Here is a 144,179-nt window from a genome sequence, read left to right on the forward strand (position 1 = left end):
ACGAAGTATTGCACAAGCTCGCTAGGGGACCGTATTATTGTGACTCTCGTGAGCAAGCGCCAATACAAATCTTGGGCGCGAAAAAAAAAACTCTGTTTCATGCCCAGGAAGATAGAATTCAAGAGCAGAGTGCCCTAATTCAACAAACTCTATGACCAGATCAGAGTTTCCTGTTCGGGCCTTATAACCAGGGCTGGACTGAGAACCAAAACCAGCCGTGGCAAACTACTCGGCTGGCCCCCCTGGCGGGGGGAGGGAGGTGTCGCTGAGCTGTTTGCCAGGGCTGGTTTAGGCCGATTTTGTTACAAGGGGCTGATATTGTCGGCCCCCAGTAACAAAAACGACCACCCAGGAGCCCAAAACCGGATTCCACCCTGGCCGCCCACCAGAGAAACGACTGGTGCCCGCTACAGCCAGTCCAGCCCTGCTAATAACAGTACAGGGAGTGGGGCACCATTTACCTTTGACACATCAGGGGTACAAGTTGATAAAAAAGGTTTGAGCTTGTTAATGTATAGGATAACGTCAATGGGGTAAGCACACAGACTTGTTCGCCCAATGACCAATCTTTACTTCATTGGAAACTTTGCTGTTTTTCTCAAATCTGATCCTGGCCCTCACAGAGATGCTAAAAAATGTAGAAGTGCCTCATCAGTCCCCATTGAGAGAAGAAGTTGTCATAACTTTGGCTATTAACACAGTCAAACGCCTAGGACAAGTCCATAAATGCTAGATATAAAGGTGTGTGCTTTGCTATTGTGTACTTGCCTACGATTAAGTTTAAGATAGGACGTTGCCCAGTAGCCCCTATGCGGTTTCTGAAGCCATACTGAGAAGAATTTATAGTTGCATTTTCTGCTGCCTACTCCTTGATTCTGTTACATAAAACTCTTCCTAGGATTTTAACAGCAGTACTAGTGTTAGACCTGGTACCCTTCAGATGGTGTTTCCCTAAAATTGTTGCCTTTATCTCCTGAGTATTGCTTATTCTCTTGTGGTGGCCTTAGAGCTCTGCACCTTTCCCCCTGCAAAAGCAGTGTGAAAGTACGCACACCCTTTCTTTCCACGGTAGGAAGTGGTGCTTATGTGATGTCTTTAAACATGTGTCCAGCCTGCAATTGTAGGCCTGTGTGCGAACACTTGCACCTATGTTGTTGGTAAACGTGTAACCAGCATGCCACTGCAGGCCTGTGGATGCGCACTGGCATCTATGGTGTTGGTAAACGTGTGCCCAGCCTTCTATTGCAGGCCTAGGTGCGCTCCATGGCACGTATGCTCAGGTAGTGAAGAATACCCACATGTATTTTGAATGCCCATGAGGACTGCTCTTCCCATAGGTTAATATGCGAGAATAGTGGAAAGGACACTAGGCTGCACCCGTGGATTGCAGTGGTGCAGCCTCATCTTGTTTCCCATCATTGGATTCACAATGATAAACCCTCTCCTGTGGTAGGGATGGTTTTGTCATTGTTAGCATAAAAATGCCACTCTGAGAACGTGGGCATTTGTGTGCTCTAAAAACCACACCAATTGTGTCCCCTTGTTGTTTGACTACATCCTGCAGTGCAGGCTGGGGGAGCAGCACATATGTGCATTCCCCAGCGATAGCTTTAAACATTGGGCATCATATTATAACAATAGATCTCTCCCACTTGAGGGCAGTGGCGGCTCGCACTAGTCAACGCTGTGGGGTGGTGAGGTGGGGGTAGTGGAGTTCAACATACAACGCAAAAGTGGATAGTAAATAAATAAATACATAAAACCACTTACCTTGTGCAAGGTAAGTGTGTTTTTTTAACTTTCCACTTTCCCATCGTATGTTTTTCTTCACTAACCCCCCGCCGAACCTCACCCCCACAGCATTTACCTGTGCAAGCAGCCACTCCTTGAGGGCTAGCTGGACAGATTAGAGGAAGAGGTTTTGACACTTGGCATAGCCCCACTAAAGACTAGTATCTACATTACACAGCCTCATGGCAGACTGGGCTGAAATTTAGGGGAGACATCTGTGGTGTAAAAGGAATGCCCCTTAACCACCCCGACTTCAACGCGACAACCCGGTACATCTACTTGTGCCATACTTCAGCAAGGCAGAGATACGCTTGTGGGGATGGGGATCAGGAGAACGTGGGACTACGTAATGTACACTACCAGAGGATTCTGTATTGAACAAGGAGGATTGCTGCCCATGTGTTGCACCCTGAAGTGTTTCTCCTCACAGGCTTATCAGCTTGCCCCCTGTAATCTGTGGCGGTCTCAGGAACAACAAAGACCTCCCCCGAGGAGCTTACACCGGCTGATTGTAACACCTGGAGAGTGGTGCCCTTTTAAGTGCCCACATCATCTGCTGAGTCCCCACTAGTGGCATGGTGTGAGCGTGGAACCAATAACTGTGCCTGGAGACCGTAATGCTTGGTGTGAAACCCCAAACGTAAAGCCACGTCCCAGGAGTGAGGCCCTTGCATTGTGGGGACCTCAGCACACATAAGCGTCTTGGTGAGCGGATTCCTCAGTTGGGAGATCTTGTGTGACCCGTTTGATCGATCATGCTGCATCTCTCTCGTGCGACATGCAGAATGCATGCTTATTGCTTGCAGTGTCTGATTCAAAGGGTACAACCCTAGGAGGTGAGGGAGTCCTCTTAGTAATGTTGCATTCCACCTCGTGTAACACTGCTGAACTCTTGTGCCTGTATAATCGGAATTGCCTGGTGCGGCTTGTATCAACGTGCATGAGGCATTGCACCTCATTTCCAGGAAGGTATGGAATTGGTAGCTCTTTGTTGTGTGTGACCGGAATTGTCTTGTGCGATCCGTTTCAACGTGCACCAGATGTGCCTCACTTTCAAAGAGGCATGAGATTTGCAACTCTTCGCTGTGTGTGACCGGTACTGTCTGGAGCAGGTCGTACCATCGTGCACCAGATGTGCATGGGATTGCCTGGGTGCGAATTGGATCGGTATGTGTTCTACACACTTCCTCCTCCTTCCGAGAAACCTCCCCGCTACCGGCTCCATTCATCGCTTATTCCTTTGTGGCCGTCAGTGCGGCAGACCAACCACCCTTTCCTCACCCCGGCTCCAATGACATTCTACAGAGAGGTACTGTAGGTTCCAGATTGGGCATGGGTATCGAGAGTGACAGACGGGGACAATGGGGAATTAGTGAGAACACTCAGAAGCAGGTTGAAAAGCTGCGTGACCCCCACCCCTACTATGTGCTTCACAGAGCTGGGCTGACACCATAAGGCCCCAGGTGGAATCCTTTTGCATGGCTGATTTTTGCCGTCATCCCACTCCTTCTCTGCATCCTGCGGGTGAACTTCTCAAGTGATGGCCAAGCCCGATTTGACGACTGCTTCCCTTAGCCCTGCTACCTAAACCCATCTTCTTCCCTGCAACCGTGACTAAGTGTGACTTTGGCCATGTGTGGCCTAGTATCCGGGTGGAGGGCTGGTTATCTCCAATTAGTGGGTGTAGGGTATTCACAGTGAGTTGGGGGTGAAGGGAGGTTTGGCCACGGGGTCTCTTAAGTGTGTTACCGCTTGACCTGCCGGTTATCAGTTGCATCTCATTAGGGTGGCTTGTGCGTATGTGTGCGAGCACATTCCATACTGACTTGGCTGATATCTGTGGCACCGCACATCAGTGCTGAATGAATGTGTGAGTGTGTGGGAGTGACAATCTGCGGACTGCTGGGGATTGACGACAACGGTCGGAGGTGCTGCGTTACATTTTGATATCTTGCCAGAAGAACACTACGTTTCATGTTGGTGTTTACCAACATGACCTCAGCCTCCGGTGCTGTTTAAAAGTGTTATAATTTCCTGTATGTTTCCAATCTCGTTGTGGCCTGGAGTGCACACCATAACTGTGTGGTATTGAATTATAAGACAGGCCAGGGTTGGACAACATATTGCACCACATAAGGGTGTTGTGGGGCAGGGTAGGATCTTACCCCAGTGTGCATATTACTGACATCATTTAAACACGGTTCGGCCTAGCACTGATACTAATATTTCCTAGTGTGATTTATGCCCAAAAGTACATGATGTTCCTGTTGTGTTGATTATGGTGTGTGTGGAATACAAATGTTATTTACATGCATCACATGTAAAGTCTCTTCTGTGATTCTCAGTATATTTATTGTGAGTGAGTGCTGTGCCTATGCTTTACACATTGCCTCTGTTATAAGCCTGACTGCTCAGTGCCAAGCTACACAAGGGTGAGTGCAGGTTACACAGTGAGTGTAATCACCCACCCCTGACGGGACTGGTAGGATCTTCCAGGCTAGGGCATTGCCTCAGCCAACCAGAAAGTGCCACCTCCAACAGTCAATTAGTGAGATGGGGCGAGAGCAGCTTGGCAATGACTGGTCCCCTCTCTTGAAAGTGGAACAAAAGTGGACGTGGCCTAAAAACTCAGTATTGGAAATTTTTTGAGATTGTAAAAACCATTAGTCAGCTGTGGCCCAGAGTTTGATGTATTTTAGCAGATTGATGTGAACTCCATCTGGGCTGGGGGCCTTACTGCCAACACCCTGCTGAATAGAGGCAATAACTTCACATAGGCTGACTTGTACATCTGGATAGTTACTAACCTTCATCTTTAAACCGTTATTTGTGCAGGATAAATTTGGGAGAAATGTGCCTACCACACAATGACGATATGAGAACTAATTGGAGTTACGGTAAGGTTAGTGGTTCTCATGGTTGATACAGCCATCCAGAAGGATATGCTGTCTTTTTTGGACGCAGCATAGTCTAGTGTATCACACTACTGTAAGATGACCTCCTTTCATCTCTTTGCCGTTATTAATTTAGTAATGTATGTATACATTACACATGTCAGCCTTAAGGGACGTCATCCCCAAACCTGTCTCCCTTCCTGTTTTGCAGAATTTGTTTTGTTTGCCTTAGGACTCTGTACACCTAACCACTGCTAACCTGTGCTAAAGTGCTTGTGCTCACTCCCTAAACCATGGTAAAATTGGCTTAACTCTGATTGCCATATTTAATTTACATATACATCCCTAGTACAGCGGTATTCCATATAATCAGAGCTGAAACCGATAAAATAAATCCAACAGCAGCACTTAATGTGTCACCCACTTAAGTAGGCTTTTCAAACATGTCTCAGGCCTGCCATTACAATCTGCGTGGAATTAAATAGTTGGACAAGTATTTAACATTTTACATGTCCTGGTAGTGAAAAACTCATAAATGTGTTATTTACTACTGTGAGGCCTACCTCTCCTATTGGATAACATTGGGTTACCTTATTACAGTTAACAAGTACTAAGCTTTGATTGTGAGCAAGTGGTGTCTGATAAATTGTGATTTTAAATCCTCTTTAGTGGTAACCCCGGATTTTATGTAACAATTTTGAAAATGGCACTTTTAAAAAAGTAGGCTTATTCCTGCCCTAAGCTTTTAGTGCCTGCAGCCTGTCCCTGGGTCACATGACTGATTCTTTGAATCATTTCAAAGGGAGATTTATTAGAAACAGATGATTCAAGAAAATTTTTAATTCTGTTTTGTAGATGAGTGTCTAGTTACTGTATCTGTTATACAAATCGGTCGACATGTTTTAGCCCCACTGTGCCCAGTCGGATCTATGGGGCTTTCTTCAGGACCAAGATAGAAAGGCAAAACCATACTTACACAACTTGTGTAGCACCTGGAGGTGGTTTTGTACTCCACTCTCTTATACTTGAGGCCAATAGTACCTCTAGGTCTGTAATTACTCTGTTCCTTCGGGGACCAGAGAAAGTTTCTTGGTATCCAGAATCTCGTAAATTCCTTGCTTCTGCCTGCTCTGCCCCGGAAGTCAGGCTGAATCATCTGCTTCTAATAAATCTCCCTTTGAAATTATTCAAATAGTTTTAATCCCCTCTTTTTGAACACATCTGGTCACTACTACGTAACCAATGGTTACCTCCGGGTGGAGGTTAGCATATGACAAAAAAGACCCTATGATGTTGCATGAACGCAACGTATATTGGCGGAGAACCAAGATATACTGCCTGACCATTTACGTGTGTGTATGAGGGTTTTTTATGAGAGTCATCGAGCACCAAAAAACCTTGGTAACGTAGTTCCAAGTGATCATTTCCCCTCAATTGATGTGTGTGATTAGATGTCAGTGGTTTGCTCTCTGATCTTTTAGGGGCCAGTTTGTGTCATTTTGGTGTCAAGTATTTAATTTACATTTACTCTAATTTTCTAAGTTGTGTTGTGTTTTCACATTATTACTGTTTGTGTGCTGCATACGTTATGCCTGACTGCTTTTCTACTAAGCTGCCTGAGGTAAAGCACAGGTTAATTTAGTAACTTTAGTTCAACCTGACAGGAATCACGCCTGTTACTTGGGTAGGGTTTCACCCCACTCACCCATATTCATGAACTGCTGAAACGAATACAAGTAATCTAAAAGACTCAAGTGAATTCTAATTATACAAAATCCCAGATTAATCCCAAAATAGCCACTTTACAGCGCACATTTGAATGTGGCTCAGTGCATTTCTTCCTTTGGAATGACCTTGGGAAACTCTGTCATTGTTCTACATGATATTTAAACGCTCATGCACTGCAAGGAGTGTAACTGGAAGAATAGCTCTGTTGCCTAATACCTCAGACTGTCACTTTTTTTTAGAGTTTTATATACCGAATTTCCCACAAAATCCGCGAGTGGAACGATTGGGTCAAAAATTCAAGCTGACTTTTGTAACTCTTTTAGAATGGCGCTGGCAAGCTGCCAGAGCCATTCTAAAAAAGTTACAAAAATCAGCTTCAACAGGAAGCTCTAATAGATAAAGTAAAGCAGGTGCTCTTGTTGAAGCTCAAATTCAGTTACACAATCATTAATCACCCCAAACTTGGGGTAATTAATGATTGTGTAACTTAATTTGACCTTCAACTCGAGCACCTGCTTTACTTTATCTATTAGTACTTCCTGTTGAAGCTATTTGTAGCTATTTTAGAATGGCGCTGGCAGCTTGCCGGCGCCATTCTCAGTGGGGCTGAGGGCACAAAAGTGGGACAGAGGGCAGAAGGGGACAAAAAATTAGTGGGGCAGAGGGCAGAAGGGCACAGAAACAAGTGGCACAGAGGGCAGATGGGCATAAAAAACGAGAGGGTGGCAGTGATTAACCAGGCAAAAAAAAACCCCGTGAGCACGCAAAGCGCCCCGCAAACACCTGCGAACACGCAAAGCGCCCCGCGAACGCCCGCAAACACGCAAAAATAAAAAAATGCCAAATTCGTACGAATTCGTGAATTTTGCGGATAGCGAATTCGCAAATCCGCAATTTCGCGGATCGCGAATTCTCTAAATTCGCCCATGCTTAATTTTGAATTACAATTGAAAAAATGCCACTTGTATAAAGTTTTACAACAAGGGGTGGTGAGGGACAGAGTCTCTGAATTAAGCAGAAAGCTCTCACCCAGTCAAGCAAGCCGGGCCGAAGAAGGCTGAAATGCCAGAAACCGGTCCCCGGTAGCTTGTCTCCTTTCTGGTGAAGAATTGGCTTGGTAGTTTAGTCTGCCCTGTTCCCATGATGCACTGGGCCAGGGACAGACTGATTTGCATATAGCCAGGTTCTGAGCTGGGATGGGGCAGTGAGATAAATAACGGTGATGGATCAAGCCCTGATCTTTGGACTGGGTAAGAGTGGTCTGTTTAACTCAGACACTCTGTTCATCACCACCCCCTTTTTGTAAATCGTTTTTGGCCACTATAGGTGTGGCAGGGTATACTCAGACATGAGTCCCTTTCTCACTGCTCCATCAGGATTCAAGCAAGCCGGGCCGAAGAAGGCTGAAATGCCAGAAACCGGTCCCCGGTAGCTTGTCTCCTTTCTGGTGAAGAATTGGCTTGGTAGTTTAGTCTGCCCTGTTCCCATGATGCACTGGGCCAGGGACAGACTGATTTGCATATAGCCAGGTTCTGAGCTGGGATGGGGCAGTGAGATAAATAACGGTGATGGATCAAGCCCTGATCTTTGGACTGGGTAAGAGTGGTCTGTTTAACTCAGACACTCTGTTCATCACCACCCCCTTTTTGTAACTTGTATAAAGTTGGCATTTTCCTGCCTTAGCCATTTAGTGCCTGCAGCCTGTTTCTGGGTCACATGACTAGGTGTAGTTGACATATGATGTGTCTGTATTCCTCCCAGACAGCCACACATGTGGAGCTTAGGTGTGCCTGGATGGGCCACCACTGGCAGGATGGGTGGGTGGAGGGTGGAGCTGGACCCTAACACACTTACACCTGAATAGGCTGGGTCCTGCCTTCACACAAAGGGCTCCATATCCACTATAGTTAGTCTGGAGTCAGGGCGGGGGAGGCAGGGAACCTCAACACTTCAAAGAGAATCCTCTAGACGTTTCTCACACTTCAAAGAAGGCACCAGGGATATATACTGGACCTCGGACCCCAACTCTCAATTACACTTTTGGACCCATGGAAGACTCTACTAGTAGGAACTGCTGTGTTGCTGAAAGGACTACCACTCAGCTGAACTGCTAGCCTTCTGCCCTCTTGCCCAGCCTAGAAGTACTGGGCCTGAAACCTTCATCCATGGCCAGCAGAGTGACTTCAAGAGTTAGTTCCTTGCAACCAGCACCTGGACTCTGCAACTGTAAGTGCTACCTTGCCAAGTGATGTCACTCCTAGACCCTTTAAAGTGGGCCTAAAGGTCTGTTGATCCAGCAGAACTGACACACCTTCTCTGCTGCGCAGTGCGACCGTGAGCTGAACTAACGCATCACATCTGCTGCAAGGACTCTCCCAGTCTAAGAACTTCACATCCCCCTGCAACCTGTAGTCTCTTCGGAACCACTGCTATGTGACACATCCTCGACGTAGGGCCTCACATTGTAAGCCTCTCATCGATGGCATCCTTGATGATGACACATACTTTGCATCACAAGCATCACAGCTTCTTCAGAACCAGCCTGTGCACAATGTATACTCCACGCACTTCGCATTGCAAATCCCCTTTTTCAACAGCCTCTTCACTGATGGCACAAGAACTCGCATCGCAGCCTCACAACTCCTCAGAACCAATGTTCCCCAACGCATCCCTAACTGGTTCCATGTAGCTGGTCCATGCTCCATCACGGTTGGCCTAAACCTGTGACTTAGTCCCTGTCTAGAGCGGCCAGATAACCACAGTTGTCGCTTTGTACTTTTTGGCACTATAATCACTGAAGTTTTGTCACTTTCATCCTGTTTTATTTATTAAACCTTACTCTTTTTATATAATTTGGTGTGGGATTCTTCTTGTGTTGTGTCTTCACTTTAATATTGTTTTAAGTGCTGCATAAATACCTTACACCATGTCTCTAAGTAAAGCCAGACCGCTCAGTGTCAAGCTAGATGTGGGTTGAAAACAGGTTAATTTGGAGTTTGACTGTGACTTAATTTTGAGAAGGATTGTGGTTGTTTCTTGAAAAGGGTTTCACCCCCGCATCCAGTAACCTAATTTCTTACAGGAGTCCTATGAGCACCTTCAAATGGACTTCATCCAAATGCCAATATGTGCCTATTTTTCTTCTTGACTTGCAATTGTTTGCATCTTTTATGGGTGGGTGGGAGCTTATCCTTGTGGGAGAGAAGATTTCCCCTTGTGGGATGCTTCATTTTTGTGGAAATTGGAGTTCTTGGAAAAAATAAACTGTACTCCATCTGTCCTTAAATGCAGCTGCCACCCTCTGTATGATAAAAACTCCTACTTGCTGTGGCTTGATAAAGACAATCAAGAAATTAGTCTTTCTTTATTCTGAATCTTGCGTGCTGATGTTCTGGGGTGTGCTTTTAATCAGAGTACCCCTCAACAAAAATTAGACTTGCTCTGATCTGTTCTACCATGGGCCCCAACTGCCCAAACGTGACAACACTTGCTTTGAGTCTTACTGAGGCCTTGAATATTATAACAAACCCACTGGCTCCTTATCTTTTTCATTATGAAAGAGGACAGGTTTGTGACCATCAAGAAGCTACTTACTAATTGGAGTGACTTTGTAGGACAAAATTAATGTAGGACAGTTATAGAAACCATATGCCAGAAGGCAAAACCCTATGAACATTGTCTTTCCTCCCGGCTTGTAGTTTCTCAAATGTCAATATCAGAAGGACTATGCACATTTTATATATGGGCCATGGTTTGTTTTGCCGGTTATGTGGTTATGTATCTGACATCGGACATTGTCACGTTTACTCCGTTTACTGAGGAAGTTGCTACTTTAACCTACTTGTTGTTTAATGCATACACCCTATTCTTATTCTCTGCTTTGCTGCTCAGCCAGTGGTGATGTCATTGGAATGTTCGCTGTGTTTGTGCTTGAGGAGAGGTCAGTTGGAGCGGATGGGCTGAGCAGCAAGGAGGCTGCTCCTGGTGGGGCATATTATGGATCTTACCATCATCCTGTAACTTATATTTGATCCTCTAACCTGATGAATAAACTTATACTTGTTTTCTACCTGACCTGTCTATGAGACATCTTTCATTTTAACACTGGCGACGATCTAAAAGAACCTACGTGTTAAGGAAGGAAGACTGTGATTACCCTGCTCCTGAGATTGTAACATATGTACAGAAACATTAAGGAAAAGGATCTTCATGAGAAATTACAAGCTGCAGATCAGAGGAAGCTGGCACCCCTGAGCCCCACCATTGACCACTACATCGGTCATCCTAACATGTATGTGCCAGTTCCTGTTGGTTCAGCAAAACATGTGCTTGGATCATACCTTGTGAGGTAATATGAATTTTTATGGTCAGTTGTGTCCCCTATCGTAGACCCCAACGGCTCCATGTACGTGCTTCAAGTACATGTATGTTCCCTCCACTTCCAGCTATGAAGACGCAAATACATTTGCGTCCAACGTTAACATGTCCTCTTTCAGATCCACCATGAATGGGTCGAATATTCCGTTCCTAAGTATGCCTTGCCACCGTCTTTACATGGTGCACTTTTCACGTTTTCCTGGCTCTATTGAGTTAGGTCCGGAATCATGCCATCGAGCCCTTTCTGCCTTCCTGCTTTCTGCCTCTGGAAGCTGCTGCCTGGATTCTGTATCCATGACCTCTGCCTTACTCCCTGCGCGGCGAGCGGTGCCCGGCTCTGCCTGCTTGCCTGCCAAGACTGTATTCAGCCTTCAAGTTATCTGCTCCGCTCCTCGAAAATACATTCCTGTCTAGTAGTTCAGGTAAACATCCTCCCAGCTGCAGAGCAAAGGGCCTGGCCTCACTGTCTCCGCGCAAGTAATTCACTGCTCCTGTTACCATGGTAGGCCCATGCCCCCCTTGCATCTCATGTAGACACGTAGTCGCATATGCACGCACTAGCAGTCAGTATAGAATAGCCTCTGCCCAAGAGACCTTTCCTTCTAGATAATACAGTTCCTCAAACACAAGATATTAGATATGATTTGGGATTAGGTTGTTCTGACACGCCAGACTTCTGTCTCCTCATGTAAGGCTAAATGTCAAGTCCCCTTCACCCTCCAGCTCCACGTCAATCACACGTCATGCGATTGGCGTTTTCACATTATTACTGTTTGTGTGCTGCATACGTTATGCCTGACTGCTTTTCTACTAAGCTGCCTGAGGTAAAGCACAGGTTAATTTAGTAACTTTAGTTCAACCTGACAGGAATCACGCCTGTTACTTGGGTAGGGTTTCACCCCACTCACCCATATTCATGAACTGCTGAAACGAATACAAGTAATCTAAAAGACTCAAGTGAATTCTAATTATACAAAATCCCAGATTAATCCCAAAATAGCCACTTTACAGCGCACATTTGAATGTGGCTCAGTGCATTTCTTCCTTTGGAATGACCTTGGGAAACTCTGTCATTGTTCTACATGATATTTAAACGCTCATGCACTGCAAGGAGTGTAACTGGAAGAATAGCTCTGTTGCCTAATACCTCAGACTGTCACTTTTTTTTAGAGTTTTATATACCGAATTTCCCACAAAATCCGCGAGTGGAACGATTGGGTCAAAAATTCAAGCTGACTTTTGTAACTCTTTTAGAATGGCGCTGGCAAGCTGCCAGAGCCATTCTAAAATAGTTACAAAAGTCAGCTTCAACAGGAAGCTCTAATAGATAAAGTAAAGCAGGTGCTCTTGTTGAAGCTCAAATTCAGTTACACAATCATTAATCACCCCAAACTTGGGGTAATTAATGATTGTGTAACTTAATTTGACCTTCAACTCGAGCACCTGCTTTACTTTATCTATTAGTACTTCCTGTTGAAGCTATTTGTAGCTATTTTAGAATGGCGCTGGCAGCTTGCCGGCGCCATTCTCAGTGGGGCTGAGGGCACAAAAGTGGGACAGAGGGCAGAAGGGGACAAAAAATTAGTGGGGCAGAGGGCAGAAGGGCACAGAAACAAGTGGCACAGAGGGCAGATGGGCATAAAAAACGAGAGGGTGGCAGTGATTAACCAGGCAAAAAAAAACCCCCGTGAGCACGCAAAGCGCCCCGCAAACACCTGCGAACACGCAAAGCGCCCCGCGAACACCCGCAAACACGCAAAAATAAAAAAATGCCAAATTCGCACGAATTCGTGAATTTTGCGGATAGCGAATTCGCAAATCCGCAATTTCGTGGATCGCGAATTCTCTAAATTCGCCCATGCTTAATTTTGAATTACAATTGAAAAAATGCCACTTGTATAAAGTTTTACAACAAGGGGTGGTGAGGGACAGAGTCTCTGAATTAAGCAGAAAGCTCTCACCCAGTCAAGCAAGCCGGGCCGAAGAAGGCTGAAATGCCAGAAACCGGTCCCCGGTAGCTTGTCTCCTTTCTGGTGAAGAATTGGCTTGGTAGTTTAGTCTGCCCTGTTCCCATGATGCACTGGGCCAGGGACAGACTGATTTGCATATAGCCAGGTTCTGAGCTGGGATGGGGCAGTGAGATAAATAACGGTGATGGATCAAGCCCTGATCTTTGGACTGGGTAAGAGTGGTCTGTTTAACTCAGACACTCTGTTCATCACCACCCCCTTTTTGTAAATCGTTTTTGGCCACTATAGGTGTGGCAGGGTATACTCAGACATGAGTCCCTTTCTCACTGCTCCATCAGGATTCAAGCAAGCCGGGCCGAAGAAGGCTGAAATGCCAGAAACCGGTCCCCGGTAGCTTGTCTCCTTTCTGGTGAAGAATTGGCTTGGTAGTTTAGTCTGCCCTGTTCCCATGATGCACTGGGCCAGGGACAGACTGATTTGCATATAGCCAGGTTCTGAGCTGGGATGGGGCAGTGAGATAAATAACGGTGATGGATCAAGCCCTGATCTTTGGACTGGGTAAGAGTGGTCTCTTTAACTCAGACACTCTGTTCATCACCACCCCCTTTTTGTAACTTGTATAAAGTTGGCATTTTCCTGCCTTAGCCATTTAGTGCCTGCAGCCTGTTTCTGGGTCACATGACTAGGTGTAGTTGACATATGATGTGTCTGTATTCCTCCCAGACAGCCACACATGTGGAGCTTAGGTGTGCCTGGATGGGCCACCACTGGCAGGATGGGTGGGTGGAGGGTGGAGCTGGACCCTAACACACTTACACCTGAATAGGCTGGGTCCTGCCTTCACACAAAGGGCTCCATATCCACTATAGTTAGTCTGGAGTCAGGGCGGGGGAGGCAGGGAACCTCAACACTTCAAAGAGAATCCTCTAGACGTTTCTCACACTTCAAAGAAGGCACCAGGGATATATACTGGACCTCGGACCCCAACTCTCAATTACACGTTTGGACCCATGGAAGACTCTACTAGTAGGAACTGCTGTGTTGCTGAAAGGACTACCACTCAGCTGAACTGCTAGCCTTCTGCCCTCTTGCCCAGCCTAGAAGTACTGGGCCTGAAACCTTCATCCATGGCCAGCAGAGTGACTTCAAGAGTTAGTTCCTTGCAACCAGCACCTGGACTCTGCAACTGTAAGTGCTACCTTGCCAAGTGATGTCACTCCTAGACCCTTTAAAGTGGGCCTAAAGGTCTGTTGATCCAGCAGAACTGACACACCTTCTCTGCTGCGCAGTGCGACCGTGAGCTGAACTAACGCATCACATCTGCTGCAAGGACTCTCCCAGTCTAAGAACTTCACATCCCCCTGCAACCTGCAGTCTCTTCGGAACCACTGCTATGTGACACATCCTCGACGTAGGGCCTCACATTGTAAGCCTCTCATCGATGGCATCCTTGATGATGACACATACTTTGCATCACAAGCATCACAGCTTCTTCAGAACCAGCCTGTGCACAATGTATACTCCACGCACTTCGCATTGCAAATCCCCTTTTTCAACAGCCTCTTCACTGATGGCACAAGAACTCGCATCGCAGCCTCACAACTCCTCAGAACCAATGTTCCCCAACGCATCCCTAACTGGTTCCATGTAGCTGGTCCATGCTCCATCACGGTTGGCCTAAACCTGTGACTTAGTCCCTGTCTAGAGCGGCCAGATAACCACAGTTGTCGCTTTGTACTTTTTGGCACTATAATCACTGAAGTTTTGTCACTTTCATCCTGTTTTATTTATTAAACCTTACTCTTTTTATATAATTTGGTTTGGGATTCTTCTTGTGTTGTGTCTTCACTTTAATATTGTTTTAAGTGCTGCATAAATACCTTACACCATGTCTCTAAGTAAAGCCAGACCGCTCAGTGTCAAGCTAGATGTGGGTTGAAAACAGGTTAATTTGGAGTTTGACTGTGACTTAATTTTGAGAAGGATTGTGGTTGTTTCTTGAAAAGGGTTTCACCCCCGCATCCAGTAACCTAATTTCTTACAGGAGTCCTATGAGCACCTTCAAATGGACTTCATCCAAATGCCAATATGTGCCTATTTTTCTTCTTGACTTGCAATTGTTTGCATCTTTTATGGGTGGGTGGGAGCTTATCCTTGTGGGAGAGAAGATTTCCCCTTGTGGGATGCTTCATTTTTGTGGAAATTGGAGTTCTTGGAAAAAATAAACTGTACTCCATCTGTCCTTAAATGCAGCTGCCACCCTCTGTATGATAAAAACTCCTACTTGCTGTGGCTTGATAAAGACAATCAAGAAATTAGTCTTTCTTTATTCTGAATCTTGCGTGCTGATGTTCTGGGGTGTGCTTTTAATCAGAGTACCCCTCAACAAAAATTAGACTTGCTCTGATCTGTTCTACCATGGGCCCCAACTGCCCAAACGTGACAACACTTGCTTTGAGTCTTACTGAGGCCTTGAATATTATAACAAACCCACTGGCTCCTTATCTTTTTCATTATGAAAGAGGACAGGTTTGTGACCATCAAGAAGCTACTTACTAATTGGAGTGACTTTGTAGGACAAAATTAATGTAGGACAGTTATAGAAACCATATGCCAGAAGGCAAAACCCTATGAACATTGTCTTTCCTCCCGGCTTGTAGTTTCTCAAATGTCAATATCAGAAGGACTATGCACATTTTATATATGGGCCATGGTTTGTTTTGCCGGTTATGTGGTTATGTATCTGACATCGGACATTGTCACGTTTACTCCGTTTACTGAGGAAGTTGCTACTTTAACCTACTTGTTGTTTAATGCATACACCCTATTCTTATTCTCTGCTTTGCTGCTCAGCCAATGGTGATGTCATTGGAATGTTCGCTGTGTTTGTGCTTGAGGAGAGGTCAGTTGGAGCGGATGGGCTGAGCAGCAAGGAGGCTGCTCCTGGTGGGGCATATTATGGATCTTACCATCATCCTGTAACTTATATTTGATCCTCTAACCTGATGAATAAACTTATACTTGTTTTCTACCTGACCTGTCTATGAGACATCTTTCATTTTAACACTGGCGACGATCTAAAAGAACCTACGTGTTAAGGAAGGAAGACTGTGATTACCCTGCTCCTGAGATTGTAACATATGAACAGAAACATTAAGGAAAAGGATCTTCATGAGAAATTACAAGCTGCAGATCAGAGGAAGCTGGCACCCCTGAGCCCCACCATTGACCACTACATCGGTCATCCTAACATGTATGTGCCAGTTCCTGTTGGTTCAGCAAAACATGTGCTTGGATCATACCTTGTGAGGTAATATGAATTTTTATGGTCAGTTGTGTCCCCTATCGTAGACCCCAACGGCTCCATGTACGTGCTTCAAGTACATGTATGTTCCCTCCACTTCCAGCTATGAAGACGCAAATACATTTGCGTCCAACGTTAACATGTCCTCTTTCAGATCCACCATGAATGGGTCGAATATTCCGTTCCTAAGTATGCCTTGCCACCGTCTTTACATGGTGCACTTTTCACGTTTTCCTGGCTCTATTGAGTTAGGTCCGGAATCATGCCATCGAGCCCTTTCTGCCTTACTGCTTTCTGCCTCTGGAAGCTGCTGCCTGGATTCTGTATCCATGACCTCTGCCTTACTCCCTGCGCGGCGAGCGGTGCCCGGCTCTGCCTGCTTGCCTGCCAAGACTGTATTCAGCCTTCAAGTTATCTGCTCCGCTCCTCGAAAATACATTCCTGTCTAGTAGTTCAGGTAAACATCCTCCCAGCTGCAGAGCAAAGGGCCCGGCCTCACTGTCTCCGCGCAAGTAATTCACTGCTCCTGTTACCATGGTAGGCCCATGCCCCCCTTGCATCTCATGTAGACACGTAGTCGCATATGCACGCACTAGCAGTCAGTATAGAATAGCCTCTGCCCAAGAGACCTTTCCTTCTAGATAATACAGTTCCTCAAACACAAGATATTAGATATGATTTGGGATTAGGTTGTTCTGACACGCCAGACTTCTGTCTCCTCATGTAAGGCTAAATGTCAAGTCCCCTTCACCCTCCAGCTCCACGTCAATCACACGTCATGCGATTGGCGTTTTCACATTATTACTGTTTGTGTGCTGCATACGTTATGCCTGACTGCTTTTCTACTAAGCTGCCTGAGGTAAAGCACAGGTTAATTTAGTAACTTTAGTTCAACCTGACAGGAATCACGCCTGTTACTTGGGTAGGGTTTCACCCCACTCACCCATATTCATGAACTGCTGAAACGAATACAAGTAATCTAAAAGACTCAAGTGAATTCTAATTATACAAAATCCCAGATTAATCCCAAAATAGCCACTTTACAGCGCACATTTGAATGTGGCTCAGTGCATTTCTTCCTTTGGAATGACCTTGGGAAACTCTGTCATTGTTCTACATGATATTTAAACGCTCATGCACTGCAAGGAGTGTAACTGGAAGAATAGCTCTGTTGCCTAATACCTCAGACTGTCACTTTTTTTTAGAGTTTTATATACCGAATTTCCCACAAAATCCGCGAGTGGAACGATTGGGTCAAAAATTCAAGCTGACTTTTGTAACTCTTTTAGAATGGCGCTGGCAAGCTGCCAGAGCCATTCTAAAATAGTTACAAAAGTCAGCTTCAACAGGAAGCTCTAATAGATAAAGTAAAGCAGGTGCTCTTGTTGAAGCTCAAATTCAGTTACACAATCATTAATCACCCCAAACTTGGGATAATTAATGATTGTGTAACTTAATTTGACCTTCAACTCGAGCACCTGCTTTACTTTATCTATTAGTACTTCCTGTTGAAGCTATTTGTAGCTATTTTAGAATGGCGCTGGCAGCTTGCCGGCGCCCTTCTCAGTGGGGCTGAGGGCACAAAAGTGGGACAGAGGGCAGAAGGGGACAAAAAATTAGTGGGGCAGAGGGCAGAAGGGCACAGAAACAAGTGGCACAGAGGGCAGATGGGCATAAAAAACGAGAGGGTGGCAGTGATTAACCAGGCAAAAAAAAACCCCCCGTGAGCACGCAAAGCGCCCCGCAAACACCTGCGAACACGCAAAGCGCCCCGCGAACACCCGCAAACACGCAAAAATAAAAAAATCCCAAATTCGCACGAATTCGTGAATTTTGCGGATAGCGAATTCGCAAATCCGCAATTTCGCGGATCGCGAATTCTCTAAATTCGCCCATGCTTAATTTTGAATTACAATTGAAAAAATGCCACTTGTATAAAGTTTTACAACAAGGGGTGGTGAGGGACAGAGTCTCTGAATTAAGCAGAAAGCTCTCACCCAGTCAAGCAAGCCGGGCCGAAGAAGGCTGAAATGCCAGAAACCGGTCCCCGGTAGCTTGTCTCCTTTCTGGTGAAGAATTGGCTTGGTAGTTTAGTCTGCCCTGTTCCCATGATGCACTGGGCCAGGGACAGACTGATTTGCATATAGCCAGGTTCTGAGCTGGGATGGGGCAGTGAGATAAATAACGGTGATGGATCAAGCCCTGATCTTTGGACTGGGTAAGAGTGGTCTGTTTAACTCAGACACTCTGTTCATCACCACCCCCTTTTTGTAAATCGTTTTTGGCCACTATAGGTGTGGCAGGGTATACTCAGACATGAGTCCCTTTCTCACTGCTCCATCAGGATTCAAGCAAGCCGGGCCGAAGAAGGCTGAAATGCCAGAAACCGGTCCCCGGTAGCTTGTCTCCTTTCTGGTGAAGAATTGGCTTGGTAGTTTAGTCTGCCCTGTTCCCATGATGCACTGGGCCAGGGACAGACTGATTTGCATATAGCCAGGTTCTGAGCTGGGATGGGGCAGTGAGATAAATAACGGTGATGGATCAAGCCCTGATCTTTGGACTGGGTAAGAGTGGTCTGTTTAACTCAGACACTCTGTTCATCACCACCCCCTTTTTGTAACTTGTATAAAGTTGGCATTTTCCTGCCTTAGCCATTTAGTGCCTGCAGCCTGTTTCTGGGTCACATGACTAGGTGTAGTTGACATATGATGTGTCTGTATTCCTCCCAGACAGCCACACATGTGGAGCTTAGGTGTGCCTGGATGGGCCACCACTGGCAGGATGGGTGGGTGGAGGGTGGAGCTGGACCCTAACACACTTACACCTGAATAGGCTGGGTCCTGCCTTCACACAAAGGGCTCCATATCCACTATAGTTAGTCTGGAGTCAGGGCGGGGGAGGCAGGGAACCTCAACACTTCAAAGAGAATCCTCTAGACGTTTCTCACACTTCAAGGAAGGCACCAGGGATATATACTGGACCTCGGACCCCAACTCTCAATTACACTTTTGGACCCATGGAAGACTCTACTAGTAGGAACTGCTGTGTTGCTGAAAGGACTACCACTCAGCTGAACTGCTAGCCTTCTGCCCTCTTGCCCAGCCTAGAAGTACTGGGCCTGAAACCTTCATCCATGGCCAGCAGAGTGACTTCAAGAGTTAGTTCCTTGCAACCAGCACCTGGACTCTGCAACTGTAAGTGCTACCTTGCCAAGTGATGTCACTCCTAGACCCTTTAAAGTGGGCCTAAAGGTCTGTTGATCCAGCAGAACTGACACACCTTCTCTGCTGCGCAGTGCGACCGTGAGCTGAACTAACGCATCACATCTGCTGCAAGGACTCTCCCAGTCTAAGAACTTCACATCCCCCTGCAACCTGCAGTCTCTTCGGAACCACTGCTATGTGACACATCCTCGACGTAGGGCCTCACATTGTAAGCCTCTCATCGATGGCATCCTTGATGATGACACATACTTTGCATCACAAGCATCACAGCTTCTTCAGAACCAGCCTGTGCACAATGTATACTCCACGCACTTCGCATTGCAAATCCCCTTTTTCAACAGCCTCTTCACTGATGGCACAAGAACTCGCATCGCAGCCTCACAACTCCTCAGAACCAATGTTCCCCAACGCATCCCTAACTGGTTCCATGTAGCTGGTCCATGCTCCATCACGGTTGGCCTAAACCTGTGACTTAGTCCCTGTCTAGAGCGGCCAGATAACCACAGTTGTCGCTTTGTACTTTTTGGCACTATAATCACTGAAGTTTTGTCACTTTCATCCTGTTTTATTTATTAAACCTTACTCTTTTTATATAATTTGGTGTGGGATTCTTCTTGTGTTGTGTCTTCACTTTAATATTGTTTTAAGTGCTGCATAAATACCTTACACCATGTCTCTAAGTAAAGCCAGACCGCTCAGTGTCAAGCTAGATGTGGGTTGAAAACAGGTTAATTTGGAGTTTGACTGTGACTTAATTTTGAGAAGGATTGTGGTTGTTTCTTGAAAAGGGTTTCACCCCCGCATCCAGTAACCTAATTTCTTACAGGAGTCCTATGAGCACCTTCAAATGGACTTCATCCAAATGCCAATATGTGCCTATTTTTCTTCTTGACTTGCAATTGTTTGCATCTTTTATGGGTGGGTGGGAGCTTATCCTTGTGGGAGAGAAGATTTCCCCTTGTGGGATGCTTCATTTTTGTGGAAATTGGAGTTCTTGGAAAAAATAAACTGTACTCCATCTGTCCTTAAATGCAGCTGCCACCCTCTGTATGATACAAACTCCTACTTGCTGTGGCTTGATAAAGACAATCAAGAAATTAGTCTTTCTTTATTCTGAATCTTGCGTGCTGATGTTCTGGGGTGTGCTTTTAATCAGAGTACCCCTCAACAAAAATTAGACTTGCTCTGATCTGTTCTACCATGGGCCCCAACTGCCCAAACGTGACAACACTTGCTTTGAGTCTTACTGAGGCCTTGAATATTATAACAAACCCACTGGCTCCTTATCTTTTTCATTATGAAAGAGGACAGGTTTGTGACCATCAAGAAGCTACTTACTAATTGGAGTGACTTTGTAGGACAAAATTAATGTAGGACAGTTATAGAAACCATATGCCAGAAGGCAAAACCCTATGAACATTGTCTTTCCTCCCGGCTTGTAGTTTCTCAAATGTCAATATCAGAAGGACTATGCACATTTTATATATGGGCCATGGTTTGTTTTGCCGGTTATGTGGTTATGTATCTGACATCGGACATTGTCACGTTTACTCCGTTTACTGAGGAAGTTGCTACTTTAACCTACTTGTTGTTTAATGCATACACCCTATTCTTATTCTCTGCTTTGCTGCTCAGCCAATGGTGATGTCATTGGAATGTTCGCTGTGTTTGTGCTTGAGGAGAGGTCAGTTGGAGCGGATGGGCTGAGCAGCAAGGAGGCTGCTCCTGGTGGGGCATATTATGGATCTTACCATCATCCTGTAACTTATATTTGATCCTCTAACCTGATGAATAAACTTATACTTGTTTTCTACCTGACCTGTCTATGAGACATCTTTCATTTTAACACTGGCGACGATCTAAAAGAACCTACGTGTTAAGGAAGGAAGACTGTGATTACCCTGCTCCTGAGATTGTAACATATGTACAGAAACATTAAGGAAAAGGATCTTCATGAGAAATTACAAGCTGCAGATCAGAGGAAGCTGGCACCCCTGAGCCCCACCATTGACCACTACATCGGTCATCCTAACATGTATGTGCCAGTTCCTGTTGGTTCAGCAAAACATGTGCTTGGATCATACCTTGTGAGGTAATATGAATTTTTATGGTCAGTTGTGTCCCCTATCGTAGACCCCAACGGCTCCATGTACGTGCTTCAAGTACATGTATGTTCCCTCCACTTCCAGCTATGAAGACGCAAATACATTTGCGTCCAACGTTAACATGTCCTCTTTCAGATCCACCATGAATGGGTCGAATATTCCGTTCCTAAGTATGCCTTGCCACCGTCTTTACATGGTGCACTTTTCACGTTTTCCTGGCTCTATTGAGTTAGGCCCGGAATCATGCCATCGAGCCCTTTCTGCCTTCCTGCTTTCTGCCTCTGGAAGCTGCTGCCTGGATTCTGTATCCATGACCTCTGCCTTACTCCCTGCGCGGCGAGCGGTGCCCGGCTCTGCCTGCTTGCCTGCCAAGACTGTATTCAGCCTTCAAGTTATCTGCTCCGCTCCTCGAAAATACATTCCTGTCTAGTAGTTCAGGTAAACATCCTCCCAGCTGCAGAGCAAAGGGCCCGGCCTCACTGTCTCCGCGCAAGTAATTCACTGCTCCTGTTACCATGGTAGGCCCATGGCCCCCTTGCATCTCATGTAGACACGTAGTCGCATATGCACGCACTAGCAGTCAGTATAGAATAGCCTCTGCCCAAGAGACCTTTCCTTCTAGATAATACAGTTCCTCAAACACAAGATATTAGATATGATTTGGGATTAGGTTGTTCTGACACGCCAGACTTCTGTCTCCTCATGTAAGGCTAAATGTCAAGTCCCCTTCACCCTCCAGCTCCACGTCAATCACACGTCATGCTGCTGCGCGCGCATCTCTGTCATGTATTTCTGCTGACACTGCAGGATTCTCCTATGGATCCACCCACTTGTGACACCTCTATGTGACGTTTCTAGCACACACCTCCGTGTACGCCCTTGTGCACACCTTCTGTTACGCCTTTTTATTACGTACATGTGTTCTTATCTTGTTTCTCTCAGCTGTTACGCCTTCTGCATCCATCACCACTGTAATGCATTGACTATATATATGATATTCTGTCAATAAAGTATTGTCTATCCCTTCCTGAACCTTCGTGGTGATAGAACATGATACCTGGTTCGAACCAATTCCTTTTTAAGGAATAAAACCATTATAAACCCAGATGCGACGGACTCTGCCTCTTAATTTTTTGACTGAGTTATTCTTATTGAACTTTACCGCATAAATTAAGTATAGGTAATTTTATTTACCACATAATTGGCGCCCGAACAGGAACCCCTCCCCCACCTTACGCGCCGGCGGTGCGTTGCAGGCCCGGTCCCCTGCCACAGCCGTGACGGACAACAACGCGTACCCGCAGGATTTCCTGTATCTCCCTCAGGCCAACGGAGGTGACTGAGGCTGCGATCGACACCCAGACGAGGCGGTGAGGAGTGCGGAGGATCCCGACCAGAGCCCAGCTGAGAGAGCAAGGTCCGAGGTATTCAGAGGCCCACCAGTTTCCGAAGTTCCGAAGTACCTACGTCACGAGTCGAGTCGAGTCCAGTCCGGTCCAGTCCAGTGTCGAGTTTCCGAGGCCTTCTGTTCCGTGCTTCCCGGTGAGTACCGTTGCTGGGGACGCATCTAGACGAGCGCATTAATTTGTGCCCGGTCAAGACGGGTTTGGGTACACAGACCCGGTCTGCACTGTTTAGCGGTGTATCTGTACTGTTTAGCAGTATATCCAGTATGCAGTTAGCTAGTTTTACTCTAATTATTGTTGTTCGTTTTCAAAATGTTTTAGTGTATTTTTAATGTCGTGGTATGAGTGATTGTTCGATCTTCATTACTGTGTTTTTTTGTATTAACTGTGTTCAAGTTCGAGTAAGTATCAAGTAGCAAGGTTCAAGATGCCTTTATTCTCCAAACTAAGACAGATAAGAACTAGAAAAGGGATACTCGAGGAAGCTGTTCCCATCCCACCCAGGGACACTCCTGGATATTTTATGTACCATAAGCACGGCCTAGATGCCGTATTATTCCCTGACTTGTGGGTGGACTACACCAAAGATTTAGCAGAGAATCTGAGATGGCTCGCTACGGGGACATGGGATGCCGAGTGCATCATGAGAGTAGAAGAAGCATTATGGAAAAAGAAAGCCAGACAGTCACAGAAAGATGCCATTGAATTATGGCGTAAAGAATCGCATAGACGCACAGAGAAAGCACTCAGAAAGGCAGAGAAAAGCAAAGAGGATTCCGAAAAAGCCAGAGAAAAAGAACTACTAGAAGAAGGAGAACGAGTTAGAATAGAACAACGCGATAGACGTAGTAATGCTATTATGACAGGACTGTATCCAGTCCTGGCCGAGGGCCTGCCCAAGGCGACCCCGGAAGTACCGAAAGATCTCCCCCCTCCATTGCTCCCGACTAAATTACGTCACAAGACCGCAGAAGACATTTTCCTTTCTTCCTATTTAGACGATGTAGCTCCCGAATATATCAATGTTCCACCTGCACGTATACCACCACCCGCTGACCGTCTTCCCCCTGACCGTCATCCCGAACGGCAGAGTCCTCCACCACGTCCTGCACCCCCTAATAATCCACTTAATCCTTTCGGGTCTGACACGGCCCTACCGACAGATCCTGCTCAAGCCTCCGCTTCAGGAGGTGCGTCAGGAGGTTTCCAGACCCCGCCACCAACACTTCGATTAAACTTAAGAGACCGAGCAATGCAACATACTCCGAGACCGATTACAAATGAAAAGGCGAGAGAACTTATCACAGACTGTGGATATGACCCCATACCAGGCAAAGATGGTTACATGATGTTAGCATCAATACGTATAAGACGTGCTGCAGATTTTTTAGTTCTGCTTCCAGGAATGACAGATAATCTAGACAGGATATATAATTTTGTTCAGACGGGGGAGGGTTCGGAATGTGTGCACGAGGCCATGGCACATCAGAAAGTAGACATTCAAGGTCTGATATTAAGATTCCTCATAAACTGTTTCATAAGAGAACGAGACCGGCCTGGTGTAAATAAAGAAGAGATGAAGGTACTAACTACATGGAGTCAGAATATTTCAGACGGAAAACATGATAAACAAAATTGTATAGAGGCCATGTACAGGAAGATTTGTAAAGAAATAGTAGTATTCCATGCAAAAGAGAAAGCTGAAAGGGAAGCAAAATCAGACGAGAATAAATCCTCAGAGGATGAGCCGGAGGAAGAGCCAGAAGATAAAGGAACGATAGCATATGTAGGAAAGGGTAGAACCTTTAATACCACAATACGCCCAGAAAGTAAGAGACTTTTTCACACTGCCATGTCCAACCCGAAGACCCCTGAACATCTGTTTCAGGCTACCGATAAAATACTTCAAGAACGAATGGGGTACCATGTACTCAATTCCATGGATGAACAAGAATTAGCCAGGTCTGCAGTACAATGGGCTGACAATTCCGATAAATATAGTGATGACGCATTAGCGCAAACATTTTTGAATCTTTCCCCAGATGAACAGCGACTAGCTGGTATGTACATGATACAGCACCTCCTCATATTGTATAAAAGTCAACACTCTGATCCTGGTCCCCTACCTGATATATTAATAGAGCTACTTATGAATAAATGGAGAGGCCTGGGTACCGACTTAATCAAAGTAATTTTAGAACATAGGCACAGATATAGTGCTTTCCTGTGTCCACAGTTTGTTCCAGCTCCACCTATAGAAAGAAAAACGTATTACATAGACAGACAGAATCCCTTACGAGAAGTGCACCCAGTCAGGAATGATGATAACACTTTTAGACGCGTGTTTGTGTACACGCCCATAACTAAAATGGAACTATTGGAAATGAAGAAATTAGTGCCCAGCCATGACAAAGACCCAGCAGGTTTTCACCGTGAAATTAAAGACATGTTACTTATGGGTGATTATACCTATCCTGACATCATGAAAATACTGAAAGTATTACTGCCTGCCGGTATTTACGAGAAACTCAAAGAAAAAGAATGGGAGGTGGGAGAGCACAAGATTGAATGGGCTGCATTAGAAAATGAAGAAAATACTCGAACTCCAGGCCTAGGGCTTGGGGACAAAACTAAAGCATTACCAGGATTGTTAGTACAAGTATTGCCACGTTTGTTAGCAACGAAAAAGGAGGACTGGGGTGCAATCTCAGCCTGTAAACAGAAACCCGATGAAGACACTAGTGATTTTTATTCCCGATTTGAGAAATGTTTTGGTATTAATAGTGGCCTGAAAGCAAGTAGCGAGTCATATCCACACCTTTTTGTTACCAAGTTAGTCGAAAATTCCCTGCCCCAGATTAAGAACCGTGTACTGAAAGTCGAGAGCACATGGCAAGCAAACACGCCTTCACAAATGTTACAAATGTTACAGTATCACCAGAACAGAATTAGAGAAGAACATGATCACGAACAAAGACGTATGAAAGACACAAAAATGAAAATGTTAGTTGCTCAGTCAGTTCCAGCTGACGGTCAGAAAAAGGGTATGACGCAATCCAATAATTCAGCAGCTCCTGTTAAAGGGACATGCAACTATTGTAAACAGCCAAGTCACTATATAAACGATTGTGCAGTTTTGAAACACAATATCTCTACAGGTAAAACTAAAGAGAGACCGCGTCCACCTAGACAAGATCAGGCCCAACAACAAGTACCCCAGAACGTACAGCCTATGCATGCTTCACAACAGACAGTACAGACCGTAGCAGTACCACAGCCACAGCCCATTGCCGCAACACAAAATACGTCCCAGCAGATGTACCAGTATGCACAAAATGATTATCCCGATTATCAACGATACACATGAAACAGCCTAGAGAGGGAGGTTGGCTTGCCTCTTATTGAGGTTCCTGTAGATCAAGAGGGTCCTTATGTACATAGTCAAGTATTAGGGAAAGACAGAAAGTTTTTAATTGATACAGGGGCAAGCAGGACAACTATCAGTCACGACGAGGTTCCAGGGGCACCCCTCTCAGGCTCACAGAATATTTCCCTTGGATTTTCAGGAAAGCCTATTGTTAATGAAGTATCGCAACCACTTCCCCTTGCAGTTGGTCCATTGACACGTACTACAGATTTATTACTCACGAAATCATGTCCAGAAAACTTGTTAGGAATTAAGACTCTGAAAGCTCTAGGAGCTGTTATTTGTTGTTCTCCGGAAGGAGTAAGACTGTTTTTGCGTGACTTTAAGGGTCACTATGTGTTGAGAGATATGGACCGCAGGTTACAGAATGTCCCTGCACATTTATGGGCACAAGGCCCCACTGATGTAGGTTGCATGCACATTACTCCATATCGTGTCACGCTCAAGCCAGGAGTGGTGTTACCACGAATGCGACAATACAAGTTACCCCCCGATGCTGTAGTGGCTTGACTGAAAATCATTGACGAGCTCATTGCACAAGGAGTGGTTGTGGAAACCGACTCAAATCTCTGTAATTCCCCCATCATTCCAATTCTTAAACGTACTGATCCACATGCACCCCCAGTTTATCGATTAGTTATCGATTTACGAGAACTGAATAAATGCATTGTACCACAGTATCCTGTGGTCCCTGATATCTCTTCATTATTGACAGCTATTGATTCAGAAGCAACGTTCTTTACTGTAATTGACCTCAAGAACGCCTTCTTTAGTTTCCCAATCGATCCGGAAAGCCAATATCTTTTCGGATTCTGTTTAAATGGACGAAGCTTCTAATTTGCACGCGCACCTCAAGGATTCACAGAAAGCCCCAGCATCTATAGCCAAGCACTGAAAAGACAACTTGACAGTATTCACATGCCTGACGACACTGCCCTGCTTCAATATGTCGATGATCTACTGATCACCGCCCGTAGCAAACCTGAATGGGAACGAGCATCACTGACGGTTTTGCATTTCCTGGCTGACAAGGGACACAAGGTGTCTCCTTCGAAGCTGCAATTCTGTGTTCAGCAAGTAGTGTACCTTGGGCACTTGCTGTCCAAAGGGGGGAGACAGCTCACACCTGACCGTATCCAGTTAATTGTAAACATGTCACAACCCAAGACACAAAAGGAGGTACGGGCCTTTATAGGCCTCACTTCTTACTGCAGACAATGGATTCCCCAGTATTCATTTCTAGCGAAACCACTTATACAGTTGACAACACAGGAGGCAGCGTCTTCGACTGTCCTCCCATGGACTCAGGAACATACACAAGCTTTTGAAGACTTAAAGAAAGCCTTATGTCAAGCACCTGTTTTAGCGACACCATGTTACAGTAAACCTTTTACACTTTTTGTTACAGAACGTGAAGGTACTGCATTGTCAGTACTGACCCAGGATCAAGCAGGTTCACACAAACCGTGTGCTTATTTTTCTAGTACATTGGATCCAGTAGCCCAGGCTCTGCCTGCGTGCTTGAAATCTGTCGTAGCAACAGCTCTAGCCATCAGACAAAGTGATTCCATAGTGTTAGGACACCAATTGACAGTACAAGTTCCAGATGCCGTGGAAGTTCTTTTAAACCGAACACAGACCCAGCACTTGACTATAGCACGACTGACAGGTTATGAATTGACATTGTTCCAGCCTCACATAGAAATCAGACGCTGTAATACACTGAACCCTGCTACACTTCTGCCATTAAGTGAGACAGACCCATTGGCACATGATTGTATTGAAGTCATTACCATTACGACAAAACCCAGACAAGACTTGACAGACACCGCATTACCAGATGCAGACCTGACACTTTATGTGGACGGTTCATGCATGAGAACAAGTACAGGAGAATTAGTGGCCGCCTACGCAGTCACGACAGAAACTGAAGTCATAGAAACGAATTGTATTGACACCCTGTCAGCTCAAGCAGCAGAGCTCATCGCTCTGACACAAGCCTGTATTCAAGCCAAGAATAAGAGAGTTAACATATACACAGATTCACGTTATGCATTCGGAGTTGTACACGACTTCGGAGTACTCTGGCGAGAGAGAGGTTATTTGACTTCTCACGGTGCCAAAATTCAGCACGGTCCCCTCATTCAAGCTCTGTTAGACGCAATACATCTGCCTACAGCCATATCCATCATGAAGTGCAAGGCACATACGAAAGTCACAGATATCATTTCCCAGGGTAACGACCTGGCAGACCGAACAGCCAAGCAGACAGCTCAGAATCAGACTCACGCAACTGACCTGACAAAGACAATAGTCCCGACGTCGACACATTGCATGACAGTTAAGGATCCCGCCCTTGATGTAATTGACATACAGACACATGCTACACCAGACGAAATCAAGAAATGGACTGAACTAGGAGGGATCCAGACAGAGCAGGGATGGATGACGAAGGGAAAATCTACATGGTTTCTCCCCGACTCTATGGTTCAAGTTATCATTAACACAGTACATAGTCCAGCACATCTAGGAGAAAAAGCCATGTTAGACAGTATTCAAAACCTTTGGTTCAATAAACATTTACGAGCAGCAGCCAAACAGAAAGTGCGTACTTCCATGATTTGTTGTCAGTTCAACCCAGGTAAAAGCATTCCCGTAGAGCAAGGTGGATTTCATCCTCCCGATCACCCTTTTGAAGTCCTCCAGATGGATTATATCCAGATGGAACGTTGTCGAGGATTCAAATATGTCCTCGTAGTTGTATGTGCACTTTCCCGTTGGACAGAAGCATATCCAGTCCCAGATTACACTGCTCCGACCACTGCCAAGCAGCTGGTACGTGAATTCTTCCCACGATATGGTTTGCCCCGTATCGTATACTCAGATAACGGTCAGCCATTCTCGTCCGAGCTTGTGAAGCAGGTATCACTCCTGCTAGGCTATCAATGGAAATTCCACTGTGTCCGACATCCCGAGGCAGCAGGTCTCGTGGAACGTCATAATCAGACCCTGAAAATTCGTCTTGCCAAGATCTGTAGAGAGAAAGGCGTCGACTGGATAGTAGCTTTACCAGTTGCCTTCTGCAGCGAAGCTCTCGCAACCACAAGAAAGTGTAACACAATGAGCATAAATAAAACAGATAACAACAATATAATAGAAGCAGATTCTTTGGTGTGTTTCTTATCCCAGCAGGGCGAAGATTTATTTTGTCCAGACGTAAGGAATGTCACAATATGCCAACACGTGTTTCGTCGTGTGCCGTAGAGTCAACACGACTCTTCAGGGCTGGTGGTACAAAAAACATAGTGTATACATATTCAGTGGTACATCGTATCACAGAAGTAAACTGCATGTGGTGACATCAAGTGCATCACGCATGCAGTAGAAATGTGCGTCTTAAATATCACACAGTGAGTGTGGTCGGTGATGACGTTCAAGAGAAAAGATCGGGTGACACTCAAAAGAAGTGAGTGGTTTTCTTTGAGTGGTGGTGCCTGTGGTAAGGGATTCGCTAATTGTGAGTGAAAGATTTTTTATTTCCTTGTAGGAAATTGTGGCAAGCATTCATGTACACACGGTGGACCTGCATGCCTGGGGTTCAGACGTATCAAGATGGAATTGTGAGGCCAGGCTGACGTGAACAAAGAGTGAAGTTTAGGTGACAAGTTCATACCGCAGTGTGTGGATTTTAATTGCGGACTCAAAGAAGGTGAAACAGTACACGGTGATGTGTGTCGAAAACATGCTCTCTCCGCGAGGTTCGGTTGTTTACCTTAGGACTCAACTCCTGCGTGTGGGTTGAGATTTAGTCTGGGAATGTGGTGAAGTCTCACGTGGGTAAACTCGAGAGAGACTGTACAGGTAAGAGGAGGAAGGAAAAAAACATAAAACATCATAAGGGACGCCTTCAAAGAAGGGCTTGCGGGAGCCAAACTATGGATGGTTAGAAAAAAGTCATGGGTGAAACGGATGCTAAAATAAAATAAAGAAATATATATAAAAGTGCCCTTACCACTGGGATTTCTTTGTATCTAGTAATTGTTGATAGAAAGTGGTAGGTTGTCCAGTGGAGTTATGAGCCACAAGAGTGATCTCCACTCATTTGAAAAACTATTCGGGCGTATTACTAACTCCAGTGTTAGGACACTGTGAAAAAGAACAAGGCGAAATCACAGAGTCAAAGGCTCAATCAGTAAGCACAAATTGGTTAAAACTCTGTGGGTCTATTTAAAGTGTAGTTCAAACAGACATAATAAACATTGCGCAAAAATAAAGTAGCATACCTGAAAACGATGTGTATCAGGTGTTTACCGGGCGGGGATCCATTAGTAGAGAAGCTGTCCGAAAACGTGTGTGTTTTCTGGAAAGGCAATGCGCTCTAGAGGTAATAATTGACATATGCGCGTTAGTTCAACGCGTGTGTCGGTAGGTGACAAGCCGAGAAAAATGCAGTCAATTAGGAAGGGGGGCAGTGTCTTACCCGAGATTTTGAATCCCTCCTCCGTTGTTGCCCGGTGGCCGTCTGTAGAGAGCGGACGCCAGACCGGAGGAGGAGGGATTGTTAAGTAGAAGTACTAGACATAGAAGATGTCGGTTCGGAAAATAATGTGGATGTGTAGCCGCCATCTTGGAAAGGGAAAATTAATGCCCCAATGTATCTGGCGCTAGCGTACCAACATGTATGGACAGCACCTCTGGTACATATCCCTGTTCTGACTAAGGCAAAACGATAAAATCTTGTCAGAGGGATCTTGTATGGTGCTTGTCAAGAGCTAAAACGTTGGTGATGTGCGAATATCGTTAACATGTAGTTCGAGTACTGGCAAAATGTGTGGGCATAATTAGATGTGTCTGCGTATGATGTGATGACGCCCGAAATATTGGTGATGACTGTTGGAAGGCGGGATTCCTATCCTTATCACGCTGCAAAATCATGGACAATTCGAACCTGTCTTCAGTGTGCTGCGGCGCTGGGAGGGGAATCAGAGGATACCTGTATACATCCAGCTAGTGGTTTTAACTCAGATGTAACAAATGTATACACTATCTTATACACAGGTTCATATCCCGTAGAGATATAATGACACCCAAATATGCATACCTTGCCATTCATGAAACAATGTCTTATAATGTGGATATGATAAACATGTGTGTTTGATTTGTTCTGCAACCCATCGTAATTGTCGAGATAGCAAGTGTCTCAACATTTCGCTGGTAAGATTTGACATGTTTTATTCAAAATCTGTCTGTTAACATGAATAATGTGACTTATGTAGCCACCAACACAAGTTATACGACGAAGCAACCTCACCTGGTGGAATGTTACTCTATCCTTTCACATTAACTTTTTTTTCACACCCTGGTTAACTATACACTGTACCGGTACGTTAATTTTTTACTCTGCGAACCTACGAATTTAGTACCGATTTAGGTATCCTCTGATTCCCCTCCCAGCGCCGCAGCACACTGAAGACAGGTTCGAATTGTCCATAATTTTGCAGCGTGATAAGGATAGGAATCCCGCCTTCCAACAGTCATCACCAATATTTCCGGCGTCATCACATCATACGCAGACACATCTAATTATGCCCACACATTTTGCCAGTACTCGAACTACATGTTAACGATATTCGCACATCACCAACGTTTTAGCTCTTGACAAGCACCATACAAGATCCCTCTGACAAGATTTTATCGTTTTGCCTTAGTCAGAACAGGGATATGTACCAGAGGTGCTGTCCATACATGTTGGTACGCTAGCGCCAGATACATTGGGGCATTAATTTTCCCTTTCCAAGATGGCGGCTACACATCCACATTATTTTCCGAACCGACATCTTCTATGTCTAGTACTTCTACTTAACAATCCCTCCTCCTCCGGTCTGGCGTCCGCTCTCGACAGACGGCCACCGGGCAACAACGGAGGAGGGATTCAAAATCTCGGGTAAGACACTGCCCCCCTTCCTAATTGACTGCATTTTTCTCGGCTTGTCACCTACCGACACACGCGTTGAACTAACGCGCATATGTCAATTATTACCTCTAGAGCGCATTGCCTTTCCAGAAAACACACACGTTTTCGGACAGCTTCTCTACTAATGGATCCCCGCCCGGTAAACACCTGATACACATCGTTTTCAGGTATGCTACTTTATTTTTGCGCAATGTTTATTATGTCTGTTTGAACTACACTTTAAATAGACCCACAGAGTTTTAACCGATTTGTGCTTACTGATTGAGCCTTTGACTCTGTGATTTTGCCTTGTTCTTTTTCACAGTGTCCTAACACTGGAGTTAGTAATACGCCCGAATAGTTTTTCAAATGAGTGGAGATCACTCTTGTGGCTCATAACTCCACTGGACAACCTACCACTTTCTATCAACAATTACTAGATACAAAGAAATCCCAGTGGTAAGGGCACTTTTATATATATTTCTTTATTTTATTTTAGCATCCGTTTCACCCATGACTTTTTTCTAACCATCCATAGTTTGGCTCCAGCAAGCCCTTCTTTGAAGGCGTCCCTTATGATGTTTTATGTTTTTTTCCTTCCTCCTCTTACCTGTACAGTCTCTCTCGAGTTTACCCACGTGAGACTTCACCATATTCCCAGACTAAATCTCAACCCACACGCAGGAGTTGAGTCCTAAGGTAAACAACCGAACCTCGCGGAGAGAGCATGTTTTCGACACACATCACCGTGGACTGTTTCACCTTCTTTGAGTCCACAATTAAAATCCACACACTGCGGTATGAACTTGTCACCTAAACTTCACTCTTTGTTCACGTCAGCCTGGCCTCACAATTCCATCTTGATACGTCTGAACCCCAGGCATGCAGGTCCACCGTCTGTACATGAACGCTTGCCACAATTTCCTACAAGGAAATAAAAAATCTTTCACTCACAATTAGCGAATCCCTTACCACAGGCACCACCACTCAAAGAAAACCACTCACTTCTTTTGAGTGTCACCCGATCTTTTCTCTTGAACGTCATCACCGACCACACTCACTGTGTGATATTTAAGACGCACATTTCTACTGCATGCGTGATGCACTTGATGTCACCACATGCAGTTTACTTCTGTGATACGATGTACCACTGAATATGTATACACTATGTTTTTTGTACCACCGGCCCTGAAGAGTCGTGTTGACTCTACGGCACACGACGAAACACGTGTCGGCATATTGTGACATTCCTTACGTCTGGACAAAATAAATCTTCGCCCTGCTGGAATAAGAAACACACCAAAGAATCTGCTTCTATTATATTGTTGTTATCTGTTTTATTTATGCTCATTGTGTTACACTTTCTTGTGGTTGCGAGAGCTTCGCTGCAGAATGTTCGAATAGTCCTTTGATTTCTTAGACGGTTAAGGGTGTTTTTCCGCCTGCTCTTAACGCACCACACAGCTACCCATTCTTACACTACACACAGTAATGTTAGATTTGAGGCAGTGCGCCCATAATATCTGAACTCCTAAAAAAACCTCTAGCAGTTCAGCTTTACCAGTTGCGCTCTTTTATATGAGAATGGTCGCACACTCTAGAACAGGGCTATCCCCGTACGAGGTGGTCTTTGGTAGGCCACCGAATATGTGGGGGACGCCGCTGCCGAGAAAAATTACCGATGTTGACTGTAATATGCTGACAGATTACCTTGCCTCCTTGATGTCTGCACTACAATCATGTCGTTCACAGGTCGCTGCAGCCTTTCCCGACAACACCGAGGTGAAGCCACATGAGGTTGTTCCGGGGGACCTCGTCTTCGTGAGGAACTTCGACAGGAGGAGTCCGCTGGAGCCCCGTTGGCAGGCGCCGAAGCTAGTACTATTGACTACAAGGACTGCGATAAAAGTGGAGGGCCGCAAGGGCTGGCTTCACTCGAGACATGTCAAAAAATACCATGGACTGCCGCCAGATTTAAACTCTCAGCCCTGCCCTCCTCCACAGACTGATTCAAAACTCCCCCTGGTAGAGAAAACTTCTTCTCAGGAGTATAAATCCAAATTGAGGTCTAGCAAGTCAGACAGTTTAATTGTTTAAGTCCTCCCCTAGGTGAATCGGTTAGACAAGTCTCTGACATGTATCCCCTAGACCCCAATAGAGAGAGAGATAGACAGAAACAGCTCAAGAAACGTGAATATTGTAAATCACTTCGTAGTCACTGTATTGTGACATTATTGATTATGTTTTTTCTGAGTCTTTTGATTATTGCTGCAAGTATACTGTTACATATATATTATCCTATTTTCAAACGTGCACATTTTTCTTCAAATGACACTGTCGAGCACACTTTCAGTGAATTACCCCCGCATGAGTTATCTTACCGACTTGCGCTGCGCAACAATACATTCATCAGCATGTTACATCATTCCCATCAGACCAGCAACGCTACAAATTGTTGGATATGTGGCCGACTCCCTCCCTATCAGAAATACAAGGGAGTTCTGCCCCTCTTCCCGTACCCGTTCACACACAATGGTTCCTGTGGCGCATGGTTTAGTTTGATTAATTCCTTAGATTCAAATTCCGTAGTTTACCAGGGCAACTGGGTATGGGGAAACCTGAACGTAGTTTTGCATAAAGCCTGCTACCCTAACAAGGAGGGTCTTCCCAAAAGGACAGGGACTGATCTAGAAAATGAAGTATATGGATTAGGTAACTTTACACTTAACCTCATGATTCTGAACGTTGAATCCGAAACCGCACCAGTCTTGCCCGCTATGTCCGTATTACCTGTCAAAGGTGAATTATGTGTCAGAAAGAATGGTTCAGTACATCTAGGTCATAGTAAATGTACTACTGTGATCGAATTCAGTGATAAAGGCAAGTCTACATTTAAAGCTTCACGTCATTCCTATTTCATTTGTGGTCATACAGCATATATACGCTTACCTCTAGATTGGGATGGTACCTGTTACATTGCATTCCTTCTGCCACCTGTTTTTCTAGCCCCTCCTGATTATCATAGGAACTCCCATCTAGTACACAATAGACCCCAGAGAGATCTCCCTATTGTCGACTATACTGAAACGGCATGGGAGCAATACACAGACTTCAATAAAGGTTTCTTTCCCTACTTAGGTGCTGTCTTTAATAGTAAACTGATACGTAAATTAACCAGAACCCTCGAAGCAGTAGTGAATGAAACTACTTCCGCCCTAGGAAACTTAACGGAGGAGCAGTCTGCGATGCGGATTGTTGTTCTTCAAAATCGTCTTGTCCTTGACGTCATCCTGGCCGATAGGGGCGGAGCCTGTAGAGTCATCGGATCGAGCTGCTGTGTTTTCATTCCAGAAAACGCGCCATCAGTATATAGAGCCATAACCCGTCTTCACAAGATTGCAAGTCAGATACACCAGAATCCAGGCACCTGGACTTGGTCCGGTTGGTTCTGGAGCGTGTTGTCAGCCTGGGGATGGAAGGTCCTATCCTTCCTCGGTATTGCCCTTCTCATAGTATTCAGTTGTTGCCTATGTTTACAATGTGGGCCAGCGATTTGCGGCCTGTGCGCCACATCATGTATTCCTCATTCAAGTCCACATTCAAAATACCGTAAGAAGAAAGAAGAGCAAATGATGTTACATGAACAGATTGATAGATTAATGAGGATTGATATATCATGAAGGGTCCGTAGGGGACAAGGAGGGAATGAGGTAATATGAATTTTTATGGTCAGTTGTGTCCCCTATCGTAGACCCCAACGGCTCCATGTACGTGCTTCAAGTACATGTATGTTCCCTCCACTTCCAGCTATGAAGACGCAAATACATTTGCGTCCAACGTTAACATGTCCTCTTTCAGATCCACCATGAATGGGTCGAATATTCCGTTCCTAAGTATGCCTTGCCACCGTCTTTACATGGTGCACTTTTCACGTTTTCCTGGCTCTATTGAGTTAGGCCCGGAATCATGCCATCGAGCCCTTTCTGCCTTCCTGCTTTCTGCCTCTGGAAGCTGCAGCCTGGATTCTGTATCCATGACCTCTGCCTTACTCCCTGCGTGGCGAGCGGTGCCCGGCTCTGCCTGCTTGCCTGCCAAGACTGTATTCAGCCTTCAAGTTATCTGCTCCGCTCCTCGAAAATACATTCCTGTCTAGTAGTTCAGGTAAACATCCTCCCAGCTGCAGAGCAAAGGGCCCGGCCTCACTGTCTCCGCGCAAGTAATTCACTGCTCCTGTTACCATGGTAGGCCCATGCCCCCCTTGCATCTCATGTAGACACGTAGTCGCATATGCACGCACTAGCAGTCAGTATAGAATAGCCTATGCCCAAGAGACCTTTCCTTCTAGATAATACAGTTCCTCAAACACAAGATATTAGATATGATTTGGGATTAGGTTGTTCTGACACGCCAGACTTCTGTCTCCTCATGTAAGGCTAAATGTCAAGTCCCCTTCACCCTCCAGCTCCACGTCAATCACACGTCATGCTGCTGCGCGCGCATCTCTGTCATGTATTTCTGCTGACACTGCAGGATTCTCCTATGGATCCACCCACTTGTGACACCTCTATTTGACGTTTCTAGCACACACCTCCGTGTACGCCCTTGTGCACACCTTCTGTTACGCCTTTTTATTACGTACATGTGTTCTTATCTCGTTTCTCTCAGCTGTTACGCCTTCTGCATCCATCACCACTGTAATGCATTGACTATATATATGATATTCTGTCAATAAAGTATTGTCTATCCCTTCCTGAACCTTCGTGGTGATGGAACATGATACCTGGTTCGAACCAATTCCTTTTTAAGGAATAAAACCCTTATAAACCCAGATGCCACGGACTCTGCCTCTTAATTTTTTGACTGAGTTATTCTTATTGAACTTTACCGCATAAATTAAGTATAGGTAATTTTATTTACCACACTTGACTACCATGGAGTTTGCTGTTATTCTGCCGCCTTGGAAGAGTTGCTCCTGTCTTGCAGCCTGGTGTCTCTAATAACAAAATGTTACCAGAGCATCAACAGGTTAAAGAGTAGTCCCACTACCGATTTGGATATGGTGGATAATAAATTTACAACTTTCCGGCACCCCAGAGGATTGGCAGTAGGGACTTGTGCTGAAGAATTGGTGTTCCCCTATTACTGTGAGTTTGTGGGTGGCGCTCTCTTGCTATGAGTTGTGTAAGTGCAGTAGGGGGGTTTGGAATCCCCAGTCCTGCCATGTGTTGTGTGAGTGCAGTAATGGGGTTTGTAATCCTTAGTCCTGCTAACAGCAGAGTACAAAGTTCCCCAGGGGGCGTTTAACAGTGTGGAGCAAGGAGTTGGTATTATGAATACCGTGGCTGCGAAGAAAGGGTTCCCTAGTCGGAACTTAGAGAGCCTCACACACCCAAAGTAATAAGCGTGAAACACACCCTTACTAGAGGGTGTCCGGTGTCATCATCGGCTCACTGCCCCTCGTCGGACCGGCGCTGCAATGTCTGACGGAGTCCCCAAAGGTACTCTTTTGACGGGGTTCTTTTAGTTCCTTGCCGATGGTGGATGTGGGTGAGGATGAAAGAAGGTGTAGTCAGTGCAGTGGTGAGTGAAGGCGATAAAAAAGGTAATCAGTCCACTTGCAACTTTAATAACGTGGCTGATTCCTTAGTTAAAAGGGGTGGGAGGGGAGTTTAGAGACCGTAAAGGTGTACAGAACAATAACTCTACCCCCTAGTGTGGTCAACATGTTTCTCGCCGAAAGGCGATTCGTCAGGACCTAAAATAAAGTACTACACAAAAAAAAGTTAACTCTATGCTCAATCTAAATAAAGAAAGCAAATACAACCTCGCTGGGTCGGAGGACAAGAGGGCCAAGGGGTCCTGCTCTATTTAGGCGACCTAGAGGTAGGGGAACAAAATATAAAAACAGAAAGAACAGCTCAAGTCAAATGAAACATAGTGACTCAATGCTCAAATCGTGCAGCGTGACTCTTGTGACACAGGCTCCACACTGTGAGAAGTGAAGGGGGGTGGTGTGGAAGGGAAAACCAATTGAACCAGGAAATTGGGTGCAACGTCCCTTCTATGGCATACACCACCCAGATGGCACAATTGGGGATTTTCATTATGTGTTTTTTAAAAAACTGTGGTATATATCCGAAGCTTTCAAGAAAACAACCCGTCCCTCAGGAAACAACAGCAGGTGTGCAGCATTAGTCAAGTTCTTACCCTAAGGGGATTCAGACTGGGCCCCGCAGCATGCTCCCGTGAGGCCAGCGTTATAAGGTTTGAATACACCTATTGGATGTAAAAATTGGTAGCTGGTAACTAAGACAGGTGAGGTAGATGTGAATGGTGGTACACTTTGTATTAGCAATAGCGGCCCCAGATAGCACGTAAGACACTCTCCCAGCAGCATTTCATAATCAGGTCAGATAGGGAGAAAGGCTGGGCGGGATAGTCCCCATTGACTATGGCTCCCTGTGTAACAGTACTAGTCCTGTGATGTTAGACTCGTATCAGTCAAACCACTCCTATCCATTGTCATAGGGGACAGGGAGGCAGGTGAAGTACAACCCCAAGCCCCTTCAGCAATAGATCGGGCGGGATGGGGGCGGGTACAGGGTCAAATGGTCCATAATATTATGCTCTAAAATATTGTGCTTAGAAACACGATCAGAGGGACCCCAGGGAGGCTTATGTGAAAACGACAGCCTGCCCTGTTTCTATATAGATGGAGACCCGGCGAACTGGGGGCGGGTCAGGTGAGTGGTCAGGCGGGGCAGACTTAGTTAACTATACTCTGCATAGCGGGGCCTCCGGGAAGGCTTCCGATCAGCAAGGTGATCTATGGCGGGCCCAAGCGGTGGTCAGACAAATCGGCCCGATATTGTCCCGTCATCCACGGCTCCATGGTGACACTAGGGCTCTAACGGTCTCAAGTAAAGCTTACCTTGGCGTAGACACTGGAACGGCGGAACACCTACCCTTCACGCTCACGGCACCTGGTCAGGGTGCGGAGCAGCTGGTGGAGGTTTCTGCCGGTGTCCGCCGTTTTAAAGGAAGTGAAGGCGCATCTAGACTGCGTCACGCGCATGCGCAGCACCCGGTCTGGTACAATGGGCAGAGCTAGATGCTTGAATGGTTCATTGAAGGGGCCATCTTGGGAGTGGCAATAATGCTTGAACAGATCGCGAAATGCTTTGAGATCAGTACCGCAGGGAGACAGGTGTGATTAGACCAGGGGAGGAGACGTAACAGGAAGTACCTGAGTGAGTATTCATGAAGTGACCATAAGGAGTGTTATAGTGCGGATGTTAGCGCATATTGCGTCATAGTCTACACATAATATCAGGACACTGTCTGCAATGACTGTATGCTGCCGGGACTGCGTGACTAAACCCAGTCAGGCCGTGGAGTAATGTACTGAAGGTGTTCTGTTAAGAGGGATCAAGGTGGACTAGGATGGCAGACACAGTAAGGGATAAGGGGTTGGGCTATAGGTTATGTAGCACCGCTAGTCAGGGGTATATATATGGCAGGAGAGGAATGTCTAGGCTGTGATACCATTACAGTAGGGGTGAACAGGTATTAGGGTAGAGGGTATCTACCTCGAGACACTCGCCCAGGGAATAGCGTCATTTAGCCCTATTGTGTCTAGCTGGAGACGATGCACCCATCTCTGTTCAAGCCTGAACAAAGCTTGTCTAGTCATGGCTGGTTGGGACTCAAGCACTAGCCATTGGATGCTGTCGGCCGGGTGATTATGTTGTTTGTAATGTTCATACAGTCTCGTATGAGTCTTGGAGCATCGTATGTTGCTTTTATGCTCCGTTATTCTCAATTTGACCTGTCTCATGGTCATCCCGACGTAAAATTTGCCACATGGGCAGATAAGGAGATAGACACACTTGGAGCTATTACAGTTAGTATGTCTATTCAGTTTCCAAGTGAAAGAGTCTGTTAGTGTGATTTCTTTACACTGTCTAGATTGGGGACAGACGGCAAAAAAAATAAATAAATAATAATCCTTAGTCCTGTCATAAATTGTGTAAGTGCAGTAGGGGGGTTAGAAATCCCTAGTCCTGCCATGAGTTGTTTCTTATTTTCTCTAGTTTGGAAGATTATGTCATCTGTGATGAATTTATTGGATTGTGATGTGTCTTATCATCTTTCATATATTTGATTTTCTATAATCATTATAAGGGTGAAGATGTGTTATAACCTACTTGTTGGTTAATGCATCCTCCCTATCCTTGTTCTCTGCCTTGCTGCTCAGCCAAAGGTGATGTCATTGGAATGTGCAGTGTGATTGTCAGTTGGAGCGGATGGGCTGAGCAGCAAGGAGGCTGCTCCTGGTGGGCATATTATGGATATTACCATCATCATGTAACTTATATTTGATCCTGTAACCTGATGAATAAACTTATACCTTGTTTTGTGCACAGCAAAGTTTCCAAAATATTCAGATTCTTCTTCATTTTATTTCCAGCTTTAGTGTAGGGAAGGAGATCTGAGAGACAAATCCCAGATACAGGAAGAAATGGTCAGTACCAAAGCCATATTAAGTAAATTCTTTATTGTTTGATTATTTAAAATCTTACAATATTTCCAATACACAATCATATTCAGTTTATAGAGTACGATACAGTAAAAAAATAAAATAGACAATTTTGTCCTTAAAGTTGAGATGCTTAGATCTTAAAAACATTAATAAAATTTAAAAATTATTTATTTATTTATTTATTTTCGTTAAAAAAAAAATCGAATCTATTTTTCTAGTTCAGTAGTTATTATCTTTAAAAATTTTACAAAGGCAACGTTCATGACTATATCATTTGGATGAAGACAAATTTTCAGTGCCTGCCTGCATGTTCTTATACCCCGGAGATTGGGGTGAGGTTTGAGTAATGCACATCTTTCCCTACGTAGTCCAGGACAGATACATAGGAGGTGGACAATATTTTCTTCTCCACCTTTGCAGAGTCTGCACAGTAGATTGGAGTTAGTTTTTTCCCACGGCAGAGCGTGACTAAGGCCTGGCAGAGTTCCAAATCTTGCGTTCATAAACCATTGTTTACTTCTTTCGGACCATGGTATCTCCAGGTATTCTTGTACTTTCTTTTTTTCGTAGGCATTTATCACTGTCCACGAGTGTTTTCTTTTTGCCAGCACGTTTTTGTCATGTAAAAGTGATCAGTACCAAAGCCATATGTTCAGGTTTGATATTCAACCAGTTAAATGCCCCAAAAATCTTGCTTCTACAGAAAAGGCTGGGCTTAGATTATGCACTCTCGGGCTATTGGTGGGTTTGCACTCTAGCAGCGTCAGAATGTTGCACTCCTCTTCCCAGCCCCTCTCATCATCCATGGATAGATAGATCATAGTTTGCTGAGGCTACATAAAATTCAAAGTGGCTTAGACTTCAGCCTGAGTGGCATCTGGTCTTGGTTGTCAAGTGATTGCAGCAATTCTTATGATGATAACACTGCACATTCTGACAAAACTCCATGCATCATCCAATATTCTTGCAGTGAATATGGGCTTACCTATGCTTATTGCTCGATGGTATTGAGGATGATGAAGAATGTGACAATGAAGAATTCAAAACTGAAGTTATTAAAGTGTAAGCATTGAACTGTTGTTTGGGTTTCACCTCTCAGTGAAAAAGGGGGCCTGAGATCATAGAACTGTATATGCCACTTTGCTTGTATCAACAATTGCAATTTATATTTTTCTTAGCATTGTTGCCCATTTTGTTCAATTGTCCTAGTGAGCACAGACTCACTCTGAAATTGAGATTACAAAGCGAGAAATGTAAAATTAGTGAAGTCAGTTGTTTTACTTGAAAAAGTTGCATCTAACTCTCAAGGTGTTCTGCATTCTCCTGCCGACCTATAAATATCACCTCTGGAGTTTATTCCTATGTTCAAGGAAACAATGGAATCACGTGCCAAACCTATGCACAACTTCTATAGGAGTACGGTAATGAAAAAAACAACCTTTTTTTTAAAATAACTCACCGGCTCAAGTAGGGGCATTCTTCATCATCAGGTTCACCCTGACTCCTAAAGGACTGGGTCGGCTCAACCATAGTCCAGGGAGCTCTTATAAAGATAATTAAATAGGGGAGCATAACTTTAAAGATAAAAAATACTCATCCACTCCACAGGTATTCATTTATTAGTGGGGTGGATGTGAAAGATTAAAATTATTTTAGGGGTTAAAAAGATGTAATAGTCCTATGACCTTGAATCACCAATATGTTTCAGCCTTATACTATTAGATGGTCCTGGGCTTTCGTCAGGGTGTATGTGCACATATTTTACCCCCACAAACATAAGTTGTGTGTTTTGTGTGCGGCATGCAATTTTACTCAAAGCGTGCCCTGACAGTGGTAATACTTGCCATTCTCTGTTGTTCCCAGCTAAAGTGACTTGGAGCAGTGTAATCTGCAATTAAGTCACATCCCCTCAAAAGGTAAGTGCACACATAAGGTAGGTAGCACAGTAAATCACGCATTACACACCATTAATGACTTATGTCACACATACGTAGGCATAGTGGTACACATAAGTACACTATGCCCACTTGTATGCGTGACATCCAGGACCAATGTAATAGAGTGCAAGGTGAGTTTATCACCTTTTCACACTCTATAACATTGGCCTCCATACATTAGGCTACTTGCGTCAGACAAAACTGATGCATCACCTGTTTTTTGATGCATTGCAGTAGTTGAGTCAGTTTTATGACCAACTACAGCAATGGTCTACTTTCGGGTCGGATGTCTTACAGCATCCTTGTCATCGGCATGTCAGAATTTCTGACGCATCCTGGGAACCTTGAGCCATGGAGCTCCATATTGTAAATACATCACATCTATAGTCTCATAAGGATTTTTCACGCTGGCGCAAGAAAGTTTGCCACATCGCTGCCTTTGCTCAGCAATGCAACATTTCTTGTAAATATGTCCCTATGGCTGCACAAAAGATGCGCACTGAGCAATAGTGAAACCATGATACTTTCCAATAGGTATTGCTTTAAAAGAACTGGTGGGGCTGGGGCAGAATTACTTGGATGCCTGAAAAGACACTCGCTTCCTGATGCCTGATTTCCATACAAGGCCATCTACCTTTGATACAGACCAGTAAAAAGCAGGGTCACAAGTATGTTAGGAAAATATAAGCTGCAGCTTCCAGTTGTGTTCTGCCCTAAGGCCACATGGGCAGGTGTTCTGACCACGGCTCAGACTTGTGACTTCATGCTTTAAGAGTACAGAGGATAGCTGGAAGACTCCAAGCACATGCGTGGTGAGCTAAAATGGACCAGAGGAAACATAAAGTTGGTTGGTGATCCAGGGGATTTATGTATTTATGTGTTTATGCATTTAAAATACGCAATGTTCTATAGTGCGAATGTGACCTAAGAGCATTAGAGCACTTTGCAAATGATCAGAATTGAGTTTTGAATAACAATCAATAATACTGAAAATTAAACATCAAATCAATACAGTCATGTCCAACTAGCAGGAATCGGGGGATGTGACTTTGAGGTTCTCCGTTTCAAAGAAGCGTCTTTAAAATAGAAGGTTTTTCACTTCTTTTTAAAAGTTCCAAGTCAGACAGTTATGTGTAGAGCTGATGGAAATGAATTCCAGATACATTTTGCACTTCAAGAAAAGCATCACTTCAGACACCACTGTTGCTGAAATGTGGGATGGTCAATAAAGAGGTAATCTATACTATTCTGCATTTCTTGGTAGCAACTTTGAGCGCCTTATATTTTCAGTTTCTCATCTAGATAGGAAGACGTGGTTTTATGTAGGGCTTTGTGAGTGATGGAAACAGTCTTAAATTGTGTTCTTTCTTCAATGAGAAGCCAAAGTAGAGTTAATAGGACAAATGTAAGGTGGTCACATTTCTTGCACCCAGTAACAAAGAAAGTTGTTTTGTCAAGAACAGCTCTAAGGGAACCCGCACCTACCTTTTGGAGGCCAGTGAATAGTAAGTCGCTCAGAAGGAGTCCCAATCTTGTCATTGTAGTGTCATGTCTAGTCTGTCCTCTTTCCTGATGTAAAGATGGTGAATGGAGAGGATTGGTTCACCTCTTACATCAAGTTGGAAGAGGTGGACTACAACATGACCGCCGGATGTGACTTAGTTTACAATTCAACTGTGTGTACAACATGTCCTGAGAGTCACAGAAACCACAGAAAGCCCTTTAACTAGAAGGGTGGGGGGAGGGGTGGGGGGGTGCTCCTGCAGTCCACATGCATGCTTAAAGGCTATATTAAAGTAGCAGTACAGTGTACATCACCACTAAACTCAGACCTATACTAGGGATCAGGGCCTCTAAGAACCGGTATAGCACCCTGCAGCGGGCTATAAGGCTATATTAAAGTAGCAGTTCCGCGCACATCAACGCTAAACTTGGGCCTATAACTCAGGTTCAGGCATTTAACTACCAGAAAGCACCTGGCGGTGGGTTATATAGCTGTATCAAGGTAGCAGTTCAGCGTACATCACCACTAAACTTGGGTTCAGGGCCTTTAACAAAATGTATAGCACCCGGAGGTGGGCTATAAGGCTCTATTAAAGTAGCTGTTCAGCTTTCATCACCACTAAACTCCACGATACTGGGACAGTTTATTTACATGCCTACATATATAATCCCTTCTATGCCATTGAATACCACTTACAATAGTGAGGGTGGGCCTATATAAATTTTACATTTACTCAGAACACTTTTTATGGTTAAATTATGATGCTTTTGCCTGAGTTTGCCATTGATGTGATAGGTGGTGGTGGCCAGTAAACTGTGAAAATGGTAGGGCATTAATACTTGCTCTAAATTTGGCTGAGTAAGACAGACGTCCATAAGGAATGTTCTATGGGGTTCTCATTCCAAGCATTGTGTTAAAAAGGGACAATTGAGTATTTTGCCCCACAGTCATTACACACATTGATCACAAAAAGCCAAAGATTCAGAAGGGGTACTAACAAACGATTCAAATACTTGTGTACTGTGCCAGACAACCCTTATCTTCCCCTAGGGACTCTCTAAGAATAATTCAGAAAAAACGTCAGCAAAACCTGAATTTTTAAAAGAAATGGCCCTGGAAAGTTGTCTGAAGAACTTTATGCATTACAATCAAGTAGGAAGGTCTGTATATTTAAGGTCACACTGCCTATTGCTTTTCAAATGGCCTTTATGGGCAAGTAAATGTTTGATGTTTCCTTTCACATCATTTTTTAAGTAGGTTTTTTATCTCTCACAGCCACAGACTACACTTAGCACAGCTAACTATATCTTACAACACATAGCGAAGCTCGATATATCTTACAGCTCACAGCAGAGCTAGATAGATCTTACAACTAATATCAAAGCTAGAAACATCTTACAACACACAGCAGAGCTAGATATATCCTACAACTAATAGCAAAGCTAGAAATATCCTAAAACACATAGCAGAGCTAAATATATCTTACAACACAGCACAGCTAGATATATCTAACAGCACATAGCAGCCCTAGATATATCTTATAACTCATCACAAAGCTAGAAATATTTTGCAACAAATAGCAGATCTAGATACATCTTACAACACACCACAGAGCTAGATATATCTTACAACAGATAGCAGCCATAGATATATCTTTTTGGGGAAGGATCCAATAAAGTAGGTCTTGGAGTCTCAGAGAACCCCTCTGAGAGAGTCCACTGCGCTTAGGGAGTCTCTCGCAACAGGGACGGGGAAATGATACCACTCCCCCTGGGATCACAGCTTACTGGACTTTTGTTTCAGCTTTGACTCACCTACCGGTTTGTATCTCCTCTTGCCTTGCCGTGTCAATAATCCTCCCCTCCTCTTTCCCTCCTCCATTCTCTGTCTACTTCAGCTACTCCTCCCCCCCCAATCCCTGGAATATATCTCCCCTTGCCTCCTTTCACTACCTAGCCCCCTGTCCTTTTTTGCGCTTTGACTAAGCACTCCTTCTCTCCTTTATGGGGAAGGATCCCAGTTATTTACGCTGGAGTCTCAGCATACCCGCTGAGAGAGTACACAGTGCCATGGGAGCCACTCACAATTGAGGTATGGTATGGCACCCCTGGCCAAAGCACCCCTCTCCCCTTTTTGGGGAAGGATCCAATAAATAGACCTTGGAGTCTCAGAAACCCCTCTGAGAGAGTCCACTGCGCTTAGGGAGCCTCTCGCAACAGAGATGGGGAAATGATACCACTCCCCCTGGGATCACAACTTCTGGACTTTGGGCACAGCTTTGACTCGTCTACCGGCTTGTGTCCCTGTCACCCTCCCCATCCTCTGGCCATGCCGTGTCTCTAACCCTCTTCTAATGTAATGTAATGTAAATTGATACTTGTATAGCGCACTACTCACCCGCAAGGGTCTCAAGGCACTTGTACGAATACCGCTGTGGACCCCTTCCTGGCTTTCCCTGTGAGGCATCCACTCCTGGGCACCCCCAAGGTGGGTGCCAGGCATCCTTAGCGTTGAGGGGGCCGTTGTGGAGATTAAGCAAGCTATTGCCCAGAGTGGGACTCCATGATTGGAATAGGCACCGAGGCGAGAATTATCAGGTCCGTGGAATTTTGAGCCCAAGACCCGCTGAGGCGGAGAATTGAACCCTGGTCCCGGGCTAGACCTCTGCATCAGGGTCTGCCGCTCTAACCATTGAGCCACACTTCTCCTCCTCTTTCCCTCCTCTACTCTCTGTCTACTTCCCCTGCTATTACCCCCCTACTCCCCGGAATATCTCCCCTTGCCAGCTTTTCTCCCTACCTATATGTTCCTTTTTGTTTGTCTCAACCTTACTTGTAACTAAAATTGCCGTGCTCTAATAACTGTGTAACTTTTGTAAAGCTGTAACCTGCAATTTATTGTCTGATACCCATGTAAAGCGCTCTGATACCTCCATGTCTAGCCAGCCCTATATTAAACCTTTTAAATAAATAAAAAAACTCATAGCAAAGCTAGATATATCTTACAACAAACAGCAGCCCAAATATATCTTAAAACACACAGCATAGCTAGATATATCGTATAACACAAAGCAGCCCTAGATATATCTTACAACTCATAGCAAAGCCCAAAATATCTTACAACAAATAGCAGATGTAGATATATCGTACAACACACAGCCTAGCTAAATATATCTTAGAACACATAGCAGCCCTAGATGTATCTTACAACTCATAGCAAAGGTAGATATATCTTACAACACATAGCAGTCCTAGATATACCTTACAACACACAGCATAGCTAGACATATCTTACAACACATAGCAGCCATAGATATATCTTACAATACATTGCAGCCGCGAAGCTAGATATATCATACAACACATAGCAGATCTAGATACAACTTAAAACACATAATAGACCTAGATATATTCTACAGCACATATTAGAGCTAGATCTATCCTACAGGCTCACAGAGCCAGGCAGCTGCTCAATTCTACATACAGCACACGGTCAGATAGTAGACAGATTACACTTTATTTACATTTTCTGCTCACATAACAGACAGAGTACACTTTATTTACATTCTGGGGTCACATAACAGTAGTGATAATATCTTAAAGGCATTACCAGTATAGATGATAAACTACCTCCAATAAACAGCCAATGCAGGAAGTGCCTCTTGTAACAAGGAACCACAATTTGCTGTTTTTGCTATTACAGTTTATTCACACATGCATTACTTTTGTTTGAAACATCATCTCTCATGTTTCTAAATATAAAAAAAACACAAATACATTTTTATTTTGCATAAAAAAGCTCAAACATAAGTTGACATTTCCATGAAAGAAAACGGTATGTCTGTCACACAATTCCAGATGCACATTTTCAGGGAATACACGTTCTTGCCATTTTCACCAAACACTCAGGAACATTCATTTTATGATTTATCATGGAATCTCTTATGTCCATCAAACGGTGAAGAATTTCATCACCATTATTTCAGGGATATGCATAACTATGCCAATAATGGGAACACATATGTAACTGATGGGTCATCATCATCTCTGGGTTAGCCACTGTGCCACCATGAATGTAAATATTTAGGTCGCTCATGCTCCATCATTGCCAGGGGTAGCCAGTATGAAATAGGTAGGAGATGGGCCTTCATAAGCATTTTGTCAGGAATACCCAGAAATATCCTGTTTTGTGAAGGTGACCTAGCATGTTTTCCTGAAATGTCCCCAATATTCCACTAATGTGCCATTATTATATGAGGGTTAGTCAGCATGTTTCCAGTGTGGTCACACTATGTCATGGATGGGTTAGATTTGGCATGCCTGAAACTCACTGTCCTTGACTTAACACACCATCACAAATACATTGACAAATACACATATATGTTCACTTATGCAGAAGAAGGCATTCATATCCCAAAACACTTTGACAAGCCTAATAGTATCAATGCTGGTCCCTGCCCTTCCTCTGAAATGCTTACATACCAAGAGGTGGCAGTGATCCCATGCCGGTTCAAAGTCCATGGCTCTGCAGCTCTAGGGCAGCCCTCTAAGCTCCTGGCTTATGCCATATATAATCTCTGGCAGCATCAGTAAGTAATGAGAAGAGAGGTTGTTGGACCAGCCCCTAGCTAGCCACATGGTATGATCCCTCTCAATGCTCAGGGGGCAAGACATGAAGAGGCCTAGTTTCGGTATGGAGCGAGCTGGCCAGCTGGGTCTACTAGACAAAAGGGAGCTCAGAGGATAAACCGAGGGCTGGCAGATTATAGTAGTCCATCCATCCACTAGCACTGTGTGAATGGAAGGGACACAAGAAATGAGAGCCCTGGGGAAGGCTGAGATGACACCTCCTTCTATGACTCCACCTTTCTAACCTTGTCCAAGCCCGGAGAAGATGGAGACAGAGGAAGGGCAAAGACTATGGACTAGTGAGAGGTTGCTTTATGGTGAGGGAGTAAACATTTACTGCTTTGGCATGTTATGTTATGGAAACTTCTAAAGCGAATGATTACCCAAGGGTGTCTTGGTGCTGAGTTGGGGTAATGCAGTGTAGAAGGGACAGGGGAGGCCAAGTGTTTACAAGCCACGTGTTTACAAGTTTCGTAAAACTCAGTAAAGTGGGAGCTGCTTTGATATTTATGGGCAAGCTGTTCCACAGCACTGAAGCTTCAGAGGAGAAACTGTCCCCTATTTGAATCTCTTAAATCTAGAGCGAGAGATCATCAGTGTATTTTTGGATCTTAGGTCTCGATTGGGTATGTACCAAGAGAGGGATTGTTTAAGGTACCTGCCGCAGGAATCATGTAAGGCTTTATAAGTAAGGCATAGTGCTTTGAATTTGATCCAGTTGGCCACTGTAAACCTGTGGAGCTTTTTAATAGAAGCTGAGACAGGGTGAAATTTGGGCAGATCAAGGATAGGCCTATCTGCTGTGTTTTGAATACTTTGCAATTTCCTTGTGTACTGTTTTTGATGCTAATGTACAGACCATTACAATAATCCGATTTGAAAAGGATTAGTAGTTAAATAACTGTTTTTCTGGAGGTAAGGAGAATAAACGAGAGAATCTTCTTAATAATTCTCAGAGTATTCACACTAGAAGAGATGACTGAACAAATGTGTTTATGAAGATTTAATTTCTTGTCAATGACTATGCCCAGATTGTTTACTTTTCGGACCAGGATGGGAAGAATTTCCAGCTCCATAGGCCAGGATGCTGGGTTCCAGAATTGGGGTTTTGTTGACAAACAGAATGGCCTCGGTCTTCTCCAAGTTCAATTTAAGGCAGTGCCTACCCATACAGTTACTGACTACTCTCATGCAGTTCTGAAACTGGGTTGTATTAAATTCTGCTTTGTTTGATGCTGAAACGACAATCTGCGTGTCGACTGCATACGAAGTGGGTGAAAACCCAAAAGATGTAATCAGAGAGGAGAGTTTGATTTGATGACATAAATATTGAAGAGTAGGGGACTCAGGGAGGATCCTTGGGGGACCCCTCACAGGAGGGAAAAAGGCTTAGATGTAAAATTTCCCAACATGCCTGAGTACTCCCTGTCTGTTAAAAACGACTGGAGTAAGTCTTGTTAGTGATGCCCAATTTGTTATGACAGTCAATGAGGGTGTTATGCCTTCTGGGTGTCTGTGAAGAGACATTACTGAGTGAAGAGCCTTATTTTCAGCCCCCTTCTGAATGAGAGGAGATCTGGAGAGTTCCTCAGGTGGAATGGGAGCTCATTCCAAGCTTTGGGGGGCACATGTGATGAAGCTTCTGTCACCGCAGCTGGCCTTTTTGATCGGGGGAGTTACAACTAATTTGGCTTCTGTGGACCGAAGATTTCCAGTAGGCACATACCACTTAAATTTCTGCCTCAGATGGTTGCTGTCAATTATATTGAGGGCATTGAAGGCCATACAAAGGGCCTTAAAACATACTCTTAGCCTCAAGGGGAGCACATTAAGTTGTGCCAGCTCTTTCTTTACAGAGACAAATTTGGGAGTGCTTGTGATTAATCTTGCTGCTGAATTTTGAGCGATTTGCTGTCTATTGATGTGCTTTTTTTTAGTATTTAGAAGAAGACTATTGCAATAGGCTATCTTTGCCATAATGAGGCCTGTGATCACTGTCCTGAGACTGCTCTCGGGTAGAAAGATCTTTTTTCCTTATTATCCTGAGGATTAGGAAGCAGGCCAAGATCACCATGCTTACGTGGTCGCCATAAGCGAGTTTATTGTCCATAATCACCCCCAGGTTTTTTGCTTTCCTGGTGAGTGATGGGCATATGCCCAGCTCGTCTGGCCACCCCTCTGGCGTCCAGATATTGGGGTTATTTCCACATATAAGGTCCTCTGTTTTGCCAAAGTTTAATTTTAAGCAGTTGGATGACATCCATCCGGAGATGGCCTCATGCAGTTATGAAAGCGAGCCCCCGTTTCCTTCTCCTGTCCGTGTGTGATTGATAATACTATTTGCGTATCGTCTGCATATGAAATTGTTTAAAAGCCATAGGATTTGATCAGGGCTGCCAAGGAGATCACATATATATTAAAAAGTGTAGGGCTTAATGATGATTCCTGTGTTACCCCACAAGGGAGAGTAAATGGCTTTGACCTATGGTTGTCGAGGTCCACTATTTGAGAACGTTCCGATAGGAACGCCTGCAGAAGGTTCTATGGGGCTCCTTGAATGGTGGCATGGTCAACAGTATCGAACCCCGCTAACAGATCGAGGAGGATAAGTGCTGCAGATCCTCCTTTACCAAAAATAGATTTTATTTCATCTGTAGTTTTGATTAAAGCCATTTCCATGGTATGTTTGGCCCTAAAGCCGAATTGGGCAGGGTCCGATATCTGATTGTCCTGAATGAACTGTGTCAATTGAAAATGAGTTCGTTTTTACACTATCTTTGTTGGAAATGGCAGTCTTGAGGTAGGGCAATAATTTGCTGGATTATCGGTGTCCAAATTGTTTTTTTAAGAAGTGAAGTAGTGTGGCTCACTGGTTAGAGGCGGCAGACCCGAGAGCAGAGGACGGCCCGGGACCAGGGTTCGATTCCCGGCGCGGCAGGTTTCTGGACCAGGGTCAGCGGACTCGATAATTCTCTCGCCTCGGTGCCCACTCTGATCAGCGATCACACTCGGCAACTCTGGGCATTAGCTTGCCTCATCTTCACTAACGGCCCCACCAGACCGCCGGGGATGCCTGGTCTCACCCTGGAGATACCCATTAAGGGACCATCTCTCAGGGAAGCCAGGAAGGGTTTCGCAGCGGTCGAAGCGCCTTGGGACCCTACGGGTAAGTAGTGCGCTATATAAATGCCAATACATACATACATACAATACATAGAATGGAGGCCTTTTTCCACAGTTTAGGGAAGTTCCCTGAGGTAAAAATCCCATTAAAGATGTTAGTAAGATAAGAGGCGATAGGAATAGGAAGCCTTTTGAGAATCGAAGGGAGGCAAGGATCTTGAGGTGATCCCGATTTGATGGACTTGAGTAGGTTGAATAATTCTGCATCCGTAACAGAAGAGAAATGACTACGTTTGGGTTGAAGGGTTAGGGTTGAGGGTGAAAACTGTTGCTGGATTAGGGATGATCTTGAAATCCATGACACAAAAACAAGTAAACGGATTGTAGATTTGTTCTACTTTATCAAAAAAATGGAAGGCCATTTTCTCACAAAAAGCTAGAGTTTAGTTACTACCTCTAATCAAGGGGGTTTGGTAAATGTATTTATAGCTTGAAAGAGTTCTATAGCAGAATGTGTAGATGTTTCAATTTGATGTATATAATAGTCAGATGATGTGTGGAGGAGCTGACGGCAATACTTATAGCCGTAATCATGTTTCCAACTTTAGTTCCAGGAAGAAAAAGAAAAACTTTAGTAAGAACACAATGTGGCTAGCTCAGAAAGAAAGAGCAACAAAGTATCAAGTTCAACAGTGAGGCGGTCTTTATCTGACATTGGGTAAGGTCCTCACTCGTGCGCTGTGTTCGTCCCTTATAATTTATTGGATAATTATTACACAGTATGTACACAACTGAGGTTCAACATATATTACATTTATAGACCTACTCGAAAAGCTGCTGTACAAGTCATTGATGTAAAGCACCAACTCTTCCTAACTAGAATATTACAGTGGAATTTACACTAGGCGGATTTTGCGAGCAAAATAAATTTGCAAATAAAACCTCATTTTGCACTATAATCAGCAGAATGCAGCCACCAAGAAAAAAGTAGGAGCCCATGCAGAGAAAATAAATTCAAATAACACCAAAATGGCAACGTATTTGAAAAACAAAATATATTATAGATCTTGTGGACCACGGCAAAAAGCTGTTTGAAATCACTTCCTGAGGTGTCATCAAATATCGTCTCCAAAGAGTATTAAAGCTTGAGACTCTGTTTGATTTTCTGGTTGCTACTAATTAACTACTGTGCTACTGATGTAGGCTGGTATCCCGGTTGCGGTGTGTATCCTGGTGGGTTATCATACGTCATTGGAGGTGTCTGATAGGTCTGAATTTGCCCCTGAGGCCCTAACTGTGGCAGAACTGCCCCTTCCGGTGGTGAATAAGGGGGTGGTTTGGAATCGCCTTGCGGATGAATTTGATGCTGAACTGGTCCCCCCCTCAAGGACCGGACACGTTCTAATAACGGCTGTTGAGAAGCAGGCTCCAATTTGTGGTCAATTCCGCAAATTATAGCTGGGAAGATAAAAAAGAATTGGAAGAATGAATAAAACAGCATCAATTTGGGAGAAAAAACAATACAGTGGCAGAAGGATTGACTGAAAATTGGTAGGATTAGAGTCTTCTTAGGCAAAACAATCACTGATTCCAGCACCATGACAAAAAGCTATTACGATTCCTGATAAACTTTTCAAATCTAGTCTTATTGAATCCGACCTATGTTGGAACTCTCACAACTCATCAGCCTTCATTGAACATATGTTACTCAATTGTAAGATGGCAAAATCATTTTGGATGGACATTGAGAAAAATATAAATAAAGTATTTTAAACTAATATCTCCCTTAAAACCCATGCTGTAACACTAGGTCTGTGGTTCTTCTCACCAACCGCTCACCTAAATGGTAATGACCTGCACCGCCTTGACCTGCTACTGACCATAGGGATCAAAAATATTATGTGAATAGAAGTCATACAAGAACTTATCTTATCATGACTGGTGGACTTTGGTCTTCTTCGCTAAGAGAGTGTGGACAACACAGGGATTGACATGAACTTTCACAACCACTCATCGCACCATCTATGGAACAAGTTGGATTTATACTTTCAGAAAGTGAAACCCCCAAGGCTATGTTCCGCACCGTGGCCATACCGATACAACAAGAATCTCATCACATCTCTTCTGCATAGATTCAGACCAATGGTAACTATTAAACTGATCACTGCAGCTGTTCATCCAATACCAGTCTAATGATCCCCTTGTTTTGGGTCTATCTCCTTTCTCTTCTGTCTCTCTTTTCCTTTCTATCTCTGGACTTAATCACCTACAATACCTCAGATGAAGCCACATCCTATACTAAGTGTCATTGTCGTTTAAAAAGTTGTTACAAAACTAAAAGACAAACCATTATGCATTGTCTTTATTATGAGATTATGGAGCATATGTACAAGCCCCTATCGCCACCACAACATCCTTTTCACCGACATTGTGGTGGCGATAGGGGTTTAGTCTTATTTACAAGGCAGCATTAAGCCACTTAACGTAGCTTAACGCTGCCTTGTAAATAAGGCCCCCTTTCACACCATGGTTAGCGTGAAAGGGGTGGGCAGTGGGTGTTGCAGTGGGCGTTCCACCACAACACCCATTCATTTTGACGCTGCCCCCCTATGTACAAGGGCAGCATATATAGGAGGCCGCACCAAAATTAAGACCAGGGAAAACCTGGTCTTAACTTGGCGAAACGAGGAGAGATGCTTTATTCCTCCTCGTTTTTGCTTTTTCCATGTGTGCTGCCTTGTGCAATACACATGGAAAAAGCAAAATGGCATGGATTGTTTATGTACAGGAAGGTTCGCCTTCCTGTACATAGACACATAAAAGTGACAAAATTGTATTTTATGATTGTTTCTGTGCAGGAAGGGACACCTTCCTACACATAAACCTTGTTCCCCTGCATGCAGTTACCCTTGCACTATGGTGCAATGGTGTCTGCGTTGGCACTACACTTCTAAGTGTAGTGCCAGCGCAGGGGGAAATGCAGGGCTGCACCACATCCTTGTAAATATGCTGCAGCCCTGTGTTTAACGCCACACTCTGCCACTACACTTGTACATAGCCCACTGTGTCTTTTTACCAAATTCAATATAAGCCTCTAAAATCACACCGTCAGAGCATACCATGAACAGTGTTGTTAGCCTATGCAGTGCTCTTTATCAGACTATAGAAACTGCCCATGGGTGAGGGTTCTTTGAGGAACACCTACCAGAAGCAAAGGCCAATATGACAGCAAACCACCCCAAGCCGAAGGACCAGGAGAACGCCTTGAAGTTGAGATCCAGTCCGAAAATAATGCTGCCATGAATCATGCCGATTGCTGCCAAAAGAGCTGCATAAAAATAAACATGTTAATGGAAAACTGCCTTGGTGTGTGATGCTGTCAACACCCCCAACCAACCACCCATCCACCCTTCCTCCCTGCCCCCGTTCTCCATGCACCACTCATGCTTGGGCCACTAACCCTCCTGGACTTCTGCGCATAACATTCAAAGATACGATGCCACAGGGTCAATCTTACTTGCAGCCATATTTGAGATGCCAATCTGTGAAAAACTTAGAAAGAGAGACGGGATGAAAGAGAGAGAGGGGGCGTAGAGGCAGAGGGCATTTGGTCATAGGGTACTTGAAGAGTCAGGAGGAAAGAAACAGAGCTAGAAAAAAGGATTGGGTGAAGAAAATGGTGTAAAATAGAGAACATGAGATGGAGAGAGAGGCTAGTGTAGGGATAACAAATGGGCTAGAGAGTGAAAGAAAGGGAGAGTTAAATTAAAAAAAAAGGCAGAGGTAGGCAGAGAGAGAGAGAGAGAGATTGAGATTATATATTTGGGAAGGGATGATTAGAAAAGGGAGTTGCCTAACAATGGTCAGATAGAGGGGCAGAAAATGGGTATAGAAAATACTGTAGGGAGGGAGAGAGGTAGGGAAAGATTGGGGCAGAGAGAGAAAGTTAGACAGGGGGTCGGAGAGAGGGGATTTGAAAACGAAAGAGGGTTACAGAGAGAGAGAGAAAGAGAGAGAGAGAGAAGGGTAAATAGAGGGAGAGTTAGATAGGGTGGGCACCAAGAGGGTTAAAGGGTGTGTTAAAGGGACAGCCTAAAAGGGAGATGATTAGCCAGAGCTGGTATGTAAATGCCTTCTCCCAAACTCATCGATTGTTCTTTCAAAGGTGCCAGGCCATGTGGACCTCTCACACTGACCCTACAGACAGTCCTGTCCCTGAAGCCAACCCCTGGCTTACTGCTCCACAGGTAGTACCTTGGGTAAAGATGCTCCATGCCACGCAATTTAGGACGCCAACAGGACCATCCGTCTGAACATACAGCGCCGCGGCCGCCAGCAGGATACAGACAAAGCCAAAGAGGACGGAAAGGACGAGGAACGCTTTGACATAGCCTGTCAGGAAGGAGACACAAGATAGAACCTTACTAATGAATAACAAGAATAACCTGAAGGCAAGAGAACCACAGAGACTGAGTGCATCAAGTGCATGACCAGCTTCTCCAGATGCAGCTGCAGACTGGTATGCATACATGCCTTCTATACATACTTATGACATGCATGATAATATTAGGGCAAGAATTTCATGTGCGTCCTCTATAACACTTTATATATTCAAGCAGGGCAGAGCATTCAAAGGCATTAAGCACACTTGGATTGTCTTTCTAGGATGGGCTAGGAGAACACAGTCACTCTAAATCTCAAACTTCCTCAAGGCTCTACCCTTATCACTAACATTTACCCAGAGTCTACTCAAAAACCCCTGAGTCACTCAAATATATTTCTAAAAAACAGAAAATTATCATTCTACTCATGAAACCCACCCTCACCTTATGCTACCTTTAAATCCAAGACTCATTCAGACCCGGCTGATGTAGCGCCTTTTTTTAGACCCCCCAACTGACTCTCCAATCCTGTCTCTCACACTTTCTTTCTTGCCTTCTTTTCTTCCGTCCTTCTTTCTTCCTTCCTTCCTTCCTTCCTTCCTTCCTTCCTTCCTTCCTTCCTTCCTTCCTTCCTTCCTTCCTTCCTTCCTTTCTTTCTTTCTTTCTTTCTTTCTTTCTTCCTACATACCTTCCTTCCTTTCTTATTTTTCTTTCTTTCTATATTTCTTCCTTTGTTCCTTCCCCCCTTCGTTCCTTCTGCCCTCCCTATCTCTCTTTCTTTCTTTCTGTCTTTCTTTCTTTCTTTCTTCCTTTCTCTCTCCCTCTTTCTTTCTTTTTTACTTTCTTTCTTTCTCTATTTTGTCCCTCTATTTTTTCCAGTGACTTGTTCATTTTTTGCCGACTCTTGTTATCTCTTTATTTCCTTCCATCTGTTGTCTCTTTTCAAGAGTCCATTGATGCCACATTAGGAACTGAAAAGCAAAATTACTATCCTGACTGTTTCAGCTGCACATTGTGCGATGCTGAAGAGATCATTTTATCTTGCAGAGTATCGGTTAGCTTGTCTGTCGATATTGGAGGCTCATAGAAAGCAGAGGAGTAGCTATGAGGGCCGAGTGGATGGGGGCTTGTGGTAAGGTCCCCTGTAGTCACTGAAGACCACTACATTTTGCCTGGTAGAAGGGCAGATCTCATAATACATGCAGGTCAGTTGGTGTGTCAAGGCCATGTGGAGGTGTCTGAAGGCTGGATGACACCCCACGAGGGCCTGCTGATTCGTAAGGACCAACTAGGGTGTTTGAAGGCTGGATGGCACCCATGAGGGCCTGCTGATTCCTAAGGACCATCTTGGGTGTCTGAAGGATGGATGACACCCCACGAGGGCCTCCGGGTGCATAAGTACCATGTGGAGGTGTCTGAAGGATGGAGGGCACTCCATGAGGGCCTGCTGGTGTATGAGGATCATGTGGAGGTGTCTGAAGGCTGGATGACATTTCATGAGGGCCATCCTGGTGTATAAGGACCATGTGGGGTCTCTGAAGGATGGATGACACCTCATGAGGGCCTGCTGGTGTATAAGGACCATGTGGAGGTGTCTGAAGGATGGAGGACACTCCATGCGGGCCTGCTGGTGTATAAGGACCATGTGGGGTCTCTGAAGGATGGATGACACCTCATGAGGGCCTGCTGGTGTGTAAGGACCATGTGGATGTGTCTGAAAGACGAATGGCACCCCATGCGGGCCTGCTGGTGTGTAAGGACCATGTGGAGGTGTCTGAAGGCTGATGAACGCTCCAAGAGGGCCTGCTGGTGTGTAGGGACCATGTGGAGGTGTCTGAAGGATGGAGGGCACTCCATGAGGGCCTGCTGGTGTATGAGGATCATGTGGAGGTGTCTGAAGGCTGGATGAACACTCCATGAGGACCTGCTGGTGTATAAGGCTCATGTGGGGTCTCTGAAGGATGGATGGCACTCCATGAAGGCCTGCTGGTGTGTTAGGACCATGTGGAGGTGTCTGAAGGCTGGATGAACGCTCCAAGAGGGCCAGCTGATTGTGTCTGGAGTCAAAGTCTGAGGTGCGGGTAGGGTGCAATTTCTACTTTCAGGGCCTCCTGGGAGTGTTTAAGGGCAGACTGAGGGCCTCTAAAGTCAGCTGAAGGACTGTAAAGTCCAGCTTTGGTTAATGAAGACATGCTCAGCACCTCTTTTAGACATGCTGAATGTATCTGAGGGCACTGTATTGTTTTTAGGGTGAACAGTAGTGATTAAGGACCAGCTAAGTGTGGGAGCAATATAAGAGTCACTGAGGCCATGCTGGATGAGTGTGTTATCAGAACATGAGTCTCCGGCTACTCCTGGCTTATATCATTACAACTCTGATAGATTCTTATGGTTTTTTTGGAGGTGTCAAGTGATGTCTCTTGTCAACTGAGAAGGTATACAACCGTTACAACGCAACTTTTACAACTACCTACCATTACAACGCGACCATTACAACGCATACCATTACAACGCATTGTGCTGGGGGGCGCTCTAGGATAGGGAATACGTTTAATTTACTATCCAACACCTTCCCTAGTGTCCACGGGGACTGGAGTTGGAATAGTAAATTATACTTACCACTATCCAGCACCTCTAAGCGCTATGCGTTGTAATGGTATGCGTTGTAATGGTCGCGTTGTAATGGTAGGTAGTTGTAATGGTATGCGTTATAACGTCATACATCCACTGAGAATCTCTAAGGGCTACCTGGATTAGTGTAAATAAAAGTGCAGTGGTTTAGGGCAGACTGAGGGGCTCTGAGGGCTGCCTGGATTGGTGTAAGTACAAGTGCAGTGGCCGAGGGCAGACTGAGGGGCTCTGAGGACTGACTGGATTGGTGTAAGTACAAGTGCAGTGGCTGAGGGCAGACTGAGGGGCTGTGAGGGCTGCCTGGATTGGTGTAAGTACAAGTGCAGTGGCTGAGGGCAGACTGAGGGTCTCTGAGGGCTGTTTGGATTGGTGTAAGTACAAGTGCAGTGGCTGAGGGCAGACTGAGTGTCTCTGAGGGCTGCCTGAATTGGTGTAAGTACAAGTGCAGTGGCTGAGGGCAGACTGAGGGGCTCTGAGGACTGACTGGATTGGTGTAAGTACAAGTGCAGTGGCTGAGGGCAGACTGAGGGGCTGTGAGGGCTGCCTGGATTGTTGTAAGTACAAGTGCAGTGGCTGAGGGCAGACTGAGGGGCTGTGAGGGCTGCCTGGATTGGTGTAAGTACAAGTGTAGTGGCTGAGGGCAGACTGAGGGGCTCTGAGGACTGACTGACAGTGCTTGAGGGCATCTTGGGGTTGTATGAAGTAGGATCAGTACTAGGGGCAGTCAACTAGATCATTTTCACCCATGTCAGTGCCTCTAGAGCCCCAGAGCTGTGCATAATTTCCAGGAAGAAGTTAACCATACAACCTCACCTTCTCCAGGACTGGGCGCAAACTCCAGTGAGTCCCAGTGAGGCACAGTCCTGGACTGGGCCTGTGCTAACAAGGCATGTGCCATAGAATAACAAATGTTTAAGGTATCTTTGAGCTGATCTCTTCTGACGACTTGGCTGTTTCAGGTTCACTTTTCAGCGACAGCCCCTCTGCTTGGAAAGTTTTCACGGCTACTCCATCGCGATAGTTCCATCATGGACATAATCCTCTACATGCTTTACATTATTATATCTTTGTCATTTTATTGTTTAATATAGGAAGTTTTGAATGAAGCTACAATGGGTGCGTCAGTAAATCATTTGTGTATTTCAATTTGGATTTTTTGTGTGCTTCTTCAAATGTCCTCAGTGCATGCCTTTTGGTCTTATATCCATAATTTGATATTATGTCTTTTCATTATATTTACTAACTAAGGAGGGAGACTCTCTATTCTTTAAGCTAAAAACAATATTAGCTTTCTCCCTTTTTAACACTTTTTCGACTCTAATGTGAGTTAGAGGGCAATTACATTTTCTGCATGGTATTCCTAGATCTTCCTCTGAGGTGTTCTGAAAGGGCAGCATGTGTATTTGAGCTTTACCTGTGTGATGAATGTCTGAATGTAGGTCTGGCATCTCCTCTTCTATTTCCGAAACCACTCTCACAAAACAACTCTTTTTGGGGCACAGTCCTACTTGTCGATGGGCCACAGTCCACGTGTGACACCTACATCCACTCCTCAATGTTTAGCCACGAGCACTTAGCACAACAGGATGTTTGAGGCTCTATTTATGTTCAAAGTTAAGCTAAAGGTCATTGATTCTAACATGCAGGTAAATAAAAAGCTTGAGTGCTTCAGTGACATGGTACATGGCATACCTGAGGGACAATCTTTGCAAATTCCTTCTTTCTGTCTTTTAGATGCTACATTTTTTCTGGATCTGTTACTTTAATCACTGGTTTGTCGTCCCTCGGCATTTGACGAGGTAGCAAATTATGCCTGTTGCCACGTTGTTTTAACTTGTATGTTTTTAGTCTTGATTATTTGATTCAAGCCGTTGCAAAACGGTAATATATTATCTTAAAGTGCAGCTACTAGCTGGATAAAACGAAGCAATGCAAGTGAATATTGTTTGACGCATTGGTGGTGTAAGATGCCAGGTTTAGGTCCACTGCACCTATAAGTCTTAGCAAGGCCCTGCCTTATCACACCCACTAAGTGAAACCAAATGAAATAAAACCGTTTTTAAAATTCTGTTTTGTCAGTGGAATGGGAGCACTCCAGAAGCAAGATAATATTTTTCCTGGAGAGAAGAAGGCCCTGCTGGCCTATTAGAGGAGCCAGTGCAAGATGAACTTGAGGTTAAGAAGGGCCTCTGAGTCCAGTGATCATGGTGGCAGTGACACTGAAGTGAGTGAAATGAAGAGAGATAAATGCAGAGTCCATATCCCAAAAGACCGGGGGCCTCATTTATAAAAAGTGACGCATCACTGCGTGAAAACAGCGATGCGTCACTTTTCACTGGGCACTCCTTACGACATTCCTGATGCGTCATATTTAATGTAGACGCATCATGTCGCAAGGACTTACAGATACGTCAGTATTTCTGACGTATCTGTAAGCGCAAAAGTGACGCATTGCTGGAGTGTGTCACAAAAGTGACGCAACTCCAGCAATGCGTCCTTTCACATGGGGAAAGCCCCATGTGAAAGGGCTTGCGTCAGTCTTACGCCTGCTGTGAGGCAGGCGCAAGATTTTGACGCAACAGCATCCTAAAAGTGACGCAGTGAAATCTCATAGATTTCACTGCGTCACTATTACGAGGCTTTTTGCGGGGGAACGCCCCCTCTACATACATTATACCTGACGCAGGTATAATGTGGCGCAGGGGTTTAAAAAGTGACGCATCTACCTAGATGCGTCACTTTTTAAATATGGCGCAACGAGGCGCATTTTTTACACCGCTGGTGCGTCACAAAAAGTGACGCACCGGCAGCGCAAAACTGACGCAAGGCCTTCATAAATAAGGCCCCGGGTGCTTAGTTATGTGGTGGTGACATAGATAAGTGGTTTGCAGCATAGGAGGGAGGTGGGCATGCATATGCGAAGAGTCCCAGAGGGAGTTAGGCGGGTTAGCTTGAGGGAGCACATGTCCATTGTTGAGAGGGATACACCACTGACACTAGATGCAGCCGACCAGGCTAGGTATGATTCCATGAAAGGGACCCTCAGCTGAATGTTTTGTTTAGTCCCAGAGAAGTATTGTATATAGTTCAGTGATGGCCAGAAACAGGCACACAAATTTTAGGTGGATTTTGTAGACTTATCCAGTAAGGCACTGTAAGGTTGGGTAAAAACTCCTAAGGTATAGAGTTGTGATGGGCTGTACAATTTTTTAATGAAGGAGCACTTCTTGAGTAACTGCTTCACAGAGCTACACCAGCACCGAATGGTCTCCAACCTCACTATGCCTAGAGAACATGCGAGATAGGCTGCCCTCTGGCTCAGCACCTGAGTGTCCAAAAGGTACCTGGGAGTGACCACAAGAAGGTTTGTTTCTATTCCCTCAGCAGGCAGTAAGAGAAGGCCAGAATAATGTATACAAGGAGAGGGATTCCCTATCTCATCTGAACAGAAGAAGTGACATTTTGGTGGGAAGAAGCCAGTGGTGCCATATGGCTGTGTACATAAAAAGGGGGACTCTGTATGTCCCAAAAAGCCAAACAGAGGTAGCAACTTTACAAGGCTGACTAGTGTAGCTCTAGGAGCAGCCTAGTCCCAGGAAGAGAGGGTAGAGCATGCCTTGGTACCCTTTACATGGGAGTTGGACAAAGAAGGTAAACTGGTGATCCCTGAGGATGGTGGACATCACTTTCAAGAGGTCACAGAGAATGGGGTCCCAGTCACTGCTCTGCAGGAAACATGTGTGAGCCATACATGGAGGTAGCACGTCTGTTTTCCACAGAACAGCATCTGCCACGCCCGGTCTGTAGGTTAAGGCCATGGGTAGGAGTTTGTCCCCTTATAGCCAGGGCATCTCTACAATGGGAGGGTTGCTTGCCAAGAGGAGGGTCATTTTCAATCCCAGGAATGATCATTGACTGCATGCTTGCCAGAGCTCCCAGGGCTGGACTGGCTACTTGGGGGCATATTATCAAGCCTGTGCGCTAAAATTATCGCCGCTTTCTCGGCCGAAAACGGCCGATAAAGCGGCGATAATGGGCTTGATAATATGCTCTGTGGAATTCCAATCGAAGCACATGTTAGATGTGAAGACATCTAACATGTGCTTCGATTGGAATTCCATAGAGCATATTATCAAGCCCATAATCGCCGCTTTATCGGCCGTTTTCGGCCGATAAAGCGGCGATAATTTTAGCGCACAGGCTTGATAATATGCCCCTAGGTGTTTTTATGGGCTGGCAGCATGGGGTCTGGTTTTGTTGCCGAGGACCTGCTGGCCATATTCATACTTGGAGTGCCTCTAAATAAACAATGCAAAAACAAATGGTTTTAAAGTGTGCTTAAAGCCTACTTTAAAACCATTTATTTTTGCATTGTTTATTTAGAACAAACCACCCTGTAGCCAGTCTGGCCCGTTACCAGGAGTTGATCTGCAGGTTTAAATTACTGAAATCTTTGACTGGACCTAATAAGACAGTGACTTTATTTCATTTTATGGCCATTAATCTGCCCATATTAATAAACCACTTTCTCACAACCCCTTTCAGAGATACTGCCTTTTTTAAAACTACTTATATATGAACAGGAGGCATCTGTGAAATACAGGGTAACCATGTTCTTGAAATAGATTTTTGTCTACAATAGCTCCAACAGATCTCATTTAAATAAGGTTAAATGTCAAGCACATACTGTCTGACTCAGAATGTGTATCATACATTGTTGTGAAAACTCATCCATATGCTTTAGTCATAAAGGACAGTCACAATCATTACTTGTAGGTCCACCCGAAAGTGGAAGAGCAGAAGCCCCGCAGCCTATTGACAGGGCTCATTTATGTCCATTATCACTCATGACATCACTACCATCTTGGTTGCCACAAACAGGGGTGGTGCATCAAGTTTAACCCATCCTCACCTCCTGCAGTGCCACAAGATCCTGCATGACATCTTAACCCATGGCAGGACATCCTTTAGCCTGGCATGTCCAACCTCCAGCTGACTACACATCTATACAAGGTCCCCCAGAGGGGCCCTTGACCACAGCCATACAACTCCAACCCTCTGGAGCAACTAATGGTCAATCTAAACACTCTGTGGATTGATATAGAGGCAGCACTGAGGCAGCCAGACCTGACTGGAGGGTGGAGTTACTGAGCTTGTCTTGGAATATTGCTACCTTGGTGGTAGGATAAGGGCTATTGATGTATTTTCTGCTTCAAAATACATTTTTGTAATAAGGAATATTGAGTGATGGGCCCACACTTCACGCAAGAAGTTTACCTGTTATCTTCCTGCACTCAAGGACTACCAAAAGCAATTCACTGGAAGTACCTTGTATATCACTTTTTTCTTTCACTGTAAATAACAAATCACAATATGGTATCTCTGGCTTCTAGAGGCACCGGTTTTATATTAGATTTTCTCAAATTATTTTAGTGCCAAAGAAGCAAGAGGTTGGTCTTTAAAGGTCTCGACACAGCCAGCAAGGCTTCTTCAGCCTTTGCTTTTCTTAGTGAACTCTGGGTAAATTCCTCTACTTCCACTTGTAAGAGTCTTAATTGAGATCCTCAGCCCCTCAAAAGCATGAAGTTATTGATTTGGGCTATATGCAGACTAGGCAAACTGTGCTAGAACACATGACTAAGAGAGGTATTGAGAGCCATCAGAGAGGTATTGAGAGCCATAAGAGAGCCATACGAGAGGTATTGAGAGTCATAAGATAGGTATTGGGAGTCATAAGAGAGGTATTCAGATCCATAAGATAGGTATTGAGAGCCATTGAAGAGGTATTTGAGAGCCATAGGAGAGGTATTGAGAGTCATGAGAGAGGTATTCTGAGCCATAAGATAGGTATTGCGAGCCATACAAGAGGTATTGAGAGCCATCAGAGTGGTATTGAGAGTCATAAGAGAGGTATTCAGATCCATAAGATAGGTATTGAGAGCCATTGAAGAGGTATTTGAGAGCCATAGGAGAGGTATTGAGAGTCATAAGAGAGGTATTCAGAGCCATAAGCGAGGTATTGAGAGCCATACAAGAGATATTGAGAGCCATAATCTAGGTATTGAGAGTCATAAGAGAGGTATTGAGAGCCATACGGGAGGTATTGATAGCCATACGAGAGGTATTGAGACCCGTACAATAAGTATTGAGAGTCATAAGAGAGGTATTGAGGGTCATTAGACTGGTATTGAGAGCCATCAGAGAGGTATTGAGAGCCATAGGAGAGGTATTGAGACCCATAAGAGAGGTATTCTGAGCCATATGAGCGGTACTGAGAGCCATACGAGAGGTATTCAGAGTCATAAGAGAGGTATTGAGAGTCATAAGAAAGGCATTGAGAGCCATAAGATAGGTATTGATAGCCATCAGAGAGGTATTGAGAGCCATAGGAGAGGTCTGAGAGCCATAAGAGAGGTATTCAGAGCAATACAAGAGATATTGAGAGCCATAATCTAGGTATTGAGAGTCATAAGAGAGGTATTGAGAGCCATACAAAAGGTATTGAGAGCCATACGAGAGGTATTCAGAGTCATAAGAGAGGTATTGAGAGTCATAAGAAAGGCATTGAGAGCCATAAGATAGGTATTGATAGTCATCAGAGAGGTATTGAGAGCCATAGGAGAGGTATTGAGAGCGTTAAGAGAGGTATTCAGAGCCATATGAGAGGTATTCAGAGCCATACGAGAGGTATTCAGAGCCATGTGAGAGGTATTGAGAGCCATATGATAGGTATTGAGAGCCATAAGATAGGTATTGATAGCCATCAGAGAGGTATTGAGAGCCATAGGAGAGGTATTGAGAGCCATAAGAGAGGTATTCAGAGCAATACAAGAGATATTGAGAGCCATAATCTAGGTATTGAGAGTCATAAGAGAGGTATCATGAGCCATACAAAAGGTATTGAGAGCCATACGAGAGGTATTCAGAGTCATAAGAGAGGTATTGAGAGTCATAAGAAAGGCATTGAGAGCCATAAGATAGGTATTGATAGTCATCAGAGAGGTATTGAGAGCCATAGGAGAGGTATTGAGAGCGTTAAGAGAGGTATTCAGAGCCATATGAGAGGTATTCAGAGCCATACGAGAGGTATTCAGAGCCATGTGAGAGGTATTGAGAGCCATATGATAGGTATTGAGAGCCATAAGATAGGTATTGATAGCCATCAGAGAGGTATTGAGAGCCATAGGAGAGGTATCGAGAGCCATAAGAGAGGTATTCGGAGTCATAAGAGAGGCATTGAGAGCCATAAGAAAGGTATTGAGAGCCATGTGGGAGGTATTGAGAGCCCTAAGATAGGTATTGAAAGTCATAAGAGAGGTATTCAGAGCCATAAGATAGTATTGAGTGCCATACAGGAGGTTTTGAGAGCCATAAGAGAGGTATTCAGAGCCATCAAAGCGGCATTGAGAGCCATAAGAGAGTTATTTAGAGCCATGCGAGTGTTGAGAGCTATCAGAGAAGTATTGAGAGGTATTGAAAGCCTTAAGAGAGGTATTGAAATTCATAAGAGAGGTATTGAGAGCCATACAACAGGTGTTGAGAGTCATAAGAGAGGTATTTGGAGCCATAAGAGAGGTTTTGAGACCCATATGAGAGGTATTGAGAGTCATAAGATAGGTATTGAGTCATAAGAGAGGTATTCAGATCCAAAAAAGAAGTGTTGAGAGCTATCAGAGAAGTATTGAAGGGTATTGAAAGCCTTAAGAGTGGTATTGAGAGTGATAAGAGAGGTTTTGAGAGCCATAAGATAGGTATTGAGAGTCATAACAGAGGTATTCAGAGCCATAGGATAGGTATTGAGAGCCATACGAGAATTATTGAGAACCATCAGAGTGGTATTTAGAGCCATCAGAGAGGTCTTGGGAGCCATAGGAGAGGTATTCAGAGCCATAAGAGAGGTATTCAGAGCCATAAGAGAGGTATTCAAAGTCATAAAAGAGGTGTTGAGAGTCATAAGAGAGGTATTCAGAGCCATAAGAAAGGTATTGAGAGCCATACAAGAGGTATTGAGAGTCATAAGATAGGTATTGAGAGTCATAAGATAGGTATCGAGAGTCGTAAGAGAGGTATTCACATCCAAATAAGATGTATTGGGAGCCATACAAGAGGTATTGAGAGTCATAAGATAGGTGTTGAGAGTCATAAGAGAGGTATTGAGAGCCATGTGAGAGGTATTGAGAGCCCTAAGATAGGCATTGGAAGCCATAAGAGAGATATTGAGAGCCATAAGAGAGGTATTGAGAGCCATAGGAGAGGTATTCAGAGCCATAAGAGAGGTATTAAGAGTTATAAGAGAGGTCTTGAGAGTCAGAAGAGATGTGTTGAGAGTCATAAGAGAGGTATTCAGAGCAATCAGAGAGGTATTCAGAGCCATCAAAGAGGGAGTGAGAGCCCAAAGAGAGGTATTGAGAGCCATCAGAGAGATATTCAGAGCCAGAAAAGAGGTATTCAGAGCCATAAGTCTGCATATTTGAGAACGCAAAAGTTCTTGTTGAAAGAGGAAATCGCTCCCATCACCATGGGTAAACATTTTTAAAGAGCCGGGACAGAGAGGGGACTGGAAGATGGCATTTCTCTCCAGGTAGGAGAAGGCTTTTCCTTTTCAGGTTGTGGGTGCTTCTCATGGTAACTGGACCTGCCGCGTTACCACATTTGATGGGCTGCATCTACCCTCTTGTAAATGCAATAAACTATTCATGCAAAGACTCTGAGCTGCTGACTTTGTCTCTCAAGCCTTGTTCGGAAGGGTGTGGACAAAACCAAATTTAAGAGGGAAAAGAAGGAAGGACAGTAAGGTTAAATAAAATAAAATAAATATGGTTAAGGCCCCGTTAGCTCTATTGAAACAGGGGTTGCCAATTTGCTATATTTTGTATGGGACAGATAAGGAAAATAACATAGCACGTCAAACACGCTGTATTTTAATTAGGGCTGTATTTTAATCTATGTGTAGTCAGTGCACCTCTGACAACTGATTGCTTGGAATGCAATTTTATATATATTATAAGGATCATCTTTTAGGTTTCGCCTATACCTCATGATCAAAGGGCCCTGCCAGAACCTTAACCACAAAAAGGCAGAGTAGCAGAGCATGTCTCACCTCCACCAGTCAAGCTCTCACAAGCTAAGCGGTTGCAGGCCTTCCAGAGCCCCATGAACTCGTATCCATTGCGTTCATTGGTGGATATCCAATGGTTTGACGACAAAGTAATGATGATGAAGAGGACGCTGAAGCAGAGTGTCAAAAAAGTTGCAAATTTCAGGTGCAAGTTCATCTTCAATCGTCACCTTCTTTGTTGTTCAGTTATGGAACTTGATTATCTAGGAGAAAAGAGACAGACAAGAAGAAACATCCTTACATGCTACCCAGGTATGCTACTGAGCTGAAGTGTGAAGAAACATCATTACAAGCTACCCAGGTATGCTACTGAGCTGAAGTGTGAAGAAACATCCTTACATGCTACCCGGGTATGCTACTGAGCTGAAGTGTGAAGAAACATCCTTACATGCTACCCAGGTATGCTACTGAGCTGAAGTGTGAAGAAACATCCTTACATGCTACCCGGGTATGCTACCGAGCTGAAGTTTGAAGAAACACCCTTACATGCTACCCGGGTATGCTACCGAGCTGAAGTTTGAAGAAACACCCTTACATGCTACCCAGGTATGCTACTGAGCTGAAGTGTGAAGAAACATCCTTACATGCTACCCAGGTATGCTACTGAGCTGAAGTGTGAAGAAACATCCTTACATGCTACCCGGGTATGCTACCGAGCTGAAGTTTGAAGAAACACCCTTACATGCTACCCGGGTACGCTACTGAGCTGAAGTGTGAAGAAACATCCTTACATGCTACCTAGGTATGCTACTGAACTAAAGTGTGAAAAAACATCCCACATGCTACCCGGGTATGCTACTGAGCTGAAGTGTGAAGAAACATCCTTACATGCTACCCAGGTATACTACTGAGCTGAAGTGTGAAGAAGCATCCTTACATGATACACAGGTTTGCTACTGAGCTGAAGTGTGAAGAAACATCCTTACATGATACACAGGTTTGCTACCGAGCCGAGGTGTGAAGAAACACCCTTACATGCTACCTGGGTGTGCTCCAGAGCTGAAGTCTGAAGAAACACCCTTACATGCTACCCGGGTACGCTACTGAGCTGAAGTGTGAAGAAACATCCTTACATGCTACCTAGATATGCTATTGAACTGAAGTGTGAAGAAACATCCCACATGCTACCCGGGTATGCTACTGAGCTGAAGTGTGAAGAAACATCCTTACATGATACACAGGTTTGCTACTGAGCTAAAGTGTGAAGAAACATCCTACATGCTACCTGGGTATGCTACTGAGCTGAAGTGTGAAGAAACATCCCACATGCTACCCCGGTATGCTACTGAGCTGAAGTATGAAGAAACATCCTTTCATGCTACCCAGGTATGCTACTGAGCTGAAGTTTGAAGAAACATCCTACATGCTACCCGGGTATGCTACTGGGCTAAGGTGTGAAGAAGCACCCTTCCATGCTACCCGGGTATGCAACTGAGCCGAAGTGTGAAGAAACATTCTAACATGCTACCCGGGTATGCTCCAGAGTTGAAGTGTGAAGAAACACCCTTACATCTTACCCGGGTATGCTACTGAGCTGAAGTGTGAAGAAACATCTTTACATACTACCGGGATGTGCTACTGAGCTGAAGTGTGAAGAAACATCCCTACACGCTACCAGGGTGTGCTACTGAGCTGAAGTGTGAAGAAACACCCTTACATGCTACCCGGGCATGCTACTGAGCTGAAGTTTGAAGAGACATCCTTACAAGCTACCTGGGTGTGCTTCAGAACTAAAGTGTGAAGAAACACCCTTACATGCTACCCGGGTGTGCTACAGATCTCAAGAGTGAAGAAGTGGCCACCTTAAGCCCAAAAATAACAGCTGATTGCAGCGCTTGAAGTCTTATTCTAAACTACGTACTGTAGTCCATTTAAGTCCACACTGCTATGTCTGGAGATGATACAGATAGATTTCTCTACTAGGAGAGGAGATTTGGCGTTATGGCCAGAACTGCCAACATTGGAACTGAGGAACCAGATTCAATTCATGGCGTCGGCTCAACAACGTGTGATTCTGGGAAAATCACATGCCTTAAAAAAGTGCGACTTTGTTTAAAAATGATTAGTAACAGTGTTTATGTACCTCCAATACCTTCCGGTCGAGTTTGTGTTATATAAAACTGCAAATAACAAAATACTGACACAGAACTAGAGTTTCAGTGATATACAGACGGTTAACCACCCTGGGGACGGGTGCTGGGAACCTGGATCGGAGTGCATTTCTCTGCTGGTTCTGCCCAGAATGCCATCCCGAAAGAGAGACTGACTGACCCCAAAATGGCCGCTCCTGTTCCACTGGCAGCTCTCCCCACAACTTCTATTACGCCCGTCAAGCACCGGAACACCGAGAGGAGCTAACCCTGACTTCCTCCCACCATGATCAGACCGGAGGAGACCTTTGAATGAAGACACCGGCAATGGACCTATAATGAGCACCATCTCGTAAGTTGAGACTGTCCTTCCCTAAGATGGCCAACTCGGTCCCCCCCCACTGGAGAATTTTTCTCCCTTGATAACTCACAAAACCAGAGTTTATTTGTTGCGGATTGATCCTTACACTCAATGTCTTGATCGACTTACAACTCACCTTTTATCTTATGGCCAGTCGGTACGCATCCAGGAAAGTTCCACCACCACTCAATTGCTGGATTGGCCTGACCCTGGGATGGCCGCCACCCGGTAACTCCCGACCACTTGAAGCTACGCGAGTGACCCCAGGTCCATCCAAATGAAGCGGGCCTCTTCTCAGACCAGGGACACCCCCTCACTTGCACCACTTGATCTCAAGATGGCCGCCCTTCCACTTTCCTTCTGGGCTATAGAGAATCATGGGGGCTGACTGAATTTGAACTTTCAAGGACTCATCCCCCTTGCCGGACTTACAGATGGCCGCCTCAGTGAGACCCTCCCCAATCCTCTTTCCTCTCCTGGTCTAAAATAATTGGCCATCATTCGGCCCTCGACCAACCTTCACTCATTACCCTGTTCCCGCTCACCCAGCAGGACGTTTACTCTGAAAACTTTCCCTAGACAGCTGAGACCTGGCCATTTTGACTGATGTCTGGTGGAACTACCTAGAGAGCTAAAGGGGAGATGGGCTATGGATTCCCTCCTTGACCAGCACCTACCCAGTCAGTCTTTGGGCAAACCCTCCTGCGTCTCTCCTGACCTTATCTCCCTCCTCCCCCTTCCCCCTACCCCTCGCCGCTCTACTCTTCTCCTCTTTCCAGCTACTAACCTTTGCCCTCACCTGTCCTTGCCCTTAGTCCCCACCCTGTTTATCTGTGAACTTTCCCTTGTCAATTGAGACCTAGCTATTTTGACTGATGCCCGATGGAGCACCTTGTTTAGCTAAAGGGGAGACGGGCCGTGGATTCCCTCCTTGGACATCACCTACCCAGTCGGTCTTTAGACAGACTTCCTTTCGTCTCTCCTGTTGTCTCTTCCCTCATTCTCCCTCCTCACAGTTCCTCTTTTACCCTCCACTATTTATGTTTCTCCTTCTCTCCTCTCTCAATGTATTGCTTATTTTTTGACATATTGTGTAATTGCTATCATTTTCTGTTATATTGTCGAACCTAATGTAAAGCGCTCTGATACCTTCGGGTCTAGCCAGCGTTATATAAAAATCTTTAATTAAATAAATAAATAGATAAATACATGCTACCCAGGTGTGCTACTGAGCTGAAGTGTGAAGAAACACCTTTACATGCTACCGGGTATGCTACTGAGCTGAAGTGTGAAGAAACATCCTTACATACTATCCGGGTATGCTACTGAGCTGAAGTGTGAAGAAACATCCTTACATGCTTCCCGGGTGTGCTACTGAGCTGAAGCGTGAAGAAACATCCTTACATGCTATCCGGGTGTGCTACTGAGCTGAAGCGTGAAGAAACATCCTAACATTCTATACGGGTCTCCTACTGAGCTGAAGTGTAAAGAAACATCCTAACATGCTACCCGGGTATGCTGCAGAGCTGAAGTGTGATGAAACATCCTAACATGCTATCCGGGTGTGCTACTGAGCTGAAGTGTGAAGAAACGCCCTTACATGCTACCAGATGTGCTACTGAGCTGATGTGTGAAGAAACACCCTTACATGCTACCCAGGTATGCTACTGAGCTGAACTGTGAACATTCATCCTTACATGGTATTCAAGTGTGCTACTGAGCTTAAGTGTGAGGATTCATTCTTACATGCTACGTGGGAATGCCACAGAACTGAAGTGTGAAGAAACATCCTTACATGCTACCCAGGTATGCAACTGAGCTGAAGTGTGAAGAAACATCCTAACATGCTATCCGGGTATGCTACTGAGCTGAAGGGTGAAGAAATATCCTTACATGCAATCCGGGTGTGCTACTGAGCTGAAGCGTGAAGAAACATCCTTACATGCTATCCGGGTGTGCTACTGAGCTGAAGCGTGAAGAAACATCCTAACATGCTACCCGGGTATGCTGCAGAGCTGAAGTGTGATGAAACATCCTAACATGCTATCCGGGTATGCTACTGATCTGAAGTGTGAAGAAACATCCTAACATGCTACCCGGGTATGCTGCAGAGCTGAAGGGTGAAGAAATATCCTTACATGCAATCCGGGTGTGCTACTGAGCTGAAGTGTGAAGAAACATCCTTACATGCTACCCGGGTGTCCAACTGAGCTGAAGTGTGAAGAAACATCCTTACATGCTACCCGGGTGTGCTACTGAGCTGAAGTGTGAAGAAACATCCTTACATGCTACCCGGGTATGCTACTGAGCTTAAGTGTGAGGATTCATCCTTACATGCTACGTGGGAATGCCACAGAACTGAAGTGTGAAGAAACATCCTTACATGCTACCCAGGTAGGCAACTGAGCTGAAGTGTGAAGAAACATCCTAACATGCAATCCGGGTGTGCTACTGAGCTGAAGCGTGAAGAAACATCCTTACATGCTACCCGGGTATGCCACTGTGCTGAAGTGTGAAGAAACATCCTTACATGCTACCCGGGTATGCTACTGAGCTTAAGTGTGAGGATTCATCCTTACATGCTACGTGGGAATGTCACAGAACTGAAGTGTGAAGAAACATCCTTACATGCTACCCATGTAGGCAACTGAGCTGAAGTGTGAAGAAACATCCTAACATGCAATCCGGGTGTGCTACTGAGCTGAAGCGTGAAGAAATATCCTTACATGCTATCCGGGTGTGCTACTGAGCTGAAGTGTGAAGAAACATCCTAACATGCTACCCAGGTATGCAACTGAGCTGAAGTGTGAAGAAACATCCTAACATGCAATCCGGGTGTGCTACTGAGCTGAAGCATGAAGAAACATCCTAACATTCTATACGGGTCTCCTACTGAGCTGAAGTGTAAAGAAACATCCTAACATGCTATCCGGGTATGCTACTGATCTGAAGTGTGAAGAAACATCCTAACATGCTACCCGGGTGTACTACTGAGCTGAAGTGTGAAGAAACATCCTAACATGCTATCCGGGTGTGCTACTGAGCTGAAATGTGAAGAAACGCCCTTACATGCGACCCAGATGTGCTACTGAGCTGAAGTGTGAAGAAACATCCTCACATGCTCCCCGGGTGTGCTACTGAACTGAATTGTGATTTTACACATTAAGTGACATGCTTTGGAAATAATTGTGGATTGTTCCTTTCTTTTCAGTCTCCTCTAAACACAATTCCAGTGACCAGGTTATCCTGCGCCTCCTGGGCTGTCATCTAGACATATAAAAGAGGGTTCCTGGTATTTGGCAAACATTGGCAACGCCAATAGGTCAGATCTATTGTGCTGCTGCAACATTAGCACATTAGAACAGAATTATGGCAGGGTGCCAGCAGAGAGGACAGAGAATTATAGTTGTAAAGTAGCCGTACATGTAGTTCGATGCAAGCATTCAATTGGAGCTGGAAGGATACACCCACACAGCCAATAGTGTAGCGGGCGATGAATACTTCACCTGGGCTGAGCCAAGGCATGATTTACAAAGTCTTAAACCAATGGACTGGTTGAAGAAAGCCAATGGCTGAGAGGGATGGATCTGAAGCCTGCTCCATGGATAATTTAGCAGTAGGTCTGCTTTACAACCATTGTTTCGAACTGACCCCCCCCCCCTCAAAAAAAAAATAATAATTATTAAAACTACTGATGTGAAATTCTACGTTTTAGTGGTAACTGAAATGCACAGGTTTTGTTTGCCAAGCAATAAACATGCTACAACAGCAACTTCAGCTGGTTACGGACTTGTTTAAGTGATAGGCGTATATGGCACATACGTGGTCGAAACGGTGGGAGAATAGCATGTTACACTCCCTCCATGCTTCTTTCCACATTGCGCATGCGTGGAACACAAACGAGAAGCTACCCTGAACCGTGCTGGATGGAGCCCGGCTGCTGTCTGGACACAATTGCACCTTCCTTTCATGCCCTTTTGGAATGTGTCAGCCTGGTAAAATCAGGAATTTCCTAAGTTGTGAGAACACTAGAATCCAGGACCAGAATTCACAAAAATAAACACTGGAAAATTTAGCCGTAAACATATCCTTTACTCCATTAAACTTCGTAAAGCATTTGAGGTGACCAGAAATTTGCTATCAGGAAAGTTGTGGCAACTTTGACAAGTAATGCGCCTTCATTCGTGCAAGAGAGTCTGCTGAGCTGATCAGGGCTCGGACTGTAACAGTGATTGGCACTGATGAATGAATGAATGAATGTACAATGTGTGTTGTATGAGATGAGCGGCCATTAAGGTACCATTTGATGAGATCCTATGCAAGGCAGAGTGGCCATTGAGTTTACTTGGAACACGACTCAAAAAAAGTAATTTGTCCATTGACTTGACCTGGAATGTGACTTCATTAATGACAGTGGGCCCGATTCACAGAACTAACTTAAGACAAAATCCTAAACTTACTACTTTTGGTATTCACAGAAGTTAGGATTTTGTCTTAAATTTGTCTTAAGACAGACTTAAGTTTGGACAAAATCCTAACTTCTGTGAATACCAAAAGTAGTAAGTTTAGGATTTTGTCTTAAGTTAGTTCTGTGAATCGGGCCCATAGTGACCACTTAGTTGAACTTTATTGTAACTTCATTGGAGCCGATGAGGCTGTGGACTTGAACTTAAACACGATTTCAAATAATCAAGTGGGAATATTGACTTAACTAGGAATGTGACGGTGCATCTTGTTACACTACTCACCTATTCACAATTCTTGCTATTTATAAGACCCAATTACACTCACATGTGAAATGTGATCAATATTCCACGCGAAGGCCGCATGATTCGTACTACTCTAAAGCGTGTAGCAGCATAAACAAAGCACAGCACCAGATTTAAAATTTACTATGCACAAAAGCTAAGTTGTCTACAGCATTCTTCGTTCTGGAGCCTGGCTCTTCCAATATATGGTTCTATATATGGTTCTTCGGCATCAATTTGGTCAATATTTGATACGAAGTGTAAACTAGTTATTACCGGAGCATCGACACTGGAAGGGGAAGAAACACAACATTACATCATATCCGGTGCTGGCGGCCACTGCTTTTGGTCTTGTAAATAAACAGATGTCAGTCATGCGAGTGTAATACGGGGGTGTTGGTTTGCAACATCTTGCCCTTGTCCTTCCTATGTAGGTTCTCTTTTCCATTATGATCGAATGACTTCCTGGTTCTCTTTCAAACTCTGTTCTTCTTCACAGCAGGCCCTTGTCATAAATGTCACCTTTTGACTTCCCCTTTTAGGAGCTTAATTTCCCTTCTTGGAATTTCCCTTCTGTGAATGGCTTGAGTGCTAAGGAATTCATAAGAGAGGGCATACCAGAGTTCGAATTAAATGCACATTCTTCTCAAAAAAGTTCTCTTCCTGCAGATATGTTAATAAGACTTACATTAATATATTTGTAGTATTTAATTATTGCTTTAAATCAGTTATATGTTTTATCAATATGGTGAAATGAAGGTTGAAAATTATGTGTTAAATATGTAGGGCCTCATTTATGAGGTTGTGCGTCACTTTTGACTCCGCCGGTGCGTCACTTTTGTGACACACTCCAGCAATGTGTCACTTTTGCACCTATAGCTGATGTATCTGTAACTCCTTGCGCAATATGCGTCATACTGTAAATTGACGCATCACTGGTCTCGCAAGGAGGGCGCAGTGAAAAGTGACGCATCGCTGTTTTCATAAATGAGGCCCGTTGTCTTTCCGAGAGAACACTTTCGGATTGAAAATAGTTGAAAGGGCATTACACCATTTTTTGTTGAATTTATCCTAAAACGTTTTAACAAAGCCTGGAATTATCTATGAAAAACAAACACAGAGAGCGGAACATCTGAGCGGACTTTATAGCAGGTGATAGAAGGGCACAGGGAGACGATTCCACACCCATCTTAACTGAAGTTGCAAAGTATTTGATCTTCATTGGCTGCTCGGGTGGGAGCGCTGTAGACTGTGCCTTATCACAAGCACCTACAGCTGCCTTTCTGGGCTGAAAATAGAATTTATTGTCGGCCACCGGAATTATGTGGCAGGGGAGGGCTAGATTATGCAGCATGGTTGAGGAGCAAATTATGCAGCAAGAAAAGGCAAACTATGCAGTATAACATGGCACATTTTGTGATAGTATTACTTCATTAGTCTGTCATTTTCAAACGTGTTAACACTGTCTGGGCATTGGTTGTGCCTCATTAGTACTAGTTTATTACCCAAAGATAGCAATAATCAACAGAAATGTAACAAGTCAACCTTTGCAGAGGGCCTTCCCGTGCACGGCAGCATGTGTCACTGCATTTTTGTTAAAATCTGAAGATTCTGCTGCTGATGATGGATTATGTGCAAATGCGGCGAAACTATAATTATCTGAAAATGGCCGCAGGCACACATTCACATAATTACAGTGGCCCTGCTTATTGTTCTGCAATAAGGCATGCTGGCGTGAATCATCTTTGAAACTCAAAATAGGCTAAGGTGCTAGAATTAGTATAGTGCTTAGAAGTTGTGAATGATGGTGTTAATTCTATAGCTTTCATAACAAAAATGTTGGTGTAGTCTTCTATTGTCCGGATCCTGTGCCTCGAGGCACCCACCTCGTCATCCATACTCCTTAATCTCTCTCTTCCTAATCTCACTCTTGACTCGCTATCTCTCTTTTCACCCTTTTGTCTTTTTTTTGTGCTTACTTTTCACCTTTCTCTTTCATCCTTGTGTGCCTCTGTTGGCTCGCTTCTCGCCCATTTGAGCATTGTGACTCTCTCTCCTTCTCTCTCTCTCTCACTCTCTTTACACCCTTATGTGCCTCTTTTTGCTCGCTTCTTACCCTTTTGAGCTTCTTGATTCTGTATCTATCTCATTCACACTTTTGTGCCTCTCTCTGCTCACTTTTCATACATACTGTTAAACCTCTTTTAATAACGTTTTCGCCCATTTTGAGTATCTTCTTATCGCTCTTATACTCTTTCACCCTTTTGTGTCTCTTCTTTCCCACACTTTTGCCTCGTGCTGAGCTCCTCTTCCTGCCTGCCCCCAACTCCAGACCATCCCTTCCTCCTTGTGCTACTTACTTGTTTCTCCAATGCTTTTGCTTCTGATAAGCCCCACCCCCGCTCTTGTGTCCCATCTCCTCCCAGGACCTACTTAATGGCGGCAGCAGTATGGATCGACAGCAGGCACATGCAGCTGGTGTGCTGCTGGTGCGCCAAAGGAAAGCCCATCTGCACCTTGACTATATCCCAGCACCAGGATCTGTGACCTGACAACTCACCAAAGGGTACTCTGCTGCGTTCCTGCTGTTGCCCAACACTGGCCACACAATCCTCCACTCTGGCCGCATCGCTCCACACACAACAGAAGGAGCCAACTCATGCATAAAAAAAGGCAATTTCACATGAAACTCCAGACCCTCAACAAAGGCACAACTTACAATCACTCAACCCTTCCACAGCAAGCTGACCAACATGACCAGCATACTAGCACCCCAGAATCAGTTGTATGAATGCTACTTAATACTTGCTCACTCTGCAAACACGCCACTGAGATCTGGGACCTGCTCACTAACGATGCCCCAGATCTATTTGTGACTGAATCCTGGCGATGCTGGCAGGATACAAGATCACACGAGTGGACCGACAACACAAACCAGGAGGAGGAGTCACAGTCATTTCCATGGAATCTCTCAACTGCATCACAGCCATAAACAACACTATACCCTCAGTGGAGCACCTTCACTTCCAGCTCTAAATGACAGCTAGCTACACCCAGACCAGGGCCATTGCTTACCGCCCACCGGGTCATTTAACTAATTTCATTCACTAGATCCTGGACTTCGTCACCCCTCTCGCCAGGTACACCAACGCCTACATCCTCCTAGGAGACCTTACTCTAGACCAACCCCAGCTCCACTGCACGCTTCAAGATCCTATATATCCTCTGTGTTACCCAGCATGTCACCAAACCCACCCTTGCTGCTGGACATACCCTCAACCCAGTCTTCTCTACCTTTAAGTTCACTGTCACTACACCCCTCATATGGACCAACCACCCCATAGTCCACTTCCAGATAATCATCCTCCACCTCATAATATCCACCATAACTCTCCGGCTAGTCACACTTAACAGCAGAACAGAAGAAGTTTGGTCCCAACCCCCCATGCAAGACCATATCCAATCTCCCTGGAGACATAAACACCAACACAGACCAACTCAGCAATTGGTTATCCGACTAGGACAGCTTCATGGTACCCCTCAAACACAGCCACCACAACAGAGCCAGAAAGCAGGCCAACTGGTACTCAGAAGATCTTAGAGCAACCAAAGTACACTACACACAATTACAGAGTAAAGGAGAACCAGCAGAAAAGAGACCGACAAGGACACCAACAGAGCCACCCAAAGAAAATACCACTGCCAGATCAGGGAAACCAAAGAAGAGTCTCTAACCAAATGCATAGAAAATAGCAGCAAACAGATCAGTCTGTGGACACGGGAGGAAACAAGAAACAAATGAGTTAGAGAGTGTTCAACGTTTTTTTCTCACAATTTGTGAAAGTGGGGAAAATTCTGGCCACACGTTTGAATGAAAAGAAGGCACTGAGTATAGAGTACATAGGGCACTGTGAGTAACCTTAAATGTAGAGAACAGGTTGAAAGCAGAACTGTAGATTGTGGCAGTTGGAAATTACACAGGAAATGTAAACTTAACAGTGATTGGTGCCCAACATATTGGCATGAAAACCAGACCAGCCATTTAGACTGTGTGTAGATTTGTGCTATCTCAATGGCAAAATTCTGGTAAATCACCAATCACTTCTGAGCGAACCTGAAATGTTTATTACTTTGAAAGGTGTGGAGGTATGCACTTCAATTGATATATCAGCAGATTGAACTGCATCATGAATTATATAACTTTACCTTTTTGCTATTCTGTAAGGTGTCTGCCATTGCAAATTAATGCAAGTTTGCCTGCCACCCACAACTGCAGTATTTCAAAAGATCATGGGTATCTTGCTTAATAGTTTCATAAATTAATGGGTGTGACATTCTTTCATCTTAAGTCATCTGCGGCGTCCCACAAGGATCCTCGCTCAGCCCCACCCTCTTCAATGTCTACATGACCCCCCTTGCAGCCATCGCACGCCAACACGACCTTAACATCATCTCCTACGCTGACGACACCCAGCTGATCCTCTCCCTCACCAACAACCCTGCCACCGCCAGAGCCAGCCTCCAGGAAGGAATGAAAGACGTCGCAGAATGGATGAAGCTCAGCCGTCTGTAACTGAATTCTGACAAGACAGAAGTCCTCATCTTGGGACCATCCCCCTCGGCCTGGGACGATTCCTGGTGGCCTCCTGCCCTGGGCACCGCCCCCAAGCCAACGGACCATGCACGCAACCTGGGCTTCATCCTGGACTCCGCCCTCACTATGACCAAGCAATTCAACGCCGTCTCGTCTTCCTGTTTCAACACCCTGCGCATAATAATAAACCTCAACTGAAGAAACCATAAGCAATGGAGCCGATCTAAGTGAATTGAATCTTTGAGAGCTATCTTTACCAAGGAAGAATTACCAGAGACATTTGATGAATGCGTGTGGTGGAGGTTAGATTAGCATACCAAAACATCTGTGCATCATTCCAGAAGTGGGACAAACCGTTCCATCAGTTGAGGAAGGCTCGTTTGTCATTAGCAACTGGTGAATGCAGTTGAGTAGAAGATCATTTTTATGGGTAGTTAACATCACACGACTGTAAATGGCTCAATTTCTTTATTCAACAGAATAGCACTAGGGAAACTGGTTTTGAACACACGAATCAGTTGCATTAAGGCTTGAAATGGGGACATGTGTAAAAGGAATGTGTCTTCTGTGCTCTCTTCCTCTGCAGGAAGTGGAACCCTGCCTTTCACGCTTTCAACACTTAATGATGCTGAATGTCAGCATGTGGGAGCCTTTAGTCTGTATGAAACCTTCTGAAACATTGGTAGTGCTGCACTAATGTGTACTTCTTTACCACGCACTCACCTCTAAGCAAAGGTGTGTTGGCAATCGTGCATCAGGTGCAGTGGCACCAGGGCCCACTTCACCCCAATTAGTGGCTGTAATAAAAAAAAAGTCAGGGATGGGGGACCAATATCCTTCATTGCATCATGGGTGATGGAGCCCTTGCTACGCCAGTGCATCTAATCGGATCCTATTTGAATTTGTGAACCAAACGTGGATTTTACACCTGCAGAGAAGGCTATTTGTTGATGTACACTTAACTTCAACGTCCTGATAGCTTTGTATCACGGACATGCAAAACTGTTTTTTTTGGTGGGTCAAAGGTTATTGGACACCAATAATGACAACTGGAGTCATTTTCGACGGGTGTTCTGAGGCCACAGGTCTGGCCCTAAAGGGGATGATCAAGCGTCTTCCCTTTGCACCGGGCTCTCTCAGGGTAATGACGCAGAGCAGCCTCAGACCACCTGAATGACGAGATGTGGGTTAGACACCCTGAACCATAAGGACACAGTGATGCACATCAAGAAGGCTGCCACTTAGTCACTGCAGTACCTAAGGAAATGGTTTCATATGCATGCAATAAGTAACCTGTACATAAAATGATGAGTAATAAAGGCAGAATGATGTCTCTAGCACCTTCCTGACCAGAGATTGACCGTAAACATGGTTACAGTTCTCACAGCTCCTGATGTAACATTATTTAACACACGGGTCTGCGTCCAATGCTACTGAAAGGAATGCGCCCATCCTCCCAAACTCGCTACTTTAGTACTGTTCTCCAGTTTGTGCAAAATAACTGGGGAAACAGTTGTCTAAATCTCAATATGTTTGTGCAAAACTACAAAGCAGAAGAAGTTCACGTTGCTGCATTTCAAAGGAAACTGTATCTCTCTGTCTGAAGTGCAGGGATGCAAGTTTCAGGTACTCCTGATGGGATGTTAATGGGGTGAAAGCCTCAGGGAGGCCCTACCCATAGAATACATTATCCTCCTACCCTTGGCGAATGCCAATAATTTCTCTTGGAGGATAATGACGCTATGCAGTGGCCAGTGTAAGGCGCAGTCTACCGGGGTCCAGGTAGGCACAGGCTGGTCCATTGGGGCTTCAGCTGGTTCCAGTGCTAATTCACCCAAATACCTACAGAAATGGCATGAAAGGATACGGAGCCTGTGGCGAAAAGCTCACCAGGCATCGTCTGTAAATTCTGATGCCGGGTGGCACAGGTCCAGGGGCACCAGCAATGGCTACTGAAGCAACAAAGACAAAGATGAAGGCAATGCAGTGATTGGGTGGTGGTGGAAGGGTGTAAATATGAACATCTCAGGAATCGCTTAGTCTAGAAACCTGTGGTAATGGGGCACGGACTCAGAAAGACATCTTCTAGGTATCCGTCTGGATTCACAGATGGGTGGATGAGGTTGATGCAATCTTCAAGGGCTCTGGAGACCACGGGATGGTCACACCGGCTCCCCATTGTAAGGGGCATTAGTGGTGGTCTTATCAAATCTTCCCTTTGGCAGTGATCATGGCACCTCTCTGGCAGCCGCTCACACACCCGGATAGATGAAGTCCGGCATCTTGTCCACAGGCTGGCAGGTGTGCCTTCTTTCACAAGGCAGCTGCCACTTTGAATGACACACACATAGCAGCAAACAGGCTCCCCCGTGCATGCAGCTAAGAATACCCATGCACCTCAAGCACAAGCCTACACACATGTAGTGACACCTAGTGGCATAACTCAAAATGAGGGGCCCGATTCACAAAACTAACTTAAGACAAAATCCTAAACTTACTACCATTTTGGTTTTCACAGAAGACACTTACCTATTTTGGTATTCACAGAAGGCACTTAATCATTTTGATATTCGCATAAGGCACTTAATCATTTCGGAATTCACAGAAGTTAGGAGTCCTAACATTAGAACTCCTAAATGCCTTCTGTGAATACCGAAAGTCTTAAAGTTAGGATTTTTCTCAGTTTAGGAGTCCTAACTTTACGACTCCTAAACTGAGAAAAATCCTAACAAGACTTTCAGTATTCACAGAAGGCATTTATGAGTCCTAAAGTTAGGAGTCCTAACTTCTGTGAATACCGAAATGAGTAAGTGCCTTCTGCGAATACCAAAATGAGAGAGTGCCTTCTGTGAATTGGTAGTAAATTTAGGATTTTGTCTTAAGTTAGTTCTGTGAATCGGGTCGGAAGTGTCCTCCATGCAGAATGTGGTGAGGGCACTAATTTTTCCAGATCTCTCAAATATTCACAGGCCTAAGGCTGAGAAGGGTCCCAGAAAGGTGCCCCCTCCTGTGCGGCAGGGGCTTCAGGGACCAGTGTTAGGCCCCTGTGTGCGCCCTTCATGCGTGTCGCAGGCATGGCATTTAAAACAGGAGAGTCCAGAAGGAACCCCTCCCAGGACACAGGTATGACTCGCTGCCCCTTCACCGTAACTACACTGCCAGCACGTTCACCCTCCCACTTACTCTGGGTAACCCTCATTCTCAGAACGCAGGTCTGGGGGTTCATCAACAAACTGGGAGAAGCCTCCCAGGGTTCGCTGAGGGAAAAGTAGCAGAGTCAATCTGCTAAGAGACACTCAGCATGAAGGCACAGCTCCCTGGAGCCCTGCAGGGGGCAGTGCATCAAAGTAACCAGGAACACCCGCAGAGTTCGTCTCGACACCCCATTCCAGGACCAGGAGAGAGGATAGTCATTTAAGAAAACACAACTAAAGTTTCTTCTTGTCTGCAAGAGTTCGTTTTTGACTCCCAACTCCAAGAAGTGGGGGAGAAAAGACAAGAAAATACTATTAAAATGTTGATGGCTGTCAGTTTGGGGTTGCCTTGAGGAAGGGGTGTGTCCCCGAAACACGTGCTGGCTGTGGGTATAGATGTATCAATTCGGAGAGATGCTCTTACGAGAGAACATGATGAAGAACGTAATCAGCAGGAGTGGCTCGTAATGTGAACTGGGACTTCTTTGCTGTTCTTTACTATCACTGCCTCTCGGAGGGTTCAATGCAGGGGGCTTAGACCCGGGGCCTTTCCCAGCCTCCATGACAGTTTTTAAGGTCTCATACGAGACACACGCAAACCTAGGCTGCACTAGAACTCTTAGGGAGGAGAGGGTGAGAGTGCAGCCTCCGTGACACACGGGAGCAGAGGAATAAACACTGCTCACCTCATCTGCAGGCAGGAGGACTTCACCCACCAGAGGCACAAGGAAGGCCCATACCTCTCCGAGCTGAGAGCGCTGCCTCAAGCCACCAGACTCTCAGAATTAACAATACAAGGTTCTCTGAGCGAGAAAAAACAGGTCATGCAGGAGAGATCTGGAGCCGCACCTCACAGGGTAACTGCTCCCGGGACAAACAGCCGCACAAGGGAAGCGCAGCGTTGTTGAGGCCACATGGACGGAAGAGCCCACGAGGAGCCGCAGAAAGGATGGGTGACTATCAACCATGGGCACAGGCCCGCCGTGGGAACTGTAGAGGGTAGGTAGGGTTCAGGGAAGGGTGATTTAAAATTATAGTAAATAAATAGATTAATTTAATACATAAAAATACATTTAAATGAAATTATACATAATGGTATTGTATTATTTAATTAACCATTTAAAACGTGCACTACACTACACATCCATGAACTTTAAGAAACCCTTACTATCCTTTAATACTACCATTCCCTGAAGCCTAAAACCTCATTCCCAACCCTCAATGCTACCCTTTCCTGCCCCTAAAAACCCCTTCCTACCCCTCAACGCTACCCTTCTGTGCACCCTAAAAACCCCTCCCTCCTCAACGCGAGCCTTCCCTGCGCCCTAAAAACCCCTTCCTTTCCCTCAACGCTACCCTTCTCTGCACTCTAAAAACCACTTCATACCCCTCAACGTTACCCTTCTCTGCACCCTAAAAACCCTCCATACCCCTCAACACGAGCCTTCCCTGTGCCCTAAAAATCCCTCTCTACCCTTCAACGCTACTCGTCTCTGTACCCTAAAAACTCCTTCTTATCGCTCAATGCTACCCTTTCCTGAACCCTAAAAATCCCTTACTACTGCTTCCCCTCAGATGTGAAAAACCATGATCACCGTCACCCAGGCCCTCGTCACCAGCCGACTGGACTACGGCAACGCCCTCTACGCCGGAACCACCGCCAAGCTCCAGAAGAGACTCCAGCGGATCCAGAACGCCTCAGCCAGACTCATCCTCGACATCCCACGAAACAGCCACATCTCCGGACACCTGAGAGACCTGCATTGGCTCCCCGTCAACAAAAGAATCACCTTCCGTCTCCTCACCCACGCACACAAAGCCCTACACGATCAAGGCCCGAGCTACCTCAACAAACGAATCAACTTCTACGCTCCCAAACGCCACCTCCGTTCAGCCAGCCGCGCACTCGCCACCGTCCCACGCATCCATAGAGCGACAACGGGAGGAAGGTCCTTCTCCTACCTGGCCGCCAAGACCTGGAACTCCCTCCCGGCCGACCTGCGCCTGACCCAAGACCACCTCTCCTTCAGGAAGAAGCTCAAGACCTGGCTGTTCGAGCAGTAACGGCACCCTCCCCCCCCTAAGCGCCTTGAGACCCAACGGGTAAGTAGTGCGCTCTATAAATGTCCTTGATTGATTGATTGATTGATGATGTAAAGGTGCTCCTGACTGACATACCTTGACACCCGATATAAGGGTTAGATAGGAAAGAACAGACAGGACCGTGGGCACAACTACAGAGAGGAATAAAAAAAGATGAGCCAAGGAGCTTGAAGCTCTCCAGCCCATGAATCTTTAAAAGATGAATTAGAAATACAAAATACCATTCTCTAAGGGATGCCAGGCTAAGGTGACTCTGAAGTTTATGATAGAAAGGGAAGGGGGTGGCTGGGATTAGAGCGCAGCAACACATTCCTCCTGACTTCCCTCCTCCCATCTGTGCTGCTGTAGACAAGGGGTGTGTGTCTGTGACTGAACAGACTTTAGGCCAAGTCCCTGTTGCAGCACTGAAGCTTGACTTGATAACCAGCCCTGGTTCACAGCAGCTTGATAAACAGATGATGGCAGGTGCTTGAAAGGAAGGCACTCTTTCTGTGGAAGCACACACGTTTGGCAAATCAAAAGCTGTACTAAACCGAGCCAACATCTGGGCGGGTCCACAGTCCCTCCCTGTAGAACTACCAAAAGCTCTGTTTCTGATTACATAAGGTTGGGCTACAGATGCACTGCTAAAGCAGAGCGAAAAAGGTTGAAATGTACTTATTCCCTAGTGTGCCCCTTCTCCCGTGTTGTCCCTTTTCTATGTTCACCCTCTTGGCCCCTCGACCTTGTATGCTCGCTGAACTGTTGTTGTGTTGTGTATGTTCAATGTGTGAGGGACGCTTGCACTGTTAGTGATGCATGAAAAAAATCCTCTCACTTCAAAAAAAGCAAATACTATTGGCTTTGTCAATGCGTGTTTGTCAAGCAGACTGCAACACCGAGGTGCGATCAATAGAACGCTCACATCTCTGACTCCACCCCACACTTGGTTTGCTCCACTCGTCACACACAAGAGCACAGCCTGGGGTTTGCAGATCAGAAAATACTGTGCAGATTTCCAGACTGGTTACCGTGCTCTTCGACCCATCGAAAATACTTCAGCTGTGCAGGGGCGGAAGGCGGAAGCCCACCTCGGGTACAATAATCCCCACAACTCAGCAATGCGGTTGCAACAGGCTTCGCAGTGATTGAAGGAAGAACGGTGTGAAGTGGACTCTGGCTAATTGCATCGGAGGCCTTTCACCACAGCCTCGCGGACTCCATGGGGCCAGCAACAGGAAAACACCGATGATGAGGATGAAACGAATTGAGAGGCAATACATCAAAAGCAACAACAATACTAATACTTCTATATTGGGCTTCACAGGGAGTTCACAGTGAGTTTTTTTCACCATGTTCCATCTAAGTGATGCTACCGAAGGAGTTACTATCACCGAGGTCAATAACGCTCTTTATATCAACTCTACAATGATGAACATCTGTGTTTCCCACACTGCAGTCATAACAACAACTTGTGGTTCATGTCATACCTTCTGAGAACTATAAACAACAGAGTTGCCCCTGCCCCAAGCAATGCTCCTTAGCGTACCGACCACGGAAGGATGAAAGGCTGAACTGACCTATAACTGGGTTAAAATTCGTGAAGGGTGAAGCAGACGTCAGCAGCAGGCTCTCAGCCGTCTGAGCTAGACGGAGAGAATCGTAAGGTGACAGGATCCGTACAGATGTTTTCAGCAGGCGCTCTCACCCCCTGGGCTGTTCTAATACAGGTGGATGCAATACTGGATATATTTACCTCTCTCCAAAGGATGTCCGCTCGTGGAGGGCTTCCAGCCGGTGCTGCCGAGGGCTACCGAGTCCAAGTGACTACTAGCCGCGAAACCCAGGGAAGTTTAGGTAACTGGGCAGGGTGAAGAAATGTCACAAAAAGGAAGTGGCGCGTGACTGCGGTTGGGGACAGAGGATGCCAGTGCTTGGGAAACAGGACCCCCCACACCCAGGGGGGTTTCGCGCTGCGGTCTGTGCTACCAGGATGTGATGCTTTGGGACACATTTCTACAGTGCAAGGGAACCTACAGCCAGGGTCGGATTGGGATCACAATTCGGCCCGGGCACTGACGAAAAAAGTGGCCCACATTCAAGAGGCGTGGCTCATATTTAAGGGGCGTGGCCCACATTCAAGGGGTGTGCCCTTTCATGAAACACCATTTGCACAGACAAGGAATGAAAGTGGGAGGATACTGTTCTTGCACAGGACACAGGGCCAAGGTGACAATGGCCTACATGCTGAGCAACTAAAAAAAATAGCAAGGCCCCTTTTTGTCACAAAATTATTCCAGCCCTCCAGCACAGGAGCACCTGAAAAGCAGCAAAGCCCCTGCTACTACTAACCTACTTAGCCCTCCCCAGACCTTCAGCACAGGAGCACCTGAAAAGCAGCAAAGCCCCTGCTATTACTAACCTACTTAGCCCTCCCCAGACCTTCAGCTCAGGAGCACATGAACAGAGGTAAGGCCCCTGCAATTAGTAAATTAATCAACCCTCCAGGCCATGGGAAAATGTACTGGCAAGGGAGCACAAAACACAGCTTTCTGGGTCATCCAAGGTAGCCAGGTAGCCAGGGGGAGGCTGAGGTGAAGCTGGTGCATGGGAAGTGCCTTCCCAGTGTGTTCTGGCAGTTTGAGTATTTACCATTTACTGTAGTATTACCCTTGTACCTGTGTATGGTACCCTTTTGTAACTTGCACAAGTCACTTTTCTCTTGTAACACACTGTTTGCTACCTCTCACTTTTGTTTGCTTTAGATACTTGCACAAGTGCCACCATTGCCTACGTAACGTTTGTTCTTGTGCTGGAGTGTCTGCCATTAATTGCCGTATTATACCTCTACTTGTATTTTGCACGCTTTTGTAACCTGCACACATATCACTTTTTCCTTCTGTAATGTATCGTTTGCTCCTCTTGTATTTTGGTTGCTCACTATTGTCACTTTTGATTCATGTAACTTAACGTTTGCTTTTGTAATTTGTCCACCTATAATTTTCTCCTCATGTATTATTGCAGTTCCTAGTGTGAAGTGCTCTGACACCTTCGGGTAAAGTCCACGCTATATAAAATCGCATAAATAAATAAATAAAACAAAAAAATTCCAAACATCACCAGGCCCCCACAGCAAGACCCATTCTTTCTTGCCCACTATGCCCTGAATGTGAAGGGCTGTGGGCGAGGTGTTAAGACTAACACCGTTTCTGGGCTGCATGGGCGCCAGGGGGCAGGGGCGCAACTAGGTCTTAATTTCGGGGGGGGGCTAACATGGCAAATGAAGGGGCGTGGCTAATGTTAAAAAAATGGGGCGGGGCTAAAATGGTAGATAATCGGGATCGATTAATGCTCAGGTCAAGCGGAGAAAACGTGATGAATTCTGCATTTGAAACTGGACAACAATTAGAGCACACATTTGTGTTAATTTGATGCATTTATGTCCTATTGTCTTATGAAAAAGGAACAGAATGTACTGAATTAAAAGACCAATTTAATATATTTACTACAAAGCACTTTAGGAACACAATATAACCAATTTTCACAATGCCATTTCAAGGCGACGACCCTTTTTCGCCAGTTCGTCAACAATTGCTTCTATAGGAGGACAATGTGCTTGTGAAATGTTTATCATTGCAAGTCCAAAACCCATACCCACCCTGAACCCTAAAATTACCCCTGGTACCCCAAAACCCATACCCACCCTGAACCCCAAAGTTACCCCCTTGGCACACCAAAACCCATACCCGCCCTGAACCCTAAAGTTTCCCCAGGTACCCAAAAACCCATACCCACCCTGAACGCTAAAATTACCCCTGGCACCCCAAAACCCATACCCATGCTAAACCCTCATATTACTGCTTGCCCCCCAAAATCCATTACCACCCGAACCTCCAAATTACACCCCTGGCACCCCAAAACCCATAACCACTGAACCCTAAAACTACCCCCTCGCACCCCAAAACCCATTACCACCCTGAACCCTGAAATCATCCCCCTAGAACCCCAACCCCCATACCCGCGCTGATCCCTGAAATTACACCCTTGCACCCCAAAACCATACCCACCCTGAACCCTAAATTTACCTCTGGCACCCCAAAACCCATACCCGTACTGATCCCTAAAATTACAACCTTGCCCCCTCAAATCCATTACCACCCTGAACCACAAAATTACCCCCTGGCGCCGCAAAACCCATGCCCACCCTGAACCCTAAAATCACCCCCCTGGAGCCCCAAAACTCATACCTGCGCTGATCCCTAAAATTACACCCTTGCCCCCCAAAACCCATACCCACCCTGAACCTTAAAATTACCCCTGGCACCCCAAAACCCATACCCATACTGAACATTAAATCCCCCCCTGGCACCCCAAAACCCATACCCACCCTGAACCCTAAAATTACCCCTGGCATACCAAAACACATACCTACGCAGAACCCTAAAATTACCCCCTGGCACCCAAAACCCATTACCACCCTGAACCCTAAAATTACCCCCCGGCACCCCAAAACCCATACCCTCCCTGAACCCTAAAATTGCCCCCTGACACCTGAAAAACCCACACCCACCAAGAAACCTAAAATGCTCCCCCTCCCACCCTAAACCCCATACCCGCACTGAATCCTAAAATTAACCCCATGGCACCCCAAAACCTATTACCACCCTAAACCCTAAAATTACCCCCCAACACCCCAAAACCCACACCTGCCCTGAACCCAAATATTACCCCGGCACACCAAAACACATACCCAAGCTGAACCCTAAAATTAACCCCCTCACACCCTAAAACCCATACCGCCCTGAACCCTAAAAGTAACCCTATGGCACCCCAAAAGCCCATTATTTCCCTGAACCCTAAAGTTACCCCTAGCACCCCAAATCCCATACCGACCCCAAACCCTAAAATTACCCCCGGAACCCCAAAAACCATGCCCTCCCTGAACACTAAAATTACCCCTGGCACCTGAAAACCCATACCCATTCTGTTCCCTAAAATTATCACCGACACCCCAAAACCCATACCCACCCCAAAACCTAAAATTACCCCCTGGCATCCCAAAACCCATTACCACCCTGAACCCTAAAATCACCACCCTGGAACCTTAAAATTGCCCCTGGCACCCCAAAACCCATACCCACGCTGAACCCTAAAATTAACCCCATGGCACCCCAAAACCCATACCCACCCTGAACCTGAAAATGACCCCTGGCACCCCAAAACCCATACCCATGCTGAACCATAAATTCCCCCCTGGCACCCCATAACCCATACCCATCCTGAACCATAAATTCTCCCCTGGCACCCCATAACCCATACCCACCCTGAACCCTAAAATTGCCCCCTGACACCCCAAAACCCATACCTGCTTGAACCCTAAAATTACCCCTGGCACACCAAAACACATACCCACGCTGAACCCTATAATTACCGCCTGGCACCCCAAAACCCATGCCCGCCCGGATCCCTAAAATTACCCCCCTGGAACCCCAAAACCCATACCCACTCAGAACCCTAAAATTACCCACTGGCACCCCGATCCGTAACCCACCCTGAACCCTAAAATTGCCCCCTGGCACACTAAAACCCACACCCACCCTGAACCCTAAAGTTACCCACTAGCACCCCAAAAAATGAATACTACAAACTTGCACTACATGTGCATAATGTAAGCCGAGCAATGTAAGCAGCTTTTCTGTTAAGAGTCTGTGACACTACTTTGTAGTGATTGCCACTTCTTCCTCGATAAGTGGGTCCTCATCTTCCTGTCAATGAACTTTTGTGGAGAGTCGAGGGCTCCTGTCTATTTATTAGGATCTGAGGAGACCAGGTCAGAAAGACAACTTTGAGAGCGTACACTTCTCTAAGGCTCCTCTTTAAGTCTATATACCAAGGGGCTTACTCTTGTAGTACTCCTGGCAAAAGTAGGACAGCAATACTCCTTGCTCACATTTGGGATGTAGGAGTACGTAAACGAGAAAGTCACATGTACACGTAGCAAAATCTTTATGAATTGAGTCCTACATTACCGCTGCCACCACGACAGCAAAAATAAAGGTGTTTTCTAATTAACTCTAGAAAAGCACTTGCAAGTAATCCTTCGAGTGACATATTTATTGATAATATTAGATTATGTTTTTGCTATATAAATTACATTTATTGAGCTAAATGCATACGTTCGTAGTGGGCTTTATTCTACGAAATTCAGGGAATCGTTCACTTTCTCTTGATAGCTTGGTTCATATTACTGTCACCTGAAATAAACTTCTGATTTACAAGATATTTAAAGGCTGTCCATTAGAGGAGTGGATTTACAAAAGGGGGTGGTGATGAACAGAGTGTCTGAATTGAGCAGACCACTCTTACCCAGTCCAAAGATCAGGGCTTGATCCATCACCGTTATTTATCTCACTGCCCCATCCCAGCTCAGAACCTGGCTATATGCAAATCAGTCTGTCCCTGGCCCAGTGCATCATGGGAACAGGGCAGACTAAACTACCAAGCCAATTCTTTACCAGAAAGGAGACAAGCTACCGGGGACCGGTTTCTGGCATTTCAGCCGTCTTCGGCCCGGCTTGCTTGAATCCTGATGGAGCAGTGAGAAAGGGACTCATGTCTGAGTATACCCTGCCACACCTATAGTGGCCAAAATCGATTTACAAAAGGGGGTGGTGATGAACAGAGTGTCTGAATTGAGCAGACCACTCTTACCCAGTCCAAAGATCAGGGCTTGATCCATCACCGTTATTTATCTCACTGCCCCATCCCAGCTCAGAACCTGGCTATATGCAAATCAGTCTGTCCCTGGCCCAGTGCATCATGGGAACAGGGCAGACTAAACTACCAAGCCAATTCTTTACCAGAAAGGAGACAAGCTACCGGGGACCGGTTTCTGGCATTTCAGCCGTCTTCGGCCCGGCTTGCTTGAATCCTGATGGAGCAGTGAGAAAGGGACTCATGTCTGAGTATACCCTGCCACACCTATAGTGGCCAAAATCGATTTACAAAAGGGGGTGGTGATGAACAGAGTGTCTGAATTGAGCAGACCACTCTTACCCAGTCCAAAGATCAGGGCTTGATCCATCACCGTTATTTATCTCACTGCCCCATCCCAGCTCAGAACCTGGCTATATGCAAATCAGTCTGTCCCTGGCCCAGTGCATCATGGGAACAGGGCAGACTAAACTACCAAGCCAATTCTTTACCAGAAAGGAGACAAGCTACCGGGGACCGGTTTCTGGCATTTCAGCCGTCTTCGGCCCGGCTTGCTTGAATCCTGATGGAGCAGTGAGAAAGGGACTCATGTCTGAGTATACCCTGCCACACCTATAGTGGCCAAAATCGATTTACAAAAGGGGGTGGTGATGAACAGAGTGTCTGAATTGAGCAGACCACTCTTACCCAGTCCAAAGATCAGGGCTTGATCCATCACCGTTATTTATCTCACTGCCCCATCCCAGCTCAGAACCTGGCTATATGCAAATCAGTCTGTCCCTGGCCCAGTGCATCATGGGAACAGGGCAGACTAAACTACCAAGCCAATTCTTTACCAGAAAGGAGACAAGCTACCGGGGACCGGTTTCTGGCATTTCAGCCGTCTTCGGCCCGGCTTGCTTGAATCCTGATGGAGCAGTGAGAAAGGGACTCATGTCTGAGTATACCCTGCCACACCTATAGTGGCCAAAATCGATTTACAAAAGGGGGTGGTGATGAACAGAGTGTCTGAATTGAGCAGACCACTCTTACCCAGTCCAAAGATCAGGGCTTGATCCATCACCGTTATTTATCTCACTGCCCCATCCCAGCTCAGAACCTGGCTATATGCAAATCAGTCTGTCCCTGGCCCAGTGCATCATGGGAACAGGGCAGACTAAACTACCAAGCCAATTCTTTACCAGAAAGGAGACAAGCTACCGGGGACCGGTTTCTGGCATTTCAGCCGTCTTCGGCCCGGCTTGCTTGAATCCTGATGGAGCAGTGAGAAAGGGACTCATGTCTGAGTATACCCTGCCACACCTATAGTGGCCAAAATCGATTTACAAAAGGGGGTGGTGATGAACAGAGTGTCTGAATTGAGCAGACCACTCTTACCCAGTCCAAAGATCAGGGCTTGATCCATCACCGTTATTTATCTCACTGCCCCATCCCAGCTCAGAACCTGGCTATAAGCAAATCAGTCTGTCCCTGGCCCAGTGCATCATGGGAACAGGGCAGACTAAACTACCAAGCCAATTCTTTACCAGAAAGGAGACAAGCTACCGGGGACCGGTTTCTGGCATTTCAGCCGTCTTCGGCCCGGCTTGCTTGAATCCTGATGGAGCAGTGAGAAAGGGACTCATGTCTGAGTATACCCTGCCACACCTATAGTGGCCAAAATCGATTTACAAAAGGGGGTGGTGATGAACAGAGTGTCTGAATTGAGCAGACCACTCTTACCCAGTCCAAAGATCAGGGCTTGATCCATCACCGTTATTTATCTCACTGCCCCATCCCAGCTCAGAACCTGGCTATATGCAAATCAGTCTGTCCCTGGCCCAGTGCATCATGGGAACAGAGCAGACTAAACTACCAAGCCAATTCTTTACCAGAAAGGAGACAAGCTACCGGGGACCGGTTTCTGGCATTTCAGCCGTCTTCGGCCCGGCTTGCTTGAATCCTGATGGAGCAGTGAGAAAGGGACTCATGTCTGAGTATACCCTGCCACACCTATAGTGGCCAAAATCGATTTACAAAAGGGGGTGGTGATGAACAGAGTGTCTGAATTGAGCAGACCACTCTTACCCAGTCCAAAGATCAGGGCTTGATCCATCACCGAAGACGGCTGTAATGCCAGAAACCGGTCCCCGGGAGCTTGTTTCCTTCCCAGTGTAAGAATTGGCTTTTGTAGTTTGGTTTGCCCTGTTCCCATCATGCACTGGGACAGGAACAGACTAATTTGCATACAGCCAGGTTCTGAAACTGGGATGGTGCAGTGAGCTAAAAAACGGTGTTGGATCTAGCCCTGATCTCTTGACTGGGTGAGAGCTTTCTGCTTAATTCAGAGACTCTGTCCCTCACCACCCCTTGTTGTAAATATTTTTGTCCACCCTAAGCGTGGAAGGGTATTCTCAGATGTGAGACCCTTGCTCATTGCACCATCAGGATTCAAGCAAACCGGGCCGAAGACGGCTGTAATGCCAGAAACCGGTCCCCGGGAGCTTGTTTCCTTCCCAGTGTAAGAATTGGCTTTTGTAGTTTGGTTTGCCCTGTTCCCATCATGCACTGGGACAGGAACAGACTAATTTGCATACAGCCAGGTTCTGAAACTGGGATGGTGCAGTGAGCTAAAAAACGGTGTTGGATCTAGCCCTGATCTCTTGACTGGGTGAGAGCTTTCTGCTTAATTCAGAGACTCTGTCCCTCACCACCCCTTGTTGTAAATATTTTTGTCCACCCTAAGCGTGGAAGGGTATTCTCAGATGTGAGACCCTTGCTCATTGCACCATCAGGATTCAAGCAAACCGGGCCGAAGACGGCTGTAATGCCAGAAACCGGTCCCCGGGAGCTTGTTTCCTTCCCAGTGTAAGAATTGGCTTTTGTAGTTTGGTTTGTCCTGTTCCCATCATGCACTGGGACAGGAACAGACTAATTTGCATACAGCCAGGTTCTGAAACTGGGATGGTGCAGTGAGCTAAAAAACGGTGTTGGATCTAGCCCTGATCTCTTGACTGGGTGAGAGCTTTCTGCTTAATTCAGAGACTCTGTCCCTCACCACCCCTTGTTGTAAATATTTTTGTCCACCCTAAGCGTGGAAGGGTATTCTCAGATGTGAGACCCTTGCTCATTGCACCATCAGGATTCAAGCAAACCGGGCCGAAGACGGCTGTAATGCCAGAAACCGGTCCCCGGGAGCTTGTTTCCTTCCCAGTGTAAGAATTGGCTTTTGTAGTTTGGGTTGCCCTGTTCCCATCATGCACTGGGACAGGAACAGACTAATTTGCATACAGCCAGGTTCTGAAACTGGGATGGTGCAGTGAGCTAAAAAACGGTGTTGGATCTAGCCCTGATCTCTTGACTGGGTGAGAGCTTTCTGCTTAATTCAGAGACTCTGTCCCTCACCACCCCTTGTTGTAAATATTTTTGTCCACCCTAAGCGTGGAAGGGTATTCTCAGATGTGAGACCCTTGCTCATTGCACCATCAGGATTCAAGTAAACCGGGCCGAAGACGGCTGTAATGCCAGAAACCGGTCCCCGGGAGCTTGTTTCCTTCCCAGTGTAAGAATTGGCTTTTGTAGTTTGGGTTGCCCTGTTCCCATCATGCACTGGGACAGGAACAGACTAATTTGCATACAGCCAGGTTCTGAAACTGGGATGGTGCAGTGAGCTAAAAAACGGTGTTGGATCTAGCCCTGATCTCTTGACTGGGTGAGAGCTTTCTGCTTAATTCAGAGACTCTGTCCCTCACCACCCCTTGTTGTAAATATTTTTGTCCACCCTAAGCGTGGAAGGGTATTCTCAGATGTGAGACCCTTGCTCATTGCACCATCAGGATTCAAGCAAACCGGGCCGAAGACGGCTGTAATGCCAGAAACCGGTCCCCGGGAGCTTGTTTCCTTCCCAGTGTAAGAATTGGCTTTTGTAGTTTGGTTTGCCCTGTTCCCATCATGCACTGGGACAGGAACAGACTAATTTGCATACAGCCAGGTTCTGAAACTGGGATGGTGCAGTGAGCTAAAAAACGGTGTTGGATCTAGCCCTGATCTCTTGACTGGGTGAGAGCTTTCTGCTTAATTCAGAGACTCTGTCCCTCACCACCCCTTGTTGTAAATATTTTTGTCCACCCTAAGCGTGGAAGGGTATTCTCAGATGTGAGACCCTTGCTCATTGCACCATCAGGATTCAAGCAAACCGGGCCGAAGACGGCTGTAATGCCAGAAACCGGTCCCCGGGAGCTTGTTTCCTTCCCAGTGTAAGAATTGGCTTTTGTAGTTTGGGTTGCCCTGTTCCCATCATGCACTGGGACAGGAACAGACTAATTTGCATACAGCCAGGTTCTGAAACTGGGATGGTGCAGTGAGCTAAAAAACGGTGTTGGATCTAGCCCTGATCTCTTGACTGGGTGAGAGCTTTCTGCTTAATTCAGAGACTCTGTCCCTCACCACCCCTTGTTGTAAATATTTTTGTCCACCCTAAGCGTGGAAGGGTATTCTCAGATGTGAGACCCTTGCTCATTGCACCATCAGGATTCAAGCAAACCGGGCCGAAGACGGCTGTAATGCCAGAAACCGGTCCCCGGGAGCTTGTTTTCTTCCCAGTGTAAGAATTGGCTTTTGTAGTTTGGTTTGCCCTGTTCCCATCATGCACTGGGACAGGAACAGACTAATTTGCATACAGACAGGTTCTGAAACTGGGATGGTGCAGTGAGCTAAAAAACGGTGTTGGATCTAGCCCTGATCTCTTGACTGGGTGAGAGCTTTCTGCTTAATTCAGAGACTCTGTCCCTCACCACCCCTTGTTGTAAATATTTTTGTCCACCCTAAGCGTGGAAGGGTATTCTCAGATGTGAGACCCTTGCTCATTGCACCATCAGGATTCAAGCAAACCGGGCCGAAGACGGCTGTAATGCCAGAAACCGGTCCCCGGGAGCTTGTTTCCTTCCCAGTGTAAGAATTGGCTTTTGTAGTTTGGGTTGCCCTGTTCCCATCATGCACTGGGACAGGAACAGACTAATTTGCATACAGCCAGGTTCTGAAACTGGGATGGTGCAGTGAGCTAAAAAACGGTGTTGGATCTAGCCCTGATCTCTTGACTGGGTGAGAGCTTTCTGCTTAATTCAGAGACTCTGTCCCTCACCACCCCTTGTTGTAAATATTTTTGTCCACCCTAAGCGTGGAAGGGTATTCTCAGATGTGAGACCCTTGCTCATTGCACCATCAGGATTCAAGCAAACCGGGCCGAAGACGGCTGTAATGCCAGAAACCGGTCCCCGGGAGCTTGTTTCCTTCCCAGTGTAAGAATTGGCTTTTGTAGTTTGGTTTGCCCTGTTCCCATCATGCACTGGGACAGGAACAGACTAATTTGCATACAGCCAGGTTCTGAAACTGGGATGGTGCAGTGAGCTAAAAAACGGTGTTGGATCTAGCCCTGATCTCTTGACTGGGTGAGAGCTTTCTGCTTAATTCAGAGACTCTGTCCCTCACCGCCCCTTGTTGTAAATATTTTTGTCCACCCTAAGCGTGGAAGGGTATTCTCAGATGTGAGACCCTTGCTCATTGCACCATCAGGATTCAAGCAAACCGGGCCGAAGACGGCTGTAATGCCAGAAACCGGTCCCCGGGAGCTTGTTTCCTTCCCAGTGTAAGAATTGGCTTTTGTAGTTTGGGTTGCCCTGTTCCCATCATGCACTGGGACAGGAACAGACTAATTTGCATACAGCCAGGTTCTGAAACTGGGATGGTGCAGTGAGCTAAAAAACGGTGTTGGATCTAGCCCTGATCTCTTGACTGGGTGAGAGCTTTCTGCTTAATTCAGAGACTCTGTCCCTCACCACCCCTTGTTGTAAATATTTTTGTCCACCCTAAGCGTGGAAGGGTATTCTCAGATGTGAGACCCTTGCTCATTGCACCATCAGGATTCAAGCAAACCGGGCCGAAGACGGCTGTAATGCCAGAAACCGGTCCCCGGGAGCTTGTTTCCTTCCCAGTGTAAGAATTGGCTTTTGTAGTTTGGTTTGCCCTGTTCCCATCATGCACTGGGACAGGAACAGACTAATTTGCATACAGCCAGGTTCTGAAACTGGGATGGTGCAGTGAGCTAAAAAACGGTGTTGGATCTAGCCCTGATCTCTTGACTGGGTGAGAGCTTTCTGCTTAATTCAGAGACTCTGTCCCTCACCACCCCTTGTTGTAAATATTTTTGTCCACCCTAAGCGTGGAAGGGTATTCTCAGATGTGAGACCCTTGCTCATTGCACCATCAGGATTCAAGCAAACCGGGCCGAAGACGGCTGTAATGCCAGAAACCGGTCCCCGGGAGCTTGTTTCCTTCCCAGTGTAAGAATTGGCTTTTGTAGTTTGGTTTGCCCTGTTCCCATCATGCACTGGGACAGGAACAGACTAATTTGCATACAGCCAGGTTCTGAAACTGGGATGGTGCAGTGAGCTAAAAAACGGTGTTGGATCTAGCCCTGATCTCTTGACTGGGTGAGAGCTTTCTGCTTAATTCAGAGACTCTGTCCCTCACCACCCCTTGTTGTAAATATTTTTGTCCACCCTAAGCGTGGAAGGGTATTCTCAGATGTGAGACCCTTGCTCATTGCACCATCAGGATTCAAGCAAACCGGGCCGAAGACGGCTGTAATGCCAGAAACCGGTCCCCGGGAGCTTGTTTCCTTCCCAGTGTAAGAATTGGCTTTTGTAGTTTGGTTTGCCCTGTTCCCATCATGCACTGGGACAGGAACAGACTAATTTGCATACAGCCAGGTTCTGAAACTGGGATGGTGCAGTGAGCTAAAAAACGGTGTTGGATCTAGCCCTGATCTCTTGACTGGGTGAGAGCTTTCTGCTTAATTCAGAGACTATGTCCCTCACCACCCCTTGTTGTAAATATTTTTGTCCACCCTAAGCGTGGAAGGGTATTCTCAGATGTGAGACCCTTGCTCATTGCACCATCAGGATTCAAGCAAACCGGGCCGAAGACGGCTGTAATGCCAGAAACCGGTCCCAGGGAGCTTGTTTCCTTCCCAGTGTAAGAATTGGCTTTTGTAGTTTGGTTTGCCCTGTTCCCATCATGCACTGGGACAGGAACAGACTAATTTGCATACAGCCAGGTTCTGAAACTGGGATGGTGCAGTGAGCTAAAAAACGGTGTTGGATCTAGCCCTGATCTCTTGACTGGGTGAGAGCTTTCTGCTTAATTCAGAGACTCTGTCCCTCACCACCCCTTGTTGTAAATATTTTTGTCCACCCTAAGCGTGGAAGGGTATTCTCAGATGTGAGACCCTTGCTCATTGCACCATCAGGATTCAAGCAAACCGGGCCGAAGACGGCTGTAATGCCAGAAACCGGTCCCCGGGAGCTTGTTTCCTTCCCAGTGTAAGAATTGGCTTTTGTAGTTTGGTTTGCCCTGTTCCCATCATGCACTGGGACAGGAACAGACTAATTTGCATACAGCCAGGTTCTGAAACTGGGATGGTGCAGTGAGCTAAAAAACGGTGTTGGATCTAGCCCTGATCTCTTGACTGGGTGAGAGCTTTCTGCTCAATTCAGAGACTCTGTCCCTCACCACCCCTTGTTGTAAATATTTTTGTCCACCCTAAGCGTGGAAGGGTATTCTCAGATGTGAGACCCTTGCTCATTGCACCATCAGGATTCAAGCAAACCGGGCCGAAGACGGCTGTAATGCCAGAAACCGGTCCCCGGGAGCTTGTTTCCTTCCCAGTGTAAGAATTGGCTTTTGTAGTTTGGTTTGCCCTGTTCCCATCATGCACTGGGACAGGAACAGACTAATTTGCATACAGCCAGGTTCTGAAACTGGGATGGTGCAGTGAGCTAAAAAACGGTGTTGGATCTAGCCCTGATCTCTTGACTGGGTGAGAGCTTTCTGCTCAATTCAGAGACTCTGTCCCTCACCACCCCTTGTTGTAAATATTTTTGTCCACCCTAAGCGTGGAAGGGTATTCTCAGATGTGAGACCCTTGCTCATTGCACCATCAGGATTCAAGCAAACCGGGCCGAAGACGGCTGTAATGCCAGAAACCGGTCCCCGGGAGCTTGTTTCCTTCCCAGTGTAAGAATTGGCTTTTGTAGTTTGGTTTGCCCTGTTCCCATCATGCACTGGGACAGGAACAGACTAATTTGCATACAGCCAGGTTCTGAAACTGGGATGGTGCAGTGAGCTAAAAAACGGTGTTGGATCTAGCCCTGATCTCTTGACTGGGTGAGAGCTTTCTGCTTAATTCAGAGACTCTGTCCCTCACCACCCCTTGTTGTAAATATTTTTGTCCACCCTAAGCGTGGAAGGGTATTCTCAGATGTGAGACCCTTGCTCATTGCACCATCAGGATTCAAGCAAACTGGGCCGAAGACGGCTGTAATGCCAGAAACCGGTCCCCGGGAGCTTGTTTCCTTCCCAGTGTAAGAATTGGCTTTTGTAGTTTGGTTTGCCCTGTTCCCATCATGCACTGGGACAGGAACAGACTAATTTGCATACAGCCAGGTTCTGAAACTGGGATGGTGCAGTGAGCTAAAAAACGGTGTTGGATCTAGCCCTGATCTCTTGACTGGGTGAGAGCTTTCTGCTTAATTCAGAGACTCTGTCCCTCACCACCCCTTGTTGTAAATACATTAGAGGAGTGCACACCAAAGTTTTCAACGCTCAAAGAGGGAAAAAACAACCGTTATTTGATTGTGCATTTAAAAAATGCTCCTGAGGAGAAAATCAAAAATTGGTACCATTTCCCCCCAATTTCTGCTGGCGTCATAGCCCAGGGTTTTGCTGTCTGTCCACTTGTATGGAATACACATTTATACAAGTGCACAGACAGCACACCCTGGGCTATGATGCCAGCAGGAATTCCTTTACAAAGGAAAAGCGTCACCTGCACTGGCCAGCCCTTTCCCCCTGCTGTGTACATCTTCACACCCCATGCTGAACACATCAAGTGCTTAGGTGAAATCCCTGCCTTCAGGCAAGGATTTCACCTCAGCGCCACTCTAAAGGAAAACAAGAGGTGGGGGCTGGGGGTTCACTCAGTGAAACTGTTTGAGGCTGGCTGTCTGGCTCGGGCTGCTGGGCCTCTCAGAAGGCATAATAAATATTCTCGGATCGGATGGCAGCCTTCTTGCATCGTTTCAGTGCGTGTCATCTTAGCCCGGGCAGAGGAGGCGACGGGGGAGGGCTGAAGCCCGGTGAGCCCAATGGGTGTTGCGCGCCTGCCAGGGGGCCGAGGTGCAAATGGCTCAAAGGCCTGAGAAACACCTGGCCCCCAGGGAGGCCGATTATTGCAAACAATCACCCTTGCCCAGCCTCAGCTTGATTGCTTGGCAGGGCAGGGGTGAAGGAGAGGCCACAGCTGACAATCGCTGTCTGGCCGCACAGCGAGGCTGCTTTCATTTTCTGTGTCTGTCTCGTGCACTCTGTGGGCCGGTTTTTTTCTCCCCTTTCCTAGTCCACTCTCTGTGGACTGGGACAGGGGAGAAAAAAAACGGCCCACAGAGGGCACTGAGGCACCGGCCCTTCGGCCCATTCCCGAATGCCCGCCTTGCCAATCCGCCCCTGCCTACAGCGCGCACACATGGATCCGTGACTCATAATTTCAACCAAATGGTGTCAGGGCAAGCCCACCTGGATCCGAGACTCATAATTTCAACCAAATGGTGTCAGGACAAGACCGTCCTTCAGCGGTGCAGCCAGCAAACACAGCCTCAAGCCAGTCCGGAAGGGCACTCCCCCTTTGGAGTGTCTTTACCCCAGTCATAGAAACTAAGGGGCACGTTTATGAGTTTGTCGTGCGGAGCAGCGCAGCGCAGCGCAGCGCATCAAGACATCTTCCTGCACTGCACTGCATGACATGTAATGGGCAGGAAGGTGCAGAATTTAAATGAATATGGCTCATTCCTGCCTTTTCCCTGCGCTGGCGCCGTTTTGCAGCGTAGCACCAACTCGGGCACCGTTGCTCCCTGGTGGAAGGGTGCCTGTATTGCATGCAGGATTGTTTTTGTGCAAGAAGGGACACCATCCAGCACATATAGAAAATGGAAGAAATGAGGCAAAATAAACATATTCCTCCTCATTACACCTCCCCTGGGAAGGTGTAGGCTTTTGGCGCATTTCCAGGTCCGCCCCTTCTGGTAAATCTAGAAAACCGTCAAAATCCATGGATGTTGCGTGGGAACACCCACACATCACCCAAGGAACGCCTCCCTGGCGCAGAGTAAGGCGAAGCAGCAATCTGTGCTGCGTTGCTTTACCCAAGATTTATGAAGCCGCTCAGGGCCACGACAGGTGGCTTGCGTGTCTTCATATATATATCATCGCTCTCGCACCACGCAACATGGTGCAAGCGCAACACAAGTCCAAAATGCCATTTATGAAGCCACGGAAGGCCACCCTGAGTGGCTTCATAAATCTGGACTAAAGCAAACACAGCACAAATCTCTGCGTTGCGTTACTCTGCCCTGGGAAGGCGTTCCATGGGTGTTGCGTGGGAGTTCCCACGCGACACCCACGTTTTTTGATGCATTCCCAAATTTACCAAAAGTGGTACACCTAGAAATGCAATCAACAATTGGGGCATTTCTTTTGCCCCAAATCAGTGGCGACAGCGTTTTTTTCAAGAGTGCATTTGCATCTATTTTTTTAAATTCATGTGTTTTTTATCCTCATTTTGTTACTTGATCGTCAAAGACTTCTTAATCCATTCATTTTACATCCTCCTGCAACGTGATGCATTTTCCAAAGTTTCTCATGCTATGGTCGGCCTTTCGGACCTTTCTTCCCAAGCACGCACTGAAGCAAAGTTCTTCCAAAGCAGTTTATTGAAACCCAATGCATTTCGAACCCCAACGGGTTCTTCGTCTGGGGTAACTGTAAATAACAATAAAACACATTTTAAAAAACTAGTAATAATAATAATAATAAAGCCATTTTTAAAGCGCCTGGCTGCACTAAAAATAGTGTGTTCCCGCGCTAGAATGCTACTATATCTCAAGAAACAAAAGTGAGGGAGAGTGAAACGGGTGTCAGAGGGAGGAGGGAGAGTTGGTGCCTGGATACAGATGAGTTTTGAGTTTGGCGCGGAATCTGGTTTCTGAAGGTTCCATACAAAGATCCAGTGGAAGTTCATTCCAGTGCTTAGGGGCCAGGTGTCTGAAAGAGCAGCCACCCATCTTGGCTCTGCGGGTGCGAGGGAGTTTGAACAGCATAGCTCCGGCCGATCTCAGGTTTTTGGTGGGGCGATGAATTGTTAGGAGCTTTTGCAAATATCCTGGGCCTTTGCCCTGGGAAATGCGGTGGGTAAAGCACAAGGCTTTAAATTTGATGCGATCTTTGACCGGGAGCCACTGAAGCTTCGCTAGAGCATTCTTGCCAGATGCTCTGCGAGGCAGGTTGAGTACCAGGCGGGCAGCAGCGTTTTGCACGCATTGCAGTTGGTGTAAGCAATTTTTACTTAGACCTAGAAGCAGGACATTGCCGTAGTCGAGATGGGGTGTGACTAGGGCATGGACTAGTGTCTTTCTGGCGTTGATGGGGAGGAGGTCAAGGACTTTGCAGAGGGTTTTTGATGTGCTGAAGCACCTTCCCGTCACTTTATTGACCTGAGATCTGAAAGAGAGGTCGGAGTCAAGCATTACTCCAAGATTTCTGACGGAGTCCACAGGAGAGGGAAGATTGCCCAGTTTCGCCGGCCACCACATGTTCGACCAAGCAGAGGGGGATATGCCAACATTTAAAAGTTCAGTTTTTTCGCCGTTAAGGTGCAGACAGTTATTGTTCATCCATAATGCTACTGTTGACAGGCATTTGGAAAAGTTAGTGGCATCTTCCGAATGGTCGAGCGACAGCTTGATCATCAGTTGGGTGTCGTCGGCGTAGGTAACAATATCCACCCCGAAAGCTTCAACTATGTGAGCCAGGGGTTCCATATAAAGGTTGAAGAGGGTAGGGCTTAAGCTGGAGCCCTGTGGAACTCCATGGCTCAGCTTCCGGGGGGAGGATGTGAAAGGGGGACAGTGCATCTGGAAACTTCTGTTGGCCAGGAAAGATTTTAACTAGGCAAGGGCAGGTCCCTCCACTCCCATGTCAGAGAGGCGTGACAGCAGCGTTGTGTGCAGCACGGTGTCAAACGCTGCACTGAGGTCTAGTAAAACCAACGCTGCTGTCTGTCCTTCGTCCGCCATTTGTCTGAGGCACTCAGTGAAATATAGGATGGCGGACTCTGTCGAGTAGCCGGCTCTAAACCCCGATTGAGTAGGGTGTAGGAGAGAGTTCTCTTCCAAATATTTCATAAGCTGCCCGTTGACCACTTTTTCCGCTATTTTGGCACATAAGGGAAGAAGGGAGATGGGCCGAAGATTTTGGAGTTGGGAGATGTGGACATTAGGTTTTTTTCTCAGGGGGATGACCTGGGCTGTTTTCCATGTGTCAAGAACGTGACATTCTTGGAGAGAAAGAGTAATGATATGAGTGATTTGATCAATCATACTCTCCAAGACTCCCTTGCAGCGGTTGAGGGGGCACACGTCACGGGGGGAGCCAGACTGTATGCTTTGAACAATGTTCAGCAGTTCCTGTCTCTCAGGTACTTTAAAGTATGTCAGGCGGGATTTAACAGTAGAGTTGTCTTTGACTGCCATCTGAGTGCTAGGGGACTCAGCTCCGTTGGTAAAAGTGGCATGAATTTTGTCGACCTTGCCGACAAAGTGATCAGCTATGGATTCGCATAGCTCACTGGAGTAGGTGTCTTGTGCTTCGAGTCTGGTCGGGACCGTTAACTCTTTGCAAATAGCGAAGAGTTCTCTAGTGGGGTTGTTGGCAGCTTCTATTCTACCTTTAAAGTAGGCACCTTTTGCCGCTCTTACTAATTTGTGATATTTTTTTTGTTCTGTTCTATAGTGTGACTTGCTTTCTAGATTGTAGCTTTTCCTCCATTGTCTTTCAAAATGTTTGCATTTTGCTTTAGCTTCTTTGAGTTCTTGCGAGAACCAGGGAGCAGTTTTGGTTAGTCTTGCGGGAGGTTTGAGTGTCCACGGAGCTACCTTATCTAAAGCATTGGACATCCAGCTTTTGTAATTGTTCCACGCCTCTTGCAGAGTGTTGCTAGGTGGCGGTGATGTTTCAAGTAGGGCAAGCTTAAATGTTTCCTGCTTGAACTTTTTCCAATCTCAACGTTTCTGGGGTAAGGGATTATTGGTTCTGTTATCAGGAGGAATACCTTCTGTTTCAAACGGGATGATGAAGTGATCAGACCAGGTTGTTCTGATCGCGGAGGAGACGATGACACCCTCCCAGTTAGCAAAGATGGGGTCCAGAAGGTGCCCTTGTTGGTGCGAGGGGGATCTGGATTGAAGGTTAAGTTCTAGAGATTTTAGTGCTTCTGTTACAGTCTGGGCCTCCTTACAATCCGTGTTATCAAAGTGAAGGTTTAGGTCACCGAACTGTGCAGCCCCTCCAGGTGGCCGGTATATAAGTAGTCCGTTAATGATGTTTTTGGATCCTGCTTTTATAGTGAAAAAGCCGCTTTCACAATTAGGTAGCGTAGCCTTCAGTAAGGTGCACTCTAACTCAGTTTTATAGATGAGGGCTAATCCTCTGCTTCTCTGTTTCAGTCTATCTAGTCTGAGTAGGCAGTATTCGTGAGGAGTGGCTTCGAGAGCTTCAGGCGATGAAGCATCGTCTAGCCACGTCTCAGTTAGAAATAGTACATCTGGACTGCTATCCGTTAGTAGATCATAGATCTCTGTTTTATGCTTCTTCATGGATCTGCAATTAAGCAGCAACATTTTTAATTTAGCTGTCTCCCTTTTATTTTTCTTCAAGAGAGGAGTAGTGTACTTACAGGTCTCACAGAAGACAGGTAAGGAGTCAGCCGGCAAGGCATGGTAGCAGTTATCTTTAAGTTTTGGGCGTAGGGATAAAAGTTTTTGTTTGATATAGTGTGTCCTATGCCTGGGAGTTCCAATTTCTGTCATGTCCAGGGGTACAGATGAGCGAAGGGGTCCTGCCCCGAGCCCCGTTCGGTCGCGGACGGATGCAGATGGGCTTGCCTTAGGCGCGCCCGCTGCGCTCGTCCGCTGCACGTCCGGAAGATGCACATGATTTATAGGGAGGTAGATGGCGGATGTGGGGGCGTGGCCTCAGGAAAGGGGCGTGGCCTCAAGGATCGCCGGTAATGGCGGCAAGAAGTTATTTTGTTATGTTTCCGCTGCAGCGCTAAAGTCCGCTGCGTGGACTTTAGTGTGTGTACATTTCCTCTTTTCACTTAAAAATATGGATATACATTAATTGACATTTCAAAACGATTTGTCTGTTTTTTTGTCTGTTTTTTATATGTTTTTTATTTATTTCCAGGAGTGACCCATTTCTTTCAAACTACTCCTCTTCGCCTCCACTCTCATCTTAATCAGCAGCTCCATGGTGCAACATAATGGGAATTGAAGTATCCCTGGTGCGAGCGGGTGGCCCAGGTGAAACAGCTGAAGTGAGAAGAGTGGGCGGGAAAACAAAAGAGGGCGTAAGATGAGGTTTAAATACGGAAGTTTTGCCAAAGAGGGAATCTCTGCTGCGCAAAGGAGGAGGCAGACAGACAAAGCTTTGAGCAGGTAAGTGAGGGGAAAGAACAAGAAGAAATGAACAACAGATTTATTTAATAACCGGAAGGTATATAACTGTTAGTTGTTTTGAAAGGAGGTTTCCAGCTGGTTTGAGGGAGATAAGCGAATGATTGATTTACTGTGGAAGTATCTCGAAGAAGAGTCTAAAGTCTATACTCGTACTTATGTTTAGTTGTTAGAACGAGAAAAGCACAGAGATGGAAAGAGAATAGTTGGTGAGTGGAGGGGGGAGCTGCTGATTGAAATGAGGATAAAAAACACATGAATTTAAAGAAATAGATGCAAATGCACTTTTGGAAAAAACGCTGTCGCCACTGATTTGGGGCAAAAGAAATGCCCCAATTGTTGATTGAGTTTGGTTCAATACTTGTAGTTTGGGCTTGGCGCGTCAACAGTGAGCACGCTACTATGAAGATACTGTTAGAATAATTTGGATTAAAAGTGCATCCCGCTTATAAATGAACTGCACCTAGAAATGAGCCAAAAAGATGCCCCTTCCCAGGGGAGGTGAAACAAGGAGACGTATCTTTATTTCTCCTCGTTACTCCCTCTTTCTACGTGTGCTGCTGCAGCACACATAGAAAGAGGAATATGCCTCGCAGGATTGTTTTTCTGCAGGAAGGTGTCCTATTCCTGCACAAAAGCAATCCTGCTTGCAACACCGGCTCCCTTCCATCTTGCCAAAATGGTACCAGCGCAGGAACAAAGGCAGGAATGTGCCGTATTCCTTTAAATGCAGCACATTCTCGTCCTTTCCCTGTCACACAGCAGTGCAAGGTGACTTGCTGCTCTGAGCTGCCAGACTTTCTCATAATGACGCCCCTAAGTGACTCCTGAGATGTTCCTTATACCCATCAACAACAAAAGCACTCATACTCTATGAATGCAGGCTTGGAACTCTCCAGGACACTCACAGAAAGGAGGTCTCATCATTGGGGTTAGCCTGCCCTCATGAGCCAACAGTGGCATACGTCATATCCCATTTGCACAAGGACACAAGTACTCATTCAGTGTAACGGCCTCAGAGGTTTTATGTCACATAGCATAGGGTGCTGGCTAATGGGGTCACGGCTTCACCTGCGTCCCTACCGTTATTACACTTTCTGGGGTCTCCGGGCTACTTCATGTCCTCGGCTCTGATGCATCCCTGATGGTGGGGGCTCCCATGGGCGAGGAGAGAGGGGAACTAGCCACATGGGGGAGGCAGTGTCTTTTGGGGTCTTGAGGAGGGAACTCTCCCTTGTGTCCCTACTTCAGGGAACTCATATGTCGAGTGGGCTAATAGTGATGCCTAACTCTAGGATGTCTAGATGATGCCTAGCAGACCTAGGCTACAGGACTGCACCCAGCCTCGACAAAAGGCAATGGACTGACCCCGCAGAAGGCTGAGGGAGTGTACACTAGCTCCATGGATCATCAGGAAGCATGTCAGGCTGCACCTGTTGCTCATCCTCCCAAGGACACCCTTTCTCTACCCATCCTCTAAAGCACGGGTACCCTGGTACGGCCCGCGGGCCGCCAGCTGCCCGGTAAGCCTTTCCTGGTGGCCCACAGACCTTGCAGACAATGTACCCGTGTTTTAAAAAAAAGATATTAAAAAGTCAGCAAACAGCTGAGAGACTCTGCTGCTCTGTGGGGGCCGGGCATTCCAGTGATAGTAAGAGTGCGGCTGCTGGGGCGCTAAGAGGTGAAATACAAAAGCCTCATTAGCATACAAATGGTCCTTTTAAAGACCTGTGAAGTGCTCGGGCTGTTTGCCACAAAGCTGTCTCAGCCCGGGCACACACCGGTAGGGTGAGATGAAGAGGGTGACAGAGGGAGGGAGACAGAGGGAGGAAGGGAAAGGGAGGGAAAGGGAGGGAGAGCGAGGGAGGTAGTGAAAGGGAGTGAGAGGGAGGGAGAGCAAGGGAGGGAGGGAAAAGGAGGCAGACAGAGGGAGAGCGAGAGAGGGAGGTGGAGGGAGGGAGGGAGGGAAAGGGAGGGGGAGGGAAAGGGAGGGACGGAAAGGGAGGTAGACAGGGAAAGCGAGGGAGTGAGGGAATGGGAGGCAGACAGAGGGAGAGCGAGGGAGGGAGGTGGAGGGAGGGAGACAGGGAGGGAGGGAAAGGGAGGAGAGGAAGAGCGAGGGAGGCAAAGGGAGGGAAAGCGAGGGAGGGAAAGGGAGGCAGACAGAGGGAGAGCGAGGGAGGGAGGTGGAGGGAGGGAGACAGGGAGGGAGGGAAAGGGAGGGGGAGGGAGAGCGAGGGAGGGAAAAGGAGGGAGAGCGAGGGAGGGACGGAAAGGGAGGTAGACAGGGAAAGCGAGGGAGGGAGGGAATGGGAGGCAGACAGAGGGAGAACGAGGGAGGGAGGTGGAGGGAGGGAAAGGGAGGGGAGGAAGAGCGAGGGAGGCAAAGGGAGGGAGAGCAAGGGAGGAAAAGGGAGGCAGACAGAGGGTGAGCGAGGGAGGGAGGTGGAGGGAGGGAGACAGGGAGGGAGGGAAAGGGAGGGGAGGAAGAGCAAGGGAGGCAAAGGGAGGGAGAGTGAGGGAGGGACGGAAAGGGAGGTAGACAGGGAAAGCGAGGGAGGGAGGGAGGGAATGGGAGGCAGACAGAGGGAGAGCGAGGGAGGGAGGTGGAGGGAGGGAGACAGGGAGGGAGGAAAGGGAGGGGAGGAAGAGCGAGAGAGGCAAAGGGAGGGAGAGCGAGGAAGGGAGGGAGGGAAAGGGAGGCAGACAGAGGGAGAGCGAGGAAGGGAGGAAAAGGGAGGGGGAGGGAGAGCAATGGAGGGAAAGGGAGGGATAGTGAGGGAGAGTGAGGGAGGGAGGGAAAGGGAGGCAGACAGGGAAAGGGAGGGAGAGGGAGGGACAGGGAGGGAGAAAAAGAGGGAGGGAAAGGGAGGCAGACAGAGGGAGAGTGAGGGAGGGAAGAAAAGGAGGGAGGAAAAGGGAGGCAGACAGAGGGAGAGCAAGGGAGGGAAGGAAAGGAAAGGAGGGAGGGAAAGGGAGGCAGACAGAGGGAGAGCAAGGGAGGGAAGGAAAGGAGGGAGGGGAAGGGAGGGAGAGCGAGGGAGGGAGGGAAAGGGAGGCAGACAGAGGGAGAGCGAGGAAGGGAGTAAAAGGGAGGGGGAGGGAGAGCAATGGAGGGAGAGGGAGGGAGAGGGAGGGAGAGCGAGGGAAGGAGGGAAAGGGAGGCAGACAGGGAAAGAGAGGGAGAGAGAGGGACAGGGAGGGAGGGAAAAGAGGGAGGGAAAGGGAGGCAGACAGAGGGAGAGTGAGGGAGGGAAGGAAAGGAGGGAGGGAAAGGGAGGCAGACAGAGGGAGAGCAAGGGAGGGAAGGAAAGGAGGGAGGGAAAGGGAGGCAGACAGAGGGCGAGCGAGGGAGGGAAGGAAAGGAGGGAGGCAGACAGGGAGGCAGAGGGAGGGAGAGCGAGGGAGGGAGGGAAAGGGAGGCAGAGAGAGGGAGACAGAGAAAAGGAGACAGACAGAGGGAGACAAAGAGAGGGAGGGGGAGAGAGACAGAGGGAGACAGACAGAGGGAGACAAAGAGAGGGAGAGGGAGGGAAACAGAGGGAGACAAAGAGAGGGAGAGGGAGGGGAGAAAGAGACAGAGAAAGGGAGAGTGTGGGAGACAGAGGGTGACAGACAGAGGGAGGGAGGAGGGTGACAGACGGAGGTAGGGAGGAAGGTGACAGAGGGAGGGAGGAGGGTGACAGACAGAGGAAGGAGGGTGACAGACAGAGGAGACAGAGAGGGAGATGGAAGGAGAGAGAGGGAGACAGAGAGAGAGAGAGAGACAGAGAGAGAAGGAGACAGATAGAGAGGGAGACAGAGAGAGAGAGAGGGAGTGAGACAGAGTGAGTGAGATAGAGGGAGTCAGGGAGGGAGAACAAGGGAGACAGAGAGGGAGAGGAAAGGAGAGAGAAGGAGATAGAGAGAGAGAGGGAGACAGAGAGAGAGACAGAGAGGGAGACAGACAGAGAGGGAGACAGAGAGAGGGAGACAGAGACAGAGAGAGAGGGAGTGAGACAGAGTGTGTGAGACAGAGGGAGTGAGGGAGAGAGAGGGAGTGAGAGGGATTGAGACAGTCTGAGTGAGACAGAGGGAGAAATAGGGAGAGATGGAGGGAGAGAGAGGGAGAGGGGGAGAGAGAGAGAGAGAGAGATATGTGTGTATGCCGGGTCTGGTGGCTCAGTGGACGAAGGCGTCCGCTGCAGGGACCTGTGTTCAACCTCATGGTCACAGTTTTTTTGTTGCTCTAGCCCCACCCCCTCCCCCACTGACCCCGCCCCCACTGGTGCGGCCCTCGGACACAAACCGCACTGTAAATTTGGCCCCGAGAGAAAGTTTGTGAGTACCCATGCTCTAAAGGATACCCTTTAGAGGATGGGACTTGTCCAGGAAGCGCCTCTCAGGGTGCTTTGCATTGCATGAATAGAAGCATTCTCTGACACTGTCTCTTTGGAAAATCTAACTGGCCTCAGGTAGTTTTCAGGGGGTCATAGCCTCAGCAGGAGGGGTGTCACAAAGTACCCTGTCACGCTTCTTTCATGCGCTCGTCGACGCCATGACACATAGGATGCAACACCACATACACTTCCCCAGCACCCCACAGGAACTAGCACAGACCAAGCAGGACTTTTACAACATTGCCCAATTCCCCCACGTCATAGGAGGTATAGAATGGACACATGTTGCCATTTCACCCCCCAAACATAGAGTATGTATTCTGGAACAGGAAATGCTACCACTCACTGAACATACAGATAGTGTGTGATGCCAAAAACATCATCACCGACATAGTGGCAAAGTGTCCTGGAAGCACACATGACGGCTTCATATTCCGTCACAGTGGGCTATACCGTAGACTCTCAAGAGGTGAATTTGGAGAGGGATACCTACTAGGTGAAAGCACACAATGACAGCCTACATTTCTAATGGCCAGCATGTGCATCACAGTGACTGACCTTTAAACATTTCCACCCACAGGGGACAGTGCCTGTGCAGTCCGGGATTTCATCCTGACACCCTACCTAAATCCTGGCACTGCTGGGGAGCGGCGCTACAACCGGGCACACATTTCAACAAGAGGCACCATCGAGAGAACATTTGGCATATTGAAGAGCAGATTCAGATGCATTCATAAAAGTGTAGGAGCCCTCCAATACAGCCCTGAAACGTGCTGCACAATTGTAGTAGCGTGTGCCATGCTGCACAACATTGCAACCAGGAAAGGGACACCAATGGAGTTGAGTGACTCAGAATCCTCTGACGTGGAGGGACCTGGACCTGTACACATGGAAGCTGGCATAGCTGTTGCTGCAGCTGGGCGACAGAGGCGTGATGAGATCATGCGCAACTACTTCTAGGTGAGTGATAATTATACAATGACAACTTAAGCCTTTGCTACTGTGTTTAATTCCCAATAGCAACAATGTCACACATCCAAATAAACAAAAATGAACTCTCCCAATCCAATGCACATGTTGAAATCACAGTGCAACTATTTTAGTGTAATAATTACAGCAAATGCAACACTGTTGCTGGCCCTATTTCTCCCCTGTGTGTAATAGTCATTTGGCAGCTGTTCCTATTGGTGTGTGGCAGGCCTGTTGCTCCTGCCACTACGGCGCCTCTCAACAGTGGGTGGTGGGGTGTTGGAGCTCCGCACTGACTGTGAGTCCCCCTCACTGGGGGTCAGCACCACTGGACCAGCAGTACGCAGGGCACGCAGTTCATCCAGGGTATCAGTTGACTGCACTGCCACAGTGGCGATATCCTGAATTCCGTGAGAGAACTCACGCTGGGTCTCTATGGTACGCCTTGCCAGCATATTAGTGGAGGAGGCCAGCCGGTTAATTGCGTGAGTGTAGTGGTCCATGCGGGCCATCTCTTTGCTCCTGGCTGCGCGTTCTGCACGCAACTCGGCAGTTAGCTCCTACACAGCCCCCCTGATTTCTTGGCGAATTCCCCTGTTACCTGCCCTAATCTCTCGCTGAATTGCCTTCATATGTTTTGCTTGCAGGCGGTGTACCTGGAGCATGTGCAGTTCGAGCCCAGCAAAAACAGAATCATCCTGATGCTCACTGGAGCTGAAGCCCGTGTGGGGTCTACGCCTGCCTGTGCCCTGTGGTCTTGACTCCTGCTGCTGGGAAACTGGTGCTTCAGACTGCACTATCTCATTGTCCTCTTCCTCTTCTTCCATGATTCTTAATGGCCTCACGATCCTCCTTCTGTGTCCCTGTGGTCGGATGAAAGGACTGTCCTCCCCATCTGTGTCCTGGCCCTGGCTAGCTTCTCCAGAGGCTTGGGGTCCTGTGTCACTTGCACTGGCTGTTGCCTTTCCACTTGCAGGTGCTGTGGATAGAACAGCACACATTAATAATTTTTTTCCTGTCATGTGATGTTCAAATAAATTATTTCACAGTGTTCCCTAACTTGACTTGTGTCATTCACCTTTCCTGACCTGCACATGTGAAAATCGCATTAGTTGGATGCTACTTCCAACATTACTGACTATTGTGACTACCTCTCCCATAATGCATTGCTGTGACTGGCTGTGTACTTGCTCTAGGCTGACATGTGGTTCCCCTTATCCCTAGGTCGCTGCAGGGGGTTGCTGGGGGTGGTTCAGGGTGGGAAGGCATGCTTCTTACCTGGTCTTGCAGCTGGTTGGGCTGAGCTGTCTAGCACGGACACACCCGCAACACTCTGTGGAGGCAGTGTGCCCTCTTCCAGTTCCTCCAGTGGTGTTGAGTCTGTGACATTGGAGGTTCCCCCACCGGTGAGCTGGGACTGCTCCAGCCTGGCAGCCGACTTCTCCTTGGAGCGCTGGCGCAGGTCATACCAGCGCTTGCGCAACACTTCTACTGTCCTGTGTGTCACTCCAAGGGCATTTACTTTGGCTTGGATGCCTTCCCAGGTCCATCCCTACCTGGCTTCAGGCACCTTGTGTGAACTTCTCCCAAATAAAATCTCATGGTTTGGCACCATCTCTGTGATGAGGGTTTCAAGTTCTGCCTCAGAGAACTTCAGCTTTGTCTTCCTGGCTGCTTCCCCTTCTTGCTGCTCCTGCTGGGTTGCTGGAACATCCTTATTTCCACCTTCTGCCATGGCTCCTGAGTAGCAAACAACACTCTCACACTCTCTCAGTATCAATCCTGAAGCACCATGGGAAATCACTCACTTCCTGGATGGTGATGTCGTCAAAAAGCATCAGGATTGCGATTGGATGTGTCCAGAAAATCGCAAATTATCGATTTTTCCCGATGGAACATAGCAATTTTCCGATTTTCACACTGCGATCTCGCAATTTTGCGATTTTCACACTGCGATCTTGCAATTTAGCGATTTGTTAAGATTAGGGAATCGCTATTGTCCATCGCGCAAATATTTAGCGATTATGGGCGAATCGCTAAATATTTGCGATTGTGTTGATACATGCCGATTTGCGATTCTGATTTTGCGATTCAGTAAAATTCGCAATTTCAGAATCGCAAATCGTGTTCTTGATACATATGGCCCTTAATGTTTTCGTCAGTATCCCTACATCAGATATGCTGCTTCTGCAAACAAACTTTCTTTTGCGAGTGTAGGCCTTCAGAATACTCTGGGGTGTAAGGTGGAAATATACGTCTGCCAACTTCAGCCCTACCTCAGCTTGTATGACACTGCATCCAGGTCGATAATACAGAGAAGTGGCATCCTTCACATTGTTAACCACTGCATCGTCATGGCAACGATGTTGTCTTTATTCATAACTCCGCATCTACTATGCGAGGCTTACCTTGTGATGTGGTGTTCAGGTGGAGGCAGTGCATGCAATTTTTTTGTCATGAGATATAACATATGCGGTATCGATGTGGTGTTCACTAGCTGCTTGGTCAGTCATCCCCAGGTGTTCCCTCCGTCTGCTATGGAATATTATATACATCCCTTGTCTGCTCTGTTACTTCCCCTTGTGTCAGCTGCACACCATGATGCAACCTTATGGCCACAAGTTGCACTTTGTAAAGTGTGCTAAACAACTTTTGCCTTTCAAGCTTGTTGTTTCATATAGAAAGGAGTGCACCTTTTATTCCTCACACAAGAGCAGCATGTATCCATCTGAGCTGTCCTGGGAAGTGTGTATGTTATATTCATACTCAAGCTGATTAAAGTGCATTTCTGATCACTGTCAGTGCCCTGCACTTTAGCTTAGGAAGATGCTTAGGCTAGAGAGTTGTTTCAAATGTAATATATGGAATTTTTTCTAAAGGTTAGAATTCAACAATTCTATAAACAACACATAGGAGATGTGGATGCAAATTTTCCATCAGACACAATAGTACGAGCCATTGATTGCCGTCCACCGTCTGTAGAACGTGCACAGCGTGAGGGAAGTTGCCACATGCCTTGTAGTTCCCCATACGTGCCATCCTGCACTGATGTGGGGATTTTAATACATGATTTTGCAGAACATTTGAGGGAGCCTGAGGCCAGCATTGCAAAACTGGTATTCTTCTTTTCCAGGAAGTGTTGCACCAGCTCTTCAAGTTACAGCCGTAAACAACAGAGTGATTTGAGACCTGAGCAGATGATGGGATTGTATGATACAACCACACATGCCTGAAACACGCATGCCTAAACAACGCAGTTTGAACCACAACAGCATCTTTACTGCTCATGCCGTTACCACACATGCCTTTACAACGAATTTAATTTTAAAGGCATGATTGCTATAGGTGATTTGCATGATAAATTGCACACACCAGCCCCTCTGCCCTGCGCCCGAACACCCAATACCTGATACCTGCAATCCACCCCACGGAGCCCTTAACCCCTTCAGTGCTCATGACAAGGTCAACTCGTCATGGGTTTTACCTGCCCTGTGCTTATGATGGGTTGACCTTGTCATGAACAATGGGGATCCTGCAAATCATGCGCAGGAGGGGAAAACCCCTAGCAGCCAAGGTGTTAAAACTACCCCAACTCCTTACGCTGAGCCCTAACACTCGGCCCTGCCCAAAAACTACCTGACCCTAGGCCCCTCACCAAAAACTACCTGACCCCCAGCGCTGAAAATTGCCCCTTTCCCTACCCCCGACCTGAGGCCTACAACCCTGCCCCCTGCCAAGAAACTAGCACGATCCTGGCCCCCCTGCCCTGAGCCATAAAACGGACTTCAACCCCTGAAAACTGCCCCTTCCTCCCCATCCTGAGTCCTAAAACCTGGCCCCAGCCCCTAAAACTACTTGACGCTCCCCGCCCTGAGCCCTAAAAAAAAGTATCCCGATCTCCCTCGCCCCTCACCCTAAAACCGCCCCAACCCCTAAAAACGACCCCCCAAACCCGACACCAGCCCAACTTACCAGTCCATATCCCAGAGCTTTCTCACCTGATCTTTCCTGTTCCTCTCCCCGCCCATCCGCACATCTAGACCGCTGACTGCTTTAACCACGCATTTGCATGGTCAAGGCAGATGCGTGGTTTAGACAAGCGTTGTTCCGCTTGAGTGGAAACACACGCATGGCTCAGCCCGCATTGTAAAGGCCGTTTCCCGATGATGGACATGGACCTCGATTCACCAAAACGACAGGGGTAGCGGAAATGACATCCCACATTCTTTGACCTTAATGGCATTAAACAAAATTACATCATATGATCTTTGCCTATGAATGCCTCCAGGAAGTGAGGTCATATAAACTTAAGCCTGAAGACATCAAAATAATTGATTTAGCTGAATTTTCATAAGAACTATATGAGTAATATAACACAACACAGACAAATATCAATTTTTAGATCCAAACTATATTAGGGAAATGAAATAAATCTCTGAATTGTTGGCAATGAGTGAAGAAAGAGAGTGGTGCCTCTTCTGGGAGAGATTTGGAAGAAGGCTGGGGTACTGTTGGTAAACATATGAAAAAAATGGGTCAAATAGTGCATATAAAATTCTCAGTGTCACTCATACTCACTTACTGACACTCAATCTCACTCATTCTCATTCACCACCTATCACTGACTCACTCACTGTCACACAAATACACACACATGCATGCTCAAACATACAGACGTGTCAAAAATGTTTATTCTTTCAAACAGACACACTCTCACATACATGCACATACAGAATATACATTAAAAATGTATTTTTTTGTACTAACCTCAGCTGCCAGCTGATGTCAGGAGCAGATGTACCAGTTGCTCCAGCTCCATTTTTACTAAGCTAATAGTGAAAAATAAGGAATTAGTCACTATGAATTGAATAAAAAAATTGAAGAAAATAAAAAAGGCAAAGTGCAGATGCCAAAAATGGTCGGTTGCCCCTTTCATCTTAGCACTGATTTTGCTACCATGGGTCATTAAAGCAGTGCCTGGGATCGCACAGGGCAAGTCAGGGTTCACAGCCTCTGATACACCTCAATAACGCCCATGATGGTGGAACTGATTGAGGTATACATTGGCTCTATGCATCAGCTTCAATACTTATGTCAATACCTTTGTACAGTGGTGTCTACTGAGAGGACTTTAAGAGGCAACATAACGGGCCACAGATAAAGCAAGCTGGCCAGTGGCAAAGGGCATTCATGAAGAGCGTGTGGGTAAACTAGATACAGTGTCTTTTTAGACACTTGTGCTTAATTCCCAGTCACTGCTAGTCCCTATATAGCAGGGCGTCATCAACTATTACTATTACTATAATACTCAAGACATTAATTGTAAGTTGCAATGTTGAGCTGCAGGTGTTGGCGATGAGTGGATTTTAAATAGGTGTGTGATGACGGATGTGCCCCTCAAATTTTGCGGGACATGTTTGCCATTGTGAATTCCATCCTCTGACAGGACCTCACCTCTGCCACTCTGTGACTGGGGACAACTCTAAATGTGGCAGGCAAATGTCCACTATTCCAGCCTTAATGGAGGTTTGCCTGTAGACAGGGGTAGGAGAACTACCCATAGCTGAACTCTGCCATGGTGGATGTCAGTCCATTCGTCAAAACACTAAATACGACACACAATTAACCACCAGCCTGACGGACTGGAACATCCCGTCATGGTAGGAGAACAACAGTCCATCCGCCAAACTTTAAATGATGCCCTAAGTCTTTTACGATCTATTTTAGCTGATCAGGAGAGCAATTATAGGCACTTTTCGGTAATCCACAGAGTTGTAAAACATAAGAAATGATCTTTTGGAAGGAACTGTATGTCCCCTCCCTCGAAGGATCCAGAAGGGTGCTGGATCCCTTGGTATCCCCACCAGAAGGGATCTTTCTGTGAGATGGATCGCTTGGTATCTCCACCAGAAGGGATCCTTCTGAGGGGTGGATCACTTGGTATCCCCACCAAAAAAGGAGCCATACGTATGTTGGATCACTTGGTATCCACACCAGCGCTTTCTCCTGTCGCAGCCAAAGGCTGGAACGAGCTCCCTTCCCACATCAGACACTCCCCCACCCTCCACACCTTCATGAAGAACCTCAAGACCTGGCTCTTCGATTGAACTGGAGCTGCAGCTCCCCCACCTCAGCGCCTTGAGACCCTCATGGGTGAGTAGCGCGCTTTATGAAACCCTAATTGATTGATTGATTGATTGAGAAAGGGGCCTTCTGTGTGTTGCATCACTTGGTATCCCCACCAGAAAGGAGCCTTCCGTATGTTGGATCACTTGGTATCCCCACCAGAAAGGAGCCTTCCGTATGTTGAATCACTTGGTATCCCCACCAGAAAGGAGCCTTCCGTATGTTGGATCACTTGGTATCCCCACCAGAAAGGAGCCTTCCGTATGTTGAATCACTTGGTATCCCCACCAGAAAGGAGCCTTCTGTGTGTTGGATCACTTGGTATCCCCACCAGAAAGGAGCCTTCCATATGTTGAATCACTTGGTATCCCCACCAGAAAGGAGCCTTCCGTATGTTGGATCACTTGGTATCCCCACCAGAAAGGAGCCTTCCGTATGTTGGATCACTTGGTATCCCCACCAGAAAGGAGCCTTCCGTATGTTGGATCACTTGGTATCCCCACCAGAAAGGAGCCTTCCGTATGTTGGATCACTTGGTATCCCCACCAGAAAGGAGCCTTCCGTATATTGGATCACTTGGTATCCCCACCAGAAAGGTGCCTTCCGTATGTTGGATCCCTTGGTACTAACCACCATGGCTAAAGCCATGGGAAACAAACTATGCAGCAGAGAGGCACAGAGAGTATAGTTCGCACACAATTTCCCTCTCCATTTCCTTTGGAGAGAACACTAACACATGGGAAATATTTTTAGCTACACATATTAGCTAGGAGGGGATTTCACTTTAAAATGGACATCAGATCTTAAAAGTGTCTAACCTTGAGTGATTTATAGAGGTAGCAAAGACACCTCCCTGGCTGACAGTGCCTTGTCCTCCTGCTGGGTCACATGAGATAGGGCTATGCTGTCATTCTTTCTATTACTTCCAAACCCAAGGTACAACTGTAAGGAAATGCTTTCTATTTGAACATGAAAAACACACAATCTTGCTCTTTAACACGTTGAATGTTTCAGACAGAAAAGGAGCCTATGTATACAATTCATCCAAACATCCTTTAAGCCCCTTGGGGTGATACGAAGAGGAAGTCACCCCAGGATGAAATCAGGCACGTGGCAATTGTTCAGGGAAGGTAATGTAGCTAGTAAACAAGCTTTTTCAGAGTATTTTGTGGTAAACATCGATCACCTCCCATATGCACCTTGCCCCACGAGAGGTGCAAATATTATGTGATCTCCATGGCTACTAAGGTGTGGCTTTCGATTGAATACTGCTGAAAATCAATGAAGAAAGCATACATATGATGGCTGTCGTCAGGAAAGAGTTTGAATGGAAAAGATACACTGATCTGTGTGCCGCTTCAGTGGTGGAGTATTAAATGGATATGTGGTTATCACTATGGTGTCACAGGGGGTTAAGGCTGGCTTAGTTGGGCGAGGTAGTTTGGCTGAGCTGCTCCAGCACTACTCTTTCTATTGCTTTTGTGTTTCTATCATAGGCTTATGTCTTGACTCAGAAGTTTCTAAGCTCTGAATTCTGTAGGCCCTCCATACACTTCTAGTTAGAACAAACAATGGGGCATATTACCAAGCAATAGCGAATCGCTATTGCTTGGTTAGCGGGAAAAAAATATCGCCGAGCACCGAGGATTTTTACAACTGAGATACCTTATGGCATATTACCAAGGGCATTATCGCCGCATTAGCGGGACTTTTTCCCGCTAATGCAGCGATACTTTTATCGCCCTATTACCAAGCTGTCGCTAACACCAGTTAGCGACAGCTTGTAGGCGATAGCGGGCATTTAGGGGCCCACTTTGCATGTCAGCGATAATTATCGCTAATGACATGCAAAGTGGGCGTGCCAAGATGTTAGCGACTGAAAACAGTTACTATCATCTCTAACTCCTATTACCAACTTTTGGAAATATTCGCGCTAGGTGCAAATATCTCCAAAAGCTAACGCCTGCTAAAAGCAGTTCTTAGCCATGTTATCCAATGGAAGGTGGATAACATGGCTAAGAGCATTGTCTCGATAATGCATGAATATCACTGATTTTTCAGCGATATTCATGCATTTCGCAGGATTTTTACCGCTTTTGAGATAAACCTTGATATCAAGGGGGCATATTACCAAGCAATAGCGATAATTATCGCTATTGCTTGGTTAGCGGGAAAAAAATATCCCCGAGCACCGAGGATTTTTACCGCTGAGATACCTTGATATTATCTGTACAATCTGTGGAGAGGGGCTCCCTAGAGAAAGCTGTATGAAACACTGGGGGGACACTGACTTGGATGCATTGTCAAGGCAGGGGGACGGGATCATTGCATTGATCGCTCCAAGCACAAGTATTGAAACTTTATGACACTCAAACGGGGAGGTTATTACCCACTCCAAAAGGGCCACCAAATTAAATAGCTCCACAAAGATATTGTTCCAGTAAAGCGAACGAGGGGTGGGGGGCCCGCTTATCCAAAACAAAAACTGAAACAAAAGCCAAGACCAGTATCTAAAGCTATTAGGCCCCCAGATATAGAGAGCACTGTAGATACCCATCTATGTGATAACTGTGGAGGGGACAATGTGGGGGAGGGAGCAGATAATGAACTATTGACATGGATGGAAATAATGTTATCCACTTTTCTAGGGCTGGTATTAGAGAAAATCAGGGCAGTAGAGAAGAAATTGTATAGATAAATTGTACCTCGGCACTCTACTACTCTTCGTGGTCGCCTATGGTGACTAGTTCTTATTATGTATTAGTAGTAAGAAGTTTTATTCTTTGAAGTGTGCGGGATGCCCTATGGTAAGTATTGAAGTTGGAAGGACCCCATCCGGTGATCTGGTGCAAAAGCTTTTCCAGTTTCACTGTGTTCAAAATTTCTTTTATTAGGACTCCTGATAATAAAGCTTTCCAAGAAGGGGGGAAATGTATCCATTCTCCTGAATAAAGGATGGTGTGCGAAACACCGAGGGGGGGGGGGGGGAGGGGGGGTTCTGCTCGCAAGGACTATAATAGGTCCTTGATGTGGGAACGCACCTTCCTATAGCGCGTCCGCGGCAATTCTTCGGTGTGAGCTGCACACTTCGAAGAGGCTGCCTTAGTGATATATCGAATACCAGTCTCTCGCCGTTTCGAGCCAAGATAGTGATTATTCATCTATTACCACTGAAACGTCAAGAGTGAGCCTTGAGAAAGTTACTCAAATAGTAACGAAACATATTTCTTTTTTGTTTGTAGTGCCTAAAAAAGTTTCAGTAAAAATGTCTTATTGGTTATGAATATCATCACTGACATTTTTTATATAACGTGTGCTCCCTTGAAGTATTGATACAAATGTAAGTATAATTTCATGACACAATGTCAAGTAAAACAATATTAAATATAAAAAAAGACCAAATGCTTACATTCTAGATTTTCTTTTCTTTTGACTTTGAATTTTGCATGCATAATGTCCCTTTAGGTATGAACTTTCTTCATTTGTAACATAATTGAAATATATTTGATAGGAATGACCATGAAAAGTAGTAGAGTGCTGAGGTACAATTTATCTATAAAATATTCAATAGCAGATACTTAGTACCTGTTTAATTGACATCCTTGGTAGTAGGATGACCTGGATACCTTGACTGGCACCGTAATCTCAATATCCTTGTTTTCAAAATGTATACATCTCTGTACTGGTAGATAGAATTAGTTGTGCGACTTTTCTAGACCACCACTACCATTTCTAGAGATTATAGAGAAGAAATTGTCGCTCCTCTTGATACAGAACAGTACCTCCTCTACTGAGGGCGCTGGATGTGCAACTATCAGCCATGAGGCACAGGAGGGTCCCACTTTAACAGATGTACCAACTATAACAGGTAGAGTGTCACCCCCAGGGTCCCTGGCATGAAAGGCGCCCAGTGCACACAATATTTTCAGAGGTCATAGGCACACGAGGGAAGGGACTATAGAATATAATATAAACCAACAATTAGCCCCGGTCAACACCGGGGGTAGAGCAAACATAACTCAAGGCTCAGAGCAAATGCTAGTCCACACTGTCCGGGGCACCCCAGACCTGCCGTCTTTAGATCTGCCGCTGGCTTCATGCCCATATACGGTGGTCCTGACAGGGGTTCTGGCCTGCACAAGTGATGGAGAAGAAACCCCACTGATGTTGATTAATAAAACAGCCCACTGGATGAGCAGAAACACAGGATTCAACATCACCAATCATAAGCACATTTTAATGGTTAGAAGGGTGTCCTGGATCGGCAAGTCCAGGAAATGTTTTCCAGGGGGCTGCGTGATTGTGAATCTAAGGCACCCTGAGCTTGTACACAACTTGCTCACACAAAGTAAGGGGCTTTATCAGGATGAGGGTGGCTCTAGTATTTAAATGCTCCCCTTGGGCTTTTTTTACAGGTACATGATTAAGTCGAACTACAGCGGTGAATACAAGGGCCATACAGTGTGAACACAGGGGGGTGGCTCAACAATTCCAGTAGGGAACCGGTATGTCCCACTTATAAATGCGAGGGACCTAAATGATATTGATTGACTGGACCGGTCGGGGGAATCTATGGGTGCCCATGGCTCTATGGGTGCCCATGGCTTGGAGAGTCATCCTTCTAATACAGATCAAGGAGGATTTGGTAGGGCAAATTTAAATGAGGTTATCATAAGTCCATTGCAATCAGTGCTATTGGGACCCTGCACGCAGGAGCATAGTTACTCACTGACAGAATCTCATAGCCCCCACTTTTGCCACACATTAGACATCCCAGATGGACATAGCTTGAGGGATTTTAAGATAACCTCCTGGAATATAGCAGGCTTATCTACCAAATTTAAAAATGAAGATTGGTTAGTTTACATAAAAAAATGTCAGGTTATCTCTCTACAGGAGACGTGGGAGGTAAATAGTAGTACTTTCGACTTCGAGGACTATAAAACGTATTTTGTGCCTACAAGTAAGGCCGCATCAGGGAGAGCAAGGGGAGGACTGAACACATATGTCGACCTTAAGATACAGGGCAGATTGACCGATCCGGGCTGGAACTCAGTTTTATGTAGGGGATTAAGTTTCATAATAAGGGCCACCAATTAAATTTTATTAATTTTTATAATGCGATTTTACCTGGCCAGAGTACCGTAAGAGTGGATGAGTTGGAGAGTAGGCTCACGTGTTGCCAGGAGCAAGGGGCGCAGACGCTCCAGCTGGTTTTAGTCGGCGACTTCAATTGCCACTTGTGCCCACACCTGAAAGTTAACTGGGGGGATTGGTCGTCGTGCACTCTGGAAGAGGGCCCGCACATGGACCACACAAAGGAGGGAAGGGTGCTAGGTAAGCTTTTAACACACACGCCCTCACACATACCATGGATCTGGTTGAAGTTGGAAAGGATCAAATTGTGCACCCAACATTTAAAGGCAGAGGAAGTGTTTCTTTCATTGATGTTATCTTTATTTCGAATACACTCAAAAAATGGGTCACAGGTTTCAAAATATGTTTGAGTATTTTTAGTGATCACAACCCTCTAGCCATGACCCTCGCAGAGTTAAATCTCTGCAAGAACACCGGGAGAAGGGTGGGGAGGGGTGGTATGTGCCATAGATCAAGGGACAAGGCTTAGATGGTCACAGATTAATGGCAAAGCTCTCTCTGGAGCACTAGTGGAAAATGGCCAACAGCTTATTGCGGACTGCTTAAACCCAAATGTGGAGGGTGCTGAATTGGTCATGGTATTTGAGGATATTGCACACCTAATTGATGGTCTGCTTAGGACCAAAATACAAAAAGTAAGAACAAATGACCCAAGGTGGTTCGATCAACAGTGCGCCCGTGCCCTGAGTGAGCTGAAAATTGAGTTACAATTATCAACAAGAGATAAGAGCAGGGTGAGCCTATGTAGGGTAAATTACAAATCTGCAGTAAAACGCCGTAAAATCAGTTTGCAGCAGCAGGCATGGGAGGACCTAAGGGAAGCGATTGAGTTAAAGAACAAAACGGCCTTCTGGAAAGTTATACATGATCCTTGCTTCCAAGAGGCAAACAAACCAAGGGTAGCCAATCACATCTTGCCAGAATCATGGCACAAGCATTTACACGGGCTTTATAATAATTGCCCGACTGAATCCCAGACGGAAGCTGAAGGGGGGGAGCAGCTTATCATCCAGACAAGTTTTACCCTGAGGGAGATTAAGGCAAGAATTGAAGGACTGACTAGAAATAAAGTCACAAGCCCGGATGGGATCCCACCAGATCTTTTCTTGAGCCAGGTAGATCTATGGGCACCAATCCTAACCAGAGTCATTAATGCAGCAGTAGACACAGGTATGCCACCATCCTGGTCCACAGCCATAATCGTCCCCATTTTTAAAAAGGGCAAGAAGGACAGCCCACTTTGCTATCGGCCCATTTCCCTAATTGGCGTGTCAGTGAAAGACCTAGGAAGGGCTATCCTCACCCAGTTAATGGACTGGGCAGAGAATCAACATTATTACTGACACCCAATACGGCTTCAGAACAGGAAAGTCAACCACCGATCAATGTCTTAACCTTTATTTATTGGTAGCTAAGTACACTATTGCCAGCTACGAGACTGTGTACTTGTCTTTCATGGACTTGACGGCAGCTTTTGACCGAGTCAATCACAGGAAATTATGGGCTATTATGGGAGGCTTAGGTGTGGACCCTGGACTTATTAACATCCTAAAGGTATTACACCAGAATACCACCACCTGTGTTAGATACAATCAGAATGGAAGTACCACCGACCCGTTCCCATGCTCAAGTGGGGTGAGACAGGGATGTATTCTGTCTCCATTTCTGTTCACCCTGTACATAAATGGCTAGGATCAGGCACTTTGCTCCTTAAAGGTTGATTCACCGCAGATTGGTTCAAGAGGGATCCCCATCCTGTGGTAGCAAGCCTCAGCCAGGCCTACTAGTGCAAGGGATTCAGCTTTCTCTGCTCAGAGTCCTTAGACCAATAGTAAGAAGTTGGCACAGAAACTGGAATAGAAAAGACAGAGTTTATTAAACTTCATGAGGTGGAACTACATTCACACAACATGCTTCGGTAGTGTATGAGGTAGCACCCTGACTAGAAGGAATTTGGTCCTTTTACACCCACACAGGCTCTCAAATGAAGGCGGTACAAGGCACAGAGTGTTGGTTTCAAATACATATAAGGTCATACAGAGAGTGTGCTAGCAACAAGTGGGAAGGGCTGACAGTCACCTAATTCTGGTGGATACATTTGACAGTTACAAGTTGGAGACAGCTGTATGCTCTACTGAGCATGTGCAAAGTGAAGGAGACTAAACATGTCTTGTCTCAAGGCAGATTTCAAGAGCAGTTGACAGGAAGATAGGACAGAGCACATGGCATACAAAATGGCCGACAGAAGACAAAATGGATTCCCTAAAACGGGCAATATAGGTTGAAAAGCTGGATGTCTTCTGCTAATGCTTAACTTAATAATTTTCTAAACTACCACTGACGACCCTTTCAGCATTTGCTGAAGACATCTGTCTGTCTGGGGTAATCTGGATCTGCATCCTGTACATTGATATTCATCATATCAGAAATCTCTTTGCTTAACATTTGCTGTTCTTTTGTAACATTTCTCTTGGCAGGTGTACAAGCAGTAATGCACATAGAACAAATCATGGGACCACATTGTATACAAGTACAGCATGTAAATAGTATCACCAGTAGTATACATAGAAAAGTCAGTAGTTTCTAGCCCCAAGTAACAAAGAGTGTCCATATCCAGTTTGAAAATGTCCATGTACCAGTCTCTGGGTGAATGTCTGCAGCAATCTTATGCAGTTTAGAGATTGCGTCATAAACTGAAGGTGAATGGTCTGGGATGAAGACACAACAGCTCCTGCCGATGATGCGGCATGCACCACCAAGATCACATCGAGCACCATCCGATTTTGGAGTGCTACAATTCTTGCAATTTGCAGTTCTTCTGTAATGTTCCCAAGTGCCATAGCTGTCTGATTGGTGACAGCTTCCACTACACGAGTCAATCGTCTGATCTTTCTACTATTCAATGCAGCACCCACAAAGAAAAACAAACCCAAATTGAAATCAACATATTGCTGCAGAGCTGGTCAATCTCGTCAGTACTTGTTGTTTTTTTATATCTATTCCTTGAAATATCATTATACAGTTTCAGGTCAAGATGATATGATGCAGGTGCTAAAAAGACAGGGGGTAACAAAATGATATGTAACATACCCCTGACCATCCCATAGGTAATTGGTAATATCCTTTATTACCACACACAAAATAGGTGTTCTGAGATGATGTGAAACTACTATTATTCATGCCCTCAATATTCAATAGAGTATTACATTCGCTTTGTCCTACGGGCATTCTCCCAACACTGCCAATACATAAATCTGCTTTTGCTCTGGTACAGAAATCACAAAAAGTCCAATGTTCTTCATATTCCTCACATTTGTGAAGACATATGGTGTCGAAATATTGTCTGGTTGGTATTCATCCCATTCCCATTTAGTCCCTTTAGCTTGAGGATAGTCATCTTTATCTTGGTAACATTCTTTATTCAACTGAAAAATGATTCCTCCTACTGAAGGCTTTCCATAAGCAAACAAAAGGGCATACCAAGCTTGACATGAACCATTATGAGAAAACGGTAGAGGAATAAAAGGCGTTCCTCCTTTCTTCTGGTGCGCAGGTATCATCCCACACAACCAACAATTGGTAGTATTTGTAGCATTATGGGTATGATGCAACATCTGAATGAATGTGTTGTTCAGATAGGACTGTCGATGTTTCTGCTCATGATAAGGAAGGGTATATTAGTCATAAGAAAAGAACCTATTAATGCTCGCTATTAGAAAACGTGATGTCTCTGAGGTTCGCAAAGCAAGAAAGGCTTACAGCCGAGCCCAAATCATTGCAAAGAAGGCTTGGGAGGAACAGCATTGGTCCGAACTAAAGGCTGCCTGCTTGTCTAAGGATAGCAACCTGTTTTGGAAAATAACAAGGAACACAATTAGCCAGGATACCGAAACCATTCCCAATCACATTACTGATCAAGATTGGTTTGATCATTTACTAAACTATATGCGGGAGACCAGGATTCTGCCTTTGGCGAATCACTTAGCCGCCTCATGCCCCAAGGAAATCATGACTCTTTTATCCACATTACAGAATAGGAGGTAGAAGCAGCTATAAACAAGATTGTCCCGGCGAAGGCTCCCGGTCAAGATGGACTCCCAGGAGATCTATTCCTTGCCAACCCCCCAAAATGGGCGTCCTTTTTCACTCCCATGATAAATGCGCTACTCCAGGGGTCACCTGTTCCTTCTTCTTGGAAGGGAGCGGAAGTCATTCCGATTTTCAAGAAGGGCGACTGGGAGGACCCAGCCAACTACCGATCTATTAGTTTAATAGATGTCGGACACAAATTGGTTGGCAGGGTCTTGTTAGAAAGAACCCTAACCTGGGTGGATGAAAATGAAATTTTATCTCATTTCCAAGCAGGGTTTAGGTCCCATATTAGCACGATTGATCAAGATTTTAGGTTGCTTTTATTGTACTGGAAGGTGGTCACTATTGGAAAGGGTAGCCTTTACCTTGCCTTTATTGACCCGAAGACGGCCTTTGACCTGTATCGCAAGACCATCTTTGGTTGGTACTGTCAGAGCTGGGGGTCCCAAGGTATATTCTTGACCTATTGATTCACATGCATGATGGGAACTATGCCAGCGTAAGGTGGGGCAAACAGAACCAAAGGACTGACAAAATACCTGTTAACAGGGGAGTCCGGCAAGGCTGTGTGCTGGCTCCTACCCTTTTTTCTCTATTCGTGAACGGGGTGGTATCTTTTTTGATTGAAATTAGCACCGTTTCCCAGCCCTGGCGGGTGAAAAGGTCCCAGCTTTGCTCTTCACGGACAATACCCTGTTAATTTCAAAAACCCCTGCAGGGCTACAAAAGTTGCTTTGTAGATTTTTTTACTTTTGCAACTTGAGGGGTTTGACAATAAACACCTCTAAGACCAAACTCCTCTCTTTTAACCCCAGCAGGCCTTCAAAGTCACATATCACTCTGCAAGGGACAACGCTACAGCTTGTAAATACCTTCGACTATTTAGGAATCCGGCTATCAGATAAATTAAGCTGGAAACCCCACACAGACAAGGTGTTTCTAAAATATAAACAAATTGTGGGTATACTTGGTAAAGAACATCGCTCCTCAATCACTAGGCCAATTGCCCCTGTTTTAGCTATTTATGCTGCAAAGGCCTTGGGCGCAGCACTTTATGGTTCTGAACTATGGGGCTTCGAAAGAGTAGATTCCATGGTCAAAGCTGAACACAAATTTTTTAGAGAAATGGTATTGCTCCCAAAGGGAACTCCCCTTAAGCCTTTATTGAGTGATCTGGGTAGGCGTTCCCTTAAAGATTTGGTCATCCTACGTCCGCTCTTATTTTGGGCTCGTTTGTGGCGCACTCCCGAACTATCTATGTACGCCGCCGGCCTCAGGGAAGTGATGGACATGGAAGGCTCAAACAGGATCAGCTGGCTGTGCAATATTAAGAAATACCTGTTACAGTTAGGTTTTAAAGAAGTGTGGGAGCAGGGGTCCCCACTGAGTAAATCTGATTTGAAGAGAGCATATTGGGCTTGGATTGAAATGCAGGACGACAACAACCCTAATATGGGTAGGTTGACTAATGAATTTTGCTTATTCAAACAGGCTCCCAACCTGGAACCTTACCTTGACCTTCTCCAAAAATCCATGGATAGGGTGCTTTATATACAATTTAGATTGGGTACGCTCCCGATCCGAGAATACACTTCGAAATGGAAATCTCCAGGTCAGACACCATCTTCTTGTTTGTACTGTGATGGAGTATTAGAAAGCATCCCACACTTTATGTTTGCCTGCCCAGCTTATAACAAACCAAGATCAAGATGGCTGAAACCAAGCTGCAGGCTGATAGGAATTATAGATTATCGGGCAGCCCTTAGAGTCATGCAGTCTGACACTACCATGGTCATTGTGTGTGGGGTGGCGAAGTTTCTTGGCAGGGCATGGCACATTAGAACAAAACAATGTAACTAGGTTTTTGTATGTTTTTAGTGTATTTTAGTCAAAAGCTCCTAAGATTTAATATGTTCTTAAACTTTTAATATTTATTGCTATTTTATGTCATAATGTATAGGTGGGAATGTTTAGGAATGTCTGTTATGTATTCTTAATTCTTATTCAAAAGTAAATACTTTTATAATTTGTACAGTCATTAACACCTACAATGCTTTTATGATACATTTTTCATAGAAATAAAGCTTTGAATTGAATGATAATAGTAGTGCTCGAGTGGAGCTGGAGTAGTTGCAACAAAAAGCTGTCGAGCAGGAACTGCTCTCTCAACGAACCAAGTGGTTATTGCCAAAACCACCAGGGCAACAACAAACCCTACAGCACAAATCATTTTCGTATTCATTTTAATTGACAACGATGCTCGATCTTTCTAAGAACCTATTGAAAACAATCGTTGGAGCTCTTCTCCCTTGGGTAGTCGTTGATTTCTTCACCACGGGCCGAGACAGGTGTCACTACACTAATGCAGGACTGATCCTCCTCCCTTGTCTCATTGGCTCTCCGTTTCACAAACCCAGGGCGGTAGCTCAACCAGTCTCGTTCAACACTGCAGATTCTTTCCTCGGTCACAAGTTGTATTGCGATGCCCCAGAAATCGTGTGGTCCGGGAAGACTTCCGTAGACTCGTCAGGTGAGATGGCTTGACCTTTCTCCGTCTCCAGAATGTCTCAATGGTCGGTCAGTGCAGCAGGTTCCACCAAGGCGGGCGATACACGCTTGCAATACGTGGCATGGAGCCAGGTCTTTTTGTTCGTCACTCGAACTGCTGTCCTTGTCGCCAACAGCACCTGCTCTGGACATCGCCACCTCGGCTCCAAGCTGTTCGATCTGTTGAAGACCTTGAACATCACCTGGTCACCGGGACGGAGATCATGGGCCTCACCTGTATATCTATCAGGAAGAGCTTCTCGAACCTGTTGATGAATAGAAGTCAAACTGTCAGTTAACTGTGCCAAATAATCATTCAACAGGACACAAGGTACATCATGTATAGGGCGTAGCTTAGGAACTCCCCAAATGTTCATTGGTCTTCCAAATACCACCTCATACAGTGTGAGACCTGATCGTGAGTGTGGTACTGATCTTATGGACAACAGTGCCATAGGCAATGCATCCGGCCACTTTAAGGACGTAGAAGCCACTATTTTCGCCAGCTTCAATTTTAAGGTAGCATTATACCTTTCCACCAATCCTGCTGATTGTGGGTGGAAGACTGCATAGAATTTCTGTTTGATTCCTAATCCTTTCATGACATAAGCAACAACTTGCCCAATAAAATGAGGTCCGTTGTCACTCCACAAAATTTTACAAACACCATACCTAGGGAAAAACTCCTTCAGAAGCACCTTTGCTTTGGTAAGAGCAGTATTATCCTTTGTAGGGTATGCCTCTATCCATTTACTGAAAGCACATACCCCCACTAGGACATATTTTAGATTATTACAGCGTTCAAGCTGGATGTAATCCATTTGCAGAACTTCAAAAGATGTGGTTGGTGTAGCTAACCCTCCTACAGGAGTTTGTGTCCCTTTTCCAGGATTGTACTGCCAACAGATCAAACAGGACTGTACTTCTCTTTTAGCTGTGCTGGCAATCTCAGGATGCTCCCAGACTTGTGTAAGCAATTTAGTTATTGCTAGAGCTCCAACTTGTGCCAGCCCATGTGCCATTTGAACCATAGGTTGCAAATAGGCTGCAGGTAACTTCCACTTTTCCATGTCTTTGTTGCGCCAACAACCCTCATCGTCCAATATTCCTTCTTTTGACCATTGCTCAAGTTCTGCTACAGAGGGAGATCTCTGTACATCTAGTACTTCGTCTCTAGCATCATGCCATCGTTCAGCTTGAGATTTCACTACCTACATGGAAGTAGTGCTTCGTTGCATCCCAGTTTTACGAGCTACACAATCTGCAAAGGCATTTCCTTGTCCTATTTTGACAGTGACCTTCTTGTGTGCGCTACACTTCACAATCGCTATTTTTTTGGGATATGTCATTGCAGTCAAAAGGTTATGTACTAGTTCTCCATGCATTATCTGCATCCTGTGGGATGTAAGAAAGCCTCTTTAATTCCAAAGTAGGCCAAAATAATGGGCCACTCCAAAAGCATAGTGGCTATCCGTGTAAATGTTCACATATAAGTCAGTACTAAGCTCACATGCTCGTGTCAAAGCTATTAGTTCAGCTGCTTGAGCTGACTTCTGAAGTATGCGAGCTGTTTCCACTACTGTTTCAAGTGTGGTGATTGCATATGCAGCTGAGGTTGTGCCATCTGGTAATTTCAAACAGAACCCATCAACCCATAATTCCCCATCTACATCTGAAAGGGGCGTATCTTGCAAATCAATGCGACCCTTTGTCTGTTCCTCAGTAAGGAATATACAATTGTGAGGCTCCTTTGATTGAGACTGAGTCGCAGGATATGGCAAGAAAGTGGCTGGGTTTAGTGTTGCACACCTCTTCAATGTAATATGAGGTGCTAACAGTGTCAATTTGTATCCTGTCAAGCGACCACTAGTTTAATGCTGACTTTTAGTCTGATTCAAAAGGGCATCTACTGCATGGGGTACTTGCACCAACAGCTTATGTGACAAAACTATCCCTTCACTGTGACGTATGTAACAACTATTGCTGCAACTGAACGGAAGCATCCAGGCAACGCACGAGCAACAGGATCAAGTACTGCTGAAAAGTACACACAGGGACGCTACTTTTCACCGTGTGTCTGTACTAAAACAGACAATGCACAGTTTGTGTGACAAAACTATTCCTTCGCTCTGACGTATGGACACAGTTATTGCTGCTACTGAACAAAAACATCCAGGCAACGCACGAGCAACAGGATCAAGAACTGCAGAAAATATGCACAGGGACGTTGCTTGTAACCGTGTGTCTGTACTAAAACTGACAATGCACATCCATCTTTCTCGTGTACATAAAGTGTAAAAGCTTTCATATAATCTGGTGTACCTAACACTGGTGTAGAGCAAAGAGCTTGTTTCAATTGGCGAAAAGCATTTTGACATTCATCTGTCCAAGGAAGAGGAATCGGAGGGTTTTTAGACAAAAGTGCTAACAGTGGTTTAACAATGTGTTAAAAACCCAATATCCATTGCCTACAAAATGAAGTTAAACCAATGAATGCACGGACATCTTTCTGTGTGGAAGGTACTGGAGTGTCTAAAATTGCTTGAATGTGATCTGTTGTCAATGCGCGTCCCTCCTTAGACAGAAGATGACCTAAGTAGCTCACCTTCGGTCTACAATATTGCAATTTCTTCTGTGATACTTTATGGTGATGTGTGAAAGAAAAGAAAGCAAGGACAAAGTACATGTTTCACACTGTTCAGGTGTATCAGCTGTCAACAAGATGTCATCAACATATTGTATGAGAGCCACTCCATCAGGCAAAATAAAAGAATCAAGTTGTCGTTTCAAGGCTTGACTATAGATGCTCGGACTCTCAGTGTACCCTTGAGGAACTCTACAAAATCCATATGATCTATTATTCAAAGTGAAACCGAACAAATATCGGCTATCAGTATTAATAGGAATCGAGAAGAAAGCGTTGTTCAAGTCCACTACTGAAAATGTAGTTGCTGTTGGAGGGACCAGGGTAAGCAATGTCGTAATGTCAGATAATGTGGTACTACAATCTTATTGACCTCCCTCAAGTCAATGATAAATCTATAAATCTTAGTGTCAGTATCTTTTTTCAAAATAGGAAGAATCAGACTATTGCAAGCATTGTAAGGAACCTCTTCCACAACCCCCATTTTAATTAAGTCATGAACAATGCGTGTAAGTGCTTCCTATCCTTCTCGAGAACTTTTATACTGAGGCAATCTTGGCAGTATAGAACCCTCCTTGACACTAATATGCACTGGTGGAATAACCATTTGTCCTACATCGGTATCTGAAGTAGCGCACAAAGTACTAGGGAGTGAAGCTAGGGCAATGTCCTCTTTTACAATACAGGATCTCTCAATCATGGGGTGGTTGTCATTTAAAATAACCCGCACTCCTTCCGGAGAACATCGTATCATGGCCCTGAAATATTTGAGCATGTCAAGACCCACAATGTTGTCTGGTGTATTTGGATAAAGCAAAAATAGAAATGGAGCAGTAAACTTATCAACATGGAGTGCAAGTGGTTGTGACAATGGGCTAAGGGTGGATGTTCCATCGAAACCTATCGATGTAATAGTTAAGCCAGACAGGGGAGCCCTAGGAATCAAGTGTTTAGACAAGGTGCTACGAGTAGCTCCTGTATCAACCAGAAACTGATCAGTAGAACCCAAAACATGTGCTGTAACATAGGGACCATTCTGATCTACTGGAACTTCAACTTATTCCTTACCCCATCCTAGGCAATCCTATGCATAAGCAGAATCTTGCAAATTAGACTGCTCATAGTCAGACATTTGATATCGATTCGGTCTGTCAAAAGTATTAGCCCCCTCTTGTCCACGTGTATTAGCATCAAACCTAGCATGATCATTTGTATTTCCTCTAGGCCCTGAATATCCTGAACGATTTCTCATTTGTCCCCGACCACGTGAACCCTGCTGGGCACGTAACACTGGACAATTAGAAATCCAATGTCCGAATTGTCTGCAATACGCACACTGATCAACAGACAAATATACACGAGGATAGGGAGAAAAAGACGAACCATAAGATCCACGTCCACCTCTATTATTACCTCTAGAAGGTGGGCCATAAGCTTGAGCCATCATAACCTTTGTTTTTAAATCTTTAGATTTTTCATCCTCCTTACTTTTTGCTTCTAGTTCTTGTCGTTCATAATACTGAGCCATGGTTAGGAGAGAAACCGGAGAGGAGGTAGTCCATGAACGTTCGCTGGCCTTTATGCAACTAGCTATTTCTGGCAAAAGGTTTGTGACATATTTATCGACAAACAGATGCCTACCCGTGTCATCTGTCAATGACTGGCCACTAAAATCGTGGAATGCTTCTTCAAAGCATGTGAAAAAATCTGAAACTGATTAATCTACCTTTTGCTTGCAAGACGCTAACATAGTCCAATCTATCATTTTAGGAGGAATAATCATCTTTAATTTAACCAATATAGCTGCTGGAAGATCTAAAATTTGCTGACACGGTTTTTGTGCAGGTTCTCTATCTTTATTTAATTGTTCTATATCTGACCGCAATGCCCCAAATACCGCACAGTTGTCAATTTTACGCACAGTTCTCCACATATCAGGTGGTAATATTAATCCAAAAAACAAATCAATGTCAGATAAAGTCATAGTACAAGAGCTAATGGCACCCTCAATTTCTTAATAAAAAGCTGTCAGATTCTTTCATGGATCAGGCAACGCATTTTTAAGAGCCATGACATCTGCTCTATTCCAAGGAGTGTAAACCCAATTATAAATAAAATACTCTGTCGCATCAGTAGAAGTCTTATCATCACTTGTGCCTGTTCCTTTAGGAGGAACATATAAAGGTGCGGCTTCCCTCATAGGTTTCACATTTACAACATTCTTATCTGTTTCGAGCGTTGGAGCTCGTGCCATGTTGATTCGAGATGTTTGTGCAGCTGCGTCTGCTGCCTTTTTCTCCTCCTGCAAACGGACTGCTTCATCACGTAGTGTAACCAAGCGTCTGATTGTGTCAGCCACCTGGGAGAAGACAAAAGAACCTTCACATAATTGCTTACAATCAGCTGCTATATCATCTGGCTCTACTTCCTCCGAATGTTTCCTAAATCGCTCAAGAACCTCTCCAGCAAATATCTCAGTAAAATATTTTTGTTCCCTTTCCGACCAATTCTTAATAGTATCTAATATTTCAGAAGCAGTATTAGTACTACGATCAGCTTTATGCACCGCAGATCTAATCTGATAGGAACGTTCGGTACTTAACATTGAGCGAGTGTCTCCAGCTTTATCCTGATCCGTAGGAGAGTCCTCATCTGACTCATCAGGAACAGAGGGAAGAGTATACGGAGGTGGACAACGATCTAATAAGAGAGAATCATCTTGGGGTTTATTAAGAATAGGATAAAGAGGTCCATGAACAGCGTATTGGCCATTTGCCTGTAACTGACACTCCCTATCTTCCCTCTCTTTGATTTCTTTAATTTCTTTGTTTTTCATTTCTAATGCTTTCGCATACACACTCTTACGTTGTTCTTTTTCAATCAAGGCCTGCTCACGCTTCATTCGCTCACGCACTTCTTTCTCCCACTTTCGCACACAATCAAACATGTCTTGCCCAGCCTTTCGCTTCAACATCCGTTGAGTCCACATACTGAATCTTTCGTAAATTAAATGACCCATGAATAGGCCAACGTAACTCAAGATCCTTACGGGTATATTTGTTCCACAACGTGCTGTACATTATAGAGGAAATACCATATTTAACATACATGTCCCTATTAGGCGTCCCCTTCGGGGGTGCCGGTTGTGCTTCATCTATTCTCAAATTGGTACCACTACAAAAGCAACCCATCTTACGAAGTGTGCTGGAAACAGGTGTGCCGAAAATAGTGCAAAATATGCAGTATTATAATCAAAGTAGCACTTGAAGTACTCTTCATACGTTGCGCCGTTCAAAGTTTCTTAGAAGTAGAGAAAAATCTCCTCATTACCTGCCTATATGAATTGCAACACATATATATACTTTTTCATATTCATAGGACTAACTCAATATTTGTCCAATTCCATATATGCCACAGTAAGTGTTTCTAAACTACCTTACCAATCCAAGGCGTCAATCTTACAACAAGTGCCGCAAAACGGCTCTTACCAATCAAATGGTGTCCAGGTTCCTACTGTCAAGTTCTCAAATCGACCAAACGGTCACTGCACAGCGAATCAACAGAAGAGATCTCAGTCGAGGACCGGCACCACCTGGATGGTCAGATCAGAAAGAAAGGGAAAACGCCGTGGATGCCAAGACTCAGGTCTCCTCTGGCAGTGATCACGTCCAAAGCAAGATTCCTATCCTTCGTCTTGACCAGTCCTTCGGGCATCCGAGTCGCCCCACGTTGGAAGCGCCAATTTGTGGTAGTAAGCCTCAGCCAGGCGTACTAGTGCAAGGGATTCGCCCTTCTCTGCTCAGAGTCCTTAGACCAATAGTAAGAAGTTGGCACAGAAACTGGAATAGAAAAGTCAGAGTTTATTAAACCTCATGAGGTGGAACTACATTCACACAACACCCTTCGGTAGCGTATAAGGTAGCACCCTGACTAGAAGGAGCTTGGTCCTTTTATACCCACACAGGGGCTCAAATGAAGGCGGTACAAGGCACAGAGTGTTGGTTTCAAATACATATAATGTCATACAGAGAGTGTGCTAGCAACAAGTGGGAAGGGCTGACAGTCAGCTAATTCTGGTGGGCACATCTTGACAGTTACACGTTGGAGACAGCTGTATGCTCTACTGAGCATGTGCAAAGTGAAGGAGACTAAACATATCTTGTCTTCCGGCAGATTTCAAGAGCAGTTGACAGGAAGGTAGGACAGAGCACATGGCATACAAAATGGCCGACAGAAAGACAAAATGGATTCCGTAAAACGGGCAATATAGGTCTAAAAACTGGATGTCTTCTGCTAATGCTTAACTTAATGATTTGCTAAACTACCACAGTCCTGCTTTACGCGGATGACGCGGTTATCCTCGCACGGACATCCACAGGGCTCCAGGGTCTGATAGACGGCTTTGTTTCATTCATGGAGATCCTAGACCTGTCCCCCAATTTAACCAAGTCATACATCATGGAGGTCGGGAAAAAACCGAGTAAAAATTATGTTTACTCGATTGGTTCCGATCACCTGGGAAAGGTGCATTCCTTTTCTTACCTGAGGATATTGTTTGAAAGTCGTCTTGATTTTAATACCCTTGCAGAAGAGAAATGCCGCACATTAGTGAGTTGCACTGGGTCGATCATGAACTTCACTCGAAGGTCGGGCCGTTGGTCCCCGGAGCAAATCCTGAGATTATACAGCTCTATATGTTCTGTCAAAATTCTCTATGGAAGTGAGGTATGGAGTTTTCTTGACACACAGTACCTGCAAATTGAGGAAAACAAGTACCTTTGGCGCCTACTAAAAGTACCCCACAGTACACCGTCTCATATCATTCACGAAGAATTGGGCGTCAGTTATGTTAGAGGTAGGCTGGAAGTCAAACCCCTAACCTGTTGGGCTAATATATGGGCAAATACAGAGGCCTCATTTAGCAAGCAGATTATAACATACTGCCTTGCCCGTGATCAGGGTCTGAACATCCCATGGCTTAAGTATGTGAAGGAGACCTTAGAAGCCATAGGTTGCGCAGATATTTTTAACAACCCTACAAAAATGTCAGTGCATGACAAGTCTCTGGTGCAGGTCCGGTTCAAGAAGTATGTCTCTTTACTCAGGGAAGATAGGGAACTGGTTAAAAAATCATTTAGAGAACACCTCCTGACTAAATCATGTCTGGGTTTTGAGCCTTACCTATCATACTTCCATAATGCTCACAGTAGATTTATAATGACACGCTTTAGGCTCAACATATTGCAGCACATATTAGCTGACCCGGTAGGATATACTCCGTCTATAGAGTTGAAGGGTCCATGTGGCTGCGACCATCGGTCTCCACAGGATACCCTTCACTTTGTTTTATTATGCCCTTTTTATTCACAACCAAGGAGTCTGTTTTGAAAAAGTATTTTATGCAAAGGTGGTCCTGTTATTTTTAAAATTGTCAACAGACATGTTAGCCTTGTTCTGTACTGTAAATTTTTTTAGGGCAGCCGTCAGACTTAGAAACACAAGAGGTATTAGATGAACATAAGCAGTTCCTAGTGCCCGTCTGTAAAAGGCACCTGAAAAAATTAATTCGATGAAGGGGAAGGTTAATTTAATTGGGAAGGGAGGTAACCTTTACCAATTTTAATCTGTCAAAATGTTATGTCTCTTTACTAATGTTGATGTTTTCTACCTGTACCTATGTGGCCTGTGTTCTTAGCCTCTTGCTGGCCCCGAATGTGAACCTTATGTGAGAGGGGGTTCCCACTCATGGATGGATCAAATATATATCATTTTAAGCTGTTGATTCTCTTGTTTTTATATTACGATGTATTTTATCTGCACTTTTTATGGTATATTTTTATGCCGAATAAAGTATTATGATTGAACCCCTGATGGTGGAGTTGGTTCAGACCCTGTTTACAGAGGAGGGACGACCAGCTTGGATTGTCCAAATGAAACAGGGGAAACCCCGGGGCGGTGTCAGCAGTCTGATGTCAATACTGGATGAGAAGAGACTTCCACAGTTAATGCACCCTTGAGGCGTCCTGAACTCCGGGCCCACAATGTTGTTATGGACGTATACAAAGTGTTCTGATATGAGGAATAATGCCCCCGGGGCTGTGGCACACGTAGCATAACTTTTAGTTAATATATTTTGCCAATGTTACAAATAAATGAATCCCCGGGGCCCATGTCTCAAAAGCCATCCTTGAAGAGGGTAGCCCTATATACTACACTACCTTCAATATGGGGCGAGTAATAAAATGAAAGAGTTTTTTGTAGATTACATGTAGTTCTGGTAGCAGCTGTGGAATAAAAATAACAGTTCTTTCTTCACCTGACCTTTATCCCCCTGATAACGCTCCTCGAATGAAAACGACTGATTTATTTAAAGGTGTAAATATTTCACAGGCTGTCTTCATTTGAATTTTTTATTTTTTGGTCACTATCCCTCCATCAGATATGTTGCTTCTGCTTACAAACCTTATTTCGCGAGTCTAATGCCCACATGTATCAAAGGAAATTGCATTCGCAAACGGTGCGAATCGCAAAATTCGTCCGTTTGCGAATGCAATTTCTTGATTTGGGATGCATCATCTTTGAAGTGTTTAATCGCTATTTTAGGAATCGCAAAATGCTTTGCGATTCCTAAAATAAATCGCTATTTGCGATTTCTTAAGAAATCGCAAATAGGAATTCTTAAAATAAGAAGAAGTCAAACCTGGTGGTAATTTTTTTCGAAATTGCTCAAAACAGGTGACATCCATCAAGAGTGCATATAAGGGGCCTCAGAAAGCATCAAACATTTTTCCACAATGGCAGTACTTTTCTTTTTGGCACATAGGCATCGGTTGAGAGCAGCTGCAGGATGGAGGATAAGGTTGATTCAAGAGAGAATTTTCAGAGTGCGCTTTACCTTACTAGGGCAGACAGAAGCAGAAATCTATGATAAGTATAGGCTTAATGCTCACATTATTTTTGATTTAATAGAAGAATTGGACCCAATCTTGCAGAGGCAAACACGCAGGACACAAGCCATACCAACCCATGTTCAGGTATTGTGTTCACTGCACCTCCTTGCCTCTGGGTCATTTCAGGGTGTAATAGCCATTGCTGGTGGTGTCTCCCAGAGTTCACTTTATAGATTTTTCAATGCTTTTCTGAATGCCATGTTGCAAAGAATAATGCATCACATCAAATTTCCTAGTTCACAGCAGGATTTGCTAAAAACCAAGTTAGATTTCTATAACATGGCTCATTTTCCACATGTCATTGGCTGTGTAGATGGCACACATGTTCCCATTTGCCCACCCTTTGAAAATAAGTACATTTTCCGCAACAGGAAATGTTACCATTCTCTTAACATACAAGAAATTTGCAATTCTAAAACTATCATCACAGACTTAGTGGCAAGATACCCTGGAAGTGCCCATGACTCCTACATTTTTAGACACAGTGCCATCCACACACGACTGCTTGCAGGCGAATTTGGAGATGGATATTTGCTTGGTAATTATAAATTTCTTATTTTTAACATATCCCTGTTTCTTTCAGACACATGTTACTCATGCATTGTATCTGTCATTATCACTTTTTCTAGGTGACAGTGCCTATACAGTGAGGTCATACATATTAACATCATATCTCAATCCAGCAACCAGAAAAGAGCAGCAGTACAACCATGCTCACATATCAACCGACAATGTGATAGAGAGAACCTTTGGTGTGATGAAATCTCGGTTACGCATTCTCCATAAGACTGGTGGAGCTTTACAATATCGTCCTGAAATTTGCTGTAAAATAGTTGCTGCATGTGCAATGTTGCACAACTTAGCCACTGAGAGAGGCATAGAACTGGATGTGGATGATGTACTACCTCAAAATGATAATCAGCCTCAACAACCCCAACCAAGATTACATGGACCAGAAGCAGCAGAGGGTAGAAGGAGAAGGGCAGAGATAACACAACATTATTTTTAAAAAAAGGTAAGAAACACACAAGACAATCTGATGCATGACTGTAAACTGTTTATTTTTCAAAATTGAAAGTATATGCAGTTTTTGCTTGAAATTTAAATGCATTTTGATGAATTAGTAAATTACTTCGCCTTCATTTAAAAACAGAAAACAATGATTTTTAAATCAGATGGACACCTTTTTGTCAAAAATGTAGCTTAAAAGGTACCATACTATTTTTTCCGTCCATGCACCCCTAATGCTTTTCCTGTAATTATCATATCGCCCATGGCCATGTTGCTGGAAATGTTTTGTTTCCTGTTGCTACGGCGTGCCCCAGGTAAGGCTGGGTCAAGTATGCCACTGATACTTCTGCCAACTTCACTACCCCCAATTTGAAGCTGGTTTGCAGGTTCAGCATCACTTTGTATTCTTTCTACAGCATTATGGAGTGTCCCCATTCCCCTGGCAATCTCTGCACAAATTTGTTTCATTTCCGCTTGCATGCCAACTGTCTGCTTGCAGAGCTGAGCAGTAGTGCTTGAAAGCCGAGACATTCCCCTGGTGTGACCCTGCATGCAGGTCGTTGTTCTAAGTTGCCTAGTAGCACTTCCAACTTGCTTAGTTTGTATCACTGTGCACAGTGTCTCCAAAGAAGTAGCAATGCGGTCTAGCTTTTCAGATGTTGTTTTATGCCCTTTATCAATTACATTTGTCATTTGTTTAATACTGTTGTGCATGGCACAAATCTCTTTACTGGTGTGATCAAGTTTTCCCTTCATGACTCTAATGTCTCTGCCTTGTAGGCGCTGAACTTTAAGGATTTTATCCTCAACAACACTGCCGGTGCTGCTATCCTCTAGAGCTCTTCCTCTTTGTGATGCTTGTGACCGGCGCCTATAAAACTGTTGAAGTCTATTACGCCTGCTCTGCATTGGGTTAGAGGTTGCTGGAGTTTCAACAGTCTGCATTTCAGAGACATTAACTTTTTGATCTTCTTCACTATCACTGCTGCAGTTGTTGCACTCTGTGTCTTTCCCTTCTTTGAAAAATAAAAGATGATGAAGTTGCAGCATTTGACTCATCTGTGTCATGTCCTTCTTGAGTGTTAAACTCTGTCAATTCATTTTCTAGAATTTCTTGTTGTGTATCTATGATTGAAAAAGTGCAAGCAGTCTGTTATTTATAAATTTGCACTTTTTAAACTTGTTTGCAAAATTGCTTTTCAACTACAAATCACATGTTGCATGACTACTTTGGTTTCCTAAAAGACTATCATTCATTTTAACAAACTTTGCTTTTTATTAGCATATTGGAATTTTGAAAAGACTACAACTCCCATGATGCACTGCTTTCTGACTTAAAAATGTTAATTTCCAGGTTTGGAAAACATAAATGAAGTACTACAAGAGAGGAGTGAAATTGAAGCAGGTATAACATCTTTTTAAGCCCTCTTTGACTCACATTGTACATTTGAAAAATAAATTTCAAAAACTCTTACCTTCAGAAGGTGCAGCAAGCTCTGACGTATCAATGTCAATTACTCCAACAACAGCCTCAGTTAAAAGTGTGCCTTCCACCATGTCTTCAATGGGGGTATTGGGCCTATCCCTCGGAATTCCCCCACCAGTCCTTTTGGCAGCTTTCATCCTGGTTGCAATTCTTTCTTTGGCACAACTGCGCAGATCATACCAGCGTTTCTCTAAGTTATTTATGTCACGATGTGCAACACCCACAGCATTCACCTTAGCTTGGATATCAAGCCAGAGTTTCCTTTTAACTGCTTCAGGCACCTTCAAAGATTGTTTACCAAAAAGTTGGTCCTGCCTCATAGTCACCTCCTCAATAAGTATTTCCAGCTCCTGGTCACTGAATTTAATTTTTCTTTTCCTGGCTTGGATATCTTTAACAGCATTTTTATTAGCCAGGTCTCCCAAAGATTCAGCCACACAGTCTGCTGCAGTTCCTCCAGGCTGAGCTCCAAAAGCCAACTGCCAAACCTCCACTTCAAACCAGGGAGCAGCTGTGTGCAATTACTCTGCTGCCTTACTGGTTGTAATCACATTGAGATTCATCATGTGTGCTTTTTCGCAATTTGCGAATTCGCAAAATGCGAATTCGCAATTAAGAATTCGCAAAAATCATGCGATTTGGTAAAAATTGCAATTTTTACCGAATCGCAAAAAATTGCGAAAAAATCATGCATTTCAAAATGCGATTCATTATTTGCGATTCCTTAAAAATCGCAAATAAAGAATCGCATTTTCAAACGTTGATGCATGTGCCCATAAACCTTCAGAGTACCCTTGCATGTAAGGTGAAAATATACATGTCTGCCAACTTCAGCCCCACCTAAGCTTGTATGACACTGCACCCAGGCCGACAATACAGAGAAGTGGCATCCATTCCATTGATATCTACGGTATCGTCATGGCAACAATACTGCCTTTATTCTTTATTCCGCATCCACTTAGCAAGGCTTACCTTGTGAAGTAATGTTCAGGTGGATGCAGTGAATGCAATATTTTTGTCATGAGCTATAAGACATGCGATATTGATGTGGTGTTTTTGCTCAGTCATCTCCAGGTATTCACTTCCTCTACTATGGATTATTCTATACATCTCTTATCTGCTCTGTTACTTTCCCTTGTGTCAGCTAGCTGCACACCATGATGGAGCCTTATGGCCACAAGTTGCACTTTGTAAAGTGTGTTAAACATCTTTTTCCCTTCAAGCCTGTTGTTTCATATAGAAAGGAGTGCACCTTTTATTCCTCACACTGGAGGCGCATGTCTTCATCTGGGCTGTCCTTGGAAGTGTGTAAGTAGTAATATTCATCCTCTGGACATACTCTGGCTGATGAAAGTGCATTTCTAATCACTGTACGAGCCCTGCACTTTAGCTTAGGAAGATGCTTAGGCTAGAGAGCTGTTTCAAATGTCATATATTGATTTTTTTCTAAAGAATTCAACCCCTCCTATGACGTACACATTCTATAAACAACACATAAGAGATGTGGATGCAAATTTTCTATCAGACACAATGGTACGTGCTATTGATTGCTGTCCACCGTCTGCAGAACGTGCACAGCGTGAGGGAAGTTGCCACATGCCTTGTAGTTCCCCATACGTGCCCTCCGGCACTGATGTGGGGATTTAAATACATGATATTGCAGAACATTTGCAGGACACTGAGGCCAGCATTGCAAAACTCGTATTCCTCGCTTCCAAGAAGTGTTGCACCAACTCTTCAAGTTACAGCCGTGAACAACAGAGTGATTTGAGACGTGAGCAGATGATGGGATTGTATGATACAACCACACATGCCTAAACAACGCATGCCTAAACTACGCATGTATAAACAATGCAGTTTGAACCACAACAGCATCTTTACCACTCATGCCTTTACCACACATGCCTTTACAACGAATTTTATTTTAAAGGCATGATTGCTGAAGGTGATTTGCATGGTAAATTGCACACACCAGCCCCTCTGCCCTGCGCACTTTCACCCGATACCCGAGGCCTGCAATCCACACCACCCAAGCCCTAAAAACTGCCCCAACTCCTCACGCTGAGCCCTAACACTCGGCCCCTGCCCAAAAACGACCCAACCCTAGGCCTGCGCCCAGAACCCTAAAACTGACCACCAGAACTGAAAACTACCCCTTACCTACCCCCGACCCGAGGCCTGAAACCCTGCCCCCTGCCAAAAAACGACCACAATCCCGGCACCCCTGAGCCATAAAACTGAATTCAACCCCTGAAAACTGCCCCATCCTCCCACCCTGAGCCCTAAAACCCGCCTGAACCCTTAAAACTACTTGATGCCCACCGCCCTGAGCCCTAAAACCCTGCCCCTGCCAAAAAACTACCCCGATCCCCCTCGCCCCTCACCCTA

At 45.5% G+C, this 144,179-nt stretch overlaps 1 protein-coding gene, 2 long non-coding RNA genes and 1 pseudogene across 4 annotated transcripts; 1 reads left to right on the forward strand and 3 right to left on the reverse strand.

The window, feature by feature from the left end:
- Positions 1–37,443: 37,443 nt before the first annotated feature.
- LOC147701164 (uncharacterized) lies at positions 37,444–39,188 on the reverse strand. Its single transcript, XR_015297160.1, has 3 exons — positions 39,111–39,188; positions 38,387–38,455; positions 37,444–38,056 (listed from the first exon to the last, which is right to left on the reverse strand). It is a non-coding gene; the product is annotated as an uncharacterized LOC147701164 (long non-coding RNA).
- Positions 39,189–52,004: 12,816 nt separating this feature from the next.
- On the reverse strand, positions 52,005–87,166 carry LOC147701165 (uncharacterized). Of its 2 annotated transcripts, none has more exons than XM_086929925.1 (5): positions 86,870–87,166; positions 68,027–68,247; positions 56,168–56,305; positions 55,119–55,241; positions 52,005–53,371 (listed from the first exon to the last, which is right to left on the reverse strand). In XM_086929925.1, exons 2-5 carry the CDS (start codon positions 68,199–68,201, stop codon positions 53,097–53,099), a joined length of 711 nt encoding a protein of 236 aa, XP_086786051.1. In that variant the 5' UTR covers positions 68,202–68,247; positions 86,870–87,166; the 3' UTR covers positions 52,005–53,096. The 2 variants fall into 2 exon arrangements, with proteins under 2 accessions (XP_086786051.1, XP_086786052.1); XM_086929926.1 differs by lacking the exon at positions 86,870–87,166 and adding an exon at positions 86,694–86,715.
- A 118-nt stretch (positions 87,167–87,284) lies between these two features.
- On the forward strand, positions 87,285–112,835 carry LOC147701166 (uncharacterized). The gene is made up of 4 exons (XR_015297436.1): positions 87,285–87,582; positions 106,162–106,412; positions 111,390–111,769; positions 112,426–112,835. It is a non-coding gene; the product is annotated as an uncharacterized LOC147701166 (long non-coding RNA).
- Positions 112,836–140,512: 27,677 nt separating this feature from the next.
- On the reverse strand, positions 140,513–142,111 carry LOC147701167 (uncharacterized; annotated as a pseudogene).
- Positions 142,112–144,179: the final 2,068 nt, after the last annotated feature.

This window comes from Lissotriton vulgaris, chromosome 7 (assembly GCF_964263255.1).
Source record: "Lissotriton vulgaris chromosome 7, aLisVul1.2, whole genome shotgun sequence".
NCBI lineage: Eukaryota > Metazoa > Chordata > Amphibia > Caudata > Salamandridae > Lissotriton > Lissotriton vulgaris.

What these genes read in the sequence shown, in the direction of transcription:
- LOC147701165 (XM_086929925.1), bottom strand. Translation starts at nt 68,201, where the DNA reads ATGAACTTGCACCTGAAATTTGCAACTTTTTTGACACTCTGCTTCAGC. An exon ending in TGAGAGCTTGACTGGTGGAG is followed by an intron (nt 56,306 to 68,026) that starts GTGAGACATGCT and finishes CCTTCCTGACAG; the next exon opens with GCTATGTCAAAGCGTTCCTC. An exon ending in ATGGAGCATCTTTACCCAAG is followed by an intron (nt 55,242 to 56,167) that starts GTACTACCTGTG and finishes ATTTTTATGCAG; the next exon opens with CTCTTTTGGCAGCAATCGGC.